This window comes from Pomacea canaliculata, linkage group LG2, assembly GCF_003073045.1.
Source record: "Pomacea canaliculata isolate SZHN2017 linkage group LG2, ASM307304v1, whole genome shotgun sequence".
NCBI lineage: Eukaryota > Metazoa > Mollusca > Gastropoda > Architaenioglossa > Ampullariidae > Pomacea > Pomacea canaliculata.
This window is the reverse complement of record NC_037591.1, coordinates 34,130,781-34,274,959: the sequence shown is the minus strand read 5'-3', so window position 1 is coordinate 34,274,959 and position 144,179 is coordinate 34,130,781. Positions and strand designations below refer to the sequence as shown.

Sequence of the window (144,179 nt, the reverse complement as noted above, 5' to 3'; positions counted from 1 at the left end):
AATACTATTTCTTTAAATCAAAACAAAAAAAGACAACAAAAAAATTACCAGGAAGATGGCATTAAAGAGACCATGTCCGTGATATTACTGCAATTATATATTGATGAATTCATTTTGATGTCAGCCGACAGTAATTTGCAGAATCTTGATGTTATAACCAAGGGTGGAGAGCGCTAATTTCGGAGAAAGAATTGCATATTTATTGACATTTAGAAAGAAGGAAAGATGTCCTTCTCGCTGTTGAAGCCACCTTTACTTGCTGAAGCCTTTCAACACCTTGAATTATTTCTTAACGAGTTCTTGACGGCTTAATGTGACATCAATCGTAAACATAAAGGTTTAAAAATGATTTTTTCTAATCCTACGACTTGCTGTTGTTGAATGTAGACTTTCAATGTGATTTACTAACTCTCAGTGGCATACAACTTGATTCAGAGAGAAAGGTGTTGTCAACGGGAGAAGAACATAAATGAAGGACAAGAAGCGGGACAAAATAAATCTTTTGATGGCAGGCCATCGTCATGTGGACTACATCCTCGACTAACTGTAAGGCGGTAGAATAAATAACAGTTGCATTTATCACAGACTGTAAAGCCACAGAAGGCAAACATCCAGCGGTGAAGCATCATTGAGCATGTGAAAGTTCCAGAAGGTGTGACCAACATTCTACTAATTAAGAATCAATGCACCTGCCATTCAAGAATGACTTTACACTCTAGGGCAGGATTGATGGACACAAAACATTACTAAATGGCTTGTATTTAGTAGTCAACTAAATAAACTACTTTTTTATTTGATCAGCTGACTGCCATCCAGTTAGTAGCTAACAGATGTACAATTCACCTGGAACCAAACCGATGGTCTGTCCTCCTCACTTAAACCTGTATTCACTGTGAACTTAAAGGTCTAGGGAATTTTATTTTCAGTGACTCGTTAAAAACATTATCTCGCTAAATCTGAGTGAAGACCATCCTTTTGCTTCTAGAGAAACACGACTACAAACACTACATCCATGAATAGAAGGAGGTTTGACTTGTATCATTGGTGTTCAAGGCTTGGTCTAGTAAACATAATGTTTCACCTGTCCCAGATTTCATGACACACCTGTTTATTTCTTGGTCGCCACGCTGCATAACTGCCTCTTGTTTAACCATACACCTGGATTTTGTCCAGTAATCTTGTTTGAACTCTTCTTGGAGTTTGACCTGAAAGCCTTTGGATTTTGACCATTTTCCTTTTAAACACATTCAGTTGCCCATCTTCCCTCGCGGAAGTGAAAAATTGCCTCATTATCGTATCGCCACATCACCATTATTGTATCATCATCATAATCAGTGATAACTATTGTTGATATAATATTTATGTGTCTTGGCATGTTGTCAGTTGAACCTTCCTCCCTTCACTTCATTCACCTCCAAGTCCCTCCGAACCATACTCCTTCGCTACAAGTCTTGTTTAAAGAAATTTTTTAAAGGTCTACTAGAGTGATTTTTTAAAATAACTGGTCATTTAAGTGAAGCTTAAACACTTTACAGTTTTTTTTATATTATCCATTACTGCAGACTTTAATTTACATTCAGAACCTAAAATTTGCTTCATTTTGTGATTAGCATTTCTTGTTGAACTTTCTGTAGTCACTAGGAAGAAATGTAACCCAGTAAGCCTTTAAGAGATTCAAGGACAGTGTACCGTGTATTCCTCTTTTCTACGATCGGATCTTTCAACCCAGGCGGCTCCGGCAGCGCTCCTGGAGTCCCCGGAGGACTCGGCAAACACTCGACGGACGATGAAAAGCGAGCAGGACCTCTCGTTCCCGGGGCCGCCTCCGTCGATTTGCGTGTCCACCGGGCGAAGGTGCCGCCGACAGACAGTTGGCTGCCATGCAAAGGTGTCTGAGGAGTCCACTCGACCCTCCCTCTTGTGCCGGCTCTTCTCTAACGGTTCGTCTGCTCGACCTGACTTCTTCTGGTCCTTCCGTTCCTCCCAGCTAGCCTCGCTCATTTGCTTTTGTCTCTTTGGTAATTTGTTTGTCTGCGTGCACTCTTGTTTTTGTGTGTATGTGCGAATGTGATTTTTCTTTCTCTTTCTCTCTCTCTCTCTCTCTCTCTCTCTCTCTCTCTCTGTTTTATTTGTGTTTATGAGTATTTGTGCGTTTGCATACACTCTTACTCATGTTAAACTGACAGACGCGAAGAGAAAGTATCGAAGGGTGGATGGAGGTGGACAGGGGAAGTAACTGGTCTGTTTGTTGAGTCATTAAAACACCATTTCGATCGGCAGACGTACTTTAGAATTCAGGAAACTGTTGTTCTCACCAGAGACGGACAAAACCACAATCGGCCGACCGATCTGTCGACTGATCGACGTCTGGGAACGAACCACTTCTCGTGTACACGTTAACGCCTCGTCACACCCCTGATATCTGCACCCTTTACTCGCCATTCGATCGCTGTTGGGGTCACGTGACTAACATCAAACGAAACGTGGAACGAGGGTAGGGGCTCCTGGCACTGAAAATCGTTAGGGACCTGGTATTTATCAGAGCACCTTTTCATGTAACAAATGTTAACTCTTTCAAGTAAACGAAATTACATCAACGAAAAAAAAATTTGGTTCGTTTACCTGGCTAGCCAGACAGGGAAGAATTGATTTCTGTAAAAAAAAAGAAAAGAAAAAAAAATTGTAGTCGATGCCCGCAAGGGATCTGCTTAATTTTGAGGTAGACTAAAGCTGACCCCGTATTTTATTCAGGACATGAGGAAACAGATGGCAAACTAAGAACGATCTGGAGGCTCCATGCAGGACCAGCTTCTCTTTTCCGGTCCCTCCCGACAGTGTCTGGTCAGGCCTGCAGGCCTTTAGAAACACAAAACTTCCAAGAGATTCCAGACTCCCACCTCCAGAGTTCTAAATAAGCAGAATGCTAAATAATCAAAGCTGCTGGGCATTTTTCTAGTTTTGCCAGACAACAATTTTTTTTCCCAAAGTCAATTTGACAAGAAGAGCATGTGTGCACAGACATAAATTTAGAATTATTTACATCATTGGTTATGGTTTGTGGACATCCCAAGATTCTTGCAATATTTCCAAAACAAGCGTATGTTAGTAAACTCACAATCGAAGACATAATATCTAGCCAATGGAATCGAACAATCTGCTACTGTAAATGAACTGATTCTGTAACAATCTCAGTAATTTGAAAAAGAATTTTGCACGTTGGGTAAGTCTTTTAAAAATCCTCAAGCAGCCATGACGGAAGCTCAAGGTGGATAATCCATAGTGCCTTCAATTCCCGACACGTCGGTAAAAAATGAGTAAGACAGGTCTGCTTGATCGAAGCTTGGACCGATGCTTTTAAATGCAGAAACCGAACATAAAACAAGAGAAAGAATGTCAAGGACCCTTCTTGATGCTATTGTCAGGACAGTTTTCTCGCGGAGTAAAGTAGCATTTCGCCACGACAATGACAGTCATTCTGGACACAAAAAAAAAAAAAAAAAGAATCGAAGGTTTTAGCCGAAAGGAAAATTTAAGAGGGTAAAAAAAAATACAAGACTAGAAAACAGAGAGCATTCGTTTCTGTTGTAAATAGCCATCTGAAACAATTTTTTTTACAGTTTAGACAGTTTAGCAATTATGTTTAAATGCTTTCTTGTAATTTTTCTCTTGATATTGATTAAAAGGGGCTGGGCATGAAAAAATAGTTTCGGATAACGACATTTTACGAGCTTTTCCAGAACGGATAAAAATATTAGTGAATAATATAGAATCTATTTGAAATTGAATGCTTGGTACGGTGAGGGTAGGGTGCAGTTGATGACACCAGACAGAAAAAAATATTTATAAGATATGATATGGAATAATGATTTAAAGGAAGCAGAACAAAAAATATTGACCGTTCAAAATTACATTTAAGAATTATGATCAATAAGCAGTGTTTAGCTCTATTATCTTTAGTAACAAGTTTTATTTACAGAATGACATTTAAAGAGGTCTTGGAGTTCTTCAACAAGCATGTCAATGTGAAAGGACAGGATAGTCAATAGTGTAACATTGTTCCCAGAAGAGGGCACTGTCTATTTGACCTGATCGTATAACATTAATTGTTTCTATTTGATAGGACACTAACACTGATGTAGGACAGGACTGTAAAGCTGTCATATTATGACAGGACATTAACCCTGCCTGTAGTGCTCTTTCTCGAATGGTATCGAGCTTCTCCCGTTGAGCAAGTCATCAAAAAAAAAAAAAAAAAAAGGCCAGTACTGAATGGGAATGGAGGTTCGAATCCACACAAGTCTTAAGAGCGAATTCTAAGTATAAGTAGGATAAATTTCCTAAAAAATATCCCTGTGCTCCAGTGATTATGGTCTTAAGGTAGACAAGGAAAAATATGTTCCATCTGCAACAAGTACACCATACCTACTAATGAGTTATTGTCCATACTGCCTTGAAGGTAATCTTGAGAAAGACAAAGGCCAAGTGGAGTAAACACCTACAGCAAATAATGGCATCACTGAGCAAATTTTCCATGATGAAAGCATCGTTTTGGCGGGGGAGGAGGAGGTTGTGGTTCAAGTTTTTCCGACGAGAGCGATCCATCGGTTGAGTAAAACAAAACCTTTTTAATCTTCATGACATTGCCCAGGTGTACTGTCGTAGTAGGTAGTCTGTCTCCTGTGACTAGAACATATTTAGACATGTAACATGATTAAGCATACAAACTAGGTCTGTACAACTTTCTAGAAAATTGCTTCCTGCCACAAGTAGAATGAATAAAGACAAGAAGCCCCCCAAAAAACAAACAAAATAAACAAAAAAACAAAACAAAACAAAACCAGCAACAAAAAACAAAAAACTAAACAAAACAAAGAAGAAAGATAAAAAGGCGAATTGATGGGATTTAACACCGACCTGGCAACTAGTGTCCATCTAAACAAAACAAAACAAACACAAGAACAAAAATAAGGCAAAAAAAAAAAAACGTAAGCAAAACAAACGACAAAAAGAAAAAGAAAAGAAAAGAAAAAAAGCAACAGAGGAAGCGGATATAACAGAATATGCAGACAAAAAGGAAAGAAAAAAGAAAAAAAAGAGATGGAACAGGAAGAATGGAAGATTAGGCGAGGAACAGAAGGCAGACGATCGGAGATTGGGCCTATCTGGTCAGCCCTGACATCGTTGCTTAAAGTCAAAACTTTTAATGCGATAACTTGAAAAGAAGGGGTTGCAGTGGGATAGGGGAAGCCACTAATGCTTAGCTGAAGACAGGAAGTGCTGAGACATCGAAGGATAGGTGAATAAAGGGGCCAGCTCCGCTGTCTCCCTTTCCAATCCACCTCCAACCCCTCGAACGATTCGCAGTCCCATCCATCTTTTCTCTTTCTTTCCATTACCCTCTTCTCCCGTCCTTCTGTTCTTGCCAGCAGCATCGCGGGACCGGTGCAATGTCGGTTCATTAGCTGGCTACTCAATGTCCACAGTAGGTATTCGTTTACGATGGCGGCATTTTAGAGCCTCCAAATTTTCCTCCCATTTTACCGTCGCACTGTAGTTCCTTTCCGTTGGCGATGGTTCTTTCCTCCGGCCGCAGGTCCACATCCTGTAATCTGCTCCTTTCACAGGCTGCAAATACCATCCTAATGTCTGCAGCCAAGACAGCGACGGGGTGAGAGGGTCAAGGCTTTGGCTGGGCGGAAGTTCACCGAGCGCGTGCGCGGTTTGTGGTTGGTGTCACGTGCTGTGTCTCATCAGTCAGTCTGTGCTTTGGCGAGGATCGCTGATCGGTGTTTAGTTCATTCCGATGTCGTCAAAAGCTTGGTTCTTGACCTCTTGTTCAAGGCTTCTGGCGGCTACTACAATTTCAGTCTGAATCATGGAAGTGAACTGTAGCAGCGTACGACGAGGGAGGTTTAAAGTGGGGCTGACTGTAAAGGAAAAGTCGTTGACCCCATAAACAAACCTTTTTAAAGTTTCCAGACGACTTTTAATCATAAATTATATAGCATCAACGAAAAACACATTACTTCAAACTCCGCTTATGACAATGGAAGAGCAGGACGCTGGACTGAACACCAGCATTTACAAGAATTTTCTAGAAGAAAATATTGGGTAGGATTGCCGTGATATCGTGTCAAGCAGTCAAAATTAAGCAGTGAAAAATGCATTCAATAATTGTGTTAGTAAACTCAGCTCTAACAGAATCTATTCTTCTTTTGCCATTAGTTCTTCCCATGGAAGTTCGAACCGGAAGTAGCGCAGTCTAAGCAACCAATCGCTGGACGTCAGCGTTTCCTTGGCATTGTCATCATCGACAAAGCTTACAGCTGGCTTCACAAACAATAGACTACAGGCGACATGAAATATTTGGTCACTACCCCTTGGTCAAACACCCCGGGTGCGTTACTATCTGTAAAGCAGACAAAAAATTTGCGGTCGAAGGCGACAAAGGTGTAAAGGAAGAAGATGGATCTTCTTGTTGACAACGATGAGAGTAAATAACAATCTTCCTTTAAAAAAAATGACAAGAAACCTCAGTAGTATGCCTCCACTCCATGAAGGTTACAGATAATTGTCTGCATCTTAACTCCGATGAAAGTTGCTAGCAAACATCATTCAGACTACTGCGACTGCTGCCAGAGCATCTTTGACATTTCCTGTCATTTTCTCCTTCGTCTGATCCACGGTTTTACTAGAAATCTGATCAGCCCAGGGATTTTATATTTACAGGACGTGTATTGTAGTGACACGAATATCTTAGTATGAGGAGGTTGAAATTTTCATCTGATCGCCTGACGTGTCGGTGTTGCCATAGCAATGGGTTGAAGACGAAGCGACTTTATTGGGTTAGTGACAGGAGGTTCATTCCACCTCCTTCTCCTGACTCCCAAGGATTCGATTGATTGATTGACTGATTAATTGATTGATTGAAATGAGGTAGTGTAGTGTCGATGAGAGAGAGAGAGCGAGCGAGAGAGAGACAGACAGACAGACAGACAGACAGACAGACAGACCACCGACAGACAGACAGACAGACAGACAGACAGACAGACAGACAGACAGACAGCATAACCTCTGGGAAAGAAAGTTTGGCCAGGTGAAGGGGCAGGCACAATAAAATCTATTTACCACGAAGTAAAACGCAAATCGTATGCAGCATCCCACCAGGCCGGCCAGACGACGAGTCCACTTCAGACATAGGAAGGTTTAATTTAATTTCAGGTTCGGACTTGCACACCAAAGACAACGAAATTCGTCCACAGACGGGTCCACATTTAGACGGAAAAGCTTGTTAGCGGACTGGCCGACAGACAGCTTCCAATTAGGAAATCTTGCGATGCATCTCTTTACATCGACTTCCTCCCTCCCCCTCCATCAACATTCTTGTGTTTTCTCTTCTCTTATGTCAAAAAGTCATGCGCTTATGTCTGGCCCGAAAAGCTTGTCAAGAATTTACTTTATTTTGAAGCAGGAAGGATTTCCTTAATTCGGTTGGCGAGGAAGATTGAAGGAAGACAGAATATGGCATATTTTTACAACTCGTGCGTGTTGACTGTCTGGCCATATCATACTTCCAATAAGCTAGTCTATGATTGATTGTCCTATCCTTGAACTCGGTAATTTAAAACACAGGAGTAGTGCCAGCTTATATTTAAAATATTTTTCTGATTTTAAGTAGCTCGTTGCTGAATAAATTAAACGGTAGATGGTACAATCAAGATGTCGTGAGGTTTGGATGTTTGGCAGAAAAAAAATAAGTTACAAGAATTAAATGAAAATGCTGAACTATTAACAGCTTAGAATGGAGGATGTGGAAGGAGAACAATTACCATGCAAAACACTCATTATTTGTGCCAAGGAAAGTGGAACCAGCTGAGCCCGAAAGAACAAAGTAGGTGAAGTAAACAAAGAAAGAAAATGAATGGATGAAGGAAAGAACAGAGCTGGAATGAATGCAAGATAGAAAAAAAATGAGGAAAAAAACATAAAAGAAAAAAACCCACTTTAATAAAATTTGTATAATTCTTTAAATTGATTATTAAATTATTTTTGAATTAGCGCAGAAATTCTTATTCGAGTCTGTCAATGGAGTGTTAGTGTCAGGTTGCTGTTGCCCCTGTTGCCCACTTTCCACATTTGTTTTTGCTTTCCCATGCCTGTTCTGCTTATCCCCAAGGTTGTCACAGGGTTTTATGTTTTATCTCTATCGCCATATGCATTTCTTTCACCACTATAACATAGAGATAATTGTGATGCATCCTTGTTCGTTAAATAACGGGAGATTCCATGAACATCTGCATTTTGGGGTACAAACAAACAAGCAAGCAAACAAATAAACATACCAACATCAAATTAAAATTAAAACAGTGCAATTCGTTGCTCTGGTTGACAATCACCCATTTCCTGAACTGTCCACAGGTATTTCAATACGAACCTAGCATTAGTCTATGAAGGCAGGTGCTGCTTCATAGTATGACTAGTCCTTCAAGACCTGCAACTGATCAGTTCGAAGTTTGCCGGAGGATGAAAGAAGTGGGTTAGACAAGAGTTTAGCCGAGCGTAAAAATTCCAGCTCTGGGTTCTTGAACTCAGTGACCGAGAAACTGTCAGTCGTTCTTTCATGCCTGCAAACAAGCACAGGCTATTTTTCACAGGCAGTTCTAGTGATAACGAATTGTCCTTCGTAGACCTTTGCAGGCGGAAGATTTTTTTTTCAGGTCTGAAGACGCAAGCCGCCGTCATTGTTGGTCTGCGCATGCGTTGTCTGGTAGGAAAGCTTTCTTCCATGACTTGCCTCGTTCACACTCTCCTGCTCCGGGACTCGGGAGACGAATGTTTACTGCCAGAGACCTGGGCCACAAATGAAGCCGTAGCTCATACATCCGTCACAGTCCTTGTTCGAGATGAGCAGCGCCGGAAGACAAATTTTCACGCCAGGTCATGTCCTTAGTAAGCGTGTGTGTGTGTGTGAGAGAGAGGGGTGGTGGTGGTGGTAGAGAAAGAGAAGGGAGGTAACTTGTAAAAAATGAAGCCTTCGGACGGTTGTGACGTGCGCGTAGGCGTGCGAGCATGCGCGGAGATTTGATCCCCGGATGCGGCAGCACGGACGTCAGCCATTTATTTCTGGCAGCGGTGGCAACTTTCCGCCAAAAGGCTTCGTTGCACAACTTCTGCAGCTTCTGGGCTGTCCTTGATGGATGTAGAACAATTTGCACTCAAACCTTTTGACTATATTGCACTGTGCCGGTTCCATCATTTTACAACAGAGAATATTCCTCCTGTTACCCTCTGTCTTTAGACAGTTTTTGCAAGTAAGGACCTAAAAACCTTTTGTTGCATTTCCCAATGATCTGTAAGGTGAGCTTAACTGTACATCACTAAGCTACAAGACTGCAAGAAAGCAGCGACCACCAGTAAGTGCCTGTCTGCTTCTTTATACTTCTATTCTTCTCTACTCATCTCGATGGCCGCCTGAAGAGGCTCCAAAGAATGGTGTCAAAATATTGTGCCAAGTGCCAGACCAAACAGGACCGCGCCACTGTGCTGTTGTCGGAAGGGTTTCTTTGTGGCCCAGCAGGATCTCGACCATGACCTGTACATACTAAACAGTCTTCTTGTTTAGAAAACTGGAAGTTACTTCCTCGGGCACTTGGTCTCCAAGTCTGAATTCTTTTTTTTTTTTTTTTTTTTTTAAAAGTCAGACTGCAGACTCTAGGTTTCACACCCTCAAGGCAAGGTAAAAACTAGAAGGGGGTTGCTTAGTCGGTACTTCCGATGGTGTTTTTGTGCCAAATCTTGGCCACTGCAGTTGAGCCACACCAGCCACTAGACCTCCTTGTCTCCTCCCATTACTTTTAGTGTTTGTCCAGACTTCGTCGATTAGCTGAACACCCATGTGGAGCATATTTTTAACCTGGGGTCAAATCCCGGGAGTGTCCAGCACATTTGGCTTCGAGTATTATACGTCTTTTACAGACACGTGACAATAGACAGGATGACACCTTGTGATTCCCAAGTGAAATGTTTTGGGAAGATTTGTGATGTTGTTGGCTTCGTTAGGCTGCAAGTATAGTTTTAAAAAGGTTGCACTTTTCGTGTGAATAATTGCTTTCATAAGTAGAAACGTCAAGGCTTTGATTATTTATATATAGGAACATGGTTAAATTGTGTTTGTTCGGAGCTCACAATAAGTTACAACATAAAAACATGCTGATTTTATCTTTATTGTTGATTTGTGTAGTGAGATCTTCAGGAGGGTACCCCTTCTCCTTATGTCATGCTGGCAAGAAAAGCAGCGAACGTTGGACTTGGGTCACGTGATAGTATTTGAAAACGAGGAATCGACACCTAGGTGACCAGACCTTCAGCACTTTGTCTTCGGCATTCTCGATGTGGGCGAGGCAGAACAAGAGGACACGGACCATAGGAAGGGACGATCGGACAGATGACTGCGGAGAAAAACAGTTGCTCTCTTGGGAAGTAGTCAGCTGTCAGGTTTCGGCCAGTCCCTTGAAACCCAACAGCATTGAAAGTCTTATTGTCGACATAACTTTCTTCCTTAGTTACTTCAGTACTTTGATTTCGACAAAAGTCGTTGGCCTTCATCCCCCTCTGGCTTATTGGTGATAAATAAAAAACATACCCTACCCCAAAATCTTGAGAATTTGAAGTTTTACTCGTCTTGTTAGTGTTTGGTCAGTGAAGACAGAAACTCGGTGAACCTGGTAAAGTTATCTGCATCATTCCATTTTATGCAGTCGTTAGATGGATGGACAGTAGAGGACGAGGAGCATGAAAGCTGCCTTGGGAAGACTCAATGACTGAGGTGGAAAAAGATGTGCGATTTCTTTCAGGTTGCTTGGCAATCCATTGTGGAACCTAATAGGGTCAATTAGCGTGAGCAGCATGCATAGCAGGTTCCTCGCGACCACAGAACTGACAAGGGGAGATCACTCGGTCCGTGAGCTAAGGCTCGGGTTGTAGTTCTTGGCCCCTCCCTCTACACCCGGTATTTATCTTTTTACTCTTGCAGCGCTGTGTCGGCTCAAGGGTAATCACCTGATGTTAAAATCTCCATGAGCTTTTTTTCAGCACAAAAGCTCTTAATTTTTGGCAAGAAAAGCTCACTTCCGAAGCCCATTCAATTCAATCTGCTGATGTCGAACATTATGCATTGTTACGTGTACCTTCAAAAATAACACCCTACCCACCCAAACTTCCTCTCCGACGATTTACATGTCAGATATATTCAGCAGTTTCTTTACAGACAATGGTATGAGTTGGGAAGACTACAGGATAAATAGTGTATTTGTTTTAATATATTTGAGAGCGATTTGTAAGCCTGTGAAGTTAATTTTCAATATTTTTGTAATATATCAATTTAGGGGTTTACTTGATTTATTTATTCATTGCATACTGACTGCAACACTGTCCATTTTAGTTTATTCTTCTTTTTTACTGTATTCTTTGAAAGGTTTAGCAGTACATGACCTGCACTCTAAGATTCCACATCTGCATTATGAGATAAAAGTCGTGTTAGTGAGCTGCCGAGGGGTACATTATTTCTGTTAATAACCTGCTACCCGCATCACGAGCCCCCATTATATGTCTCTGCTCGTTTGTTGTGAAATGGATGGCATGAAGAGCTTTGAGCGGACAAATGCAGGGTGACTAGGAATTTAAAAAAAAGACACAACCCTTTTAGGCAGTTTTGGAATTTAAGAACCCCAGCGTTATGGAATGCAAGGATAAGGGACAGCAGAATGACAAGGAGATAAAGGATAAAGGTTAAAGGTCATCTTAAGCTTCAGTGCGTGGACTGTTCGTTGCTTTGTTCTATTGACGTTCTGTCCCTCGTTTCTTGTGCAACTTCTATATTACATTATATGGAATTATATTAATTTTTATTAGTACTTTTGTGTAATTGGGTTCAGCTATGCGATTTTGCGAGACCTTTCCAAAAGAGTAATGATTGAAGGAATAAACAGACTCTCAATTGGATTTAAAGAGGACGTTAAACATGGCAACACCTCTCTCGCTACTTAGTCTTTCTCTCTCCCTCCTTGTCGTTCGCTGCTCTCCGCTCCATCCATTTCCTTAAGTCCTTTCTCTCGAGCAGAACTCTGAGAGTCGTGTTAAGACTAAATGTAGGACCTTATTGAAGGGCAGTTTGGTATTCCTGTTGGATTAGTCTTATGTCCTCGTCTATTCTCTACAGAAACGACCCTCCCCTTCATACCTCCCACTCACGTGAAATGCTTGCCGACAACAAGACATGCATGTCACAAACACTCCTACAAGAGTGCTAATGAGCTGGTCCTGGACTGAACTACACCACATGGCACTCAACCTCTAAAGTTATGCTTATAACAACACGACAGAAGGGATTGATAACAATTTGTCTTGGTCCCAACCTGATGTAGCAATAATCTAAGATATAGCACAGAAACCTATCTCCTCTCGAGAATTAAACCTTTTTTAAGTCCTCTCTCTCGGAAACTGTTCTACAAACCTATATTCAGTCGACCATTGATTACACGTCCACTCAGCCTTCAGTGCTTCAATAACAGAACTCTTAGAACCCTCTCCCCATCTCCCAGCAACCCTATCCCTGGTGAATATTTTTCTCTCCTAGGATGTTCGGTCAAATTAAAATATAGTCCATGTCTGTGCTGAGAACAAGATATGTGCTGCAATTTGTTCTGCGTAGTTATTTCATGAAGAGCAAGTAGTAACGGATTAGAACAAAGGCAAAGAAGACATAATCATTTGTTCCACAATTTTTCACGAGCTCTAATAGTTAATGAATGAGGCCATATATACATTTGCATGCCTTTGGCTAAATCCTTTGTGACACTAATATCGAGATAGTTCGCTATTTTATTTCGTTCTGTAATTTCGTTTGAAAGAGATGATTCTTCACCCTTGTACCCTTATTGAAAGGAAGACTCCGTGTTTTATCACAAAGAGATTCATCTTCCTGAAAAGGACTTTTTTCAACTTTGTTGTCTTGGTTTGTGAAAAAAAAGCACAAGGTAATTTTATCCACTCTTGCCATTGCAGGGCGTAAGCGAGCGAGAGAACATGAGAAGCATGAAAAGAAGGACGAAGGGAGTAAATAGGAGAGTTCAGAGAGAGAGAGAGAGAAAAAAAAACAACTTTCAGAACATAGACTTCACACAGGAGACGAAATCTTGAATTTAGAAAACAAGCTCCATCAGAGGGTGGAATTGGTGTTTTACACCGACCCAGCAACTAAGATTATATCAGGGTAACTCAGTGAACCATGTGAACAGATGCCACATACAAAGAAAGAATAATGTGCTCGAGACGAGATTTGAACCCAGGACAGCTAATCCTCACTGTATTGGCGACACCAGTCACAGAGAAACCAAAACAGTAAGAGATGTGTGATAAAGAATCACAGCAGCACTGTTTCCAGCACACACACACTTCTCAATAAATTATTATTTATTTTCATACACTCTAAAATCGAAATGTTCAGATTATTCCACTGAACTGTTTTAGTGACTGGGGCGTTGACATAGTTTTCTTTGGCAAAGGTCAATATGAATTAAATATTAAGCCTCTCCGTTGTATTCAACGGGAGAAATGAACAGACAGAACTTCAGCAAAAAAACAAAAAGTCCGAACTTCTGTTAACAGGAAACCTAAATTGTATTTGATTTTAATGGGATTTATAAGTGGGTAACCTGGTTTGAAATCAGTCCTAGGAGTCGGTGACCTGAATTAAAACATTGTCAGTCTCGTCTGGACACAAGTAAGACACTGTACTGTCTCTGACATTCAGGAAATGTTGTTCACAATTAAAATGACATTTCCAATTAGAAAAATTTATTAATAAACGATTTTTATAAATTAATACAAGATTAGGTGCGTATTAGACCAAAGAAAACAAATATCAAATTTTAATAAAAATTCAAATGTTATTTCAAACATAAACATAGAAAACTAATTATCGTCTTTAATTAGAACCTTTTTCTTTATTTTAAAATATTAAGAACCTGTTTCCTCATTTCAAAAAAAGTATTCATATACTGTATATAACGGTAGGTTTGGTGTAAACGAATGATGAAACATCGACAAACATTTAGTCTTTACTTCTCAAAGTTAATTTGAATCTTGAAAACTTTATTTGCTTTTTTTTGAAGTTTCCTTTAATCCCCAGACAAAGGCAACACAAAGGAGTATTGTCACTAATTTTTCTCAGCAACTGTAATCTTTAATGAATGAGAGCATTTCTGTGCCTGCAGCTAAATTCTTTGTGACATTAATATCGTGCTGGCTCGCTGTTTCTTTTCGTTATTTAACTCTGTTTGAATGTGATACCCCTTCATTCTGACACCCAAAGAAGAGAAAACCCATTTCTTATCATGAAGATATTTATCTTCCTAAAAAAGGTCAGTCTGGCTTGACCTCTTTTACAGTTTTCTCGGTTTGTGCAGAAAGGACAAATTAATTGTATCCTTTTTTTTATCTTAGTTTTGTTTTTTCCTTCGTCTGTATATGTGAGAGAGAGAGAGTGTCCGTACGTGAGTACGGGTGTGTGTTTACACCCATGTGTGTGTGTATGTGTGTGTCCTCGCGCATTTGTTCAAAAGAAAGAAACAAAGAAAAATGACAAATTAAAAGAAATGTATACCTTCCTTAACAACGAGGCATCATCATCATCACTGGATGCCCAAAGGTGCTGGTTAAATGCACTTTGGATGACACTGACCTCAGACTGCAATACCAGGGTAGTCTGGTCAGCCACCACGAGACACACATTTTGAACAATAAAACCAGAAAATCTTTTGTTGGACAGTCTAAAGGACATCGGGTGATACATCCGGATCTTATTCCGGAGGTTGGTGACGCCACCAGCTTTGACTATGATATGTTTAAGAAACCTCTGGAATGCTCCTTCGGCGACACCGCAGGTCGTCTAAAGGCCACGAAGCCTGTCAGTGGCGGCGCATGGACAAATAAATCCAAGAAGTGGATCATGGCGAAACGTTTCTGGCGACAACATGTAGAAAATCGGATGATATATAGAAGTTGCAGAGAAGTAAAGTTTCAAAGAACTTTGCCGGAGATGCTTTTCTGTAGCCTATGTTAGATAATTAAGCCTGTTTTCGAAGGTAGCAGCTAAAAGCTGGTTGATGAATGAAATAGGATGCTTTCTTTCCAGAATTTGTCTCAGAGACTTGGAGCTTGGAGTAAGAAAGCAGTGATCGAGGCTCGCCATGTTTTGATGCGAAAACTGATTTTACCCACCATTCCACTAGGTGTGCAATAGCATTTGATGTCAAGGTAAAGATATTGATATTAATCAGTACTTGCTTTATCAAGGGAGTAGGAAAAGTAAACTGTAAACTCTTTTACAGAGGATGGAATGTAAACTTGGAGCTATGCCTTCCACAGTCTGTCTTTTTGACACGTCGAGCCACTAACACTTTACTATCCATTGCTTCTTCAAAATGGGACCTTTACTTCTCCACCTTATCTTCATATCGTAAATAAAAACAAGACAAGGAATCAGACGAATTTTAGAGGGTCAGAATAAGGACATACAACATTCTCTGAAAACTTAAAAACATTTCAGTAATGTAAAAATGCTTTGTACAATAAATTTCGAAGTGGCGACTCTCTAACACCTCAAGGCACCAGAAGAAGAATGATCTGAAAGTCGGAACTCGGACAAGACTTACAGGGAAAGGACGAGCGTGGAGAAGTGCAATTACAAGACATATATACAGGAGCATGGAGAGAGGTCTTGCAAAGAAACCCATGCAGACACCATTAACAACAAGGAGACGGAAAAGCAAGGTTCTTTTTTTCGGTCCCTCTCCAGACGAGAGACAGTTATCTTTCTTTTCAGCCAGCTTTGAACTCGCCGAGCTCTTCTATTACATCGCATGCCGTGCGACATGTTTCTGTCCCTAGTCCCAGCCTGGTGACACAAAGGCACGCGCGGAAAGGTGCGCACGTGAGACGGAATATCCAAGTCCTCTGAATTCAGAGTCCTTGCTGGCGGTGTTGCTGATGGAGGAAGCCTTTAGCTCGTTGCTTTGATAAACGAGAACCGTTGCCATTACAAGGCAACAGTACAAGCGATGGATGGGTCTTGTTTAAAATTCTTTCTTCTTAGAAACTTCTAGAAAGAGGCGGGAAGAGCGCCAACATGGCCAACGACTTCAAACATTATTGGACTAACTCGACATCTTTCGGAGGAGGCAGAACCACATCAATCTTCGCGAACTTATTTCCGCTGTAGACGAAATGGGATGAAGGAGGTATACTAACTACATACAATTGAAAACGAGGCGAGCGTGGGGTTTCTTTAACTATTTTTCCTGAAGTGGCTGGATTTTTTTTCCAGTAGAATCGTTGCGCGTGCTGGAGATGACTGATAAAGCAGCAGAGACTGGATCAGTCGACATATCCATTTTCTTTTCTAAGAGAACACCATGGTTAAAAAAACAAAATTGGTTACAAAGTTAGACATCAACGACGGCGTAAAAACAGCAATGTGGGATAATGGTTGTTGTTTTTACCCATATATTTTGGTTTGCTCGAAATGTCGAGTAAGTTATCTTTTCCTTGGCAGATTGTTTTTGTTAACAATCTTCCACCAGCTCTCTCGATCCCGATGTCCATCATTTGTATGAAAAGAAAATAACTTTTACGGGTTGCGTGTACTTTAACTGAATAAAGTCCGCAGAAACGAATGAGGTGTTCTCTTTCTGTCATGACGAAAATCGAGATGTTTCGAGGAGGTGGATCTTTTCTTCGTGTTTACATGTTGATTACGGCTCTTGCCCGTTCTGGAAATAACATTAGAATTAGTGGGGAGGGGGAGGGAAGAAATAACAAGAAAGAACTGCTAAAATGGTTAAAAGAGTGAATCTTGATAAGTTCACAAATAGTGCATGAGACATCCACCCACGCGCTTTCCCAACGCACGCGACTGGAAAAAATAGTTGCCGCTGCGTGACAAGAGTCTGAGAGGTCTGCAGACACGAGAAATGGTTCGAGAGTTCGCGAGATATGAAAAGCCGGCTGCGGGGCTCCAGCGGGTGGGAAGCAGGTACCCGGGGTACTGACGAGGAGGTGGGTGAGCGGGTGCCGGCGTCACGTGGTGTTGACGTGTTGGGTCGTCGCTACGTCGTCTTAAGTGGGATTTCCTGTGATGGACTGCGTCGTCGTAAGTGGGATTGTGAGTGAAGGAGACAGACAGACAATTCCGTTGTTTATTTACTTACTGGGCGAGGGCACGAGAGCTTGACAGAAGCAGAAAATGTGACGGATATGGACGTTGGGTGGGGGCGGGGGAGAGGATGGGGAGAGGGAAGAGGATGAGAGAAGGTGTGTGCGTGCGTGTGTATGTTTGTGTGTGTGTGTGCGAGAGAGAGGGAAAGAGAGAGATAAAAGTTGTTTCAGATAAAAGGTATTGTGAAAATGTCGAGAAAGACATTGAGTCACGACCACCCTCCATTTAAAAAAAATGTGTGTGTGGGGGTGTAGTCATTTTCAAATAATACTAGCAGCTCGACTAGTCATACTAAAAACAAAGGTTGAAGAGAGAGAGAAAGCAACAAAACAAGCGTGTGAGGAAGAGAACCAGAGATAGGGAGGAGAAAGAAAGAAGATGCATGGACAGAAGCCATAAAAAAATCTAAAGACAATTGAAACACAGAGAGAGAGAAACACAAGACGAGAGAGAGGGTGGGTCGAGATAGAAAGAAGATGTAAGGGCAAGCCATAAAAAATCGGAAGACAGTGGAAAGAATTGTTGGCGGCAATATTTCTCTTCTGTGCTGTCGCCCCACACATCTTCGCTCGAAAATTTCTGGTTCATTTGCACCGAGAGCCTGCGTCGCTACAGCAAGTCAGTCATTTGTTCTGCAAAATTGCAGGCTGCGGTGGTTTTTTTTATTTTCATTTTTATTTTTTCTATTTTTCTCCCCGCTGCATGCTTTGTCAAGGATTAGCCGAAGTGATTTCAAGCGAGAAACCACTTCTAAGTGTGTTGTGCTGTCACTCTGTCAAGCGTTCCCGTGAAGTTTCCGGAAGCATCTTGCACGCATGCGCATGCTGAGTTTAAGCCATCCTCGCCATTCACGTCAAGGCTTGCGTGTCTTTTCTTCGTTCATGTTTAACCTTGCTGAAGACAGAAGCGAAGTTTTTCTGAGCAAGGAATTACAAGACCGGCCTGGTGTGGGGAAAGTCCAGAAATAATCGTGGAGGGGCGGTGTGATCTCGCAATACTAAATAAAGTTGTGTCACCGAGACTTTACCGTCGGTTATGGTGTTTGTGATGTCTATAGATAGGGTGGGATCATGTCTCCACAATATAACCTGAGCTGTCATGTGCATCCCAGGGATTGTAACAGTGACGAAAATAGCAAAGAGTCACGACTCACATGTGTTGTTTATTTTATGTTCAAACTCTAGTATATTTGGGTAGGGGATCTTGAACCCTCAGAAATAGTTACAAAAATCGCGACAAAATTATTTTTGTAAGTGTTCATCGATTATGACATGTAAGAAGCTTCTAGAAAGCAGCGTAGTTCAGTCAATGGAAACTATTCCTGCACATGGATAAATAAGTCTAAGAATGGTGATCATGATAAAAACGCTTTCCACATCAGAAAAACAAAAAATTACTTAAAATAATTGAAAAAAAAATTATTTCACTAATGTCAAACTATTTAGTTCCGTGTAGTTCATGTTTGAGGAAAACGATAGGTATCTAGTCAGTATAATGACTAGATAAACATCATTCAGCTCAGTGGTCTGTGACAACCTCTCTATCTTCACCTGTCCACTAGCCCCAAGCCAACGACACAAAGGCTCGATCTTTGAGTGAATAACGGTGAGCAAAATGGCGACACAAAACCTTTTTAGGGTTGGTGCTGTGTTAAAAGCAGAGTTAGGCGCAGTAAACGACCCCAAGTTTTTCTTGCCCCTTGACTTGGAGCATCCTGTTCATGCTCATAAACCATCCGTTAGTGACGCAAGCTGCGTCTCCAGGCCTGTGGCTGGCACCAAGCACGAGGTGTTTCCGTTTTCTAGAGAATTCCCCCGACACCGTGGCTCCACGAAGAGAACAAAGACACCGAAATCTTGTCTCTTTGAATCACTCGACCACACATTTCATCCCGGTCTTCATGCATGGCTCTGGAACATGAAACGGTCGAGCCTTTCGTCGAGAGACAACACGCTTTTTTCTTCTATCTTTCGCGAGAGCATGTGTGGAAAAAAAAGAAATAAATGTGAAATATTATACTACCTGACATTTGTCCAAACTGTGATTTCCAGTGTGCACCATCTTACCTCGGTTCCCACATTGACAAGACCACAGAAAGCAGCTACAAGGAGAAACATCTTATGAAAGCTAGTGCGCAAAATACCAACTGGTTATTGTCAACACGTTCTATCAACAAGAGGTCAACTAAGTGCACACATGATTCAAGTCAAGTGACCTTATCTCACAATCACCGACTTCATTTTGGCAAGAATTAAAAGAAAACCTACATTAAAAAATTCAAGGGCTGCACAAAATCATTAAAACAATGTTGGCACCCTTCTAATTTTTTTTACGAATATTAACTTTAAAATATATAGCTATATTTATATTAAAAATATTAATCTTTAATTTGCCTGAGTTACATGTAAACACCCCCAAAAACAACAAAAAAGAAGAGAAAATAATTAGAAACCCTCAAGTATGGTTTCCCTGTTTGATAACAGACTACAGTTACGCTCACTGAGGCAGAGGACAAACTTCAGTCGGAAACTGTATGATTAAAATGAATTCTAGAATATTCTTTTGAGGCCAGTTTCTCATCATCCAGGGGCATTTTTCTTTCAGATGAAACCCGTGTTTGAGATGAAATTGGCCGAGTGGCCAGACTGTGCGACGCTCCCAGCGCGTCCCATTGGATGGCAGGACGCCCTCACTTGTCGTCAGCTATTCATCGCCTTCACGAGTGCTCCATCCCTCAAGTGCTTCCCTCTCTTTTCACATCATTTCCTTCGCACATATGGCAGGCATCCTTGTGATGCATACCTGAGATACAACTGGAGCATGCTGCTCTGTGTAGCACTATTGACAATGTGTCTTCTATAGTTGTTCCTTCTGTGACCCCAAATGACCCACACCCACCCCTCTTGCTCTCTATTTCTTTCTCTGACACACAGATGGTAGAGTTTAGTCAATGGAGATTGTGTGGCAATAACATGTCTTGTTATTTTTCTTTTTACTCTTCCGCTTACTAATCTTTGCCACAAATCCTCAGCAAACATTCCAGTAGATACAGAGTAAGATCCTCATGTGTGCGAAATTAGTAGGACGAATATCAAGACAGTGTACTAATGGCGACAAATTGTTTGTGTGTCTATTGTAATGCAGAGGTCAGATACGCCTAAATATAAGGGGTTATATGAGTAGTATTCGAATAGTAAGGTATGATATGACCTACAATTTCTATCTTCATCTTAATGCTGTGATTTCTCAACTCAACTTTTAAATGGCTAGTTTTTCTAATGACTGGGTAAATCTCACTGCAATTAACATTTTTCCCAAATCTAGGTGAATTGACCTTTTCTGTTCTTGAGATACACGCCTACAAGCTTCATGCACATCAAGAGGTCACCAATACTACGTCACGATTGTACGTGGGTATGTGTAGGCCATGCTGACACGTGACACGTGACTTACCGATGTTGACCAGTTTATGTGCATGGGGTTGTTCTCAGGCGTTTATAGTCAAAATGCGGATTCAACCAGATGTTCACAAACATCAAATTAGAGTACTGTGGGCAATTTTCAGTTTTTCTACATTCGCGAATTATTTGTTCGGCAAGTCTCTCTTTAATCCTTGTGCGATGTGATGTGATGTGTGCATGTGAGCCCGCGCGCGTCTAATGCTATAGAGGGAGGAGTGTAAGGACCAGACTTTGTGAAAAGCCATTGGATAATAGTTAACAGATAATAGTGTTATCCGACCACAGCCTGTGGCATTTCTCGCCCCTGGGAGTCGTAGGACAGCATTGCTGAGATTAGTGGAATGCTGGGTAACACAACTATTGTACTAAACTACAGGACCCTTGCCTTGATATTTATCTGTTGATGGATTTGAATTCTCTCCCGGATGCTTGCAGATGGTGCCCAAACACCGTGCACACATTTTACTCTTAATTACTGCAACCATGAAAGGAAATCAGGATGATTTGTTCCTTATGATCAGGTAAAAGTGAAAGGAGAAATGAGAGGAAGGGAGAAATTTGATTTTATTACCTTCACACGTGTGAAGTCGTTTTTTATTATTATTCTGGTTTTTTCTTCTTTTCTGTCTGCTGGTTATTTTCTTTGATCCTCCACCCAAACCTTCTTGAATTTTCTTCTCGCCACAATGGACCCTCTCTAAGTGTTCTTTATCTGTCAACCTGGTCTCTGTATATGTTGTTTTGTAATAAAAAATGACAATTTGTTCGTTCCAGGTAAACATACTTTGAAAAGGTTGCGGTTATTTTGGAATTCTTCGTCGTCATCATGACTATCATTTCTATTTGTTGGAGAGTTTACTCCAAAATATATTTAGTAACAGTTAGTGGCCACCCATTAAATATAATACTTCTTTTCAGAACCAACTTTTTCTTTTAGAAATTTGTAATGTAAGAGACTACAAAGCATTATTAAAATGCGGGCCAGAGAGTTTCACGAAGAGCAGGTTATGATGAATTTGCTTGTAGTATACATCTTGGCTTACCAGTCCGGTCTGTCTCCAGATTCTATTTCTCTTTGTTAATCACGGTCGTTCGCGCGAAACCTCGCGAGAGTCCCATCCCTTACCTCGGGCGCTGAAACGTTTCCCAGGAGACTTTTGCATCACGGGAAATTAGTCTGCCATCTTGTCTGAAGACGGTAGGACCGATGTGACCAGTGATGAAGCAGCATTGGGGGAACATGAAAGGCTGCAGAGGCCTGTCTGACAAAAGAAAAACTTGGCTGGTCAGTCTTGAAGAGTTTCCATGAGTCTAGTGTTCTAGACTGCTGAGACGATGCTTGGGGACTGGGAGGACATCTTGGTAGACACAAAAGCTTTCCAAAAATGAACATATGATTAATCATTACTTTTATATGTCTTACTGAAGAAGCTTTACAGAATGTTTCTTCCCGAGGCCTTATGATGTTTACCCTTAGGATGATCGACTTGTATTACTTTCAAAAAATTTTAATCCTGGAAGGGACAAAACTTCTTTAAATAATCACTCACAGATTAAACAAATATGTTTTTGGAAGTAAATCCTGCAATTCTGAGGATTGTCCGTGATGATTGCAGGAGCAAGGCAAAGAAAAACAGGTTTGTCCTAGCTTCCCTAGCTTGTATCAAAGTTGGAGCAGGACGCCATTTCAATCAGAACCAGACATTTGTAGGGCTGTTGCTGTCGCATGACTGCCTCTGAGTGATAGAGATGATCCGAACAAAACAGAGACTACACAAAACATTTTGAAGAGCCACTCAGAGCGCGTGAATGCACGCACATGTCGATGCAAATAAAAAAGAAGTGCGGGTAGAAAGGAAGTTGGAGGAAGGACAATAAAGGGACAGCAAAATAAACTATTTCCCCCGATAATGGGAAGAGTTGAACATAACCCTTCTTAGGATTTATATTCCCCAGTTAGCATGAAAACAGCTGGATGTAGTGGATGGGGGATACAGGACATGATGCTAGCAGGACTGGAGTTCGACTTCAGGGTGGCTTTACAGCGTTTTATTGCTTGTTCATCACTCTCGGAAGTATTGCAGTCCAAAGAAATACGAGAAATGTCACCTATCCACCCCAACTCCCCATTTAGTCTAACACAGAACTAAATGGTTGACTGTGTCAGGTCTGATTATGCCAGGTGTTCATTGTTCATGGACAGGATGGTGTCCCGCTCATTGTCTGTTCCGGTGTCATTTGGGACATCTGGAAATCTCCTGCCTCCAGTCTCCTCGTCAATCTCAGTTCCCATGGGACACCTGGAAATCCCCTGCCTCCAGTCTTCTCCGTCAATCTCGGCTCCCCTTCTCCGCGATTTGCTGAACGACAGAATTTTCCACTTAGGAACAATATCTTTCAATCTTTTGTGTGCCTTGTCGTTCTCCTTCCTCTGCTTCTCCGTCTCGAAGGACTGCCATTGTTCTCACGATCTTTAACTATGTCCTTGCTGCTCTACTCTGAATTTTTTTCACTTTGGCAAGGAGTGTTCGTTAAGCCTAGTCATTTAATACCTAGTTCTCTTTCTTACTTTCTCATTGATGATGCAGTCTTTTGAGAGATTGAATAAAATGTGTTTGTCGATCGATAAATGTGAGTGATGACGTCGTCTGGGGGAAAAAAAGAGAAGGGGAGGTCACGTGACCAAACGGAAACACGGTCAGCTTCGTGCGAGGATGCAGATGGACGGGCACTGGATGCCGTCAGACAGGGAGGACACGTCTTTATTCTGAAGAATAATCTCAGACTTTATCAAACTTTATTATTCTTGCAGTGAAGACGACTGCTTTAACGAAAATGCTGACGAGAAAAGAAGTTCAGCTGTCGTCGTGACACACAATCAATAATGGCGGAGGCCCCTGAGAAATGAAAGGCTCTAGCACAGCTTACATTTGACCTCACCGAACTCTTTTCTCTGACAAGTCTGGGCGGAACTTGAATATCTTTACCCTGCTTCGGTGCATGTTACTCTGCGATACATATTTTGTGTGATAACTATTTTGTTGTTTGCATAACCTTTGGCTGTTACTCTTATCAGTGCTTGGAACAGCTATGTAATGGCTGGCTGACTGGTAGACGAGGTTAGAAAGTGCGATTTCTGAATGGGATTAAAAATATTTATTATTCAGGAACTGTACTATGTTGTTATGTCAGTATATACTATATGTACTCCATACTGTGCTTTCGTCTTTACACGCGTGTGTGTGTATAAGAAGAGGGGGACTCTGACATAATTAGCTGTAGGGCAACTGTAGTGAAAGTAATTTGAGTAAAAGCTGCTTGTTTACAAGTTCCCCTTACAAGCTCTGTGAAGATGTTTGACAACACACGCCGGCAGCAATGACAAAAGAAGCTTGTTCACACGAAAGTGCCGGGCGCTGATGAATTCAAGGACTGTATCGGTTGTTCATCCTGTCCTGGTGCAATCCGGGCATCATTAATTTCCCCGGTCCTCGAATGACGACTCCAAACAAGTTGGGGATGAGGAGGGAAGGTAGTGGATACTGTGGTCGGGTAAGGCAGCGGCTGGAAGGGTCTTGACCAGACAATCAACGACTTGTGTAGATGAGGACTGAGGACAGCAACAGATCGGAGTTAATAGTCAAATCCTCATTGAAAGGGAAAGGGAGAAAACCTAAAAATAAAAACAAAGCGATTTCCACTTACCCTCCACCTCCCCCTATCCTTGCCCTTTACCGCCATCAGCAACAGGAGTCTGTGGCACTGATTCAGTCATCGGACTCCTTTTTACCATCTTCTCATCCTTCTGGACCTGCCGTTGCCTTCCAAAGGACATAACCGAGTATCATTGTATTTCTCGTCAAATCCTCGCCACACCAAGTTCTAGAAGCGCCTCCGGACGGAGGACAAGAAGGAGGGTAACAGGAGCGTGCATGGTGAGGGATCAAGTACCGGCCACATCCCCCGGACACACTACTCACGACTGCCGGGGTCCTGAGTTGATTTACTGACTCAGTTTTGCGACAGGCCAATAACACGTGCACAATTGGATGTGCTTTGCTGCCCAACATTTCTCGCCAGGCGTAATTTCTTTCGCTCCATTCTGCTCCTTCCGGTCCTCTCTTCTCTCGATTCAGAAGGCATACTCGTAAGTATTTATGGTCATGTGACTGAGACTAAAGACAGAGGTGGGATGAGGTGGTCATGCCTCCTCATCCCCCTTACCCTCCCCCCGTGAGGGTTGCGAACATGATCCATTTGAGCCTCGTCCCGACGCATGAATTACTGTCATTTCAACGTCGCCTTCCGGTCGCCAGACGAAAGATCTTGCGGAAAACTTGACTAGCCATGGGCACAGCTCTTACCAGCCTGCTTGGTCACGAAAAGTTTCTGTGTGAGGCTTGCCTGTCCCCGAAAACATTCTGTGTGGAAAACACAGATGGTCCCGAGTCTTGCCCATCACTGTGTATGACTTTTCTACTTCCATGTTTACCTACATAGTCACGCACATCTTTCTGTTTATGACCTTTGACATCGATGCATACAGTTGAAGTTATTCACAGCTTTCACAAAGTTTTTTTTTTTTTACAATGACAACCTCGTTCCAAATAAAGTATCTATCATATAAGTTTTTTGTGTTAAATATCTGATTAGAAATTCTTATAGACCTACAAGTGAAAAAAAAACCATATTTACCAACAGCGATAAACTGAATTATTTTTTTAAAAGTTTCTCTTTTTTTGGAGGGTAGGGGTGGACAGGACAATGAAAACAAAATCGATTAATAATTTAAACTATAATTAGTAAGCCTGTCATGGCTGTTTCCTATCTGCCCCAAGGGAGCATTTATTGTGTGATTCTTTGATATTAACAAATGCAGGGATCACGGGAGAGCTAGGACATCCCCGTGCAAAGAATTATGACTATCAGTCAGTAAGGCTCCATTTTGGGGGAAAAAAGTGTGTTCCTGATGCCATTACATCCTTCACATGCCTGTCCGACAGTCAGGCGTCACGCTGGTCTTCTATTTATTCATACGTCAGTCTATTCATCAACATGTCTGTCGATCCGCTCCTCGTCCTTCATCTCTGCCTTTCTGTGGTTGCTGGTGAGTGAAAGGCTAAAGGACAAAGGGTAAAGGAATAATTGTGTCTGGAATTAGTTCTATATTTTTGCCCATTCGCCTTTCCTAACATCTTCACACTAGGCATCAGACGTATTTTTAACCTAGAATGAAAGTCGGCTTTTATATCATCTTAGCTGCCAGAATCAAAATGACAAAATACAATACAGTTATAGCAAATATAAAAAAAGGAATGAGATATATATATAGAGAGAGCATGATTGATAGCTAAATAGACAAAGAGAGAGAGAGAGAGGGAGGCTGACTACTAGAAATCGTTTTTTCTAGAGTTCCTTATTTTCCACTATTTCCCTAAATTAATATTTTCGCATTCCATGCAGAAGGCAAATCAATGTTTTCAAACTCAGCAACATGACAACTGGATGGAGCAAGACAGGGTGTAAGCAGTGCTTGTGACATACCCGCAATAAGTATTGATGGATGCTTGTCCAAGAATCTTCATGAAGCACTTCCCAGCTTCTCAGTGAATATTTCGTGCAATGTATAAATGTTTGGATGATATTGTATACATTAGTATGGTGGTCGGGTTAGAGAAGTGAACCCTTTCTCTCGCACTAGTTTTGACCATTGAACCCTATTTTTTAAAATTATAATTATACTTGTTCATAAAATTTGAAAGTTTCTGCTTATTTTGTTGCACATGGGAATATGTCATATTCTCATTTTTAATAAATCTTTTTGTAGTACCACCCTCCCATGTTCCCGTTTTTTTTTCCTAATTTTATTGACAATACAGTTTTAATTTATAAAGTTTTTGTGTTTTTTTCTATCTTTCTCTCCTTGTATCTACACATACTTTTGGACTTTACGAATGTAGGCACGAGGGTGTATAAGTCTGTGTTGACAGTATTATCCACAGTAGTTAAATATTTGTTGCTCACCATGTCCATCACACACACACACACACAAGCACGCACTCTATCAGGTACGTACACACGCTCACAACCTTTCTCGTGAATAAAATATCGCTCTCTGCTTTCTTTGTCCATCCTGAGCCATCACTGGGATGGCAGTCAATCCATGCTGAGGACTGGTCAAGATGAGGCGAAGTCAAATTGAGCTCGGAAATCACTGGCAGAAAACAAAGTCCCTGGTGATGTTAATCGATGAGCTTTCTTGGCGACTGGATCAATGGCGGCTTAGCTGGCAGTTAAAGTGTGCTTATCCCTGCCGCTCCCTCCACGTGTCCATCGACCTTCTCTTGCATATCATTAGCCGGGATCAGTGACTTTGGTTAAGCTCTCAAGGGTAATACCTTAGAACACCCTGATGTTTCACTCCCACCCTTCGTGATCAATAGCTGTCTGTAGTTTGGATGCTGAAGGAAGTGCAGCACTCTTCTTGATTTGCCCGCAGATCCTTGGAGAAATAATGAAAGAAGACTGCAAGGGAGCAGAAAAATGACAATCCTATAGAAAATTAAAATGTATTGCTAAATTTAATTTCATTGATTACATCAAAACATTTACACATCTTTCCGGGTGGATATTATTCATGCACGCATGAACACACCAGAAAAACACACACACGCACCCAGAAAGTTCAGCTAGGGCGACCGGTCTTGTAAACAAGTGTCACTTGCAGAGGAAAAAATTCCTAGCATGCCTGAGACGAGATTTGAACTCAGAGCTCTTTATCACAGTGTTGGTGACAAGCGCTTGAAAAGGAAGATGAAGACAAGATGGTATTCACACAGACCTTAAGGTTTCCTTCACCTCATGTGTGTGTGAGTCGCTCTGAGCCTGCTGTATCATTAGGATCTCAGAGAAAAGACCAGGTTAGACAGCTAGTCTGATGAAGTTTCTATCCATCACAAAACGAATGGACATATAAGACAGCATAAGAAGGAGGTTTTTTTTTCCCTCCTTTGGGCTTCCTTTGTGGTAATGTTGCTTTTTTTATTATAAACGAAATTGTTGGCAGTCTTACAGAGTTGTCTTTCATCTTGAACCTTGTCGAGTCATTTATTAGCCTCCACATGTGTTAAGATTATTTTTTACCTGCTGGTATGTAAATCTCATCAAATTGCTTATACACATTTTAGTAATTGTATCTGTACATGATCAAGGCTCTTTCTACGCTAGGATGTAAATAAATAAAATGTACATTTATGATCACAAATACTTTAAACAAACTCTTTCTACTCTCTCTTGCTCTATTACATACACACATGCACGCAGACATACACGCATATTATCATCAAAGAAGAACCGCCAGGGACCAGGCAAGAAGTTCAGGGTCGAGATGATTTGAGGCTAGAGATTATGATCAGAGATGGCGAGTCACCCTGGTGTTCACTTGACAATGTTCATTTCTAACATTTGGATGAGGACTCCGTTGCTTAGAGAGAAGCTTTTGATCCTTTCCCTCGGAGCTCGAGGATTGAAAATACAGTTTTAAGTTTTTGAGCAAGTTGTGTTCGTGTTTTGATGGCTGAAGAATGCCGGCTAGACTATTCGGGACATTTTTTTGCTTATTTGTTTGTTTTTTGAAGACTGATGTTTATGCATGTGTGTGTGTGTTTGTAAGCGCTTTTGTTTTTTTTATTTAAGATTGGAACTATTCAGTCCACACGCAACACTCATCAATAGTTTAAAAAACGTGTTTCAACCGCAAGTTAAGAATTAAAAAGAATCATTCCTTATATTTTTATTTGCAAAAGCTGTCGAGCTACTCACGAGCAGAACCGGCTTTTTTTCTCTCTCATTCTTTCTCTTCCCCACTTCTCGCTCCAGCCTGTGTGCCATCCAGAGCCATCGACAACAAGCTGCCGGACTTCAGAATCCGAGATGCCATTCTATTAGATATCCCCACAGAGAGTTTTCAGGGATATGAAGTGATCCATTGTGGCCAAAACCAACGACCGGGGTGAATGTCCAGAGTGCACTTTACCTTCTAGACTAACCGAAATAAAGGTTTGGGCAAAAGCATTGTCCAATATGTCGACGACTGTGATCCAAGCATTTGGAACACACACTTGGACATTGCCACATGAATAGTGCTTACAAAGCAGTCGTTTTATGCTATGTAGAAGAGATGAAAAGCGGAATTAAAAATGCAACAGCGGTATTGTTTTGCGGAACAGGCGCCACCTACCTCATGGGACAGGGGGCGCAATTACAGGCAGGGACTCTGCTCCCCGTGGACTTCAATCATCCATTAGACAATTCCTCTCGTTCAACGCTCGAAGAAACGTGGGATAGTTGAAGGCTGGTGGAGGCGGCGGTGGTGGTAGTGGTGGTGGTGGTGGTGCTGGGGCTGTTGCTGGCGGTGGTGCTGGTGGTGGTAGGAGCAGGGAACTGGTGTGGATGTCAGCGCTGATTCACGACCGATCAAAGAATTCGGGTATCTCTGATTACCTCAGGGGTACAACTGACCGGGGGTTATGGAGGTATCGCTTATCTGATCAAACCAGTGACTCGGCCTCCGTACGCCCCGTCATTAGATTAATGCCAAACTATACATTATGGGCTGCTAAGCCAGGTGGGGAATGTCAAAGGGGAATTTTTTCATGCTGCTCGAATGAACGCTTGATGAGCTGTATACTGATGGCGGAGGATGCGGGGCTTTGCTCTCTGTAATAAAGTTTCCTCCCGAGGAGTCCAGTGCCATTCAAGTTTTGTTTGCTACGGTCCATTGGCACAGACGTAGGCACCGCTCTTCTCTACTTTAATGTACGGAAACTTTTAAAAGCACATAAGAGGGGAAACTCCCACGGCACCGGGGATGAGTCTCCAAGATGTCGAGTGCCCAAAATGTCTGGGAACCGCTTGACTTGTCACATTGGGACAACGTCCCTCTGCTACAGGCTAAGAAGGAAAGAAGAAAGAAAAGAGTGTAACTGGGTACCTCACCACCCGGTATAATTGGTCACTCGACTTACCCGATATACTGGGAGGCACGTGGCTTTGTTACATTGGACAGAGAGTGGATAAGAGAGAAGATAGCAGTGGATAAATAACACAAGATTGTAAATAATATTCTAGAAAAGTATGACTACGAGGATTAAACTCCACTGCCTGAGCATGCGCTGTACAAAACTTTCATACAAAACTTTCATTTATTTCATTTATTATTCTTAGAACCCCTGTAGGTTTTTTTTTCGATTTTGCTGACAAGCTTTTACAGTTTATGCCTTTTAATAATATGTTTTTATGTTTACAGATCCAAGTTCTCTTGTTGCGCAGTAACAGCGCCATGTAAGTGTTAATCATCTCAAAATATCCTCGAGTGATGCTTGTATGATGACATCGCGCAATGTTTGAGCATCGATCTGTGGAAATAATATTGAACAGAAGTAAGCTATAGCATGTGCACTTTTGTAACAGGTTTGTTTTATTTTTTAACATTTATAACATATATAATGGTATTACAGAATACTACAACACACTACTTAAATTATGTGCAGCAATAACAAGAAACAATAAGTATTAAACACCTTTTTCCATTCTGAATACTAGCACTTGCACACCCACACACACACACACACACACACACACATAAACACATACATTTATATATAAAATCCAATTAAATTGATAAGTATACACGCAAGCAACCCTCTTCCCACACACACCCACACACAGGATTTCCAGATTATTGTTACAATATTTTTAATAGGTTGACTAGGTTTACTTGTCATGTTGACACTTTTATTATGTGATGGATTCATCTTCGCATTTTCAAATAAACAAATTCCATTTTCGTCTTCTACTTTTCTGCAGACGAAACACAGAAATGATTGAGCGAAGTCAGGGAGAGAAATACAGACTCAAAATAGTTGATGACCTCATCGTCTAAGTTTTACTTTCAGGGTCTTATCAAATTATCAATATCGATTTAAACTTTTTCTACGATTTAAACTTTTTTCCTAGCACATCACAGCTTTTGTGCATCAATTCTTATGATTAGGACAGCACAGAGTAATCTCCCTGTTGTGACTCTCCCTCAGTATGGCCTCAGTTATTACGCCCACCGCTTCCACATAATCTTTCACATAAATGCTGCTCATTTCAGTGGCAAGTATTTCTAAGCCAATGCTTAGAAAGGAAATTAAAAGATATCTTTACAGTTTTTCTTCGCCTCAACTGTTTAAAAATGTAAGCCCGCAGCTTCGATCACTGATGCAGTGCATGAAAGAAAATTACCATACGAAAAAATGAGCGGAAAAAAGGTGATGGCAACTAATTGGCATGTGCAGGATCAGGGGAAAGAATCTAAGATGCCTGCCAGTCTTCTCGAAGCAAAAATGAAATATCTTACGTTGAAGATGAATGAACCCCTAAGAAACCCCGAGGGGGCTGATCGGAACATTTTGCCTGACTATATTCCTTTCCATAATTTACGCCTTAATCTCTTCCTCTAGCCAGGTTTTCTTCTTTTTATCCAGCTTTTATTTTTCGATGGCGAAGGAAGAAAAGAAGAAGGCATCGAGAAGTTCTATGAACTTTTCCACAAAGCGCTCTTAGACCTCGTGACGTCACTCATATGCGTCAACGGCAACGGGGCGGGTCTTAACTGACTTTTTAAAAATAAACTTGAAAAATGCGTTGATTGCTTTTCCGAAAGTGAAAAGGCAAGAACAATACAGTTATGTCTATAAAGTATTTTTTTGGACAAAATTTACCAAAAATGCACGTTGTACCTTTGATGTATTTCGACTAAACATTTTTGTTTTGATCATTCATTCGTTTGTTCAGTTTATTCGTTTGGTTATTATTTCATCTTATGGAGAGGTATCAAAATAAGCTAGAAATCACTCTTCCAAGCAATGTTAGCAACCCCACACTCTCTCTTTCTCTCTCTTTCTCTCTCTTTCTCTCTCTCTTTCTCTCTCTTTCTCTCTGACACACGCAGAATGTTTTTGTAACTATAGGTAGCAACAGAAATTGAATTTCAGACATGTGCCTGAGAAAAAGAAACATTGAAATGTCAGCTTTTTGGCCTATAAAACTTTTTCTCAAGATAGACCGTAATCCGATGTAGCGAGTTATCCTCCCCCTTCTAGATGGAGAGGACAACAAATGAGCTTTGCGCATGCGCGTGGAGCCGCTAGACTGTCAGGACCGTGAGCAGCGCTCACCAAGGGGTTGAGTGTGGAGGGTGTCCCAAAGTGTGGAGGGTGTCCCAAGGCGGTGGCAAGACCTGAAATAAAAGTTAACTACAAAGTGAGGGGTCATCTGAATCCAGATACCTTTTATCACCCTTGTTTACGTCCTCAAAATCTATTGGCATTAGCAGAAATATTTCTATCATGAATTTTCGGAGAAAATAGTCTTAAAAGAAATTTAAAATAAAGTCTGCACCACCTTGCAGAGCCAGTAGAATAGATAACTCTATCAAAAAAGCTCCTGCCAAACATTACAATAATGAATCAAGATAATACAATAATGATACAAGAAACCTTAATTTCTCTGTGAGCTGAGAAAAGAAAACCTTAATTCGTAAACAAGTCATGCATGAGAACATTAGCTTGACATTGTGGTAATCCAAGAGAAAGACCTTTACAAATAAATGATTTCAATAAAATTTTCGTGACTGTTGCAAAAGCGGAAAATATTTGTTTACATTTGTATACGGCAGCTCTACCAGAAGTAAAAATATTCCAAGGACCTAGTGGACATTCTGAGCGAACTATCAAAGCTCAAGTTCATCAGGTGTGAAAAACTGAAAGATTTTGTCTTACTGTACATTAGGGTTGTTTTAAAATTTATCAAACGATTTATTCTCGCCGAACTCACCTTTAACTGCAGTAACATCATTTTTATTGATACCTGCGTGGTGACAACTGTAGATTAGTTCACTTTCCACTATCATTACAATAAAAACTTCTCTAGACACGTGCTCTAACTTTAACACTCATGTTAAATGGCTTTCTTGATAAAACTTTTCAGATGTTGGGTTGTCGGGAAGGTAAACTGATTAGATTTTCTAAAGATGAATGGTGGTGGAAATGGGGAGAAGTGTGCCAGAATAATTAAGCCTACCATTCCATCTTTTCCTTGCGACCACAATCCAGTTTTTTTTTAATTCTACCATTGCAAAACTTTGATAGACTGGTGTTTCTCCTTAGATGGATAGGCCAAAAAGGTTTGACAGTTTTCCAGCAGAAGGAGCATCTATGTATCTACATCGATGTGTGTATTTTTGTATGGGTTTGTTTATGTGCAGATACATACACATACATAGACTTCACAGCTAGAGGAATCAGGAATCAGTGGAACAATTCTTAAGCAAAACCGGAGAGTCTGATCTGTTTACAATATATACAGAAATTTTTATATTACGCTTGACCAAGTATATATATATAAACGTGTGGGAAGACGTGTGTGTGTGTCCATATGAGCCTTTGCTTGCTGTAGTCTGCAGTTTTTGCTAAGCAAAGGGCAAAGTGCCTGCAAATAAAATCTCGTTTCCTTTGAAAATTAATGACTGCGTGAAGACACCTGCCGTGATAGTCTCCCGTACGCCGGGGATGCAGACAGGACGGGAGGCCCAGTAGATGGACGAGTTTGTTTGGACATCAGCAGCAGGTGTTGGTGGTGTCTCCACACAGACTTGCCGAGGGCTTGATGCCAAACAGCAGCAATGCACCCACATATATTGGATCTCTTTGTTTTTTTCCTCTTCTTTGTTCTTCCTGTTTTTTTATAACTCAATTTTTTTGAAAGCTTCACTGCTTCATTCTTAAAACTATATTGGTGTCGTTTTGCTAGTTCCTGATTAAACAAGAAATATTGCGTTTAGGGTGTGTTTGTGTGTAGATGGATGGAGATTGCCGTATGGCATGTGTATTCTGTTGCTGTACATACAAGAGATGTGATGAAGAGATTAGCGATAACAACAAAATTATCTGCACTCTTCTCTAAACTACTTTCCAGCCTTTCAACCATTCACACTTTCATGCAGCAGTTATTATACCAGCATGAATCAGAAACGCCTCAATAACGACCCTAACGACGATACTCTTATGACAATGCTAATAAAGTATATAACCATGAAGGTACATAACATTAACGTTAATGTCACGTGACTTAGACAGCCACCATTTATTTTTCCCTCATAGCCTATTTTATTTACTTATATTTTTTAAAAGCAAAAAGGTGGAAGCGCACGATCTATTTTTTTGAAAGATAGTGAAAAGAGCCCAAAAAATAAGGAAGGAGAGGATCATTTGTCTAAGATTATGCGTTCGAGGAAATTTTATTTTCGTGGCTAAGCACAAGGCTAGGTGCGGCAAAGTGTGTGCCCCTCGGTGGTTCTGAAGCAAACATCAGCGAAGACTCCACTGAAGGGAGTAGTAGACATTTTTTTCTAACTTGGCAAGACCTTCGCATGTTCTGGGGCAAAATGCATCTTGTTACCGCCCCTGCAATGACGCAAGGGAAAGGGGAGAAAATAACATTTACGTCCTTATCACGTGGTTGGGCACGTCATCTCCAGGGCGCTGTGTACGTAATCCGAGCGTAATTACGTCTAGACTTAGCCATGTGACTAAACCTTAAAATAATGTTTGTATCTCCAGACACTCCTTCTGCTCTCCTTTCTCTCTCTCTCTGTTCCCTCTCTCTTCTGAGTGTTTTGATCGGCGTGTGTGTTTGTGTGTTCTGACGGGCACCGTGTGTGTGTGTGTGTCAACATCTGTAGTGCTAAGTAAAAGAAAACATAGAGACTAAAAGCTAAAGATCAAGATGTCGGAGTGCAATTTTAAAGACATTATGGATTAGTTTAAATACACAGGCTTAAGCATCCTTGTTGATGTTAAGAACTGTATACACGCTTTGCTTGTTCGCCGATCGACAAAGCTCGATGACGTTACTGGCAAACCGATCCGCAGTCATATTCATGATGGTAGTGGCTGCTGCTGATGGTTAATAGCTTCTACATCTACTGTTCTTGGCAAACAACAGCCGTGCATGCAGCTTGAAGACCTATATATATTTACATTTTTTTCATCACGCTAAAATCCAAGGAAAACTCCATTTTTAATCCCGATTTGTCTCAAAAGAAGGGGAAGAAGACACAGGCGATGAGGATGATGACTTGACGTCGGCAAATGTTTTTTCTGCACGTGCACAAAGTCAAACCCATTGCAAGGTCGGCGAAAGAATTCTAAGGTGAATGATGCAGTATCCTGTGGTTGCACAGTCGATAGTGTGGTTGATGTATGTCGTCAGGACGCCATCACAGGTGTTGGCAGTATGTTCCAGCTCATAACACCCGACACTGAGTGATAAAGCTGCAAACAGTAAGAGTATGCACAATTCAGCTGTCAGGAGGATGGGTGGGTTCCAGGACACTTTTTCTTTCAGGTTGCAGTTCTACCCTTGCTATGTGAAAACTTCTTATAGGTGGACGTGTATGTAAATATACGTGGAGGTTATTTGCTTCAAGTATCGTCTCCTTTTTTCGCTCCTTGAAGACAAATCCACCCGCGTTGTATTGTTCTGGATCGAGGATTGCTATAATTTACACTAATTTTTCTTTCATGTCTTCAAGATTCGTTACCCTCTTATCTCTAATAATTTTAGTATTTAGTGTATAATGTTTGCTATCCTTCTTCTTTCACACACTCTTTATGTGGTTCTTTCATTTATATGCTCCTATACCGCCATGATTCTGTCACCCAGGTTTTGCTTGTGTTATTTACCGATTCTCGTGACTCGGAGCCACAGAGGTATTGTTAAACTTTATTAGAAAAGTTGCAGGGATGCTTGAATTAAGGATCTGAAACCAGATGACCTCATTCTGTTGATGACAAGCACATTACAGCTGCGCAACAAGACAGCGAGTGTCTTAATAATCTCCAGTTTTATTGGAAAGGTTATACTACATAGAAAACAGAAAGATACAGAGGAGTTTTATTTCTTTTGTGTTTTCTGTATTCGGCCATAAGCCATCGAGGGGTATTTGTAGCCATGATACAAAGAAGGATACATAAAGCCAGATGTGTGTCACATAATAACAATCATATACAAGCATCACATTTTCAAACTGCAATTGTAACATTCTGTCACTTTAACACGACATTCACATCATACTAAAAACACAAGTATCCAGATATGAAAGACAATAATTTTTGTCATTATCTCGCTCTCTTTATCCAGTAGATGTGAAGTGGCAGCCAATCAACGCTGACTTGTCTAACGGTAAGCACTTACCAATTATTTTTCTTACTCTTTTTTTGCCTTTCTTACCCACTCATAGAAACATCGCGAAGGAACCACTTTAGTTTTGATGGAGAACCACCCCTCCCACAACTGTAAAAATAGTTCCAATGATTGGACGAGCAGGACACTAAGAAATAAAAAAATGAAGAAAAAACTAAAACTTATTTCTTCATGAAGAAGAAACCAAGGCTGTGCCTAACCGGTGAAGTTGCTTTGTTGTCTTCTCGGTTATTTTGATTTCTTGGGAAGTGTGATTGCCTATCATTGTGTTTGTTTTATTCTGACTTTGCTTTGCATCTTGCTTTGAACTCGGTTTGTGTTTTCGTTGAAGTGAATTCTTGCAACTGGCGCCGTTTATAGGATTCTGTGAGCTTCTGACAGTTTCATCATTGTCCATTCCTGCTGTACCTCCTATATATATAAAGAGGAGATAATGTACTAGTGTGGTCTGTTTATATTTTAGATAAAGTGAGTGATGAAGTATTTACTAAGATGATGGAGCCTGTTGTGGTGTTGGTCAGTGTTTGGGGGGATCATTGGTCCTACTAGTCACACCCGTGGATCACCACGTTCCCCTAACCCTCAAAACTAAGATATTTAGCTATACTGTGAAAAATTATAAAAGGGAATTATTGAATGTTCTTTGTTTTATATACATGTAACTTTATGTATTATTTGTACTAAGTTATCAAAGGTATGTAACTTCAGTTTCTGTTGCTCTCTTGGTTCAAAGTATCTGGCAATGGAAGACTAAGAAACTGTTCTACAAAAAATAATCCCTTTGAAGGAGGGCTGTAAGGAGGCTTGATTTCAAAATGCCAGAGAGCGTTAAAGAGGATCAGACGAGGGGCATCTATATAGAAAGAAGTAAATACTCTGACGAAAGGATTAATCAGGCTCGGATACGGAATACGAGGCAATGATCGAAAGGAACAGAAGGGTGTATATATATAGCAAAAGTATTTACTCAGAAGATTACTCAAGCATGCTCGCCAGCCTGAACAATGGTGCCATGAGTAATGGAGCAGACTCTCCGTTGCTTCTCTTCAGAATACAAGGTATTGATCGGAGGGAAGCATTCCTCTAAACAGGAAGAAATGATAAGATGGAGGAATTCTTATCTACATTTCATGTCAGGGAAAGTACAGCTTCTCGAAGGCTCTTTTACGTTACAACATTACCCTAACCAAGGTAAAATAGTCTCAACTGCCTTGTGAGTAATCTGGGAGCAAACACCTACTTAAAATCGGATGGTTGGCACACAATGTGGAAAAAAGTTTTCACAATAAAAGTACAGACAAAAACAGTATCCACATTGTCCACAGCCAAGGGAACTCAGTGAATGGAAGTGAATCTATCGGCTGTGTGTGGTTTGAAGAGATGTATGCTGCCAAGCGTGCAAACCAAAGACAAGAATATGAGCTGACAATGGGAAAACAATAACATGCTCGCATTACCAGCGATCGTGCACCCATCCTGAACACTTTAGAGAGGAAGGAGAGCAAAGAGTGTGATATTGAAGACAGCAATCCAGCAATCGTGCTCCGATGCAACCATCTTTGGCACGTGATATGCTGCACGCGAAACCAATGCGGCAAGATGCTCGTGCTCATCCATAAAGCTCAAAGGCTACAAGTGGGATGTCTGCAACTGTAACAGCGAGCCGCAGGACCTCACAGACACACGACGACGAGGTGATGATGATGATGATGATGGTGATGATGATCACTTCAGTGTCAGTAGTTCTAAAGTCGTTTAATCAGTGCTAAAGTACACTCAGTTCCGAACACAACACGGCGAAATATTAGTCTATTATTTAGAAAGGATGACGTCCAAGAAAAGATGTCCGCCTGAAAAGTAAGAAGACTGGGTGTAATGTGTGAGCTTTGGGCGAAAGAGGGGTAAATGGATTGTGGTTTATTTGACATATCTTGACATATCTTTCTCAGTCAACAAGTCTGACATAGAGATTCAGAAAAAACAAGAATTGTGGCAGGACACATCATTGCTGCTTTAACACTACAATGTACCTGCTCACAACGCCTTGAGCAGCCAGCAGTTCCTGGCCATGTTTGAACAATTTACCTGATCTTGCTCCATTAGACTTGTATCTTTTCCCATACTCAAGGGGACCATCAAGAGGACCCCTCAAGAGGGCTGTAACGACGGAACTGAGGGGTATCCCAGAAGAAACTTTCCAGTAGTGCATAGAAGCATGGCAGACAAGGATGAAAAAAGTGCGTAGACTCGGGGAAACTAAGTTTTGGACTGACCTCTACAGTGCGCTCTACAGTACCCGGGACTGCGGTGTGTACGGGTTAGCTACAATGTGTCTGCTACCCGTTATACAGTGTAGACCATTTGTGACACAATATGGTCTGTGGGGCCAGATTAATTCTGAAATTATGGACAGGCTCAACTTGCTGTCCATCGTTAGCATTTCGTTAAGACTAAAAACAGTGACCAAAGAGGCCGAACGTCAGTATGTTTGCAACACTGAAATATTCCAGCTTGTAACCTTTTCGTACTGAGCTGAAAACCTTTTTTTGAAATATATTTTATAGTCTAAAGGGAGTGATGAGACTGACACAAAGAGTTGCTGTTGTTTCTAGTTCTTCACCTTTTTAGCCGAGAAGATAATAGTCGAATATTTTTGTGAATAAAGAAGAAATTTTCTTCAGCGACTTATTTCTTAACTTCGTGACAAATTTATGACTGTAACCAAAAACTTAAACAGAAAAAAGTATTCAAAATAGTGATAATCGATGGTAGAAACTCGTTTTGACACTGGACAGTGAAAGAAAATGAAACAGGATCAAGTTCACATCATGTATTTGAGATTTACATCCCCGTGGACCTGTGTACTCAACAGAAAGAGTTTGAAAGAATGTAATGGAGTACCGACAAAACTGTCGACTGTCTTGACAGTAGTGAACCCAAAGCAAGTTCATCAACATCTTGTCCGATTTTTTTCGATCTTGTCTGAAGAAAGGATGCAGAATGACAGCGCAAAGTGCGCAGGAGGAGAAATTGAACTCCGGGGTGCGCTGCACGCACTACCACCCATCATCCGGGCATTTAACTGTGTAACGGTTTGGAAAGGATGCAATATGTGGTCGAGTTCCGAGCGTGTGTGGACATAAAATTACGACCACGGCAACAAATAATTCTAATTTTTTTACAAACAATAATGACAGACCAAGAATTAACACATTTAACATGGAACTAATTAATCGAAGAGTGGATGACGATGATGATGAAGATGGGTACATGAATATCCTTGATGTAAGTTTGTTTGTTTGGTTGCATGTATATAAATTGTCACTTTCCCATAACCATTTTTTTTTCTTCTGCTAATATTTTTCAATGTTGACATCTTTTCACGCCGCACCTTGCAACTTACTTTATTTCTTATATTTATTTCTTTTACTTTGTGAGTAGAGCACCTTCCCATGTTCAAATTGCTCACTGGTACAAATAAAGTTGGGAATTGTCATTGTCATTGTTATTGTCATTGTCATTGCCAACATAATAAGATATTACAAGAAATATAATTCTCGGGAAAACCAATGGTTTAAGCCTGATATGACACAGGAAGCTGTTTTGTTGGATGCTGAAACAGCTCATCTTCTTACAATATTCTTTCAAAGTTTGCTCACAAATTTTTAAAGTAATATCAATTTCGTGCAAAAGGACAATCTGAAAGTTAAAAATAACTGGCCAAAATAAAGGTGTGTTCAATGGACCATATGGAGACTCAATCAAACTAGAAAAAATGTTTGCTAACAAGATGGAATAACAGCCAGAAAATATTGTTTTGATATGAAGCTTATTAAGGATTAAATAGAGTTATACTGAGATGTCTGTCAGGTTATTAATCACACATCCCTTGCTGACAGCAACAAATGAGAGACTTGCTGGTCAGTGGAGAGAAAAGCTAAATGGTGTCTGCATTTGACAGAACCGTGAAGATAAATTGATTACAATTGATGAATCTGTTCAATTATTTCTCGTCGGAGTTCAAACATCATCAGCATGTCAGCCTCAGCTTGACAAGGATCAGCCACCGTAAATAATCTTTATATATTATGGTTATTTATTGTTTGAATATCGCAAATAGCAAGACTTCTCTGAGGGATCGGTGAAGACAAGTCCTAGCTAGTAAAAGGATTTGTAGTCCATTGTGAATTTGTGAACTAAATGGAAAACACAAGCTGAGAAGGACAATAACAAAAGTTGTCGTAGCTGTTGACGTTGGATCCAACAACTTCCAGGCTGTAGCTCCACCAGGTAGACACAGTCTATCCACAAGCAATCATCTCGACATATCAAAATAACACTTTCAGAAGAAACTTTCTTTTTTTTTCTGTCTTATAATTTACAATCACTGTCATCTATATGTTTCTCAGTTCGAGACAGCACCTGACACCCATTGCACCATGTGTCACTTAATCCCTTTCACAAAAGGACAAAAAAAAGAAAAAAGTTCTCTTTATGGCCAACAGATAATGGACTTTTGTACATGCCGACATTTTCTAAATTAAATTTCATCGAGAAAGACAGCAAAAATCGACATACGTAGGCAGTCCGCTTCGCTTCACATTGCTCAAGAAGACATCCATGATCCTTTTCACCTTCCGTCCTTCCGTGCTGTGGGTGGAACTAGTACAGAGAAAAAGGAGAAGAGGGGAGGGGTTTGCTCGGAGAAGCAGTGCCGAGAGGAGTTTCTTGCCGCGTAATTTTCCGGGGTTAATACGAGGTTAGAATCTGAAATAAAATCAGCAGTATGCAAATGTAATAATCAGGATGTGTTCAAAAAGAAGCTAGCCTCGGTCAGGGTTTGGAAAAGAGTAAAAAAATGGAAAAAAGAAAAAAAGAAGTTCGTTTTGGAAAAGCTTTATTTCACGCCTAAGGGACTGCAAGTTAACTTTGTTAATCGGGTGCATGCTTGCTGGAAGGTGCGCGCGCATGTGTAGTTCTGCAGAGGCTCAAAATGTTTTAATTATTACACAGGAACCATCCGGGACCTTATGAATAGAAGGATGTTGTCGAAGATGGAATAGAACTTTGAGACAGTATGCGAGAGAAAGATGTACATCAAGAGACACAACTTTGAACATTTTTTCTCTGTTGCTCTCCTGCTAGAGATCGTGCCTGCATGCACTCGAACAACACAAGAAGTGTTTTGCTACAGATGCATAATGACAGTCCAGCATCAACTAATTTTATCTTCACAAAGTTGCTCAGCGATGTTAATGCTCTTAGTTGAAAAGGGATGGACGAAGAAGAAAAAGAGGAAACAATATTTGAATTTTTGAGACTGAGAAGGAGAGGCGACATCTGGAGCTTGGAAGGAGACTTTGACAGCTGTAGAGAGATAGTTGTGGAGAGACACTCTTTAAAATTGTGGAGAGATAATTTGGCACTTAGAAAAAATATCTTGCAAGATGTAGAGATACACTTGGCACTTGGAGAGATACTCTGTAGAGAAACCTGTTGGAGAGAGATATGCGCCAATGGTCGCACGGAGTTGGCAAGTACCAAACAATGTTGACAGTTCGCAATCAATGCCGTAAATCCCTCTGTCTGTTCTCAGTTTGAATAGCATGAAGCATTTTAACCATTTTAATGTCTCAATAAAAAGTGCTTTTAGAACTGATTACCAGGACTGACCCTAGACCAGCGAAACAAATTACATTCTGCAGGCCGATCGTCTGGAAGAATTTTCTAGGTGTGTAGACTTAATGATGTGGCAATGGTATGGAAGCCAGGGCTCACGTGGGTATTTCCTTTTATGACCAGAGATCTCTCTACAACTACCCCAGCTGCTGGCTGGTCCTTACACCCAGAACAAAGTCTTGTAATAGGTTCTGCTATCTGACAAGCTGTTGTGATAGTTTTTGAGCACATTGTCCATTTTTGTTATTGCATTTTAAATGTCAAAACAAGAATAAAAATTATATTTGTTCCTGTTTCTGTCAAATGGTGGGATGTGTTTATGACAAGATGTAAAATAGATACCAGAAAACAGATTGGAACTACAATCTCGAAGCACTTTGGTTTTGATTGAAGCAGACAGACACTACTCCAGGTTCTTGCTTGATTCCCATGAGAAGAAAGTTTCTAGAAATTTGCGTTTGTGTCATCTAAAGGAGAGAAAACATTAATTTCATCCCATAACCTGACAACGTTTGATTGGAAAATTGCGATAAAATCGAATGTAAAATGTTTGGATAGCGGACACGAAGTACACACCGGATTAATATTGGTATAAGAAGATTATAATTTTTTTTCGGGAAATTGGACATTTATTATTCACGCCTTTCTGCTTGTAAACAATTGTTGGTAAGTTCACACAACACAACATATTTATTCATGTTTTGCAGCTCATTTAGGTTTTGAAATAAAATGCTTTTAGTTAGGAGATTGCACTACATGACCACAAGTTTGAACTCTGTTGATGTCGCGCCAATTCTGAGAAAGCGTAAAATGTTTATTGTCACGTGACTTCAACCTTCACATTCGCCTAGGAAAACAAAATCTGTTGATGTATGGAAATGATGTTTTTCTTACCAGGAAGTAAACTAGTGAAGCGCACACAACGGAAGTAATTTGAATTAAATGTTTTAAGAGTATCTAAAGCAAGCGAGCCGAAAACAAAGCGATGGCGACTGTCTGCTCTCATTCATTCTGTTCACGACAAAAACGGAGATTCCTCTTTCAGCAATAATCGACAAAGATTTGAAGAAATCTTGCAAAGACACCGTAAAAGCTGTGTGTAGACCACAAAAAGTGGACAGTAAATCAAAAGATGGCAAACAAAGGCCAAGACCAATGTAAAAACAAAGCAAAACAAAACCACGTGACAAGAGAAACTTTCATTGGCAATGGCAGCAAGAATGTCCTTGCCTAATGACTGAGAATGATGTCAAGTGTGTCTAAAGTCCAGTGAGAAGAACTTGTTTACCAGCACCAGTGTGAATCACTGAACAAACAATCCAGAGACAAGCTCAGACATCCGACCACAAACACTTTGTGAGCAGAAATTCTTTAAAAAGACCTTAGCGGAGTTGTTTTTCAACTGCAATAATTTTGTATCCTAGCAACCATTCTCTGAACAGCATGTATAGTCTATAACGATAGGAAGGATTTGTTAAGGGTGAATCCTTAAATATTGCCTAGAAGGAAGATAGGGAATCGCTCAGGGATGCTTTTTTGAGGATCCTTTCATGGACGCAAGCTTCTGGTTCCCCAAGGATGCAGGTGATGTTGTTTCTGCATTTTTGATACTCTCTGTGCCTTCTGTTTTTCTTATCTGCAGAAGAGAGAAGAAAAGAAGAAATATGTTAACAGACTTTGTTGAAGTGCTGTAAGGTCAGTCGACAAACCCTTTCTTGACAAATTATCATGTTCAGAACAATGGATTGTGGGTAAGAAACTGTTACCCAGAAAGCTTCAACAAAAACTGGAAAACTGTTATTTGATTATTATATTCTTCTTTATATATTTTTGATCGTTATTTCATTAGTCTCCCAAGTTGATGGTTCTTGAAAAACTGTGTCTCCTTATTCTAGACTACACCCCAGACTGAGAGGGGCTTCAGCCAACAAAACTTAATAAAGTCTTCTTGTCAGAAAAAATCATTTAAATGAAATAAATGTTCTCATGAGAATAAACTGAACTCTTGCTGACCTACACGTCAGTGACACTGTGGTGATGTGGGAAAAGAAGAAAACTAAAAGACTAAAATATACGCAAAGAGAATAATGAACAACATTTCAATTGTCAACATTCAGCCTCTGTAGACAAATAGGAAGTGTGCAAACATTAGTTTACAACAATATCAGACTGATACAAAGATTAATAGGATTGGAAATTAAGGATCCTCTGATCCAGGGGTGGGCAATTAATTTTCCCAAGGGGCCGAATGAGAAATTGGGATGGTTTTAGAGGGCCGGACTAATATAGTTAACTCAGTTTTACCCAATACTGTGTATATAGTATATATACTGGCGGACGGGCCAGAGGGCGGGCCGGATGCGGCCCGCGGGCCGCCACTTGCCCAGGTCTGCTCTGATCGGACTAATGATGCAGAAAGATGATTTATTCATAAAAGAGAAAATATTTTTCGATCAATCTTATTAAGTATCTTATGATATTTTTTGGGGGGTTCTGTTTAATTTATCAGAAAAATGAATTAAATTTGTGAAAATGTGTTTGCTCCGATGGTTCCCTTTTCTCCTCTTTTGAAGAGTTTTTCTATTAAGACGACCCCTTAAACCCTCTCCCAAATCCCTCCTTTATAAAAAAAAAATTCTCGAATAACCTCTGATAACAGAAAATTATACTCGACTAATGTATCACAACATTACAGGAGAAAGACTAGCACAAGTACTGCTACAAATACATCTGATTGGGAATATAAAGTTTAAGAAATCCAAAAGATGTGCACTTTCATTGAAAGAAGAAAAATATGAAGGATCTGTTTTTTCAGTCTCTCTCTCTCTCTCTCTCACACACACACACTACAAATACACAACCACGCATGCACACCCACACACAGGCGCGCAACCCTACACACACCCACATACACACTTAATTCACACCTTAGGCTATATAAAACTGTACAGAAATTTTATTCTCCTTGTGATTACAGTTTTTTCCCCTAGAAGAGTAGAATTTTGTTAACGAAGAGCTGAACAGATGCACTCACACTACGAAATAAAAAAAATAAATTCCAAGAAATAAAGAACTTTTTTTTAAATTGAAGTGTCATTCAGTGTCTGCAGGCGATGAGGTGTTCAGGCAGGGAAGGCACTCGTACAAATCTACAATTTTCGAAGAGTAGTCCAGAAATAACTCAAATGTTATGACTAGCATGGGGAAAATAAAAAAGAGGAGATTTTGCCCTCTACTACTGCTGCAATATTGGTCAGTTATCATCACCACAGAAGTCACATCAATTTAAATTTAATTTAATTTAAATTAATACTTTCTTTCTAAACTTTAACAGAGTAGAGAACTCTGCTCCACGTCTGGTGCTCAAAGCCTGGAAGCTGAACCATGTCCATCTCCTTCCTTCGTCGTCTGAAGTGGTTGTGTGCTTGTGCTCACTTTCAGGACATATATATATATATTTAAAAATCGCAACCTATACTCTTTCAAAAATCCTTTCCCCTACATTCCCTGAAAAGGTCATTCTTGAACCTAACACCGTGATAAAAAAAATTGTTTTCCTTTTATCAAAGTGGTCTTAATGTCAGCAATTATCAAAGGTTTATATATATATATGTAGAGAGAGCCACACGAAGTGAAGAAAATGTCAGTAGTCCTGCAATAAATTATTATTTTCTTCTATCCCAAACCTTAAATTGTTTTTTGTATTTCTTTACCCGAAGAGCCCCGAAGAGAAGCAAATTGAGTTGTCTCTCTTGTCAAGCTCTTTTCTGCAAATTTCCTGCGGGCGCGCAGAGTTCGTTTACTCTCCCTGGAGAGTTCCTTGGGCAAAGGAATCGCTCTTGGTCCTCTTTTTTCTTGGACTCACATGAGAACGCAGGGATCACGGGCTCTGTCGATTACGCATTGACTTCAATCAGGAAAAGACACAGATAGCTCCGGCATTCATATCAACGGTGAATGATGACGCAAGCTGCAATACAAAATCTTTTGACAGCAACCCAGAGTGGGGAAAATCGGATAAAAAGAATGTTCTGAGAGATTTAGACAAAGCCCTCCGCAATCTCCTATGTGTACTTGATATCACTTTTGGGACTGCAAGTTGTTTTTTTTATTCGAAAGAAGCAATTAAGCAGACGAGGATTTTTCAGAGAATAAATGTGGGAAACAAACAGCATATTGGGAAGAAGGAAACGACGATTGAAATGAATACTTGCACTCAAGGCTCCCTGGATGAGAGGATTTGAGATATTAACTAATTTATCATTAGACACCTGAATATGTTGTATCGTTTTCTTTAAAACATGTACAAGTTTGTGCACTGAGTGGTCCAACATTTCTATTAAATGAATATCAAGCAAAGTCAGAAGACTTGTCAATAGGTTGTACCAACAATATTCCTACATCACTATGTACCAACAAGACAGTGCCAACAGGACATCCATCCCTCAAAGGACAAAGACCAGAGTTCAGAAGAATAATATGAAGAGCATGATATGATTAAACAAAACATGTTGCACAAAAATCGAGACGACCGAGCAAAAGCTAAAACGCAAAAACACCCTCCAGCCCCCCAAAAAATTCTACTTGGAAACCTTTGCTTGACTCCCTCCTACCCGATACTTAGCCATCTTCCCCAGCATCCAAGCATTTCAGTTCAAGGCGAGTTCTAAGAGTGCAGAGCGGTCATCGAGTGCTCAAGGGTCGGTAAGAATGTAGAAGAAATTTCTGTTTCATTATAAACGCCGAAGGCCTAGAAATAAAAGTGTAATCATTATTGGTCTTGAAATAGTTATCTAAGTTCATGCTTTTTATACATCTCACTGCTGAATGAGAACCTGAGACCACCTATATGGTTGGGCTCATCTTTGTCCCGTTAACATTGACACAAATGTGCCAAAATGGCGCCCAGCTGTGTGAATATATTTTAGTGGAGATAATTTCATAGATGTCGACGATTGTCCTATCTGCCCATGTAGACATTAACAATCTATCGTCTTCTATCTTCTGTCTTTCCTCTTGATGCATAAAAACGACCGACTGGCCGAAGTCCTGTCATTATACAGACCAGAAACACGTTTATCACTCCAAACTATTGTCACCCGGTGTTTATCGTCCCAAAGTTTAGCCTTGTCATGGACACATGGTTGTACTTTGTCATAATCTTCGTCTCTGGTCAGTTGAGGGAGTTGACCCGGGTTCTGTTGTTGACCTAGGATTGAAGCAAAAAAGGAAAGAAAATGTAGAAAAAGTATCTCAGTAAAATGCGCCAAAAAGCAAGATCCTTTTAAAGAGACGGAGTTTTTTTACAAAGTATTTTGATCGTCCACTCTTCTCTCTGTCTCTTGTCTCTTCTTTCTCTCTCTCATTTTCTGTATCCTTGTGTCTCCGTCTTTGGTGGTTTTTGAGTGTCACATGACATAAGTAAAAAATATTCATGACTTTTTTTTAGTCATGCTCTTAACACTCAGACTTTAAACCTTTGTGTACTGCGATGGTTCTGGACAAAGCTGGTAAGGTACAACTATATTAGAGGCTACAAGGAAGAGGTACAAGAATCTACTCAATAATGGCATTCATTTGAACCATTCATCCACCCACTTAATCAGCCATCTAATCTTTTGCAGGAAATCTTATACAGCCAAGCGCAGTTCCTTTTCTCCTTTCTTTCTTTCTCTACCTGTTGTCTTATCACACTCCTTTTTTTCCCCAACACATTAGACATTCAAGAAGGCGGCTTGGAAGCTACAGACGAAGATAGTAATCTCAAGTGGGATTTTATTTCAGTATTCTTTCTCTCTAACCATAGGTTCTGTCAGCGCCAACAGAGAATCAATTTTCTTTTGTTCTTTCCTCACTGTGAACATCGTTTTTCAAGGGAGACTTATTTAACATGTGTTCCCGCCATGGCGAAGAAGAAGAGCAATGAACCATGAAAAGTTGTACATAAAGGGTTAAATGTTTGTAAGATCATTCATGAATGCACGTGTTTGCACACACGGACACACAAAGCTGTTGATTTTAATGTTTTCTGATGTTGATCATGTTTCGACTATCAACATTTTGCTCCGAGGCAACGTGCAAGATGTCTAATGCTTTTCATGACACACTTTTCAGATATTTTTTAAACATCAGCATCAAACGTCTTATGAAATTTTTCAAGATTAAAACAATTTTATGTGATCTCATGCTTTTGTAACCTCTAATGCACTGGACACTTTTTTAAGGACCATTTTCACTAGGCGGCTTTTCCTTGCACTTAATGTCCTTGGGACATGTTTCAGAGACCATCAGCTCCTGATGCCTTGGCCCCCACACTTCCGTGAATATCAACACTTGGTAGTCTAATTCTGTCTTCTACAATTTCATTAGCCACGTGGCCGCAAAACCTCTTTGCAACACAGATGATTTCTTCTTGTTCTCATGTTTGTTATCCTCCATTCGTACCTTCCTTTGCCTCTGTAACAGATTTCATTTACAGATGGTTTGTTTGCTGACCTGCCTACTTCAAATATTTCTCATTAGTATTTCTCTAACTCAAACTGCCAGTTTCCCGTATTATTTGTCCTTTTGTCTTCAGCAACATAAATTGTTAAAATATTTTCCATCAACGGTTGGCACTGTCACTGTCAGTAGCTTTTAGTCCATTGCCACAACACGGCGGGACACACATTTGTAAATTACTGCTCGTAAATATTAAATGTCATGAACTTTGCAATATTTATTTCGACAAACAATTTCTACATTTTATGGACATTAACTGAAATTAACTGACATTGCACTTATTTGTGTTCTTAAAGTTCATCTGCAGCTTTGAACGAACCGAGCCCAAGGTACATAGTGTGTTTCTTTAAACACATGGCCGTAGCTTCTGGTAATAACTACTCCTGGGAAATTATTTCTAATCCAAAGGCAAGTCTGATGGTTGTTGCTGACTACCGGGTATGTACTTTGCAAGTATGTCTTTTATGATGGATTTATAGAAAATGTTCACGTCGTGACATCTTACTAGTTGTTAACAAAGTACAGGATTTTATTTTTCGTCGAAGCAAACATTTCAGCTCATGTCAACTCATGTCTACCCATGTCTCATCTATCCATCAATTCTTCTAGCTGTCACGTGACCCACCTCTAAAATTCTTGTGGACAAATTGTGTAGGATTGTGCTGAGAACTCATCTCACCCTCGTATTTAATCCCCTTGAGATGTGAGGGGATGTTGTGCTGGTAGAGGAATGGGTGGTTGCGTTCTCAGAAAAAAATATTGTAACTGGTCATGTCATATGTCTGGAGATTACTGTCCTCGTTCTTTGATCAACACGAACTCTTCTAAGGTGTTTGAGAAGCTTCACTGAACCACCCATCTGGTGTTTCCACGATTTTCCCAACACACTACGAAAGGTCTCTAAAGAGAACAACAACAACAAAGAAAAAGTATGAAATTCTGTACAGAGGCCATATACACGGGAAAATGTCAAAATCACAATGTCCTTGCTACAAGTCATGAGCTTATAAATAGAGTAAGAAAGCCAAGCCCTCTTCTTTCTGTAAACAAAATGTAAAGAATTTAGATAGCAGTCTCCGTAAGCAGCTCTCATAGCAGAGACATGTTGTTTTTTTAAGAAGCTAATCTTGAATTTGTTTTCTTCTCTTGTACTTCCTTTTTGTCTCTCTTTCTTTCTAACATGCAAACCATGAAGGCGTGCGTAGGAAAAAAACACCGTTGCCCACCTGTGCTCCTACAACCTATCTATGACACACACACACTTTTTCAGTAATACAAGAAAAGCGTGTTCTCGATATAGAAACGAGAACTTGTATTCCATGAACTCATACAAATGTAGACTAGCATTTAAGTGGAACTAACTGACAATCGTGAACAAATGATGTTGGGTTAAGACCTGATTGCCTGGCACTAACTTACTGCCGAAGAACTAAGTGAAGACACAAACTGTTTAAATTTCTTGTTTTCTTGTTTCTTGTTTAAATTTCTACCTGTAGTCATCTGCCCAAGAATCCGGCGCCCACCTGCTGCTAGGGACCCGCTGCAGGCCAACTCCACAAACATTTTTCTTATCTCCATCTCGTGCTCAGCGCCGAGGGCCATCGACATTTAATTGACACAGCAGCGTCCCACGTGCAGACTGAAGAATGGGAAACTTTTTTTCCAAAATTGAAAGGCGCTAATAACAAGGGATTAGAAAATGAAAGAGGGAGAGGATGATAGAGAAGGCTTTGGTGGTGGGGATTGATTCTTCCTCTCCTGTTTTCTCTTTAAGTAGTTCTGTAGAAATTGTAGGCGGGGGAAAGAAAGAAAAAGGGATTGAGAACACTAAAACACTAAATGAGGATGAAATAGATGTGGGTGTAAATCGAAGATGTAATGAAATGTCCACCAGCAAAGCTTAGGATAGTCCATTACACACAAGTTGACTAATTTAACAATGTCTAAGAACCATAATTATATACTATCAAATATATATGTGTTTGTCTATATATGAAATAATAAAGAAATATTTCTCGTCGTGTGATGTGTGGTGCTGAAGTGTGTCATGTTATGGTTTGCACATGTGTATGTGTGTGTGCACATCTCTAAGACCCATCCCATATGTTCTAGTTATTCTACTTCTCTACACTTCCTTTTCCGGAAGTACACAAAACTTTCTTTAAGTCTGTTGACGAATTTATTCCTTGTGAGTAGCACACGTGCCTCAAAAGAATGTCTAGCAACATGAGAAGCAAAAGATTTTTTCTTTCTTGGCCCGAGAAGTGATAAAAGTTAGAAAGCCTGTGGGAATCGCCATCTCCCTCTAGCCACATCCTCAGTGTCACAGAGTATTAAATCTTTCTTTGATATTTTTACAGTATGGATCTTCACTGCTTCTAGTGAGGAAGCCTGGAAATAAAGACAAACTAGAGACGATGTAAAGGGAGTCATGGCTTTATCTAATTTTGTGTGAAAAGAAGTTAATTATGAAGGGGGCCCTTAAGTGAGGAAGATTGTCTACATGAGATATCAGCTACTGATGTAGTGTCTACAAGATGAATTTTGCTGTCTACATCTTGAGTGATGGCGTTTGGTCTTATTAAAAATAAAAGTCTCTAGTGCTAATGCGTGCCTTAATATGAAAGTTGCATGATTGTTTTCTTTATTTAATTATCAGCAGATATATTATTCAAGGTATGTAAGTAGATCAACTTTTTCAAGCTAAAGATGAGATAAAATTTGTCGACATGCATGACAAGCTTTAGCCATCATTTCCAACGTTTTCACCATCAGTTCCAACACCAACATTACCATTACAGAACATTACCACCAATAACACTGGCGGTGCTGCTACCACCACAGTGTAAACCTATGCAAGTCCCATTGCATTGTGCTGTTCTGGAACAGGCAAAATAGTGTTAAATACTCAATTAGCCATCACAGACAGAGCCCTCAAAATTCTTCCTGTCCGTTCGATCAGGGTGTTTGCATTGCCACCCGCACACAAGCCTTCACCACTTCTAGATGAGCTCCTCTCCCAGAACATCTGTTGCTTCTACGAGACCACGTGATCAACAAGAGCCCATGGTCTTATCGCGATAAACAAAGCAACCTACTTCTGCACGAACAACATTACCGCACACTGTCTTGGCGATAAACAACAACAGGCAAAGTTCTGGCGATAAACAGTAGCAAGCAATCTTTTGGTGATAAACAAAAGGAACGGACATTCTCACAATAACGTTTCGCCATAAACAACAGGAGGCGAGCAGAGGACCAGGCTCCGTGATTTGTGATTGTACAGTTCAGTAGTGGTAGGTAGCTACTGCACTTGGGTATAAAGACTCAGAGTTGACTTAAGAACTTTGGAATTATAAGTGAACACATTGAAGCAGCAACAAAAGATCGAAGGCAAGTCATGAACCTCTGGATTATCTTCTATTTCCTACCCTTCCTGCCCACGCACCCCAATCACTTATTCCTGGAGGTTAGCACCCGTTGTTCCATCCTAAAATTGCCTTTGAAGATCTACTCCAGTTCACTGGTACGGAGCTGGACAAACCTGTGTCATGAACTTCAGCACTGAATGTCACGTGATTTATTTCTCTGGCTGGATCATACATTACACTGTCGTCAACACTGTGTAAACAAGTTTACTTCCCACGTCCTTTAGGCAACACACTTCTTTTACAGAAAAGTGCATGAAAATAAATAGTAAAATACTGTTTAAGTAGTATACAAATCAGAGAATAACATTCTTTAATAATTTTGGAAGCCTTACAAAAATATGTATTGACTGGTGATTGAACGACAAAGAATTAAAAAAAAAATAGGATAGATGACAAATTTTTGAACTTTGCTTGAAATGTGCAGTTTTTTTTTGTTGTTTTTTTTTTTACCTCTCTAGATGATATCAAGCGGATATGAAGCGGACTGTGCATGTCCGTGCAAACAGTAATGATACATTTCCCGACAGGAGAAATCCTTCTCAGAACAAACGCTGTGATCCCTCCTCACCATCTTACACCGAGCGTAAGAGCGATGATAATTGCGACAACTCTGAAATACCCTTGACCTTCGTCTGGAAGGGGTTTCGGTTTACGGCCGGCCATATAGACAAACTGCTTCAATCAAGCGGACAGGATGATGGAGGAAATAATCCCCCAGACACTGCTATAAATAGTCGTCTGTCTTGCTACCAGACTTCAAGGGTCCCCGCGGGTGGGCAGTCAAACAGATCCACGTACAAGAACTGCGGCACCACACCAGGGTGGGTGGCCTCACCCAGTCCCCGGGGTGTCTGTTGTGTACAGAGCGAGCCAGAGTCTGAAGATGTTCCATTCTCATCGGAATTGGGCAATGTGTCTTTTTAATCACAGCAAATGTGAAAATAAATGTCAACTTAACTTCCATGGTGCGCACGAAGACTAATGGCGTGAAAACAGTCCTTCTGAATGGCTTTTTGTTAGTAGCCTCGAAATTTGCCAAGGTCTTTTAAGGGGTGATTGTCAGTAAGTGTTGTAAGTATTTAAGTCGCTGGTTGTTGGCAGGATTTGCTGTGAAGACAGATTTAAAAAAACCAAGTATCTAAATAGGATAATCTAAATCATATCACTCGTGTATGTGCTTCCACCCCTCTATCAAACTTCAAAAAAGAACTACAAACGAAATCATAAGACCGACTGACCGTTATCTGAATAAAAATATCGTTTAGCTAGATCGGTTAATCCTCCCTATACATCGTTAAGCGAACTGCTTCAGGGGTTCCACTTGCACCGAAGGGAACATACAGTTGTATTCGTAGACTCATTCATAATGTAAATGGACATCCCCGCGAGAGACATAACCCCGAGTACACCACCTGTGTGTCCCTCCCAGACAAGTGTACATCCGTCTTGCTAACCCAGTCAGTAGGCGAGATGCGATCCGCAGAATAAAATCGAGGACCATTGTCCAAACTGCACTAGTGTGCCACATGTAGACAGATATATGTAGACATGTAGATATATACCCTCAAGCGACATCTGTGATCAGCAGATAACTCATTAGACGAGCTTAGAGTTTGTTTCTCCCTTAGCTTCTAAATCGTCGATGCAAACCTCAGGACCTCACAGCACAGGGTTGGCTCACCACGAGTCTCAGGTCTTTGGGAACCATGTGGGAAATTAATTGGACTAAATTTGGTTCACAGCTGCGTGGTTTTCTTGGACAAAATCAAATTATGTTTGTGTGCTTTTCTTTTGAGTAAAGCTCTTTGAGTCCGCCTTTAATGGTGGGAAAAAGCAACTACTTCTTTTTTTTATTATTATTATTATTATTATTATTATTATTATTATTATTATTATTATTATTATTATTATTATTATTATTATTATTATTATTATTATTATTATTATTATTATTATTATTATTCATAGCAGTATCCAGGGAGACCAATGCTTTGTAGAAAATGGAATGGTCGTTTTTTAATGTTAGAGGAAATCGAAGTCTAGGTTTCTGATCACAGACATATATCAAAGAGATTGGAAACCTCACCACGACAAGCAAGTTTACGGGAGTGCCCGAGGCCTGGGGTCTGCTGAGAGACTTCGTGGACTCTCCCTGGACTACCATCCGGGTATCAGCACTTAATCAGCAGTGACCTTTTAGGTACGTGTGCTCTCAACCGGCAACTGACTGGGCTTCCCTTACCTCCATCATCCAATATACAACTGTACTTCCTCTTTTCGGTTGAAACTGTTCCTTAGTTCCACGAGCACTTTAATTCACTTTTAATTAAGCATAAAGCTCGGTCTAATTCGACAGAAAGTGTGTTCTAGCTGCTCACTAGCTCTGCAAAATGTTTGTTGTATTGACCTTAAGTGAATGATCAATCGTGTATCCGTTAGGCCGGTTTTAACTTCTGAAAATTATATAGAAAGAGAATGAAAACAGTTCATTCAACTATTCCTGCCTCCTGATTATCTGGTCTCACGTGTTTGACTGGTTACTTCAACACTCTTCTAATGAATATTCTGGAACTCTCGGTAGAGAGTGAGAACATCCGGGACTTACAGCCGGCAGACGTGGGACTATGTACACGGAAATCCAAACCTTCATCGCCTGAAAATGTTTGGCCACCTGAGGGCAAGGCCGGTAACCCAACTCACCAATGATTGCTCTTCCGGTGAAGGGTCTCTTGATCGTGTTATGTCTGTAATCAAATATGTCTGTAGATTGCGTTAGGTCTGTAATCAAATACATCTGAGAAATGCATTTTCGATTGCTGCTGTTGATGTTTAAACTGCAAATTATGATATGAATTCACCACGGTTCTTTCGATGCTTATAGTAGCATCCTGCACACAGCACAGATGAATCCTCTTTAATTTCCAGCTTGTTTAAAAAATCAACTTCCTGTTCTGACCTTGTTTTATAAATCTTCCTTTATGACTATTTTTACTGAATTCAAAATTCTTTTGTCGCAACCATAATACGGTACAAAAATATTAGTTTTATATTTTATAATTTTATTATTGTTTTTAGTTACAGTTCAATTTTGATATTAGTTGTCTTACTACTTTAGTCCTAAGGATACCACAATGAAGAGACCTTTGTGGAACACGGTCCGGAGTCTTATTAAGCTATTTAGTGAAATGAAGTTTTTCCAAGTCTTGGTTAATTTAGTCAGAGACCGGCAGGACTAGAAAGACACTCTTGGTCGTTAATGATTTTTTTCTACAGTATAATTTCATGGCTTGTACATAAAAAGCCTCTGTTCTCTACTGGACAAAACCAGGTGGGTAATGACATCTTGTTTTCTTGATCCTCACTGTTTTAGCTAATACCTTCTAGAGACCTGTTAGAATGGGATCACGGTAAGTAGTAGGCCACGAGACACCACCTTGGTTTCTTTTTTTAGCCCGTATTATTTCAGTAAATAAGTCCTTAGCCGAATGTTGAACAGTAACACGACAGTCTTCTTTTCTTTAAGTTCTTGCATTGTTAAGTTTTGGGATGTTAAAATCAAAATACTCAAGTTTTTAAAAACCATAAACCTATTCATTTTGTAGTAAGCCATTAGAAATCAAGAAACAATATTAGGGTCACATTGTCGACTGGGTGTAGGAATAGTGAACTGTAGTTGGTTCACCTTGTCTAGAAACCACAAACCTTCTTCAGTAAGAAATGTGTTAGTCACGACCTCTTACCTGGCTAGGAAACAGAGTTACCGCACACCAAAACAAAATTGAGATATTGTCTCCCAAGCTCTACAGTTTTTTTCTTTAACTATACAGAAACTATTATTTGTATTACACCTTATCGTACTTGCACAGACCGCCAACACTAAAACACAGTCCTATACCATAAAACGCCATATCATTATGAAACCACTTTTTCTGCAGAGAAGTTGTCTCCCCATCCAACCTGAGAGAGACTAATAGAGCAGTCTAGGAAGCTATACCTATCAGCGAGAAGAAGATCGTGGTATAGGAGGTGGAGAAAATTGCCGAGTACTGCGATGCTGGAGGTAAGAGAAGCAGGGAAGATTGTAATGGCTGCCGTTTCATTTCTGTGACCTCATTTCTGGTCCTTGCCTCCCTCGTTGGCCCCTCGGCTACCAGCACAGCCTCCTGACACTCACCGGGCGACGACTGAGCATTTCCTGGAGACCGCTATCTGAAACCTTGGTCAAGCATCTCTCCTTGTGTTTTGGAGACATGGGGAAATCGAGCGAAAAAAAGAGAATGTTGCCGAATCTTGTGACTGTACAGACGAGTTCTCTTGTTTCATTTTGTTTCTCGCAAGCGTCATCCGCAGCAAAGTTGCTTGTCTTATGAATGTAATATATATTCAACGATGAAAGTTTTTTTTTTTTTAAATTGTCAGCTTTTTGTGGAATGTTTTTCTCCTTTGAATTGTGATCAATCTTTTGGTTTTACGAGTTTATCTTCCTTTTGTGACGACTTTTACGAACAAATATGACCGCAACAGACAGCATGCACAGATGAGCGAGAAAGGTCGTTCCCTAACTTTTTTGAGGTCCTGAGGTCCTTGGTGGTTGATTTGTTAGAAATCAGACGTTTTTCAATGGATTAAAATGTTATGTGATGTAGTTGCTCATATACTTTCTCTCTTTCTGATCTCTTTTACTCAACCCTCTTTGGAGTCAAGAGCTTTTTTCTAACAACAGGACCTGCTGGGTGAAGTTCGCAACGAAACACATGGGTATCAAACTGGCGCGACAACGGTAAGCGCTCTAAACACTCGATTATCCTCCTTGCTTGTTTTCAGTTCGTTTTAGTATGATTTCCAACATGCTTGTACTTGGGAAACTGATGATGCTAGCAGTGGCATATACGTTGACTGATTTTTTGAGAAATGTCACAATGAAAAACAGACCATGATATAGGCCTTTTCTATACTTTGTTGCAGATGGTTGTGCAAATCCACAGAGCGGCAATGAACTGTTTTTCCACCCCAGTGCCTGTCTGGAAGGGCAATCACAAAAAGAAAATGAAAACGTGACAGAGATTGTTTGGTTCGTCGATTTTCATTTCTAGTTTTAACATCAATTAAGTAGTTTAAAAACTTCTTTACCCTTATTTTTCTTATGACTCATCCTCTTGGTCTCCTTTTCAGCTTCAGTATTTTAACCCTTTAAGGCCGTTATATGATTTCGCTGCCATTTTGTCAAGTCCAACAATAACAACAGAATCGATTGACAACTGCGTCGTGGAGCGCATAACACTGTCTGAAGTATAAATTATTGTCTGAGACACACTTAGGAAGTTTTTTTTAAAAGGAGAAATTTGTGACTATCAGGAAAGGATATTTTTGTCAACCAATCTATATTTACTGACACTATCTGAGTATTAGTAGAAATTAATTGGCTGGTTATGCTTCGAGAAAAATTCTATGAAATATTTAGAGATCTTTGGGTGCTTGGCATTCTTTTAGAAGTCGCTTTAAAATCGTGTGTAGGTGGTGCGTGGGGAGGGACAAAAACACACTTTAGAAGAACCATTTGAAAAAAAATAGTATGCCCACACTTTTGACTGGGATGTAAATGATTGCTTTTAACTTTTTAAAAAGTTTTTAAACTGGCTTGTCTCGTAAACATCAGGACATTGTTGTATGGCATTAAATCCTCTTTAAAGACAGAAGTATATCGTTATAGTCAGCTTTATTGATCTACCTCCGTCAAGTGTCGCATCCGAGTGTACATTGACACTTCGCGCAGTCGTCCAACCACGTTAGAGAGAGACGACTACTTCCCCGGAGACACGGATACCGAGCGCTGTCATAGTCCAGGGAGGGCACGTGGCTTCCTCAGTGACTGCTTGTTCGCCCGACTACACTTGAGAACCAGATCTATCTTGAGAACCATGGAGGGAGAAATGCATGTTGAAGAAACACGCTTTGTATCCGTTTTCCTTCTGCAAATTCTCCTAATTCATTAGTGTAGTTTTATTTACTTTTTTCGCTCCGTCCATTCCATTTCTTCATATTTTTTAGGAGGCAGAGGAGAGGTTTGTTCACTTACTGTTCTGTTTTGTTTACAGTACTTACAGCTTTTACAGCCATTCTCAGTTTTGTAATCTTTTCCAACTTCTACTGAGTAAGCAATTTTACAAATAAATAAATTTTGAAAATGGAAATTAAAAAAAAAAACTACAATAGCGATTACAAAATCTTTTCTCAGGAAAGATAAGAGACAGTATTCTAGTAAATATCTTAACAAGTCTGTTAGTGCAACAGTGCAAGCAATCTAAACTCCTTTTTAAAAAAAAAAATTATTTTCGAGCTGTCTAATATATCTAGAACCCAGTGAACGTGTTCCCTCAAACATGCAGTGAAAAGTGAAACAATAGATGCATTGTGTGTTGTGCAGACCTGCTTTTTGTTTATTTGTTTGCTTCCAAGATCAGTCGGTGATTTGTTTAGGAGCTTGCTATTCTAAATGACATTCACTGTGCGATGGGAGCGCTGCACAACTGATGATGTTTCCACAGGTTGCAGATGAAGCTGATGCCCAAGGTTCTACAATTACAAATCCAGCCTCCAGTCCAGGAATTCAATAGAAAAACCAGCATCTCTGTGTCAGCAGTAACGACTTTGTAATGTCGGGAACTGATCTTCCTCAATCGATGCCACAATTCATTGCAATGTGTAATAAATCGATTCTGAACCAAGAAAACATGTAAGCAAGATTTCAGTACTGGCAAGATTGAACTTTTTTGACAGTGCAGGTGTGGTTTCAGGGCACCTGTGACCTAGTGATTTTACTTATCCCTTAAACTTGAAAAGGTCGCGAAAGATAAGTCTGTGTGTGTGTGTGTGCGCGCGCGAGCATGCGTGGCTGTAGGTGTCTAGGTGTACTTGAGTAATCTAGTTTTGGAGTTAGCGGCTTCTTAACAGTTTGTTTTCATCCATTTCCCATCAAAAAGACATGCACAGAGAAGGGATTTTACTGTGTTAAATAATGTCATGAACAAGTACAGTTTTTTTCTACCCTTACAATATGTCCAGGTCCTCGTGCTGTATGTGTCCACAATTCTCTTTTGATTCATGACAAATATACCCCGTGGTGCATATTTAAGAAAAGATATAACTAAAGTTTTACATGAACTTAAAAATCGCACTCTCGGATGCATACCAATGTAGAATGCACATTAGTTTAGTTTTGAAATGTTTTAATCAAGTTCAACGCTCGACAAGTATTACATGACAACGACAACCACAAGACAAAAGCTAAGACAAAAGATTGATGTCAAACAGTATTAAGGATCATGGTAATTAGATGCCAACAGCATTTTCAAGTTAAGGAAATTTACACTTTGAATCGTGTTTTTACCTGAAAGTTTAACAAATTTTAATTTGTTTTCAAGTTTATGTGATTAAAGAGAAAGTAGTTAAAGAAGGGGTGGAATAGGAAAGAGAAAAATCAAAACAAAACCCAGATTCTTGTATGTGCTTAAGGAACGAAATTTTGTTTAAATTAATTCATTCAGGATCAACCTTCATCGCAATGGATGGAGGATGTTTCACGTGCAGCCTCTAATGGTCAGTGAATTCTATCCTACAAAAAGCTCTGTTCTCACTGGGCCACTGATTTCATGATCAACCCATGCCACCACATCAGCTTCCCCAACCTTCATCCACAAAAGACTATTGCTGACAGAGTTCACATTTTTTTCGGAGAAGTGCATTTTAAATATTAATCAGAGGTCGTTGCCAAGTTCCAGAGTCTGCCAAGATTAATATGGGTTGAATTTTGTGCAAGCTGGTTTACACAATACATTTTTAATCATTTCTGAGCCCTAGTATCCCAAAGAAACATTGTGCCAGCACTTGTTTCGGAGCAATGTCAATCATGTGAGGTCATAACCATAGAAAGAGCAAAAATATTGTCCACCTTACGAAATCCTAGCCCTGGATATATAAACATAGCAGACTATATTGTCGAATCTTACTTTGCTTCGTGTAAGACTAAACTTTACCCTATAAAGCTTATAAACTGAAAGGGTCATGAACCTTCGAAGAAAATTATTGCTTGAGCAAAACTAGTCTCATATTCTGAAAGTAATTGATATTGATAACCAGCTTGGTTGGAACTAACTGGAGTCTAGACTGCTATTCCTAAATAGACTAGTAGAGTCAACTGAATAGTTTAATTACTAAATTTATGTCCAGTGTTTGTCGACCGACGATGATAACAAGGTTTAAGCTTGCGATTGGTTCGCGAAATTGTCTGACGGAAATTGATTCTTGAGCACAAACAACTTCACACATTGCCAGGTCAGTGTATCTTCACAAAGTATAACATGATTAGCTTCAGTTTGATAGCACGTTCTGACCATCTGGAATGATGATGATGAGGATGATGATGAGGATGAGGATGAGGATGTAGAGGGCATTCTCCGCTGTGGAGGAGAGTTCAATGCGGTGTAAACGAAAGACTAAAACAGTCAACCATACAACAAAGGAACACAAGCAAATGGATATGGGAGCCAGTTAATAGAAACCGTTGATAGCTCAATCGTCTGCTTCTGCCTTAACCCCAAATACTGAACCCTACTCTTAAACTAAGTTCGTAATAAAACATTTGATAATGTCTGAGCCTAAAAACTAAGGTAGTTAAAGGCAGTTTTATTAATGGCACACACCACGTTTTCTACTCTTTGTGAATCTGCTCGGCTCCACTCTCCCTTTGGATCCCCTCGGGATAGTACCCGAGCACTCACGTGATATAGTGCACTTTACCTCAGCAGCACACTAATCACACTTGGAACTATTCTCAATCAAGCAATCCTTAAAAAACTACGAATGCCCGAAATATAAATGGACTTAATCTGATTACACAGCCTCTGTGATGTCCCCATCCATCATGCTTACCTAAAGGAACCCTCTACTGCTTTTTGCTGAATGCACGTGTACATAAAAGACATTTCAAAAGGTTCTAATGCTGGACTTGAAAGCTTCAAAAGTGAAAACAGTCGGAAGAGAAATGAGGAGAATTCCAAAAAAAATGGGGCCAGCGAAGATGCGTCTTCCGAATGTTTTTCTTGTCGTAGACAGAAGGGCAACTCAAACATCTCGAAATGACCGACATGGATGGTAAGATGTCAGTGAATCGGACAGGTATGCGATTTTGAACTGGCAGCCAGTGGAGCTCAGGAAGGACAGGTGAAGTATGGTCCACCTTTTGCCTTAGGAATACTAGACGAAAGGTATGGTTCTGAACGTTTTCAAGTTGTGTCCAGTAAGCAAGTAAGATAAGTAGAAGATTGAAGTAATCAAACATGAACAACGTAAAAGCGGACACTAGCTTTTGGTGACACAAACTGACAGGAATGATCGGAGGTGACTGATTCTACTAAGTTTAGGGACTTAAATGAACTTGCAGACTGTGAGATTCATGAAACAATAATGTGTGAATGATAACATGAAGATTCCCGAATGTCTGGGAGAGACAGCTGCTCACTCCAGACAAAGTAAAAGTAGTAGAGGATGGCACACATTTCAGTCATTGACCGAGGCTGTTGTCATCATTAATTTTCAGTCTTTTGATGAACAACCAGACCTTTACAGTCTGTTGTATGCTGTGTGGTGATAGACCTGCTGGAGTGTAACAACATCATACACTTGATACCGCATGCGCAAGTGGCTGGACGCACACAATAAATAAAAGAGGACCAAGAACAGAACCTTGGGCACCCCGTCCCTTAGAGTAAAAACAAAGATGTGGTGCCTTCATTTATCACAGACTCGGTGCGGTCTGTCAGGTAGGACCAGATCAGCTCAAAACAACAGTAGAGAGACTGAAAGTGACAAGAAAACATTGAAGAAGGATGTCGTGGTCAAATGTTTCAAAAGCAGACGACACATCGAGTAATGATGTGTGATCCCTGATGCAAGGAGAAAGCCAGTTACTACTCGTAGTAACAACGTCTCGGTCCAATGACTGTCACGATAGTCTGAAATGGTTCAAGTATATGAATCTAGAAAAGAGTTTAAATAACATAATACACAAACTTTTAAAATTCATTTGGGGAGAAAAAGGTTAGAAACAAGATGATAGATTTTGAGATTAAGATTTTCTGTAGAAGTGGGTGGAGGAGTCGACACCATGCATCAGCAAGGAGGGTGTAGGGCCAGTCGGAGTCGTTGATGGTGCGAGTGATAACTGGAATCAACCAGTCAAGGCACTCATCTCGGAGGTGGGTCAAGGAAGCAGGATTACTTTGATGTCTTTGTGATGATCTCTTGACCTGAGACTTGGTGACAATCGCAAACTCCATGAAAAGCGACCAGGAGAAAATACCAAGAGTCACGAGACTACTGGTCCAGCCATACATTGATGGCTTTTTTTTTCAAGAAAGTATTTGCAGAACATATCAAGCAACTGTTCCAGGAATATTTTATTAAACAGAGTACAGATATCCTTGTACATGCCTGACATCTGACCCACAATACTAAACAAATCCTCGCTCGACGTGTTTCATTTAGTCTGTCGTAGTTATACTCAGCTTGGGATCTCGGTGATTTTCAGAAAAGTTTCTGGACCAGTCTTTGTCCACCGGGTTCAGCGCCTTGACGCATGCGCTCTCTCTTTCTTTATCACGCAACAAAGAGAACCGTGAAAACAATTAAAAACAGTGATATTTCACGAAAAAGTAGTTAGCGGAGAACAAGCAACTCAGCCTGCCAAGCACAGCCTCGTATCCACGAAAAAAGTATTTACAAAGCTGCAGAGACCAGACAAGAAAACGATCTTCAATGAAATGGAAATTCAGCAGTCAGAGAGTAAAGCTAACGGTTTTAATGGTGCGAGAGCTCATGTTCCTTGGTGGTGTGTCTCAATGGTAAGTTGTGTGACTTATTTATGTCTGTGAAGGATGGGGATATATTTCCTTTAGCATCATCGTTCCTCATTGATATAAGCAAATATTACAGAATCAGACACTTCCCCTTTGTCAAGATTTCTAGGTCGAAATGACGGAAGCGTGACCATCAAGACAGAAACGGTTAACTCAGAAACCTCAAATATCTACATCACTCAAACAAAGTAGAGAATTTAGTTAAAGATTACCGACCCTCTGAAGGATAAAAGGAAGGAATGTCAGCTTGGCTGTAGACTATCTTAAGACCATTGTCAACCGGTGAATTTATTAGGCAGGCTATTTGACAGACTACACTGACAGGCATTTTTTCAAACATATTCATATATTTAACATTTTTCGTAGTAGGTATTTGTTTAGTAACCATGTTCGCCATGTACGTGGTCAAACTTTCATTCATTTGGTTAAGAAGGGTTAAATGGATCTGAAGGAAGGGAGAATGCATCCATGATGTAATAAAAGTGCCTGAATTTATCTTAAGATAATTTAGCTTCCTGGAAATCCTATTCCACACTGAGGAATGTCAAGCTATATCTCATGTCCCTGCTAATGTATTTTCAGTCCTCGTCACTCGAGAAAATAGACAGCTAGGTTAATATTTACAGCTTTTAGTGAAAGACGCCATTGCTGGACTGCATGTCCAAATATCACTAAAGACCTCTACTTAAAATCAAGCGGTTGAGCTTTCAGCAGAACTAAAAAACTTCACAAGGGCAGAAAATACTTCTTCCATGCACAGCACAATTAATTTGTGGAGTATTCATGGCCGAGTTATCAATTAAACAAAAAACTTGCCGTATACACACGATCTCCAGGTGTAGTGACATGCTGGGCGCCATCGAGAAGACCTCTGATGTGTCCATTAGACTGCATCGCTGGAGAGAAGTGGAACACAAACCCGCTGTGGCCGATAGAACATCAACGATAACAAGACAGTAATTTGTGTGCACGAAAGAATCAGATCACAAATTTTATGTTAAATGGGCGCACTCATAAAATGGTGGAGAGAGAAGTTTATGTAAGAAGCATTCCTGCTGACAACACACCATGAACTTGTAAACAGCGCGTTAAACATTGACCACACAATAAACTGTCTTTCTTGGTTGATTCTCAGAAGCAATGGCAGCACAAATCGCACACTATTTTGACCAAAATACAGATTAAAAAAAAAAGAATTTGTTTCAAACTTGTTCGTCTCACATAAGACCTGCACACAATCTTTCATCTTGTCTAATGATAAACAAGATGAACACTTGTAAAACGGTTGAGAAACAATTGTTAGACGCGCACCCTGTCATTTTAGTTAGGATGAACACTTGCCAGACACGCAATGGGTCATCGTTTATAGGATGAACACAAACATCTATGCCATTTCATTGACGATGAACACTTGTCAGAATTGTGTATGATGTCATCTGATACAGACTGAACATTCCAATGCTCGCAAAATATCAACTTAGGACGAACACATGTCAGTCACACACACTATTCCATCTTGTTTAGGATGATCACTTGTCAGAAACTCATTGTTTCAATGTTGTTCTCGACAGTAAACCTTTCACAAATATCGCACAGTCTGTTAATAGCAAACTTTTTGTATACATGGCTGAATGAAAGGTTTTAATGGTACAAAGCTTTGTGAATTGAGAGCTTTTATTTTTAAAAATAAAATGTCGAAGGACATATAAGTCCTCAAGTGAATATCAGCAGAAATAAAATTAAAAATATTTATAAAGAATCCAAACAATGTGGTGCAGAGGATGTGAGCACACTAAACACCATCAACAGCAGTATGAATGACTTCAAGGAAGATTAGCAATATCGAATTAATCATTACAAAACATCGCCAAAATTATCAGAGATGATGACTGTAATATTTTGTGCTCTCGAGCATAACACAAGCGCTGGTTCATCAAAGAAAAAAATTCATCAAGGAAATCATGCGAGAAATTAGTGAGTTCCTTTTCCCCCACCACACAAATGTTTGAAGCTCAAACCTCCCGAACCACACAGTCTGAAAAGGCACACACATGTCGAGAGGTAAATGTGATGAATAGTCCAAGAATGTTGACGATGTTGTGACTTCAATACACTGCAGAATCTTTCGTCGACGAGTCCTGTAATAATTAGTATTAATAGCAGTCACTTTACACGATCCATTCCACAAACAAAAATGTTTGAAGGTTTCGTACAGGGTGATGATAATGAGATCGCACATCTCACATAGTCCTCTAAAAGACCATGTCAAAGAACTGGACAGTTCTTTCTTCCAGAATACTTTGGCACACAACAGCACAGCTGGACAGACCTGACAGACTGCTCTACCCTTGCCAATTTGTTTATTTATTCAGGTTTAAGTAAGAGATAAGGTGAGTTATCCAATTAAGTCGCTGTTTTTCTTGATATCATGTGAAAAACCAAACCCTTACTTGTTTGAGGTAAAACCACTGTTTTAATATATCTTGCCTTGCCCTCTACCCTTAAAAGGAAATAGTATAAATATAGGAATTCATTATGCTTCTGTTTTGTTTATGAAAGAAGATAATGTGGATTTAATAAAAACGATGGTTATGAAGATTTTGACAGCTAAAGAGATACCACCCAGTCACTTTAGCAATAACAGTTAAACTTTGAATGTTTATGCTCGACGAGTTCTTCCAGTTCTATAACAACCTGCTGTACAATAACATCAGCGATGACGAAAGATGGATGAACGATGAACATAAGTAAGCTAATGATGACAAGGTGTCTTATTTCTCACAGGATGTGTTCCTTCACACTGAGATCAACACTATTAATGAATTCCCTAACAGTTTTAGACAGATGCCTTACTTCTCATTTATATCTCATCATGTTTCAAGGAATGCACACAAAGCAGTTATATTTAAAAGTGAAGAACCGTGTTTTTTGAGAACACATTTTCCACAAGAATTCTATGCTATGCAATGCAAACAAAGTTTATAAAGTTTCAGAGAAGTAATAGGCATTAGCTGCAAGATTAGTAAGCAAATTCAGTTTTACAACCAAGTGCCTTCTTATAGAAAGTAAACAATAATTTAAACACTAGTTCAGCATCCTAGAAGACATTTGCAAACTTAAAGTGATATTCATAGTATTTTTTTCAAAAGTTACTGATCCCTAATTTTTGAAGGATATATGAATCTCTATCTTGAAACACTGAAATAATTTCCGATGTATTACCAGAAGCTTTGAAAACTACTAAAGACATGCTGAGGCTGGTGATTTCCCTGGGTGATGCTACTGAGATATCCCATGCCAATGATGGGAGTGGGATGTGGGAAGTGTTTGACAATTTGACGAACTGCATGAATTCGACTCTGGAAGTAGCACTAAGGAAATACGATTCCCAAAACAATCCCATTATAGTTCCAGAAAATTTCTGGTCTTGAATGTTCTCTGTTCTATTATAAATTGATGACGGGAAATGATTAAGCACCAGGTCAATAGGAGTTTAGGAAAGGTTGGTCTAGAGTAGCATTAGGGCATGACAATATGGTTTCATAGAAAATGTGTTAAGTTGTCTGCATTAAATTTGGGAAATTTTGTACAAAAGGAGTATTTTAAAAGGATGACTAATTTATTAATGTGATTAAAATAAGTAGGGATGAGTTAGACCCTACTTTTGAAGATTCCAATTTTGTGTCCTTTACAATAAGAAGTTTTTTCTGCACGATCCTGTCTTAGTTTGCCAACACCCACTTAGAGGTCCTTCGACATGTCAACGCCCTATCTCCATCATTAATGTACAAGTCGTGTCCTGATGGTCAGTCAGGCCTTAAGTAAAGACGCATGTATTAACACTTCCTTTACAAAAAAAAAAAAAAAATACTTTAGAAATGTCCTTCTTAACCAAATGTCGATCAAAGTTTGACTAAGTTGGACAAAAGTCGCGTGTGAAGGCCACAGGAGGGCAATAGTTTTGGGACAAGAGTTTGAAACTTTGAGACTTTGCAAAAAAATGTTTGCCAACACATGGCCTAACCCTGACTCCTTAGGAACTTCATCCTGTTAAGAATAGGACTATGAAGAATGGATTAATAATAAAATTTTGAGGCTGGTGTGCGTTGGTCTGTGCGTTACCGGTTAGGTTAACGGCCAAACAGATCTTTTACAAAAAGAAAACTGTTGTTAATCATCTCTAAAATGTAACAAATTAGCTAATTGAAGGTTACTATTTATTGAAATTTTTTAACGGAATATAATAGTTCTGAGAAAACGCTTTTGTATTCTCCATGGAAATAAGCTCAATTTATCTGTTTTTAACCGAGTAAGACATAATTTCTTATTTTTCTTATGCGTATAAACGATAATAAAATAATATCTATCCTCTTTAACTTAGGTAAAGGATTCTACAAAAAAAAACAACAAAAAAAAACAACAACAACAACAACAACAAAAAAGAACAAAAACAGCAGAATATGCACTCTTTCTCTCCATTTACCTCCATTTCTGGCCATGTTCACGAATATAGTCTCGGTTTACACACAAAACAGTTAGTTCCCCTCTGGAAAACCCTCTTCAACTCCTTTCGGAAGGCATGGTTCATGAACGCGTAGATGACAGGGTTTGCAACGTTGTAGACGAAGTAGCAGTAGAAGACGATGACCTTGTAATCCACCAGCTGTACGGCCATGAGCCACGACGGCAGGAAGGCGATGATGAACACGAGGGTCACAACAAACAGCATGGCCGCCGTCCGGATGTTGGCCAGGAAGTTAAAGTCTCTACGTTCTTTGTTGGCCTTCTTCTCCGAGCTGTTGAGCGACTGAGTCTCGTTCACTCCTCCATTTTCCGTCCCGTTCTTGGAGCGAAGCTCGATGTCCTCCACCTCCGTGGTTAGGGTGGGTGCCGACCTCGAGGGCTTTACCCGAGCGCTGCCGTCGACGCCATTCTCGGCGCTGCACGACGGAGCGATAGATGAGAGCGTAGATGATGCAGACGGCGATGAGAGAGAGGAGATAGAACGAAGCGAAGACCTTCTGATAGGAGTGCAGGAACTCGCTGGTGAGAAGCACGAACACCACGTTACACGTGCCTGTGAACACCAGCTCGAGACGCACATTCTCCGACACGTTGTCGGCGTTCGTCCACTCTCGTAGAGTCTCGGGTGTGCTCTCGTTTCCAGAAAGCTCCAGCGCGTTTCGCCAGAGCTCGGCTCCACCGACGACGGCGGAGCCCCGGCGACGTTTAACTCCTCCCCAGTGACGTTGACGTAGTTATACGTGCTGTGTCCCATGGCCGTGATAGTCCCCAGCACGAAGGCGAACACGCACAGTAGGAAGACCGTGACCCGCGCTCGGCACGGGGTGACGGCGTGCAGGAACGGGTGGCAGATGCTGAAGTACGGTCGACGGCGATGGCCACCATGATGAAGGCCGCCAAGGGAACGTTGCACGTGATGAGGAATTGGTACAGTTTGCACACGAAGTCGAAGTAGAAGTAGCTGTCCGCGGCAACGTTGACCACCGTCAGTGGGATGAAAGAGGCAAGTGATGAAATCCGTGCCCGCCAGAGCCAGGATGAAAATGGTGGACGTCACCTTGTTGCCCTTACTAGAGAAGACGTACAGCACCAATCCATTGCCGCACGTGCCGAAGACGCTGAGCACTGACAGGATGCAGACGACCGCCAGCTTCTCCTCCTGGGTCGGATCCCCTTGTTTGGCGTTTGGGTTAGACGTGTTGGCGGCCTCCGAGACCGACATAGTCCTCCCCTCTTCTGAGAACGTGACGTGTTAGTGCTTTCGTACAGAATGACCTCACATGGGTCTCGTTTGGCGCCGGTTTAAACCCTCGCGTTAGCTCGGAGATTACTCAGCAAGGACTTCATTGCAGAAGAAGGGCGTGCCTGACTGCGTGGTTTATTTGAGGCAAAGAGAAGGAAGCTTCTGGTAGCCGGGTCTTCAAGCTCTGCAACGGACGTTGGGGCAACTGTTAATTTGAAACTTAACAGATTCATACAGACACACGGTTTAAATTGTCATTAATATTGATATTCTTGTCGTCCATTCGTCATCATTGTCCGACGTGATATAACAATCTCTTACCCAAACATAACATTAATAAACGCTCATCTCCTTGCGAGAAGACCTTAGCTGATGCCATTAACATATTTTCCTTCAAATTTTTATTCATGAAGACCTTTTGACAAACTACATAGTGAGATCTGAAAATAACTTGTGACCATTTCCCCTTTTTAGGGACCAGTAAATGTTTCTAAATGGTGTATACTTGTGTACATATGCACATCTGTATGTTCGTGTATGTGTCTATATCTATACTGAGTCCATGAAGCCATCTGCTATGTTCCAAACTCCAATGGTGGTGAATGTCACGGATTCAAAGCATTTTTCGTCAGTGCCTTTCAACCTTAACCCCAACCGAGCGCCTGCTGTACCAGAGAAAGTGAATTCCAGCAGGAGGAGCGATCTGGTCCTCCACCTTTAATGTATCGTGTCTAAGCCACGTTGGCGGTGTTTCAGATTATCGTTTCTAAGACCACTTGGCCAGCAGACCTTTACCTTCGACCTTTAAATATTTTATACTCTCTGTGTGCCTGCGTGCCAGCGCTCCGGAGTGCGTGCGTGTGTCTATTTTTGCGAAAGAGAGAGGAGAGAGAGTAAACTTAATCAGTGTTTGATTGTTTTTCTTCCTTTTTCAAACAACTCCCCGGTAACATCGTAATCCGGATCTCAAAATAAGTTCTTGGTCCTGAAATGTACTCACGAGCGAACGCACGCAAGCGAACACAAACAAACAAATGCACAAACACTCACACGCATGCACGCACAAGAATAAAAAAAACGGATAAGAGCCTTGAATAGCAATAATACAAATACTGATGAATTTACAACCTACTAAAGGAGTCCTTAGTTTTCGTTATGGTTTCTTGTCCACTGGCGTCCTATGTAAGTTTCCATATCAGTACACAAACCAAAAAAAATCCTTGTTGACAAATCAGCTAGTAATTACAATTTAGAAAAATGAAACCTGATTATGTATATGCCATTGTATAAATGTAAATACATACATATAATTCACTGACTTGAAATGCATACAAAGAAATTTAATGGCTGACACCTCGAACTATTTATAATTTATCGGTCACTTAATTTTCATGCTATAAAACATTTGTACCTTGGCTTCGCCAGACAAAGACACATGTTCTAAAGAACATTTCTAGAACCACTCCCCTAACATCAACTGTCAGTCTAGGGTGAAAAATCAACATGCAAACTGAACACGTTCATCTCAGACACCACAAGAACACTTCTTCCGAGATTGCTATTTCCGAGTCTAGCGGATGGCCTAGAAAACATCTTCCTTGTCCTCCAAATGGCGGAGACATTAATTGCTTGTTGAGACACAGCATAACTGTTTCTTGACAGTCCTGTCAACTGTATTGAAGCCAAATATCATATCTGTCTTTAGTATTTCACAGTCTGTGTGATAGTATGACTGTTGTCAATACTGGCACCGTAGGATGTCTTTTACTCGCGACTAGTTGTATGAGGGCTGGACCATCCTATCTCCCTCGCTGGCTGACCTTTACCAGCTTTGTAAATAGGTCAGGTACTCATTTTATGAATGGGTCAACCGAGGTATACTAGTGTCAATCTGGTTAGTATGTTCCCCAAAGGCAAACAGGCCAAAGTCATGATTCCAAAATACAACACACAAAATAGTCTTTTTTCTTAAAAAAGAAAAAGCTTGCTTTTGATTGGTGGATCCTTAGCTGTGTGCGTTGTTTATTCAAGAAGAACATTAAAAAAAACAAGATTTGATTTTTTAAGGCTTATTTTACACATCTTTGTGTTAGCAAAATTAAGGGATTTGCCTATCGGACGCCAGTGTTAATCTGATGGCTAAGGGTCTAATCTCAGGCGGGAGGGATGGTGCGTAGATAGGAAGGCTTCCATATTGATTCTTCTAACGACAGCTGAAGATCCTTCTTTTGATAGACGTCTGCAACACTTCCTGTTGTTAGAATCGAAAATTCTTTATTTGTCATATTTAGTTTAAAAACATGATGCTATAGGAGGAAACGTACTTGGCTAGTGGTCTCCCTCTTTCTCTGAATCATCTTCCTTCAGTGAGTGACGTAAGTGTGGTGTGAGTAGTTGAGTGAGTGAGTGTTTGGACACGTGGGTGCGTGTTTCGATCTGAGTCCGTGCCTGCGTGTGTCTCATGGTGCGCGCAAGTGTTTGTGTGTCTGCGTGTGTGATAGTAATTAGTCCACAAGGATGAGTTTACAATGCATATTCTTGCATTTCATCTTGCAGTTATACACCTTTCTCTATTTTTCTTAGTCATACTCATACACTCACCCAAACACATACACACACAGAGCAGTGACACGCAGTGACCGAGGTTAAAGACCAACTTTAAGTACGAGGGCTAAATGCACGTCGCGCGGGTAACTGATATTCTCCCGTCACGAGGTTAAGCGCACGTGAGTATGTCTATCGTCGCAGACATCACGTGCCGCCAAGATGGCCACCTCTTTTCCAATATTTTCTACCCCTCGTCCGCAAACGAAAACCCTGTCGTTCCCCTCCCTTCTCCTCCTCATTACCCTTCATAGTCACCGCCAACCTCTCACGATTCATTCCCATCTCCCTCCGTGGATACCCTTTTGTCGACTGCCCCTTGTAGACACCTCGTCATTTCGTCAACAGATACCAACGATTTCTCTCTAAAAGAAATATCTGAGAAAGAATCGAGCCTATGCATACCGGAAGTGACGTATACCCAATACTGGATCAGGCTGATGGCGGCGAGAGCCATCAAAGGATACGACGAGTGACGTCTGACAAGTATCAAATCAGTCTGCAGACGATACCAGTGTTGAAAATTGAATTTAGGTGCCAGTACATGTTCTTTCTCTTTCGGCGACAAGTCAACTCTGTTCACTGTTTAGTTGAGAAACTTCCTATTCGATTTCCTCTCTGTCCTCGGGAGTGTGCATGAAGCTTTTAATCTTGTTACGCCTCGCACTGGTTTTACCTGTTTTGTCTGTCTGTTTGTCTGTCTTTCAATCTGTCTTTCTGGTTTCTGATATGCTTGTGTATATCCTTGAATATGTTTATCTGTGATAGCTTCAAAGATTGTTCTTTATTGAGAATAAAAAGCAGAAAAACATCAACATTTTCAAAATGTGCTGAATAAGATATATATGCTTGTGTTACTATATAAAATGATGAAATGAGAGAGAAAGGAAGAGAATAATTGTGACTTAGGAAAAAGGAATTCGTTGCAGAAATGCATGAAATCAGCTTTTCCTGGTGTACTACCTTTTTATCTGCTGAAAAGCTACAACTGTCACAGGGCCATAAGTGTACGCCTGAAGACATATATTTTTCAAAGAGAGTACTAAACGCACGAGAAGAGATACCGAATAGGATTAACTTGCCGTCTGCGATCCTACAGGAAGCACTATGGCTTAGCCAATCAGTACCAGAAAGCAAAGAATGGTCATCCTCTGGACCCTGAGAGCACGAGTTGCCTCTCTTGAGAGTTGCTTCCAGCCCTGGACAAGACCTACGTGATTGGATCAAACACGCCCAGTTCTCGGGGCATGGGATGACAGTAGTTGTCCTTGTTAATGAAAACCACTGGGAGACAGCAAGATTCTGGAATGGCAGGGAGCTGACCGCTGTTTCGTCGGCTTATCGGGAGCTCAGAGACGCCATGGCAGCTCGCACGTGTCCAGTTTTTAAGGTCTCTCCCCTCTGAGCTGGTGGCTCTGCGGACTCATGTTTCCTGCACGGTCTAGACAAATTAGTATCCAGAAGCGCTGCTTGGAAAATGAAAAGAGATCAGGGGTCTGCAATTCTCTGTATTGCTATTTTTTTTTTTTTTTTTGGCGAACACCCCTCCTTACAAAATTTACATTTTTGTGACCTCAGAGACATGTCACTGTGAATTTAATCTGTCTTCATTTAAATTAGAATATTTAATTTTGCAATCTGGTTCAACAGTTATTGTCCAATGATTGTCGGAAACTTGATTAAGTTTTGTGAATACTTTTGTTGTGTGATTATTCTGTTCCTTTCGTTGAGCGGACAGCCAAGAAATGTTCAGAAGAATTTACAGCCGGGAATGACTTTCCTAGGGGATGGAAAGAAAGGAGTACGTCCTCCAACCTCTGGGCAGACAGAGTCAAACAAAGTCCTGCCACACTTCATACCTGTTCGCATCGAGTTCCTGCTCCAGACACGAAGACAGCCCCTCAACTCCATTACCACAGAAGAAGTTCTGGACCCTTATGTTCAGCCCCTATGTTTGTCCAGACAGTGGAAAACATACAACTTAACATCCACCTCTTCCAAGATGTCGTAGAGAGTTTCGATAGCGCGTTGATCGTAGTTGTTCAACCCACTGCTATCTGCAGCCCAGAAGTTCCTGTTCTTTCCCTCTTCAATCCCTTACAACGTTGGTGTTTGTTATATGTGTGTATCGGAGGAAGAAGGCTTTAATTAAATGTATTTAGCTTTTTTGGAGACACGAATAAGGAGTTTCCGTGATTCAAACAAAACTGATAAATATATTTATCGTGCATATGGGCAATGAAACAACTAACAGATGTTATTAGTAAGTATCACTGGACATCGTATACTTTATTCCCCTTGGCTCTTGGACCACCGACCCCTCTGAACCAAGTTTGAAAACAAGGATCATGGCCCCTGTTTTGATGGCCACCCTTTACGCCCGTTAGGTCGCGACTCTCTTGATGGACATTACTGTAATCTAAGTGCACAGCGATTCGGAATGGTGATCTATCAACATTGTGATGCAACCATTACCCATTACAACACCACACTTGATTTCTCATGGCCAAAGTTTAAAAAATGCCTGGCAAGTGAACTGGAAAATCCTCTCAGGGTCATTTAACATAAAACCCAATGGGGCACCAGCGCTGGAGAATGGTTATCTGATTTTTGAGAAGGAACATATATTTTTATCAATTTTTCTCTTTTTCAGAATAGTACACTTGTGCCCATAAGATTTCTTTAGATTATTTGTTGTCTTTTTGTGATTGCTTTTGTGGGCGCTTTCAGATATTGACTTCGATACTGCATATTACAGCTTGAGATGAATCATAAATAGAGGCCCTGTCTGCACACTCTAGAGACAAACAAATATAACCTGTGCCTGTCTATGTTGAGTTTGAATGGAAAATTGATGGGATGATGACTAACTGACAAGGCATATGTAATATCAAATTGGGATAAATGACAGATAACAATGTCTTCAATTATGAGAAATCTGTATTTCGTGTTGTAAAGAAATCTTTCACTTATAATTACTTTTAAAACAAGAGCTTTTTTTTTATCAGACCCATTCGAAAAGGAAAAGTGTCAAGTGATGCAGGAGTTTTGGCAGTTTTACCTTTTTTACATCTTATACTAAAAAAAGCAAAAAAAAAAAAAAAAAAAAAAAAAAAAAAAAAAAAAAAAGAAAAAAAAAAAAAAAAAAAAACCCCACTCGCAAAGTCAAAGCTATGTAAACAAATTGTTTCTTGTTTGCATCATATCCTCAGAAAACAGAGATCATGCAGGGCGATTGTTAGTAAACAATTTATTTTTAATCCAAAATTTTAAGCGTAAGTGATTGTGAACTTGTCTATCACTGACATCCGTTTAAGGAAACAGAACATTCAATCAAAAAAGAAAAGTAACAGACATTAAAGATTCTATCATGATCATTTCTGTATGTTTTTTTAATTGCGTGTAGACAATTTATAGACAGATTTTTTTTTTGTGGCAAACTAACACAAGTTTTGTCTCGCAGCTTGCAAAACCTATTATCACATTTAGAAAATCCTTGATAGCTAGCTAACACATTTTGTTACTGTATAATGTTTGTTTTCTACATTACAAATCTTCCTACACACTATCACTGTGGGGGAGGTATCACGTGCTGTCATGACGAAAGGAATTTGGAGTAGACAATAGACAGATGTATATCGGAAAGCATAGGTCTCAAGCATCACTAATGCTTTCAAAAGACGCAGATTTAACAAAAACTGACAAATTTGCTCACATAGTGAATCAGTAGCAAAAAAAAAAAAAAAAAAAAAAAAAAAAAAAAAAAAAAAAAAAAAAAAAAGGTTATTTGCTGGACGGTTATCGTTTTATGATTAAAAAGAAAACAGGAAGAAAAAATCCCGGCTGTTCATCAGGAAGTGCTGCGTAGCTCCAGGGAATTTTCTCAAATTTTGTGACCGGAGTAAGTTAAAGACACTTTTTTATTCTCGCCTGAAGCAAGTGCCAAGAAAGCCTCAGAGGTAAAGTCATTTCACGGGGCGTTCATGAAGCATCAATACAGATGAGCCTTCGTCGCCATAGCAACATCATCACTGAGAGAACAACGAACACCAGACCCTGACATTAAGAGTCACGCCTCCCCTCCTCCCAACATGAAATTCAAGCTGAGCAAAGGATAACAACTTTCGAAAATCTAAGACAGGCTTAAGGAAAGACATACTCCGTATTAAAGAATAGTATTTCTGATATTGTTTTTTTATAGACAAGGGTTACATTTTGTTTGCAGAAAATAGCTTGAAATTACTGGTAAGAGCAGCTGAGCGTGTCAAGTGAATGAAGGAATCAGTGAGCTGGCATTTAGAAAGATAGCAAAATGTTACAGAGAGGAAGCTCTCACCTTTTCAGGCAATGATGGCGCCTAGCATTACAAACTGCCATGATTTCCAGCAAAACATCTCATCAGCTACATCTGGCTGGCAAAACACCTCACAGAGAGAGAGAAGGACACCACGGAAACGACTCCCACTGTGAAAACGAGACTGTCAGCACTTTCGTCTCTCACTCACATCAGTGATAACACGCGCGCGCGTGTGCCAGGGGAAGGAACTCTGCTCACACACATACAGTGGGATCGTTTTCACTCTCTAATGTTCGAGAGCTCTTTCCTTTACTCAAAGTAATGCCAGTAGGAGATGAAAACCACACGCAGGCTATTCAAAGTGGTACTTTACAGAGCACGCGGGTAATTCAGTATTCTCCCCTTAGTCCAGCGTTTGGCCGGTCCACCCTCGGTATGGAAAACATCTGCGCAAAGCCGTCCTCATACCAGGGCGCCATGCTTGTCCTCGGAACAAAAGAGGAAACATTGCAAGTGCAGGGAAGCCAGGAGGCTGGCTCCTGATAGTATTGGCCAGACAGTTATCTCCTTTCCCATCCATGAATAAGCTCGTGAGGTCAGTTCCAGCCTCTGAACTTCAGGGTTCGGGTACATTTTGTGTGTGCAGGAAAGAAATATAGACGCCCACTTGAAATGTAGTCTTCAGACAAAAATTCAAACAGTTTTCAAACTATTATTTAGTTGTTAATAAATTCTGAATAATTTCTCAAGATGGATTGCCGGAAAATGTAATTAAATAAAGCGGCATATAAATTAGTAAAGATGATGTCCTGGTCTTTTTGTTTGTTTGGGGTCATGTGGGGTTAGAGACCACACGATTTTCGGCTAGAATTTTTGTGAGGGCTGGGTTTATCTTCTTTGTTTTGCTGCCTTTGTTTTTCCAATCCTTTTCAGGTGTTTGTACCGATTAAACAGCTGAGTCTTCTGGGGGTAGTATGCTGCCCCACAAGGGTATTCAATCAACAAGTGCGTGTTCCCCAGGTATCGGGTGTCCCACCAGGAGGCGCAAGGCTTAGTGCATGTCACGTTCAAACCACTTTACTATCCTCTTCCGTTGGCCTTCACAACACTCAGCTATCATTTCCCACCGGCTCATGAGCTCAAATAAACTTGAGCAGCTTTTAGCTCCTAAATATTAAGCATATGCTCACAAATATTCTTTATTTAACAAGACTCGTCTACAGTTTTCGTTTTTGAGGCCTATTTGATGAGTGCAAAATTGTCGTTTCTTTAACACAACGAAAAGATTAATTAGGTTTGAAATCTCGTATTTAATTATTGAGAATGTCTAAAATTGACACACTCCATAACTAAAAAGAATTTATCTAAGATGAATAACGTTTGCTGTGTTTGACTGAAGTGATGCATTGGGTGGCACACCTTATAATATTTCCATATACATTATCTATAACTGTACATACACAACACATAATTGTGCATAAATTGTGAATACATTATACATAATCATCAAAGTATTGTTCTGATTAGTTTGTTTACACTGTTTACACAAAAACCATTGCAAGATAAAGAACTTAAAGAATTACAGTCTGGCCAGCGTCTATTCTCTTAAGACAGTGTAGGTAAGTAGTTATAATCCCACAAATCGAAATCTCGTGGCTTGCAAATGGATATAAGTGGCACAAGTCTAAAAATAATTTCATGCCCCCCTGGAAGAATCGATCTCTGCGGTGAAATGCGAATATTTCAGGACCTAGATTATCAGTGCTCATCGATTTAAAGTAGGGCAGTAGGAAAGTGGAGAAGAGGAAGTCGGTCGTTAGAACTCTGGACTATGGCGGCATCCATGTACCTTGGCAGAAACTTTGTAGACCAGATGGGATGTTGGACGATCAGTGCAGGGAGAAGCGAAGCTGCTGGAGCTGGCGAAACGCAAGATTTCCCGACCATTAGCGACAGACATGAGAAGAGCAACAGATGTCACCTTTTGAACTTGCTGAAGAGAAAAGGTCGTTATCTCTGCTTTGATGGACAAGTAGAGAGGATGCCGAGCATGAACCGATTTTGCAGAACGGCTTGTGAAACCAGCAGGGGGGAGCTTCAAGCGAATTGTACGTTTTAAGAACTGTGTATAAGGCTAAGCTCGCCATACAGAACTTAGTACAGGCTTCTGAAAAGAGGTTTTGCGTGTTGCGATTCCTGAGGTCATGGAATTAAGGTTTCTGGGGATAGCATAAATGGCAGCCAACTATATCTTTTACGATTTTCCAAAATCCGAGGACGGGAAAAGTGTTTTCACAGTTTTTGTTTGGTTCCACTTTTGTGACCTCCAGCAACCACAGGGAGGGTGAAGCAAAGGAGTATCAGTGAAGACTTGACTGCAAAAACCGTCTGCAGCCATCGAGTGTTTCTTTTCTCAAGTCTCTTCGTCGAGTTTATATCGCGCTGATGTCTTCACCGGGTGGAGACTGTACGAGAAAGTGGCATAGATGGGGCATTATGTGTATGTTGGGGGATATGCCAAGAGACCTTGTGTCTCATTTTAACTTGTGCACCCGTCCCCTGACAGAAATAGTAGATGCTTCAGGATACCTTTATTTTCTTCCCCTTTTCCTCCTATTCCTTATCATTCTCTTGTTTATCCCTCCATCCTGCTTTTATTTTTTATTTTGCTCCTGTTATTTTCCTCTTTCAATTCTCTTTCAGTTCTCTTCATCCCGTCATCCTTTTTCCTTCTTTTACTTTCAGTTTCTCAAAGTTTTCCTAAAAAAACTTTTTTTTAAGGGTTACATGATTAGGCAGTTATTTTTCAAGCTCCAGTAAGCTTCTTTACACAGTGGTCGGCATAATGGCGCTGTTGCATCTTCTTCCACATCTGTACAGGTAGAGGTGGTAAGCAGACGTATAATCAAAGCGCCAGCAGTGCCATCCACATCAAAATATCTGAACGATTCCCTGCGAGACTGGCGACAAAACTGTTGTGTGTCTAGAAACAAGATGAAATCAGCCTCGGAAGAAGCGCCATCTAACTCCTTACTAATCTCCCTTGAGACTTTGATTTGCAGTATGAAAGACAACCTGTGTCGCGAATGATGGATGAGTCTAGATGGGGTGGCAAGGAGGAGACTTGGAATAATTACACGTGCTGGTCGGTCTTCTGTGTATGATTGAGACAACGAGAGAAGAAATGGTTGAAGACAAGCCATGAAGTGGACTGTGAGTGGAAGTGAGGGAGTGAGATAAGATAAGATACAGAAAAAAAAACTAAGCAAGACACGGCATTGAGAGTGAGAGATACACAGACAGTGCAGACAGCTGGACACAAATACAGTCAAAACGAGGGACAGCAAGACGATCAGACAGACACAGACACGCAAACAAACAGACTGAAGAACAGCAAGGGAGACAAACCGACTGTGCAGACTCTTGAACAAATGGGCAAGCAAGACATACTGACAAACACAAACGACTAAAAAATGCAAACAAACTGGAGGATAGCCTGACAGGCAGTCTTCGTTTACAACGATTTGGACGGGGTGCAAAAACCGCTTTAGTTGGATTCTAAAACGAATTGCATTCCGCTAAATTTCTTATATTTTTTAGTATTTTAATTGAATACTTCGAACGAACAGGGCTAAGGCAGCAATCAGTATTATTCATGATGATGCCATCGAGGTAGTCGACTCTTATTAATATCTAGGTACTATCTTTGATAACAAGCTTTAATGGGACTTCAACACTAACACGATCCCCCATAAGAGTCAACAACATCTGTACCTCCTACGGAAACTCAGATCTTTCTCTGTCAGCTGTCATCCTCCCTTGGTTCTATCAGTACTTCATCAAAAGTCTCATGACTTTTTCTTTCATCTCTTGGTTCCACAGCCTCTCCCTAGGGAACAGGAAGTCTTGTCTCCCTTGTTAACATCTGTTCCAAGATCACCGGAACCAGTCAGAGGGACTTGGCTGCCTTTTGTCATCAGCAAATCCTCAGGATGGCATCCCGCATCCTCTCTATTTCTGATGATGTGCTGGCCTGTGAGTTCTCCCTCTTACTATTTCGTGATGTCATTGTGCTGCAAGTTATTTTCTGTGCAGTCTGTATAGCAAAACCATAACTGCGCTTCATCACTCTGTATCAAATTCAAATCCCAAAGAAAAATATACAATGAAAGCGCTGAACCCTCAACTGCAGCTTTTATAGACAAAGACAATGGCCATTCATCACTAACGAGGTAAATAGTCAGGTTAATAAAAGTTTTAACATCTCTAGAATGAAATAGTTTGTTAATGTGATTAGAAGCAGCAGCTGTTCTAGTCATGCTAACCAAGACCGAGAGGTAAAGTAAGATTGGAACGGAGGTGGACTGGCAAGCCTTTCAAACACTGGGCTCCACAAGCCACTCGTCACTCCAATGGCGATAAGACTAACAAAAATCGAAATAAGATGCTAATGTAAATCCATAAGAATATATGTATGCAGATAAAGACTATCATATCAAAACTGTTTTTTAACAATGTTTGTGTGTTTGTTCAAGACCTCACAGCCCTCAGAACTCAAGTATCAATGTAACCCTTTAAAAATACATGTAAAAAAATATGGATGAGAATCGCAGCAGAAGGCGGGAGCTTAGTTTTCACGAGGGCTGCAGTGACGCACGACTTGAAAGGACCTCCACCAACGACGCAGCGGTAACGACCCCACGTTACCCTCGGAGGCGTGTGGGTGACGCTGCCGCTAAAGCGTTGTTTCCGCGACCCTTTGTGAAAGACCTCAATGGCGGCAGGCGACAGAGACTCATTCAGCCGAGATAAGAGCACTTCAAGAAGGGCTAAAAACCCGGTCTCACTGGTAGCCTACGGTTTGTCTTCCGCAATATAACACCCGACAGTCTGCCCGCCACATATTGGCCGTATAACTCCTGTTGTTTGTGTAACTTGCTTTTTCAAACATTGGTTTTTGCCGTCACGTGATACCCTGTGCACCGTGTGAAAACGCGGCTGACTTTACCTCCTACTCTGCCCTGACCGTTATTCTCTAGCCCCTCTCCCCACACCTTTACCCGGACTCGTTGCTAGGGTCGTCATAAATGAGCCTTATAATCACCCCGGGTAAACGTTACACCATGCAAGCTGGCAACAGGCCAGCCACTGGGAAGCAAGGGAGGATGAAGATGAAGGTATGTTTAGACGCCTTCGAAATAGCTGTAATAAAGTGAGAAGGCAGAGACTTCAGTTGAAAATACCTTTACTAGTATTGGTGGTTTTCTTTATTAGACTTTCCTGTAATCTTCTATTGTCAAATTTTGTTACCAAACGATGAGACATTGAAAACGCTTTTGGGAAGATCAAACAGGTTAATTAATCAGTTGTGTGTGTGTGTGTCACTCACTTATATTTGAGCTAAATGCGATGTGTGCCTCTGAATACTAAGCTATACAGTCTTCTTACTAAAACTGATGATCTTTATTCGCATAAATATTGTATATTCTACAACGGCTTTCAAATATGATTTCATTTCTTACGAACTCTAAAATGCACGAAATGCTCTTCGTTTTTACATCTCCGTCGGGAATAAGCAGCAGACTGTTATCTAACCAAAGAGTGTTCACTTTTGCCAACAGCTCATCTCTCGAGGGAGTTCTCGCCGACAGCTGCACCTCTTGCGAAATTGCATGGCTTTTGCAATTCGAAAAGCCATACATAGGTCTATGTAGGAACACAAAGTCGAAAGACGATTGGACTCTCATGCAAGTATTTATATTGATTTTGCTTTGAATCCTATCGAAGCCGGCGCCAGCTACCAATGGCCAGCAGCTGTAGGGATGTAGGTCAGACACAAATACCGAGTCAAAGGTGCGATGCTCCCCGTCCCTGCGCCCGCCAACACATTTCTTGCAACATCTATTCACAGTTTTACCAGAAATGATTTTCCTCACTCTTCAGCAAGTGGTGTTTGACGGTTTTATTGCTTAGAACATAAAGATGGTTGGATAAGAAAGGAAGTCAGTTCATGTGGACGTGGTCAAAATCTTTGTCCCTTCTCCTCGTCTTAAAAACTCAGCAGTTTGACTGTGAGCCAGAAGATAAATAAATCCTCTATAAAAGTTCATGCATTGATGTAGTTTTTCTTTGGTTCGGGTGGATATTACAGGTACCACTTGCACTCTTCTTCGCAGATGTACGACTCTCTTGCACCGCACCCCAGCTACCCCGTCCCTCACCCAGTCTCGATCAAAGAAGGGACCTCTGCGCCGCTCTGCTCACCTCTGAATTCATCACTCTGGGACCATAGTCACTGTTCCCTGGTCCAAATAATTGATGAGTTCTGTTAAGATATTTATGAGTCTAGAAATGCTAGAAGTAGACCGGCAGTCTGTAGGCCAACCAACAAGATATGTCACCCATGCACATAAGTGATTGGATGTGAGTAAGAGTTTTGTGCCACTTTACTCACATTATCTGCCACTAATTACTCAGCGAGCCACTTGCCAGAAAACTAACTGACCATGTCTTGGAATTCTTGTAATAAATAAATTAATTCTTTGAGCGACTTCCATGACATGTGAAAAATTACAAATGTCTTAATGGAGAATGTTTTGTTTTGTTGCTGACTGCATACTAACAGTTGACGGAGAAGTGAAATCGCTGTAGCAGCCTGGTGTGTCTTCACGATAGGACTAGGAAATGGAATAGGACCAAGTTTCATCATCCATTTTCAATAATACATAAAGTATGGTTAGGTCTCTGGGAGAAAATATTGGAAAGGACAAGGTTTTACTAGTTCTCTTGTAAGATGTGAAGTTTGTGTTGTGTTTTGGGGAAAAATAATGGGACAGGACTACATTGACTTTCATTGCAAGAGTTTCAAATAAGATATAAGATGAGTTAATATGAGGTTTTGTTGAGTTCTGAAGCGCAAAAATATTGCCGTGTGAGGGTGATGGTGTAGCGAGGGAGATGGTGTAGTGAGAGAGATGGTACAGTGTGAGGGAGATGGTAAAGTGTGATGGTGTGCAGTGTGAGGGTGATGGTGTAGTGATGAAGTGTGAGGAAGATGGTGCAGTGTGCAGCCTCCGTTTGCTCAAACGCTTCGATAGGTGTCAGCTGGCGTGCTTTAACGTTTTGAAGGAGAACAATCTCAAATAGATAAAACCAAACAATCGAAACTAAGCAAAACACAATAGAAATAACAGAAAAGCGAAACAAACAATCAACGAAACAAAACAAAATAAAACAAAGATAAAAACTCTAAGGAAACTAAAACAAAGCAGAAGACAAAACAACACAAAAAGCAAAGTTCAACAGAACAATACAAAGACAAACCAAAAAAAAATTGAACACTTGCGCGCATAAAACACAAACTTTTTGCGATAACAATCAGGCATGAACGTTTCCCACAGTATGTCTGGTACCTTCTACTCTCTGATCCTGCTCACACATTTCACTATGTAAAACACATTCGCTCCTGGCAATTAAAAAAAATCCATTCGTATTCTGCTCGCAAGAAAAACTCAAGAAAGCGGCGGAGCAATATAAGAAAAGCCCAAAAGCAACTAATTCCGATGCATCTGAAACGAACAAAAGAAGAAGAGATGAACAGCTACAAGACAGGACAACAATTCCTAGGTGGGAGAGGCTTTCAATCATGTAAACACGACGTGGAAACTACGCGAGCTGGAGGAAACCCGGGAAACGAATCCCGCTGGTGTCACGACGCATGCGTCAAAACCACCGGAAGAAGGAATTGTAGTCAGTCGATGTTACGTTTTAAGATGAGTAGCAATGCTGAACAAAACATTCATGAGTGAACATGAAACGCCTCGGATATAATAGTGTGGTCACGCTCTGCCTGCAGCTATCAAATATTTATGTTAAAACAGTTTTATTTATTTTCTCTCTCTCTCCCACTCTTCAATCAATTTTTATCTTTCTGTTACGCACAAACTCATGCACGCACACACGCTCACACACATCACATATTTCCTTCCCTCTCCACCAACACACAGAAGTGATGAATTATGAAATAGAAGTTAGAGGCGAAGACAAACATCTTAAGAGAAAAAAAAAGAAAAAAAGAAAAAAAAGGAGATGAAAGACAGAAGAGGTCTGTAAAGTAGGAAAGACCCAGAATGCATGAGAAGGAGAAAAATAAAGGTAGCTGTGAGATGTAGGATATTTTTTTTTAATGTCATTAACATACACAACCTCAGAGCTACTTTTCATCATCTTAGCCTCTTTCTCTTTCAGCAAAAAAAAAAAAAAAAATAAATAAATAAAAAAAAAAACAACTTTCAACTTCAAGAAGAATGTTCATCTATTCAAACACCTATGGAGACTGCAGTTGACATTTTGATTACTACCAACTATCGCAACGATCGACTAGGAGTCCAGTGTGGAGGCGGAGGGTTGTTTACCGCACACGGACCCCGTCAGATCAAATCTTGTGTCCGCCAGGCGATTTTTTTTGGTCGGAGGACGGCGGCAGTGGCGGCCAAAATGATTATACAGCATAAAAGGGAAATGTAGCTGTCGAGTGTGAAGAAAACGTTGGCGTTAATAATAATCTTTGAGACGACCTACCTTGTACTGAGACTGGGAATCAGCTTCTGCTGCTCGTTAAATGTGACATGATTAAAGGTTCTGTGAACCCAACTGAAATACTGGGAACTTGTCTGCCATGCGCTTTGCCCTTAAGTACACTTTGTGTGTGTGTGAGAGAGGGGGACAGAGAGAGAGAGAGAAAAAAAAAGAAAGAGTGTGAGAGCATGCGCACATTTTCAAATTTTTGTTTATGTTTGCGCGCACGTGTGTATGTGTCAATCGTGTGTGCTTCTCTATATGACATCACAACAAATCCAGATGTTCTGACTCCACATAGTAACAGCCATGCAGCAGATTAAAATAAGGAAGAGGTGAAAATGTCTTATGTTTCGTTACAAATCAAGGTATAAGATACACAAAAATCTTGTCTGAAATGTCAAGTGCGAAAGATTAAGTATACTTACACTTGTCAAGTTCTGGGAGAACCTTTGAAACGCTAACAGAAACGGAAAGTACAGACAATGTATAAAATCGAAGAATGTGTAGAGAAACAGGAACTGAAGACAAAATACGAATTCGAAGAATCTTTCGGAGGTAAGGAAACAAGATCTGAAGATGGGGAGGGTGGATGGTAGAATACCCCTGTAGAGATTTGTAGAATACAGAAAAATGAAGACAGAAAACAAAGATCTGGCCTTAGAGAACCGCGTTCTCCAGTTCTGGTAATTTACAGACACCAGGGAAATTCGATACATGGAGGACCAGGCAACAGGCTTTAGGAGAAATGAATCCTGCGTCAAAGCATTCACACTCACTTTTTTTCGGTGAAAGATCAAAAACCAAGTGGGAGAGAAAGCAGGAGAGAGGCTAAGACAGTTGGGAACAGATGGATCTCATGTGAAATCACGGCTCTGGTTAGGTCAGAATGAGCACGAGGACCAGCATATGGTGATTTGTTCAGCTTTGCATGAGAGCAACACCCAACCACATCTCGTCTTTGTAACGACTACTTCAAACTGGGTTGACAGAAGACAGATCACTCCATTCAACGGAGGTTGACGAGGAAAACTGAGCAAAAAATTCGCCGTTTCACACCGTAAATGAATTACATGTCTATCAGAATGAGTAATTGGAGGTATAAAAGAACAGACATGAAAATGCAGTATGACAAGTTATTGCGATTATAGAGAAATAAACATCAAAGTGCATTACCATCGCCTCGACACCCACGTAAATACCCGAGTAACTGTAATCTGATGAAAATGGGAGACAAAGCGATCAGACTTATCTCATTCTCCTCCGAAATTAGCAGTAAAGGCTCCATGTGTGTGCAGTACTGCAAAAAGATGTTTTATTGTGTGATGTTTCTGTATTATTTCTTATTTTATTAGTCTGTTATCGCCAGTTGAACCTACGTCGAAAGAACGGTGCTCAAGCTGAATTTGTGGAATTCTCATCGCCTATCTCTCTCTATCGCCATTTTTTTTTATTTATAACCATCACATCCTCGCCAGTTTTGTTTTCGTTAATTAAAGACAGTCTTTGCCATAGACGCATTGTAAACAAAGGTTCAAGGTTTAATATCGGCACCAGACGAGTCGATATGAGAGAAAAACTGACAGAAGCAGTTGATGCTGCCAAATGTCCAGGGTTCGCCCTTAACTATACAGCAACAAACAAACCCCCGAAACATAAAGTTCCCTTAACGAGTGAGTCACCAGACCGTTGTAATAAACTTTAGACAAAGTAGATAGGAGCCCATTTGCAGGAGGACAGAAGCCTGGAGTATGGAGAAGTATGGTCCTGCCCTTATATACGACACCCGCCAGCGAGGAGATGCATGGCCTGACCTGCAATGGCGTACATGAAATAATATCGACCTCACACCACCACCTCACCCGCCCATAGCCCCTCCTGCCTCTCTTGTTAACTCTTGAAACTCCCACTGCCAGCTCCTGCAACATCCATTGTCCTTAAAGCAAGCAGCTGCCCAGCCTCTGCTGTCACTACAGAAGCAAGCTTCCGGACGAAGATTACATCCAGAAACGCTAGTCAGGAAGAGTTGGGGCAGGTTTCCGCCCTGCTGCTGAAAACTGGATTCTGGATAATGTTAAAAAAAATACTAACCCCTTTCAAATTGTAGACTTCGAATACAACAAACTAAATATATAATATTGTAAATAATCATATAATACAACTACAAATTTAAAAAGTAATACATAAATATGAGTGTGAAGATGCTTGTTTCTATGTTTCCATCTGAACGTGCGTGTGTCGGGGTGTGTGGGGTTGGGGGTTGTAGTAAAAAAAAAAAAACCACTTCTTTGGTCCTCACCCCATTTCTGAGAGAATATTTTTTCTTTTGTTCAAAAAAGTCGTAGATTATGATTGGTTCTTGATTAGTTTTAATATCTCCTTTTTTGTATTCCCGATCATATCTTTGGCTCGAGATAAAGGCGGAACTAATGGCGTCGTATATCAAGTATAACCAGCAAATTTATACAACATCTTGATTTATGGTTTTTCAAAGAGAGCAAAAGACAGAGAGGAAAAGGAGTAGCGTGGCAGGTGGCATCACCCCAAATTTTGATCTCCACCATCATTAAAAATGGCCAGATTCGTATCTGGTCTCGCATTTTCTTTGATCTTCAAATGAGTGAACTGAGCTCAGACTATCAGGAGAAAAGTCGACCTCTGGGAACCTCCAAATATATATATAGAGATTAGCATGTGTCCGATACATCGCATAAAGACACACACACAAACAGCTTTTTTATGTATACTTTTAGATTGTTAGAAGTAAGCATGGTATTTTAACGGTAGCATAATCCCCCTCCGAGAAAAGATGAGACCACCAAACACTGCACCTGTGAAAGATTGTGTAAACTAAATGTGTGGAGGAGAAGCGGGTTGAACGTTAATCGTGACAACATCAAAGCTTTTTACTTCGGAAGTAACGGTCTTTGTATCGATTGTAACAGTTGATCGTGACATTTCACAGAAGAGAGGCAGAATGCTTTTCATTGCCCGAAATTATAGCAGAAGACCTTGCAGAGATCTAAGTCCGATGGCTGTGTAGCTCGCGGGCACAGTTCCATTCCAGCTCTCTAAAACGATTTTTGCTCTATCTATCAGAGAAACGTTTCTAACTTTACTTTAAGAAGAGAAGCAGTTGAGAAGGAAAATGGTAAGTTTAGAAAATTACTAACATCCATTTAAAAATTGTGTTGGAGTGCTTTCAGCTGTCTTAAATTCTGTTTCAGGACATGCCAGTAAAATTAGGACAAAATCAATTCAGTCTGTGAAATTCATCTTCCCAGGGAAAGATTCTTCATGTGAGCATGAATATTAAGAGAAAATCGAACACATTCCTTGTTTTTAATGTAAACTGATGAGTTGTTTGCTGTCAAAGCAAGTGGTAAAATCTCAAAATTTAGACAAAGCAGGAAGCTTCAGCATAGAGCACAAAACAGACATTGCCCTGCAATTGAGTTACACTCCATAAGGTCTCTTTAACGGCCTTTACAAATCAGACTGCGCTCAGTTTACATTACACAATCCATCAGATTTCACTTTGATAAAAAACAAACTAAAAAACAAACAAACAAACAAACAACAAACACAAAAAAACACACACTAAACCAGCGTGAAATGAATGAAAACAAAAACACATTTTTTTATAATATTTAAGACAGGAGCGCAAGCAACTTCAATAGAAGTTGCCATGACTACGGAGTAGAAAGGTGGTAATTGCGGGCACCGTATGTGGAAGCATGCTATTATAAAGTTGAAAGATTGCACGAATGTGTCTGTGCATAACGCCCGTGTGTAAAGATCTGCTAACAATTATCGTTCATTTTTTTAGTGTCCGTATAATGTAGTCTTCTAATCTCCCTGGGTTTCCTTATTATATAATTTGAAACTGGCAATGAACACTTTTCTATATTTTCACTTTTCCCATAAATCATCCAAAGAGCCAGATAAAATAACAACAAACTTTTCCAAGCCCTTCAACATGTTTCTCTATGTGTGCATGATGCTTTTTTTTCTGCCAAGTATTTCTGCGCTCGTTTTCTAAGCGGAAGAAGGGGGCAGATGGTCAGCAGCATTATTTGGCACTTACAAGCACTTCACCAAGTGACTGAAGAGATAGCTTTCCCTTGGTCAAGATCCCACTACACCAGAGGCACCAGGAAGCCTTGGGTGAGTCTAAGTCTGGAAGCTGCCAAGTAGTGACAGGAGGGAGTACCATGAGGCATCTACCAGAGAGATGTCAGGAAAATCAAAAAAAAAAAAAAAAAAAAAACCGACCTGGTTCCGACCAGCGAGTTTATTTGTCATAAGAACAGTGAACTTGTGTGGCATGTCTAGGTTGTAGGATACTCTTTCATCAGGAACATCTCGCCATTTTTAATCCAGTCAAGGGAGATAAATTATAAGCAATATCTGGGAGATGTATATAGGAACAGACGAAACACGTAGACTGCTCTCCTTTTAACCTTTCACTGCCAGGGAGAGACAAAGATGCAGCGACAACAGTCACACACTTTGAGGGCCGAGAAGTTAGTCTGAGGGAGGATATCAGCTTCTCAAAGTAAGTGAGATGGTAGAAGCAGATATTTAGGTTAGGGTTAGGTAGCGGGTGTTTGTTTGTACTGGAATTAATAAATTATTGTTGTAGGAAGAACAGTTGTGGGTTATTAATGCCGAGAGGTCCCCAGATATTGTGTGTGGTGGCTATCAGTGACCAATTCCGGTCAGGGGCCGTCCCGTTACACCGGCATCACCACAAATACATGAGAAATGAGCTGTTCTACGAGATTAGAACGGCTACGACAACAGTAGGCGATAGCAATCGTTTGGTCTTACCGGACCACATTGGTATCTGCGATCTGTAACGGTCCTAAACGTCTTAAACAGCGCGTAACTGAACTGTATAATTAGACAACTGATGTTCTTATGGTCCCTAATAGTCCCTATCTATCGAACCTTTGGCTATAGGGCTAAATTTCTACAGTCTCAGCACATTACTATATATATATAGCTATCTATAGATAACTTATCCGTAGTAAGTCCATACACTTCGCGGGAAATAAAACCCTATGGTATTATGTAGACAAGTCTAGACTCTTTCCTCTTCCTGTCCGTTCAATCTTGGCCATTTCCTTTTTATAAATGCAAAGTTAATGTAAGAAGTTTCTGAAAAAATATATCGAAATTTTATGGAAGAGGACGCATCATCAAAGTTACAAGCCTTAAAGTTCACATCGTCTAGACCACGATCCTCCAACTCTGTCCTGTGAAGATTTTGAAGCCATCGTATCTGGAATCCAAAGGATGCCAATATTCCAATTGGATTTTGTTCATTTTTTAAGAGCTTTAGAAAAGTACTCAATTGATTTTACAGAAAAAGCTTGTAGCTTTGCAGATTTCAAAAGCAAGATGGAAAAAATTAAAAGAAAGAACTGGTTTCGTTACCTGCCCATGATGCACCTGTCTTCTCTTCTACAAAACTTAATTAGTCTTTCGTTTGTACTTTCTTTATTTTCTTTTTACTTATTATTTCTTTGTACCTTCCTTTGTTTCTTCATAAGACAATCTTCTGCTCTTGTTTGTAGGGATATTCAACATCTAATCTCTATTTTTGTTTCACCTTTTATTTTTCTTTGAATATGTCGCTGCTTGTCACATTGTGCACCAGATATTTCTGGTGTTAAACTCAAAGACTGTAAGTCTTTCATACAACTTGTTAGAAAATGAGAGCAAAGAATCGGTGAACTTTTGGTCGATAAAGGAGAGAATGAAAAAGACAACCACACCTGCTGTTTCAAGAGTCGTCCCCCTTTGTGATCAATCAGCACGGTGGCTGAAGAGTGTTTATTTATTTATTTTATCGGCACGGAAAGCGACGAAGTTGCACGGAGAACGTTTGGAGGGAGGGAAGGTATGGAAAGACAACATTCTCGTACACATTACAATCTACCCACCCTAGTCACTTAAATACGGGTATATACTGACTACCATAATGGATTTGCCATGCTTGGCCTCTTCTCCATTTCCGCAGCGCACCGGCAAATGGGCGACAAAATATTTTTCCATAGTTTTGAATGAGATTAGCAACTGATCATTCGATGTCCCCCAGATAGGTGGGATGGTCCTTTCCGAGTTTTTTTTTTTTTTTTGTGGGGCTTGTATAGAAAAAAAAAACCCCGTTGACATCATCAGTAAACGAATTCAAACAGGGAGAAATCATCGAAGAAAGAACAAAAAATAAAAAAAAAGAAACAAAAGTATACGAGGTTACATACAAACGCTTTTAATATGTCACTCCTAAAACCAGCTTGTACTTTTCCTAAACTCCAAGATAATTTTTCAGCATTTTAAAGTTATCTTTTCACCTTCTTATCTTTCATCCTCTCTAGATAATTAACTAAAGTGTCGCATTTAGCAGCCTGGTAATAAGATTTGTGGCAGTCGACAACTATCCTTTGTTCTCAGCTTTTTACCGCCGCCTCCGCCATCACCACTCTTAACGCTTGATCGAAAACAGACTTGGGTGATGATGGACAACCGGGTACAGACAGGGTAGATGAGCGAGAAGAGACCCTTAGCAGGATTCCGATGTAAAAGGTGAGGTCCTTCCACTGTGAGGGTGAGGGAGTAAACAACCCTCGGCATGAGAAGTATGCACGTAGGCACAGAGAATAAGTACTTTCCCATATTTCACATTTCCGCACAGCCCTGGCGTGTTGCCTTGGCAGCAAACAATAATAACAACAACAGGAGAAAACATCCTTAACTCCTGTGCTTTTTAGATTAGAGAGCACGTGCAGGTTAAACAGAGGTAAGGGTATAAAGGTCTGGGAACTGTACTTACCGGTTTTTTTATCCTAAAGCAGCACTTTGCGCATGAGCTTTGAACACAGGCAGGTTCGAGTTTCAGAAAGTGGTCTCCGCTTGATGCACACTGCAGATCCTGAGAGCACAAAGACAGAAGGGGAAAAAAACGATGGATAAAATTCATGACTGTTGACAGAATAATGTAGCTAAAAGCTAGGTAATATTACCTACCATAAAACGTGAGGTTATTTTATAGGATACGTGCGGTGGTAAGTCAAAAGCCGAGGAAAACGTGAGACGATTTATGTTTGCAAATTTGTTTGTGTCCACAAGCTCGAGCGAGAAAACAGAAAGGGTCTTTGTTCGTGGTTGAAAGACTAGTGGGGTGCAAGATATTGTTATGATTGGGTACAATCCAGTGACAGATGGTTTAAAAGTTTGGTGAAAATACTCCTGTTCAATCCGAATCATCACCCTGGTCATACAGAGGTCAACAACTCATTTTTCGGGAATATATAAATATAGGTCGTAGGTCAGCTGGTACATACATTGAGGAGTAGCTAGACAATATATTCCAGGAACAACTGACCATGTAGTACCTCTCATGTCAGTGGAAGACTATAGAGGACAGGAAGTCGTGCAGCGAAGAACAGTTCTTCAACGAATGATTATTTATAGACACCATGTGGCTCGTGGCGGAAATGGCTCCTAAATTAACCTTCTGGCGCCGACATCAGCAGGACAGCCAAGTGGGCGTCAGAACAACGTGGGACTTAATGACATCTCCAGTCAGATCGTTCAGTGCTCGGTGTGGTAAGTGGCACAGGTAGAGCTGCACGACGGGCCTCAGGTGTTTCTCTGGACGGCAGAAAACACAGCAGCGAGGATCCTTCTGTTCGATTCTTGTTAAGCCAGTAATTTGGGCGAAATTGCTTTAACAGCAAGGGGGACAAGCAGGTGGTGGTTCCTGCGTGACTACGAATTCGATCAAAGCTCTGGCATCCCCAAAGATGTAGGTAGGTACTCCTTCGCGAAATTGACTGACCTGATGACTAAATGGGTGGTTGACTGTATTAGACTGGGTAACCGAGTCACTGGATGACTAGCAAGTCAAAACACCGTCTCACCCGTTCGTGATGTGACTAAACCGGAAGCTTTGTACAACCTGCCTCGTTTAGGAGTTAACTGGAAAAAAATCGTTCCACCAGCAGTCTAGTAATGCAAGTTCGTGGGTATCGCGGAAGAAACTAGCAATATTTCTGCAAGCAACCTCAGACAAGGTAGCCCTACTCTAATTTCACACTAGCTTTGTAACTGTCAGGGTCCTGGTACACGGAAGACTTCTCCTGCACGCGTCAAAGCCGTCGTAGAAAGTTCATCACTTGCTCCTAAATAACATACCAGAACCTGGAGGAAGGCACATGATTACTTTGATAAAGGATTCTACAACACGCACTGTTAACTTTGTTTTTTTTTTTTTTAAATCTTGCCTTCTTTGGTCTCTTCTTTCTCTTGATGACGCACACTCACGTGTGCAGGAGGATTAAGAAAAAAGCAAAGGTCGCTCCCTGACCTTTTTAGCTCGGAGTGAGGTTTTAGCGACCTCAGTTTTCCTGGGGCCAGCTTTAGGGGACAGCGGTACCCATCTCCTTTCCCTCTCTGCTTTACCTTTCCCACCCCCAGTGGACTATGGTACCCGATCCCGACAGAAGGGTCGACTGGGGAAAGTTTGCTGGTCCCACTATCTCAGGACTAACCACCACAACCATCTTGAGGTCTCGGGCACGAGATCTTAAGATAATCTGCGAGAGTAATGATTTTCGAGCCTCCTTCCTTCACAGTCTTTTTCATCTTCTGATACTTTCCAAAAGAAGACTTGGGTGTAAGATCAAACGAAAGAAGAACAAACAAGGAACCAAGGTTCCTAAATGAACTAAAAATTACAGCGAAAAGACAATCAAAAATAGTTTGTTTTGTTTTGTATTTTTGGTTTTTTGTTGTTTTTTTTTTTTTTTTTTTTTTTTTGGGGGGGGGGGGCACGAGTTTACTATAAGGACAAGGACAATCAACAAAATCGATGACCAGTGGATTGACATCCCGCCTTTCAATTAATTACAATTCAGTAGAAAGTCTTTTCTCCGGTGTTCCGAGACTGTTTAACACGCGCCTTAGTCATTAAAATGTGAAATTTATTGGAGATCGATCACTGATGCATGTGAAACGTGTGAACTTGCGGCACTCTGCTCGGGAAGTGAAAGCCTGTACACGAGCGCTTCTTCACCAGCCTGCAAGAACGAGAGAGAAGGAAAAAAAGAAAAGAAGCAGAACAAAAGATGGCGTCATATTTCTTATTTCCCTGGGGCACTCTGCGCACGAGTGAACGGATTCCTGTTTATTTTAGAGTTTATTGTTCTGCGTTTCTTAAAGGTGTCGGTGTTAGAGCTACTGGTAAAAACAAACGAGAAAAAACAAAGCCAGTGATGTGTGTATTCTTTAAAATTATAGAGGTAATCCTGAAAATCTTTCCCTCTGGTAGGATTTTAGAGATGTGCCACTGTTTCACGACAGGAAGGATGGGGTGAAGTGGAAGTGGAAGAAGGGTATTGTGGAGAATATATAGGAAAAGGGAAAAAAAGACAAAAGAAAGAAAAAGTAGAAAGAATTAAGGAAAGAAAAACAAGGAAAAGAAGTACAAAAAGCAAAGGAAAACAACAAGTGAAAAGAAAAAAGTGAAATAAGAAAAAGAAAGGAAGGAAAATGCAAAGAAAGAAAGAGGGGTAAGATGACCAGTCTCGCTTTGGTGTGAGGCTCTAGTGACAATGGAACGCCAAAAAGGGAATACAAGGTCCAACAACTTTTGACCAGTTGGAGTTACTATTCCTAATTCAATCCCTTTACGTCATCAAAACATCGATATATCATTGGCTGTGTAAAAATAGATACATAGAAGCTAATACCCTCTTAAAAATTATTTCTTGACAGAGAACTCTAGCATTATTCTCTATTCTATCCCGTTTAATATTTAGTCTTTTTTTGCATTCTTTTGTCTTTTACATTTTTCGTCCATAGTATTGGTTCTCTTGACATTGGGGGTCTGTGTGGGTTCCATTTTACATTTCTCCCTTGGTGCTCCGCCAGTGAGTGCATCCTCGCCCTGCTTCCTTCAAGGGTCGAGGGGGTCTTCACGTTCTGTTTCAGCGAAACCACAATCCCGTTGCGACCACTGGCTTGAACAATGCTGAAATCGGAATGTAATGGTCCAGAAAGATAAAAGAACAAGAATCAGCTCGATAGACAGCGGTTCATAGTCACCACTTCTCCCTCATCTGAACCGTCTGTTGGTTCATGCCAGCCATATATCAAGCTGCAATTACTACCCTTCGATTTCTTAATCGATTAATTCAATATGAAAGAACGCAAAATACATGGCACAATTATTGCATAGTTTGTGTAAGAAACTAGAGTAACTATAGTCTGATTAATATTTTTTTCTGGTTCGTGTGCTCGGGTGGACATGTGCAATAACGGCCATTCACTTTGTGGGTAAGAGTGCGTTCGTGTGTGTGCTTGCGCGCTTTCTCTCTTTCTTGTATGTTACAATGTGTGTCAGAGCAGACGAAGTCAAACAAAAAGATATAATTATCAAGTCACCTATTTATCAGTCATGTGACCACAATTTTCACCTTTTTCTGGGCATACTAGTTATTGTCCTGTCATGAAAGCTAACTGTACCATAAAGCAATTACGATGAGGCTGACGATCTGTCCGATAACTACTGGACTCTGCTGTGAAACTTGCCCGTTCTTCTGTAAATCCATGTTAAGCTATTGTTTATGTAAGGTAAAGTGTAACGGAATCTCGCAGACTGAAGATAAATTCCCACCAATCAGGACAGCGCCTTCAGATAGGAAGCGCTCGTTTACATGACAACGATACTGTAAGACACAGCGGTTGAGTTGCGGCGGTGATAGTGGAGTGGTTCATTCTCCTGAGGACATCTATGCCATCCAAAGATGGCGAGGAAGTAGACATGACAGGGGCATGCACTCTTCCGAAGAGAAGTCTTTGGAGTAATGAGAGGCAGGGCGATAACCGCGGCGGGGAATAACTCTTCTGTCTGACTTTGGTGCAGCAGGGAAATGGAGTCATACAGTTAGGAGAGAACAATTTTATTCTGGCTTTCTTGTAATAATCTAGTAATAGCAGTCAGCCTTTCTTCACCGCAAATATCATTGGTTTCCAATAGTTTCTGGGATATCTCCGCTGGAAGACAACCTAACATTGCGAAGAAAGACATAGAGCATGAGTTCATGCACAAATACAGCCTACAGCAACTATCACTGGTGAATAGCAATAAAATAAATTGTTGAAGAGAAAAGTAGTCTAGGCAAGATTCTACCTACATCTTATTTGAGGAACTAAGTTGCAGGAGGAGAAGCACGTGATGTAAATGTTCCCTAGGCGTTCTGAAGACATTGGGAATACATCACGAATGTGTTCAGTGTTCAGAGCTCGTGCATTTCGCGTGCCGCACCGGCTGTTCTGGGGTTAGGACTTTCTTCACCATCACCGCCGCGCAAACATCCATTCGTTTTCTTTCCACAGTAATCGATTTCTTTGATTAGTGATTCTGGAGCATGGAAGTGTATGGGCGCCTCAATGGACATCTCGGAACTCAGTCCCATGTTTAGAGCTGCGAGAAACAAGAGAACTGCAGACAGAACCCATGCTGTTTCAGAGATGCATTAAGACCTTGCTCTTAGAGAGCTGACCATCGAATATCTTCTGAAGACGAATTTTCACATTGAAGGAAAAATAGGTCTGTAAGGACCAGAGGAAGTGAGAGAAAAAAGACAGTCACTCTTCAAGACCAAAAATTGTTATATCTCTAGACACTGTAAATATCTTCCCGCCTTGCAAAGAGTAGAGGTAAAGTGGATGCTGAATTTTATCCTCGTAAAATAAGTTCCTCCTTCTAACGGAGGGAACTTCCAGATAAACGGATTTTATAATAGTACTGATGTTGATAGAAAGTTCCTAATTTGGAGGATTATAAAGTCCATTTCCAAAAAAGCATTGGCCTAGGTATAAAACACGTGAGAAAGAATGTCCCTGCTGGGTTCTGAACAGAAGAACGTGGTGATGAGGGAAGGCGGTAGAGGCCACGTGACTCTATAGCCAAGTGATTTGAGCCCACCACGTCTAATGAAAAGGTTTCTTGTTCGAATCTTCCTCAGGGCAGTGACAGGATCACTTCATTGTTCCACCCATCACCCATGTGTACTTATTTTGTATGGTGAGGTCAAGGGCGACTGACACAAATTAGTAGGCTCCCCCTTCCACATGCTGTGCCCTAAACATGATAAACCACTTACAATTCACTACCACTAATGGTCAGAAAATTATGTCAGTCTTTTTTTTAACTTTGATTAATAGATAAGTACTTTATTATTAATATATACTATTATTACTGATGTCATGATTGCGTATTTTTCTTAAATTAGATTTATGTCTAAGCCTGTCGAATCAGAGATTACAGCATCTGACATTGAGTGTGTTGTAAAATTATAGTTTACATTTTAAAAATAATTTCTAAGGATGGGAAAAAAGAATCGAATAGATCAGTGCATATTTCTGCTATAAATATTGCCTGCTCTTAGTAATACAAAAGGTTTTATTTAGCGCCTAGTGCCATTTGGACTCACGATTTGGTTAAGTAGCCAAAAAGAGTACGAATGAACGATGGAAGAAATGAACAAAGAATGAACAAAAAAAAAGAATCTCCAGGCGACGAAGATATATAAATTTACATTAAAAATAACATGAACCAAAGGGTTTATGGTGTTCTATGACACTTTGAATACAACATAAAGCTGGTGCTCCTGGTTGCTTTCATTGTGAATCCTGTTTGGCTCATGCAACCGATACAGCTTGCGTAAAAACCTTGATCATGCTCGATGGCACCTCCAAAAGTTTTAAAATCACATTTCAAAGTGTGCTGTAGACCGTTAAGAAGGGTGGAGGAGGGGAGCTCTTCAAACAACATGGTGGGGAAGGGGAGGACAACGTTGACAACGAATTTCTCTCAGCTTTCGACCGGATCGACATCCCACGGTGACCTCGACATCTGTTCTCATCGATGCCAGGTCACAAGGTCGCAAAACAAAAGGCTTTTGTGTCGTTTACAAGGCTCGCGAGAATACCAGTGGAAATGACAGTAATCGTACATTTATTAACGGAACGGATGAGACGTTTAGCAGGCGCGAGCCGTTCAATTATTTTTCACTGTTCCAGAACTCAGAACAGAATTGGTTCCTATGATGTTGTTGCTAGGGTCGTTGTTGCCGCTTTTGTTGTTGTTATTGCGTAGGAGGGTACTGCAGTACCAGCTGAACTTACTCTGCAGTATACCACGTGATTCATGGATGCAAAGTCAAAACAAATAGGTTTCTCTTCATACTATCCATGATTATTATTATAGATTAGGCATGTAGCTCAAACATATCACGTGCTTCTGTTTTGTCATGTTTCTGTTTATCTTAGCTGCCGATGTGTATTGAGGAAGCCGTACGTATCACCATGTAAGTAAACAGATATTTTATGGACTACAGCGGAAGACGTGGAAGCCAATTCAAATTTGTTCACGGCGAGCAATATCGAACAAGCAGAATCCATTTTTCAATGCCCAGACAAACTGAAATGAAAACGACATTACAAAGGTCCGGAGAGTAAGAGTATGTTAGTGATTGAATAATTTGTGGGAAAACGGGTATCACAATTTTTTTGCATTTTAAACTTTTGAAAAATGCGAGAAGGAAGTGATGAAAGGAAAAAGAAAGATGAAGCGATGAAGTGAAAAAAAAGGAGGGATTTAAAAAAAGGCCAGCTTGGCGTTTATTATAAGCCGAGAACAGTTTCCTCGGAAAGTTGTATGAACAGAATATGACTCGTTCCTGAGCCCGGGTACCCTTGTGTGGTTTGCCGTTCACTTCCTGTGCAGCACTTAATGAAGTCAGCAGAGCTGACCACCTATTTGCAAGACTCAATGGGAGTTGAAAGCTGCACGACTTGCAGTAACAATGGCATCGTGACCACGCAATTGTAATCACATCACATCACATGGACGATAAAAAAAGATGGCAGGACACCGTCGGAAGGAAGGGACGCGTTCCAAGGGGAAAGCGCGATAAATTTATCGAAACAAACGCCCGTCCTTAATGGTGGTTGTTCCGCTAGCGGTTCCGATGTGTAATATCTCGACATAAAATCTGATTGTTGTGAGTTTGCGCCAAAACAAGCTGTTGTTTTCTCGGGGGAAACATCACTTTCAAGAAGCTTTCGCGTGAGGTAAACACAAGCATTTTTGTAGCGGAACAATGACTGGAAGCCAGAATGCAAATATGCCGCTAAAGTTCTGGTCAAAGGTCAAAGTTATTTTAGCCCTCGTTTAGTCCTCGAGAACAGAATAATCAGAAACAGCACAACAAAGATCCATTCACACAGGTACAAACCAGAGACGGTGTGGAAAACGGGCCCCCATCTACTCATTCCCCAACTCCTAAATAACAAACAAAACAAACAAACTAACAAACTAACAATAAACCAACCAACCAACAAACAACAACAACAACAGCACAACAACAACAACAACAACAACAACAACAACAACAAAACAAAAAACAAGACACACATTTCGCATCGACGCACCTGACCAGAGCGAATCGTTGCTGAGATGGTCTGATGCATAAAGCAGCTCAGTTCTCCGTTTGAGATGATGGAGCTTTTAAGATCGTTTTTTTTCTCTCTCTTAAAAGTGATTGTCTTGAAGCAGCAGGTATTGAAAAGCAAATCAACACACTTCTAGTGTATACTAACCATATTTGGTAGCTACATGTACATTGCTTCAAGCTTTAATATAAGGAAATTGCATGGATGAACACATCTTTGTGTATAATGTTAGTTTTTCGTCCTCCTCGATGGGTGAATAAATAAAATTCTAATGACAAGAGATGTAACAATAATATATATATATTATATGAAGCAACCATTTTTCGTTTCTGGTCCCCAAGCATGTGCATACTTTACTGTTTACCTGTTTACAAGCAGGCCACTTTACCACATTGCCTTAAATTTTGCTTCAACATAAAACACCAGTTCCCACCCCTCCCCCTCCTTGACACAGTGATGTCCATGCCTCCTGAATAATGTAGATTTTTCGATCCACATATATTTAGCACCCACCGGATTGCATCTACTTGCTGGTTCTAAATAAACGATAATAACCAATTTTTATTTCACTACATTTAAACCGTCCTTTCTTTAAAAATTAAACACAGCCCACAAAGTAAGCGACAAGAAAAAAGAAAGCAAAACACGTTGATTCTCCACACACAGACTTACCTCGTCTAGGCCGGAGGGATGCCAACGACTGCGAGGTCTGAAAACAAACGGCGGGAGGGCAAGTGAGGGGGAAGCTGTGGTGTTACTCCTGTGATTAATTTGGCTACGCGTGCCTCGTGGTGGTAGCGGCAGACACGCTGACTAAACAGACCCCAGTGCAACACTGGCTGCCAACACGAAGCAAAGTATTGCAGGAGGTCGCCCAGCACGTGCAACAGATCGCCAGAGCGCACTGCGCATGCTGAGATGGAGGACATCCGGGCTTCCGCCGCCGCTGGACGCTTGTCTTTACAACCGTGCATTACCGGAAGAAAAACGGCATCACCCTCCGACTCAATTCTGGGGGATGATAGAATGGGGTGGAAGGGGATTGTTTTGAGGTGGGAGAGGGTTGTTGCTAGTCGAGGTTTAAATTGTTTGTTTGTCCAAACTGTTTTGAGGAAGAGTAATTAGTAAGGGGGCAAACAAGCAGCCACCCATTCTTAAACGCATTTACCAACACATTCACTCACTTACATTCATTCACCAACATACTTTCTCTTTCTCGATCCCTCTGTCTCTCTCACACACACACACAAACCCGCGCGCAAAATCAGCTTATGTCTCAGTTGAGTCGATAAACAGAACTCTCCCTCCTGTGATATTCTCATCTAGCCCTTCATATTTTTAACCATGTTTCTCGAAGACGAGTTTATTGTTCTAACTGCAAGATTAGTAAGAGAACAATGAGGGTAAGACGATGACTTTGGCAAAGAAAAACAAAAAGTCTTTGCTGATGTAGAACATTTAGACATTTTCTTTCTATAAATGTGAATAACCATTCTCAGTCGCTTTTTTATTTTGTTCGAGTTGTTTCCGAAACATTTGAGTAAAATGTAAACTGACTTTGGTAACCTTCAACATTCTTCGCTTGAAGACCTCAGCAAAGGTTGATTTTCAAAAAATCTCAGTCTTTTTTTTATTAGTTTATACCATCTATTTTTTCTAAATCAGTGCTTTTTTAGTAAGAAGAAAAGTCTGTCAACACAACTGAAATAGGGAGTCTTAGAAGTTTAAAAATAATCTAACAAATATGCAGTGTTGGCGGAAGCAGTGCTGTCATTTTCCTTCTACAACTGGAGGTGATAATTGGAAACAAAAAAGATCCATGACTATTATTTTTTAACTAATTGTCCGATCCAATTGAGTCATAATAATTAACTATTTCGAAAGACCCATCTGAGCATAAAAATTAATTGATTGATTGATGCTTTTTTTTATTGATTATTAGTTGTCATATATTACTTCCATTATGCTATGGCTGCGACCGATTTTTTTTCTGGATGGACCAAGTGCTGTATCCTGGAATCGTGGAAGACTCCAACGACAAGGAAGCTTCCAGAAGAAGGCCAATGCTTGCTGGGATTGTAGGCGCCTTGGTGGCGCTCTCTGTTACTGGCGTGACTGGCTGTCCTCAGGTGTTTGAAGTAGAGTCGATTGGGCCTCTGCACTTTGACTATAAAATAATTATCTCACAGACGTCTGCGCCATCCTGCTCTCGTGTGCAGATATTACTCTTGTGATGCACGGCCCTGGGGGTCGGTCTATTTTTAGTTTAACCTTTGAGGTTTTTGGACTTTTCTTCAACAACAGACAATGCGATTTCAATGAAATTGTTGCAGAAAAAGTAAAGGAGAGAGAGAGACAGAAAACTCGACAGAATGGTCGCTAACTTGTTCTTACATACATTGATTAAAGGAGCAGGCAACCATAAGTTTTTGCGAGTGATACCCAATAGTTCGAAAGCCACCCAACTGAATCTTACAAGACATAAACACTTTCTCTCAAATCCTGAGGGAGACTGTTCCAGTTTGACCTGTGCGAGGAAAACATCAAAGATATATCTTGTAATATCTGCAGGCAAAGTATCTTAGCAACATTCACTTAGATATGGAGTCAAACTCTGTACTAGCAGGTAGATAAGCTAGATAATCATTTATAGGCATGCTTTAAGTACCCTACGTGTTTTCTGATGCATCTAGCTTGATTTTTCTTAGACAAATAATATTATGTGATACTGCGTGAGGTGCATCACACTGATTCTGAGACAGCAAATATAAATATAACATAAAATAATGGAAATCGAATGAAAAAAGATGACACTTGATCTCCATGACTGTTTGACATCAAAATGCCATCGATTAACAGTTTTGCATTGTTGCTACTTAATCTGCCGAAAAAGATCATCGAAAAAAAGGAGGAGGAGAAGGAGAAAAAAGAAGATTTAGTAGAAGTAGAAGAACCAAAACAATATCCAAAAAGAAAGGACAATGACAGAGAGCAGAGACGGAGGAGTACTGCAGTTAAGAAGATGTAAAACTTCATCGCAAAGTTTGACAGTTGTTTGTTTGCAACTCTCAGTGGAATATTATAAAATATCTCGCCTCCTGCTCGGTCATTACAAGTTTTCCTCGTCAGAACTGGCAGAAGCCAATGTTTGGAAACAAATAATAACGACCTTAACAACCTCTTTTTTATATAAAGCTTCCCCTTCCATTGCATTGGCTGAGGCTAAAGGATAGAAATATTACAGTTCAAAAACTAAACTTTGGATAAAATGATTGCATTTCTATAATCGAATCTGACTTTGTCTGCACGACACGGGTGTCTTGCACAGAATGTGGAATTTCGAAAAGATAAATACGAAAACTCCAGCAGCACTGAAGTGCTCACCCTCAGCATTTTTTTTAGTGGAATAAACAGATAAATAATGTACTTATTCCACTAGTGCAATGAAATATTCTAAATTGTCAACTCAAACACGTTCATACTCATACTAAAATGTACTTTAGTGTCAACCTAAAATATCCGTTATTACATTGAAATGTAGAACATTGACCTAAGAACGTGTCTATAATGTCCATCTAAGCAAGTGCTTTCACACATAAGGGTTCAATACTCTCGACATCCGGAAAACCAGCGGGATTTTTTTTTTTATCATTTTCCAGTCCTTAATGAAATTGTTATTGGAACCAAATTCTACTCACGTATCTATTGCGATGGAACCAATGACTCTTCTAAGGCGGCTACAAAACAAAACAACAGTCTCCATCCCAAGTCGACTTTAATCTTCTCTCCCTTTTGTGTTCGTTTACTTCTCCCTTCATTCCTTCCTTCTGCCACACGCCCAACCACCCCCTCATTGCCCTTTCTTCCCTTTCTGCCTCTGTCTCTCGCAATGTGTTAATCATGCAGCGTCTCGAGTCGGCTTCACTTATTTCTCAGGCTTCTGCAAAGAATATTCGCGGGTCCTGATCGAAGATAAACACGGCTGCAGGAGGACTGGGCATCTGAAGGAACGATACCCGAGGGCAACAGCAGCCACGAGCTTGGCGGCGACGAGGGCCCGGATGCATACCACGATGTGACACGCTAGTTGGGTGGGTAACGTGTGAGGCGCCGACAGAAGTCTGTCTCCTCCAACACACACACATGCTTTACAGGTCCACACTCTCAAAATAATCACGTGACCCTGTAATCTTGACTTTCCTTCTCTCCACCTTCCTCAAAAATAAATAAATAAATAAATAAAATAAATAAATAATGATAAGAAAAAAAGTTAATTTATATAGCACTTTACACCACCATTAAAGGCAGGCACAAAATCCTTTACAAAAAAAATCTCTTGGCGTCTGGGTGTATTTGTGTAAGTGCATGCTTTTTTTAGTTTCCCAATGCCCTTCTGTTGTCGCCTTTTCTCAGTGTTACTTATAAAGTGCATCAGTTTGTTTCAATGTGGAGAAATACCAGATTTTCCAAAAATTAGAAATCAGTTGATTTCATTTTTTTATTTTGGCCTTATTTATTCTCATTCCAATGCTTGAAAATGTTTGAGACAAATAAATAATGCACAAGTGGCTCAGTACAGGTAGAGTAATTTTTACAGTATACGAAAGTAAAATTTCCTCTGAGTCGAGCTGCATATGAAGTTTTGAAATTTAAATTTAAATTCTTGGTCTCAAGTGCAAGCCGACTTTGCTAAGTTCAGTCAAAATAGTCAACTTTTCACTTGAGATCGATTACTTAAAAACATTTTTAAAGACTTTTTATGCACAGCAGCCAAAGACCAAAAACAACTTGGTCATAAAGTCCTACTTAAGAATTACCCTGGAAGCTATCGTCCTCTACACCCCCAGAAATAACGAAACTTATATGGAATTAATCTCTTACATGTTATTTTAGTGACTTGTATAAGCTTAAGTAGTCGTAAATAATCCGACTGGCCAAAAGATGTAGGGTCCTTTGTATGGGTAATCTGCTTTTTTTGGTCCCTACTTGAAGTAGTCAAAGAAAATGTTCGTTTTATGCAGTTGGGCCCAGACGGCAATGCGCAGTTTGCCCTCCCCCCGACGACCCATGGAGCCACAGCACAGAGAAAACCCACAAGGGGCGTAACTAGCGGTCACCGAGTCAACACTCCAAGGGGCAGACCCAGCAGACCGCAGCAGAAAACGTTCCAGCAGTCTGACGAGTGACTTACTCAAAAAAGAGCTTGAATTGTCAGTAAAATCTTTCATTTTTCCTCTCTGTCCTTGCTCTATGTATGGAATTTCTTATTCTCAACCTTTTGTTTAACGCTGTTTGTCGCTTTTTACATTATTTCACATCTTTCACTCATGGTGTGTGCTTTGTGCTAAAGTGGTTTGCACATACAACACGGTGAATGTTGTTGTCGCTCTCCAGCAATCAAAGCTTACTCAGTACGAATGCATGTTAATAATGCTATTTTCTATAAAATAACAACACACACACACCAAAGTTCATGAACACAGCAAGACACATGAGCTCCAACAAGACACATGAACACCAACAAGACAAATAAACACCAACAAGATCACATGAACACTAACAAGCAATGCGCCATTGTAGCAAGCTAGAAAGATGTAATCAGTGGAAGAGGACAAACAACAATCAGCTACCATTGTTACTCGGAATCTTGCATGGCTTCAGTCCGGATGGCGCCACATAGAACGACTGTCTGTGGACTTAAACTTCTTTCCTTTGCATAACGTGTGGGTGTCTGGTCACAGAGTGCAAGTAGGTAGGTCATAGTGACTTAGGAGCGAGGTGTCAATGAAGAATGGGGTACGCTTATTGACCACTTACAGGAATTGCCTTAAACTGCTGAAGACGTTTAACATAAATCAGGAGGCAGGAGCCTCTTGGGAGGGTGTCAGCACAGAATACGTTTCCTCCGACCAGATTGCAGGGTTCCTGATTTCCAGAATGATCAGTGAAGACAAGACAAAACAACCCAAGTTTCTGTTGGAAAACAATACACTATGGCATCCTCTGTAAAGAAAAGAACTGTTAACAGCATGTCAGCTAAAGATACCCGGATGAAACAACGGGCCCAGCTCGTGAGTCTCCGGAGATGGACGTCCAGTGTCATCAGCTTGTAAGCAACTGTAGGCTGTGTGGACAATGTCGACAGAGTGGCCGCCAGTTAAGCCCGGACAGTGAGCCAGCTTTAGCCGTATAATTGGTGTCGGTGGAGTCCAACACAGATAAGAAATCAGCCTGCTGCAAAATTGTCTGAGGACCCCATACTCTGAATGCCACGACCTCGACAGTCGGCTGCCTGACGACAATCTCTAAGTATTAGAAGAGCTTTACTTTTACCTCTCCTTCTCTCTTTCACTCTCTTTGGCCTTCCTCACTCTGGTCTTTCTCCCAGTTTCTGGACCTCAACTCTTACCCTTTTAGTCTCTCTCTCTCTCTCTCTCTCACACACACAGAACATCACGTGCAATCTTTCAACTTCATTCAACGCCGGAAATTTGTTTTACACATTTTTTTTCTTTACAGTCTGAGGATTTCTGTTGCACTGAATGCGGTGCATAATTATTACAATATTATTAGACGCATGACCATAGTGCAACTTTTTTTCAAATAGATGAATCCCTATCAATGCATCACTTGGGAATGTTGACAGAAGTGGACTTCAGCTAGAAAGGCACTGGAAAGCAAAAGCCAAAGAAAGTCAGATGTTAAGCTTCAACGGGAGTTTTCAAAGAAACAAAGTTGCTTTAAATGAGTTGTTTATATAAGGTGTTCTATTACTTTCAGCTTGTCTTCTACATCATGATAAGATTTACAGTACTAATACCAACCATAAGTTAAAATTGCCAAAAAAGTAGCAAACAACCAAAATAGGGATAGTGGATGGTCTTGATATAAAAAGAAATGAACTTCATGTAAACCATGAAAACTAAATTCAAATTCTATATAATACATCATTGTCATTATGCTAGAAATGTTTATCACAGAAAAAATGTATTTCTCTTCTATCGTACTGTGTTTAAACAAAACAAACCAAGATATATGGGAATTTTGGGAGCGCTCTTTGAAATGACAGCCCTTTGGAGGATGAGACATATTTCCTGCTTTTAGCTCCTGGATACCTATGAATTATTCAAAACATGTTCAAACATTTTAGCCCAGCAAACCAAATATCACTGGCAGTGCCTCAGAATGGTTTACGTGCAAAAACCGTCTGCAGGTCGTCCTCGTGAAATTGCTGCTGGAAACCCACAACTCCACGTCTGGGACACATGCAAATGGTCGGAACCGCACACCATTAGACTTCAGTGCTCAGACCGCTGACTTATGGCGTCTTCAAGTCCAAGAGTGCAGATTCTCACGACCCAGGCATACATTACTGCCAATGTTGCTTCGGGTGTCAAAATGGCCGATTATATTAAGCCGCTGAGTAGGTGCACTTCGCCGAGAGCTGTTTACTGCGAAGTAATGAGTTGTCTTCATACTACGACCATTGTATAATGGCCATGGCGTGTTGTGATTTATGGCATTGACATCATTGCGGCTAAACGGTTGGATAGCTGACAATTCTTGGAGTTAACCAGAGGGAAGTATAAAACCCAGCAAAGACCTACATCCTGAGTTTTGAAATCAAATAATTGAACAGTAGAAAAATTGAAAGTTTGTGAAATTTGAAAATCAGTGAGAGGATTCCAAATACTGAGAGACAATGTCCACCATGATGGCTTGCATGCTTCAAGAGAGCTGGCCATGTCTGTATTATTTTTTTTGTATTATCTTGAAAAAGTCTTCTCAGTTTGATACACAACAATAGACGAGGGAGTCAATGAAGCTCTTCACGTGCAGTGTTTATAAAGAAAAAATGTGAATATTTACATTGATGAACGTGGAGCAAAGTAACCTCCCGTAATTGAGAGCGCTCCACAATCTTTGTTCGGATAACAACTTTGAAAATATTGAACTAGAAGTAAATTAAATGAAAGATAAAATCAATGGCGATTTCGTACTCTGTTTCATTTAAAGCATTGACATCAAAGTATGTTAAAGCTTTTGATGCATCTAAAAACTTCTAGTTTCCTTGAACTTGTGTTCTGCTTCTCAAGTTGAAAGTCTTCTTTACGATGTATGAAGACGAGGCTTCACGATCTAAAGAAATATCTAAAGAACCAACATTTGCTACAACTCGTTATTGACTTTAATGTGAATTGTTAAATTAAATTACTGTTCGCCAACTGCTTTATCTTTTTCAGGACATATTATATATAAATATGTAGTATTAAACGAGCACAGTTATCATAACCATTACAATTAACAATAAAGACTACAATAGGGTATGGGAGACAATTAAAACCATCACCTAATGATAATTACTAGCTTTACGATTAACATCAATGTAATCATCGCTACAATAATCAATTGAGTTCCCAGTGAGGGAAGAAAATTCCGCTAGGGACTTGTACTAACATCTCTTTCTTTATTACTTTTTCCTCTCCAAGCTTTTAGGAACACATTCAGCAGCTCCCACTTATACCTCCATCTTCCGCGATCAAGAATAGGAAACAAGATTCGAAAAGAGGAGGAAAGGAAAATTCCTATTCAGTTCCCCGAGGCAGATCTTTGTGCGAGTCACACGACCTGGGATGGTGCATCAATTTCGCCGTGTCTGGTGAGTTAGTTCAGGGACTAAGACCCGGGTCAACTCCTCCCGCTTCCCCCCCAAATGAGATTTTCAGTCGCTTTGGAGCCACAGTAAAGCGTTGGGGTGAAGTAGCTGTGGTGGGAAAACATTAGTTCGATTACGGGGTCCGGTCTGTGTGAAAACGGACTGAGAAAAGGAGCCGTGTTGAGGGGCCAAGGCAAGAAGGAAAAGAGACAGTGATGAAGCTGGAGAGTGGGACGAGACCAAACAGTCCTGGCTGATGGAGGGACAGGAGGACAATCTACATCTAATCGAAGTATCCGACGAGAACTTATCTCCCTCGTCCGTGGCGCGTGGAAGACATACCTGTGCAATGGGTTCCCGTATCCTGTTGATCCTTCACCTTCTTTTTCTCGTATTCCTTTTTCTATTCTTCTCAACTCTTGGCTGACTAAAGAAGACAGATTCGTTACCTGATTAATCAGACAATGCTAAACGCTATTTACATAAGGTTTGAACTTTTGAAGCATAGTGACATAAAAATATGTCTGAAGCTATTTTGACACTCAATGATCCATGTACACAAAGATAATGTTTACACTTTCAACCTTTGAGATCATGATCTGGTTCATGACAGTCAACGCACCTTTAGGAAAGAAACAACTTTTTTTTCCTTCTGTCAATACACAAATAAATATGCTGAGACTGCGTGACCAGTGCAGTATGGCGCAGAAGGTTTCATTTCTTATTTACCTTTGTAATACTTAAGGCATTAATACCTACTATGCTTGACCTCACTCAATACAGTGAAAACATTTCAAGTAAAAACAAAAAGAAGTTTGTATTTGCATTAAAAATAAGTCGACATGGAGGCTTACTTGTTTTTGCTCACGTCACGTGCTCATATTTCAAAGGAGGAGGCCATTGCACCTTCAGTTAAAGTTTCTAAAAATTATTTCATCAAATCGAACCTAAAGTTGCAAACTGATTAAATGTTATTTCGATCCTACACAAAAACTGACTCAATATATCTATGTCTTTTTTCCTCTCTCACATATATATATATGAACAGTCCGGTGGCAAATGTTTAGCGCTTGTCACCATTTTGGATCTGTTGTCCTGGATTCGTTTCACATCTTAGCTGTTCATTTTGTTCACATGTTTACAGGCTTGGCTTTACTTGCTGACTTGGCATAAAACACTAATGCCCAATGTTCTTCATCTTTCTCGACTTTCGACCTCTTTCTCTCTAAGATATCTGACGGGTTTTGTTCAATCCTCGTGACTAGCCGAGAGTCGTAATTAAATTAATTAGTTAACTTTCTATTTCCTAGCCTGTCTCTTACTCTGTGTGGGCAGGCCAGCATGCCTGTCTTATCTGTTGCCCCTTGGTAGTATACTACAAAGTAGTTTCCATGGATCCGCTGTGCGCATATGAATTATCGTCTAATCTGCTTAGAGGTACGTCACGTGGCCTATATGGAAGGTCGCACAGACGGCTCTGGCAGAAAAAGCCAGAAGTCTTCAGCAGCACTGACATTGTCTGAGACCAGAGCTGCGCCTGCTTCCTCAGTTAGGTCACGCAGCCATCATCTCCAGCACTGGAAATTAAACCGCCAAAATATAACTTAAACCCGTGGCTAGACGCAGTATATTCTAGCCTGATATTTGGTTATTAGCAGTGATGACTGTAATCTGTGCTGATGGACACCTGGTGTGTGTGTTGGGGGGGGGGGGATAATGGCAGGCAGGATTCTTGGAAGTTTGTGTACTTCCTCTTTCAATCTTCTATTTTATTTCTCTTACATGTCCAACAGGTAGCTGTCTACCAGTCTCATCCCCTAATATGCCCAGCTGTATCTTTGTCTGTCTGTCCGTCTGCGTGCCTTGCTTTAATTCTAGTAAGAAAACTGACATTTTTTAACGCAGGAGCTCAAAAAAAAATCATCTTACTTTCCATCTTATTCTATTTTCAGAAAAGTTCACGAAGAATTCCAAAAATTATCTGGAGTCAGCGAATAGTATAAAGAAGGAGGCGGCGGCTTATGTTCCCCTGATGACGCGGTGACCAATCCTGAAAATAAGATGGAGGAACAAGATAGGATGGGCGAGTGCGTCACACTAAATCCCTCCTGTAGATAGCAGCATGAAGGCCAGCCACTCGGCACTCCACTAAGGACAGCGGATTCCATTTACTTCGTCTATGTTTGTCTAGCTTGTAAAAATAGCAAACAGCAGCTAGCTTCAGGCCTTCGACAGGGGCAAGAATCCGCGTCTAATGTAAATTCCAGGACACCTTGGCTTGTTCTTGCGTGGAGCAGACTACTCCTGGATGGCAGAATGTTCTTCGCAGTCCTGCGGAACTTGCTTGTCCCAATCATCTTTCTGTATGCCTTAGAAATGTGCTTCTACAAACCCTTTATCGAAAGCAGTTCGCACACTAAAAAGAAAGAGAAGTTGTCTTAGGAGCTTAACCATCCTAAAGCTAAGTCTGCAATAAACAGTCAGGTTTAAGTTTAAAAAATAAAATAATCGGGAAACTGTCCGGCAGCACTAAACCCGTAAACACGAAGACGGAAGCTCTGTTAAAAAGATTTCAGGTTACTCTCCTTGATGCCTGTCTAAGACTTTTGGCAGAATAGAAACAAACAGTGACATTAGAAAGAGAACACACCGTTCATCCTCAAATTGTTTGATATAAGTCAGGTTTCAGAGAACTTTACCGAACCGCAAGAGGCATATGGACCTTGCATTCGATTCAATAAATATGTCTAAAGACTAAAATACCTAAAAAAAATAGACAAAAAATTAGACCCACCCTCTAATCACCCTTAGGTGCGCATGTCCGGCTTTATTTCATTTGAGAGGTTATTATTGACAAAAATATTTTCTGTAACAAGGCAGTAATTTAAACTATACGACATTTTCCCTCAAATGCTGCAAAAGACATTGTTATAGCTTTGCAGATGTATGTTTGGTGGGGAATGTAGTGTAGGGATGTCTAAGCTACTTGTAGCTCCATCAACGTGGCGGTATTTCCCTTCACGAACTGCAGCTCGACTAGGATTACATTCATCTTGGCCTAGCTACACCTGAAGTTTGTTTTTAACCTTTGTTCGACGATATCATCAACGGCTTAAATTTTTGTCTTGCAAACATATTGATCCTAGTTCTGCTACAACTGATGCCAGAATTTTTCTTGAAATCAATCCTCAGTTCGCCATCTTGAACTGGTCGTTGCTTCTTACAGTAAGCTGTAAGGTTATGAATTTTTCTGAAATTAATGATTCATCGCACAACTGCAAATTAATCTGTCATCTCTTGATGTCTGTTACATGACTTTTATTATTACTGTCAGCTGTAATCGTTTGCTCAATCCAGAGCTACCTTAACTTACATCTTCTGCGTATCAAAGCAAATCGTAAGAAAAAGAAAATTTCAAAGAAAAATAAAATCTGGATAAGTTAAGACAGGGAAAAGCGTTTTCCAGCATTCAAATGTAATGCAAGCACAAAACATAATAACGAATACAAAAAAAAAAAAAAAAAAAAAAAAAAAAAAGATCATGACGATGATCAAAGAACCGAGAAAACACTAAAAACATTGAACTGGTCCACAAAAATCAGGATTATGGCCCTTGGGCAGCCATGTTTGACAAACGAACGTGGCTTGCTTTGTACATACTACACTTCAAAAGATGATTGTTTTCACCTGTCAGGTGATGACATTAACGTATCAAATCATACGCAGTATTCAAGGGGAGCAACCCCAGTGCTTTTGTTTCACTACTGACAAGGGGAATAAATCTGTCTTAAAACTTCCAGAAGCATTAAAGATCAAAGCGCGGTTAATGCTTAACAGTGTGCGGATGAGTGTAGTTACAAAACACGTTTAACGATTCTTGCTGGTCGTCATGATATTAGAGTTGATGTTGACGATTATAATCCTCGTGGTTTAAAAAACTGGCGATATTACAGAATGTTGATGTGGCCTCAACTCACACAGCTCTCAGGACAATAGAAAATTACCAAGACGTGAAGAAGTAGCTATAAATTCCGGATGTAAATGCATTCGTTTAATTTGCTTTCTCTTTATGGCGGGATTTTAGGAAGCAAACCCTGCGGTTTATTGACACAATTTCGGTCCTTCAAAGATGCAAAGTTTCGGGGCTTCAAAGACCCGAAATTGACCGCAGACCACAAGGATGCCTCATTCTCTTAAACGAAAGTTGGCGGTGTGGGAGGGTGGGTGGAAAGGAATAAAGTTAGAGATGTGTTTAGCCTAAGATGGAAGACAAAGAAACAGAAGCGGGGAGAGACATCTCCATACTTCTCAGCTGAAAAATCTTATCCATATACACTACACAGTCTTCGACTTAGACTTCAATGTTTAATGAAAGTTGCTTACTTCAGTTAAGTTCACAAGAAAAGAAGTAGTGGGGAGAGACTAAGTCGATCAATCTATTCAAGGGTATCGGCCTCCTGCTTACACTAACAAGTGTATAAACCCAGAGACAGGACTACGGATAATCAACTTATAAGGAACATCCTGCCGGGTCGGTAGAGGGTTGAATCAACAACCACAGACTTTAGGGTGAGGGCAACAAAAAATGTACTACTGGAGCCAAACCACTAATAAAGCTCAGAAAAAGGACTTCCTTCGGTAATTAGAAAGTCCGCATATTACATTAGCTCTGCAAGATGAATGAACACCCATGAGTTAGAAAGATATCAGTGGTATAATGTGGAACTCTCACAGTCCAGATGGCCAGACTTTGGAGACACAGTAGCTGACGAAGGACACAGTCTATGGTAAAGTGGTATACAAATAAACCCAATTACTGCGCGGCTTTCATCGCACGCAGAGAGTGGTGGGGGTCGTCATCAGCTGGACGCTCATTTCCGGTAGGTTTATCTTTATTTGATTATCTGACAGGCACCACATTGTCTCAACGTATTCTCCGAATTCCACGGACAAAGACGGAGGCGAGGAGCACTAGGATTAGCGGGAAAAGGGTTTTAAAGGAAGGAAGGACATCCTAGACGTGCTCTGTGACTGGAATAAAGATTAACCACAAGCAGAAGATAAATTTGGAATAGGTGAAATCAAAAGCAGGGCATGAACTCTGAACTTGCACACTTACCAATACTTACCACTATCACAAGATATACAAAGTGTGAACATGACACTTTCCAGATCGTTTGGTCGCACAACCAAAATGACTTCATCTTAATGCCAAACCGTTTCCAATCCAAAGATATCAATCAGAAAACTCATCAGGATCGCTACCGCACAGCAGAAATGGTCAGGATGGAAAGGAATTTCGAAAGTCAGGGAATCCGGCTTTCAAAGTACAGACTGTACAAGTCTCTGTAAGTTCTTACCAGATGATACGGAGGCAAGACGATGTAGAAAGAAGAATACGGACATTCCAGACCAAATGGCTCAGGATACTGTTCTAATTCTTCGTACAGTGAGTGCAAAACCAGTGGCTTTGTACACAGCACGGTCCCCACCCTCATAAGACAACAGAATCCTTTAACATCAATAAAGTGGTGCAAGAGGTCTAGGTGGGTCATGTGACTCGGCAGACACTCTCTACCGTCGTTCACGGTACTTGGAGAGGACCTCAGCCTGTAAGTAGACAGAGGAACAACTGGCTGGCAAACCTTAAGGAGCGGACTGGTCATTTCAAGCAAAATTTGCTGACAGGGGTGAGCTTTGTCAGTCGCTCTTTGTCCAGCTGACCCCTTCCCCCAACTTCCGCCCAAGATCATTGCTAACGGACTTGAATCGTCAGTTAGCATCAGTCAAAGGATAAATGTATGCGTATTATTTTGTGTGTGTCTGTGTGTGTGTTGCCATAAGAGGGAGCCAAAACACTTGAACAAAGTAGCAGAGGAGGGCGAGGCTCGTCTGTAAGAACTCAGCTTTGATAATTAACACAAAGCTTCAGCTGAGATCCAATCAGAGACTAAAGCCGTTTTTCGATTTCTCGGATTTCCTGTAAACGGAGCCTACTAAAGCAACACACAAAGCTTTTCTTACAAAGTGTGCCTGCTGGGAAACCAGTTTCTTTCCCTTAACTGCTAATGGGCTACCTGTACAAAACAGTGGAGCCACCTGAGTCCTTGCCATCTTGGATCGTATAACAAAACGCACTGAAGTCTTGTAAGCAGTCTGGTTTTTAAAATATCTTTCCTACCTGATCTCTTGGGATAAAGCAGCGTGGGCTATTTTTGACAAAAAAAAATATATAGAGTTTATTCTTAACTTTACCTTTGTGATAAAGCTTAAAAATATTTTATTATAATCAAAACTCGAGGTTTTGCAAAATTTGCTGTGACTTCTTCCAAATCGTACACCCAAACATCACTTCTTTAATTAAAGTTGTTTCGAGTATGCAGACTCTTCTCTACATGAGTCTGAGACAGAGTAGTGTCCTCCCAGACCACACTATACAACAGATCACAAAGTACACCACGATGACCACATCGTACATGGAGAAGACAGATGATAGAAGCTAAAACTTATTTCCTGTACAGGACTGTACAGTACACCCGTCTTCTAGTTATTGTTTCGGATAGAGGATAAATGTATAGAGAACTAATTTTCATGAAAAATCATCTCAAGAACTCTTCCACAAATCTGTTGTCGAGGCTACACTTAAAAAAATTCTGTTATATCTGTGTTCGATCTGGACATTTCAAGTCATTTTGTCAGTTTATACCTGCAGTTAAACAAAATGAACAGCACGGGTGAGTATTTGCTTTAGATGTTGAAGTCCAGGATAAAAAGCTTCACAATAGCACACAGATGCTTATTCTATTGGTAATTAATTGTATTTTGAATTACTAGGCTCTATGACAGATATTAAACCGAGGACAGACTTTTCAAAACCTACCTGCTGTCACCTCGCACAAAGCAACGGAGATAAAAACCGTTTGACGACAGGCAGACAGAGATTACTTTCAAACGATTGGACTTTGGTGACGTCGGCAATTTTTTCCTACATCTGCGAACTGTTTCCAGGCAACCAGTCTCCTCAGGATATTCTTTACCTCTAAACGAGATTGTAGCTGCTGTTCTTGTGTCCAAGCTTTATGGTCCATCTTGCCAGCTAGCATTAAGCATCAGTGGAAAGCCAGTGAACCAGTATTTCAACACCTCCACGATTGCATTACACTGACTTCCCTGCTAAAAATTAAGTGGCTTTAATGTGGCTTTCCGTAACAGAATTTCAATTTGCTGTTGCTTTTGCTCACAAGAAAAAGGATGTCTCAACCCCCATGAAATTCGCGGGAATGCTGTAAAGAGTACCTCAGAGAAAAGCAGGTTATCGTTTGCTGCAAGAAAGTCACTAGAAACCTTTAATCCCAAGGATATTCAGTCTCCGACTTGTATAAGGATAATCTAGACAGGAACAGGAAGACAGGTGTTCTTGTCCCTAGGATGATAAAGACCTCCAGGTAGTGTCTCTTGTCACCACTACAGAAGTGTAGTCCTCGTCTCTGGACACCCTGTGACACCTGTTCGCAAGCTGGCAGTCGGGAATTACCTCCAAATACTTTCATTTTCTTTCCCCTCAACTATCACCACATCGGCAAAATCTCAAGGGTAGATGCACTTTCCTTGTTAACTCAACACGATACCTGATAAACCTGTTGAAATTGTTGACTCCTCCAGATACTTAGGAATTGTTTTTGATTGCCGGCTTAAGCGCTATGTCAGCAACTGAAAATATTGTTAAATGTGGTTAGCAAGGGGTTATATTCTTCGAAAACTTAAAAACATAAATCTTGAACTGTTTCACTAATCATTCAATAAAAGTCGGTTATATTTTTCCATTACATTCTGGTTCCATATTCTGTCTCAATGATAAGAAAAGTTTGCTGTGTATTGTACATATTTGTTCTAGTATTGGTATCGAGGGCTTTATCTTCATTTTGTGATCAGCAAATTGCCAGAAAAGCTACCAGCGTTTTGTCCATACTTGGACATAGACCTGCAGAGAATATGTATTACTGAGTTCAAGCAGATGTTACTTTTTTCCTGTATAAAAATACAGGTACTTGAAACCATTTTCACGCTATGTGGTCCACCTGTTCATTCAAAGAATTATTGGTGGTATGTAAGCTTTGGTTTATGATGTGTGTGTGTGCCTTAAGGTCTTACATGTAAGATTCTTTTCTATGATGCACAACTTGCATTATCCTTGTCTTTGAAAGTGCACTTGTTCTGTTTTTCCAGCTTTATTTTCAAACTGTGCACACTTCCCAAGTAATAATTAATTAATAAAGTTGGTCCTTGTCATTTGTCATCTCCTTAAGATTACTGGAAAACACATTTTAAATCGCGGTATTCGTGATGCCATCTAGAATTGTATCTTCAGAACAGAGGAGAGATATCAATTACTCAGGTTTGGGACAATACTATCTTGCAGTGATCTTATCCTGGTCATTTGGGGGAAAGTAATTGCTCTCTAACAGACCTTTAAGCCGCGTGCTTTCCTCGTGAGACCACCGGTGCAGCGGACAGGCTTTATTACTGACGTCCCCTTCGTCTGCAAACATGAAAGCTCCGGACGACGGCTTGAGTGTTGTCACTTCCGGTCCTTCTAGCATCTCTCGTGTCCTCGTGCCAGCGCTGAAAAATGAAGACGGAAGTGCAGGAAGCCCCTTTCTTGTTGTCACTGTTGTCGATGACACCGTACGTGATGAGGTTATTTCCGCCATGACGTCCAACACTCATGGCTGCCTCATTGTCCCCCCTGTCGTCGCAGAAGCATCAACCCAAAAGGAGGCTTTGCACCCGTCTTCTTCGCCCTCGGCGCCGGAGAGCGGTGCTGTCGACTTCTGGCTCTGGTGATGAGCACATCAATCATGGCGCTGCTGACGGTGTTTCCGCCCTCGGAGCTGACTAAGCTAACACGACTGCTGCCCGTTGGTGTCTGTTGCTGATTTGGAAACTCTCACACCTGCCTGCTTGTTCTCGTACACCTGATTATATTAGTATTTTTTTCTTGAGCTCCTCTTTTCCCAGCATACAACGCGGTAAGGTAGAATGCAATCAGGAAATCCTGCTGAGGATTGCAAAAGCCAGGTGGGATGTATGTACTGGGGTAACTACAGACAGCTGTCACTGGCTGATTAGCTGCTTCACTGAACTGTGAAGGGCTTGTACCTATTTGTGACTTCACGGTATGGGAACAGAGGTGGTGAAGAACCTTATAATGAGAAGATGGTTTGGTCTGAGATACACTGAAAAAAATATTTAAAAACAGTGCATATTGAGGATATTTTTAATCTTTCGGCACATATTGTCGACCTGTGGCACATTTATATATGACGGTCATTGAAAATTGTGTCCAATATAGCCCAGTTTTAGATAATGTCCAATATGAAAAACACTTTACGATCATTGATGTTTTGAAATACTCGTATTACCACCGTTCTTTCGACCCAGGCCAACATTACTGAACTCAATCATCAATCCGATTCGAAAGGCTGAATCCTAATGACTGCAAGAAAAAAATAAGCAATGACATCACAGCTTGTAAAATACACAACGAGACCTCAGAAACTCCTCTCTGGTCATGTTGTAAAGCTTCTTTTTGTAGAATAGTTACAAAACAAACTCATGCCATTTTTCGGGATCCGCGAAGCTTAGACGCTCTTCCGGTAGCAGCGCGAGAGCGAGTGAAAGAAGATGAAGAACGGAAATGAGAGTTCGTAGTCTGTACAAATTATCAACATCCCCTTCGACTTCAACCAACCAACAGCACTTGCACGACTCTCGCTTCTCCTCACGGGAATTCGGCAACGCAGGAAAGCAACGGTTTCTGCGCCGGGTGGCAGACGTGGGTAATTTCTTCAACAGACGAGTTTAGACCCCCACCTCTTCCGGGTGTCGGACGGTGGAGCCAATTACGTGGCCCTTACGTCGTCTGAGTTTCCACTTGAAGCAAATTTTGCCTTCTGCTTTAGTCACGCAGAAAGTACTATGTCCCCCTTGGTGGCAAGCCAGACGAGTTATGTTTGCAAGTTTGACTCGAAATGTTTTCACCTCGGGCTCAATCGTAATCAGTCGCAGCTCGCGAATGGGGTCACGTGATGGATCTCACATAGAAGAATTATTTGATGATGGAGGTGATTTCGGAGAGCTGTAAATTTGTTTATGCCTGGTCGTAATTTGTAAATAATCTGGGGTATATTTCGCTCTTTCCCCACCACCCCTTCTGTAATCTTAACGAATCTCCTACCATGCGCAACAAGAAAAAGGGATTTTGTGAGAGGTTATAGTCTTTTTTTTTCCTGCAGAATATCGTTTGATCCCCAACACCTTCATTACTTACAGTTAAAAATTAATCGATTCCGTGCGCTTCTCCAACAGAGCATCCGACAAATATTGCGAAACTGTCAGAGATGGGTTGGGTAGTATTTCCAGCAGCTATTCATTTATTCATCTGCGTTGAAACCGATTACATGATCACATTCGTGGGTTGACTGGTCCCACTTATTCGTCAGTGTTCAGTTATCTACACCTTTGCTAGACCAGCTTTGGTGTACCAATGGACCTGGCAACAGCCGCATCAGCTGTGCCACCAGGGAAGCAATAAGCTCGACGTCCAGAAACCAGTCAGATGGTTGCTGAGCGCCGAGGAAGGCGGGTAAGAAGACCGATGGCTGATGCTAGCATCAAGAAGGATGGCTATTGCATCCATTCCCCGCGATTGTCACTCAGACAAGTCATCTAACAGATTACAAGGCCACCAGACGAGAAGAAGATGTTTCATCTTTTTAAACAGTCTTCCTGATGCACGAGAAGAGAGAAAAAAAAAAGAGAGTTGAGATCTTGAGATAGGGAGGGTGACTGTCAACCAGTGTTTGCATGTATGTGTGTACATGTATAAGGATGTAAAGGTTGATAATGACGTGTGGATAAATATTTGGATGGATGAACAAGGACAATAACTGATAAAGTGAAAGACACCGCTGACTCACTCGCGCATTTTTAAAAATATTATTTACAATCCCCTTTCCTTTAAAAACAAAACAAAATAACAAAATAAACACAACCCCAAACAAAGTTGAGCATGTCTAATCTAGTGGTGCCTCCGAAGTATTAAAGAAAGGAAATGAACGGCAGTCCCACGAGGATCAGAGTATATTGAAACCTTCACGCATCTCCGGAGAGAGCGGGAACATGGGGTGAGCACTCCTGATGGGCGAGTTATCACCAAGAAAAAGTCGAATCAATAGATTTTTTTTCAGGGATGCAACATGCATTCTCTTTTGTTAAGACAGCAGCTTTAAATTTTTTTTCCACGACTCCACAGACAGCACGACGGTGATGACGAGGACGAGGACGAAGACGAGGACGAGGACGAGGACGAGGACAAGGACGACGATGCTGATGATGATGCTGAGGAGGAGGAGGAGGAGGAGGAGGTAAAAGGAGGAAGATAAAGAAGACAGCATGGCGATGTTCCTCTGCATCTGCGCTGGCTAATTTCGCAGAATTCATTACATGTCCAACCGAAGCCAGCAGGAGAGATCAGTGGGATACCACCCACGAGCTGCTGCCACACCATTGTCGCCAGAAATCGCCTGTAAAGTCTGTGAGCGGCGACATCACGCCACCCGCCACCTCTGGCAGAACGAGCAGTGCGCATGCGCGGAGGAGAAGGTCAGATTGGATAGATGGTGTTAAAAAGGCCACGGCATCTGTTCCTCAGCGGCTTCCGCCTTGCCCTTGTTTCCAAGCTTGCGCGTGTGACGCACGAAAATAATTTTTTTTGGAAAAAAAGCATTGCAATGTCGTTTGGCCAGTACAAATACAATTACTGTCAGGATTTTTTGTCTGAGGCTCTCTGTTTAACAGTCGTGTTTAGAGTGAATGTCGTCTGGTCAGTAAAAATGTAGTTCCAGTCATGTGTATTTTAATGTCTCCTCTCTCTAATGTATCCTTGTTCTTGGTCGTTTGGGTAGTACAAATACAAATACTGCCATATGTATTCTAATATTGTCTCTACTGTATCCTTGTTGTGTGCTTGTCTTTATTTGTCTGTTCAATACAATTCTTGTCATGGTTTCTCCTCTATGCTGTCTTTTCGAGCGTACCCTTGTTCGGTGATTTTCAATTGGTCCACTGGAGTTATTGTCATGCTTTTTGTAACGCTCTCTTTTATGCACCCTTTTTCAATCAGTATATTGTTTGAGCAATACAAGTACAGGTATGGTTATATTTTTTCATGAAGCTGTGTTTGACGAACTGTAGTTTAGTCAGCATGTCGTTCGCTCAATAAAAATACAATTATTGTTTTCTCGCCAAGGTATCATTTTCTGTATGTAGCTTTTAAAAAAGTTCAAAACACCAAAAAAAAAAGAATGGTCATATTTCCTTATTAGAACATTTTTAAAATCCAAATTTAATTTCTTTCAGTGTGCCATTGAGCACCATGCGGGAGTGCAGGGAACGTATGTTTCAAATTTGCTGAACCCTGGGATTCAATTAAAGGAATTGAGATTGAAGACCCGCGTTTAATCCTCAGACAATTGTCTTCTGCTGGGCAGCTGATGTCGAGGGGATTGCGGTCACTCAGAGGACAGGAGGACCAGGCGAGCTGAGATTGTTGACACAATGTGGCGAAACTACAGCTTGTGACCAAATAACACAAGCCAATTTTTGAACAGATAATTTTTATGTCCCGCGAATGATATTATAAATATCAAATGGCCCTTGGAGGGAAAACAAGGTTTGGCACCCTGACACTAGGATGAGTGATGCCGTAACAGTCGCGAGTTAATGTGCAAATGGCCCGCAACTCGTTGAGTGGTCTCCCCTTCCTGTCCCCCACAGGCTGCAAAACAGCGCAGTGCAGACGTGAACGTGCACAGTTCTTGTCAGCCATGCGTGAAGACGGACTGAACTATTGGTCATTAGGTCGCTCGTGCATCATAAAGATGCATTATTTGACGGGGCGTGAGTCTGACTCACCAAATGTCACCGCTAATGACTGAAATTATCACTGCATGTGGATGCTCGGTGGTAGAGGTAGTCATATGTATACATGTATTTTTCTCACACACACACATAAACAAACAAACAAACAAACAAACAAACGAACACACACACATTCAAATTACTAGTTCAAGGGAGTTCAGTATCAAACACTCCGTCTCTTACCGAGATAACTTCTAAAGCTAAAGACCATTATCTTCAAAGCAACAAAACTTTCACATTTTCCTGCTTAAAAATAGTTTCAACTGACGTTAACTGACTTTCAATTATTTTTCAAAAACTTTTGTTTAATAAAAACCAGATGTCAAGAATAATTCAGGAAGCAAAATTGTTTGGCATACAAAGAACATGTCCAAAGAGTGGGAGGAGAAATCAGTGTGGGTCAAGTAGACCTACGTATGCTTGTGCTCATTCTCAACAGTTAGAAATCAGCATAGTAAAGTTGCTGTAAGTTCTGTCTCATTAATTTCAGGAAGATCCACTATGTTATTTGATATCTGCTTCCCTGTACTCTAGCCAAGACCGCCTGTGGTAACTACCAAACGTACCACCCAATAAATCAGCATCGCACGCCTCTAACATTACTTGCTTAAAAAGATGAGATAGTAAGTGGTAATAAAATGATCGACTTTTTGCTGTGGCATAGTAACATCTGTTACACAGTCAGACCCAAACACTGGGTAGTCCAACCCCAGACACCAAGATCCGACCGTCATTTTAGCTTAACATCTGTCAGACAGTAGGATACATAGATCGTTGTAGAGCTTGTAGCCAACATATGTCAGTAAGACCTGACAGTTGTTGTAGCTTAACAACATATGTCAGTAAGACCTAAAAGTCAGACAATAAGACCTGAAAGCCACTGTTGCTTTACAACAGCTGTCATAGAACCCGAGCCTCACCGGGTCTTGACCGCATCTCTCCCAACAGAAAGAACCAACCATTGCTGTTTATGAGACAGAAAAACCTGAACAACAATACCGCAGGCTAACATTTAGAAAGACCCGGCCGTTGACACTGTAGTCTAACAGCTGTCATACACCAAGACCCACAAGATGTCTGTGAACAATGGACCAGTTAACTCCCTCCCATCACAGGCTGCTACCCGGCATCAGCTGGACATCATTCTGAGTAATACACAGCACCAGGGATTGGATTGATTTCATTTTTCTGTTTGCTGAACGACAGACCCCACTTCAAAATGCCTTAAGTCAAAATCATTAAAACAGTGTATCAGGTAAACAGTGAAAGTAGGGAATGCTGTGTTGTACAGTTCCTTCCCCTAACGGTTAGCTCCTTCCATCTGTAATTGTGTGTGTGTGCGTGCGTACGCGTGCTCTAGCGTATTTTATGTATATATATGTATGTGTGTTAACAATGTGTATATATACCTATATATGAAATTGCCTGTGTGTAAATGAGAAAAAAGTGGATAGAAAACAAAACTGAGACGCAGCAGCTACCAAATTCAAGATGGTGCGATTAGACAAGAGGTTTGAGACAATGATCGGTTGTTAGTAGCCGCTGCATGGAGTGTGGTCAACAACAGAATACTCCTCAAAACGATCAACACATTCTGTAGGTTTTTTTTAACACCAAAAAAAGCAAAAAACCATCCATGTCTTTGCAACAAAAAAGAATGTTTGACAAAAACCATTTTACTCCTTCCCTCCGGTCCACCTCCGCAGTCTCTATCCCTCCACGTACAAAGAAAAAAGAAATTCCCGAGGACAGGCAATTCAGCAGGTAAAGAGAAAACAACGGGAAACAACACTCACCTCCGTGCTCCAGCGAATCAGAAAGAATCTGGCAAAGAACGGCTCACGGAGGCGCGCGACCTTCCGCTCGCGAAGGGTAGACAACTCCCGTTGCCGAGGACGTAACGCCGCCACAGTAGGTGATGGTGTGGCTCCTAGGAGCGCGAGCAGCAGTCGGCAAGGTGGTCTGCGAGAGGCGCCGCCTGATGCCCGCTGAAAGGACAGGCCTTTTGCTCGTCCCCCCTACACTCGTCCCCCCTACACTCCTACCCATTCTGCGCGTGCGCGCGTGTTTGTGTGTGAGTGTACGTGTAAGGGGGATCGGTTGTGTGTGTGTGTGTAGGGTTGGGTGTGGGTGGGGAGGAAGGTGACAGAACCACACACAATGCAAACCGTCATGCTGGGCTTGCATGTCCATGCGTGCGTGTGTGTGTGCTGCTGTCGTAATCGTCACGTGACACAAGGCTATCGGTCTTGAAAGTCTAGCTTGCGACACCGCCGACTCTTAACAATTTATTTTCATCGCAGCTTTGAAGGGAATGCGTGGAGGGAGGATAGGGAGTCGTGAAGAATGTGGTGGTTGGGGAGGGGGAGAGAGGGCAAAGGCACGCTGACCGACAAAGCTGTTAGTGATGACAAGAGGGATGCACTTCGAAAAAAAAAAAATAGATGAATGCCTTGAAGTGTTCGTATACATTAACGCCCCCGCTCTTTTGTTCTTGTTGTTAGCTTTTGTTGTAGTTTTGTGGGTTAACTGTATATTGTTTTTAATTTTCCTTTTCTTTCTTAATTGATTATTTTATTATTTTTGGGTTCTGAGTGATTATTTCATTATATTTTTGTATTCCATGTCCCTCTAATTTCCTTTTTTCATTTCTTACTTTCTTCCTCCTTTATTAATTAATGCTGGTTTCTTTTTTTTTTGGCAACAAGATTTCATCAATCAAAATTCTGATAAAGGAGCATGCCGCGATGTGTGCGTGCGTGCCTGAGTGTGTATTGTTGTTTTTGTCATTGCAAGTTGACAGACGGTTGTGCCTATCCGCAGATGCCAGCCTTCGAGAAAAACCAAATTAGACCTGGCAGCTGACAAGGCTCGCAATGTAGGCCTGTCTTGCGATGATCCTGTGGTCAGCAGATCCTGCATAAAGCGACTACTTCTTCACACTTGCAAGCCAAACAAGCCATTCTTCCTCTTCCCTCCCAGCCTGGTCCCCTTTCCCTTGCAAAGTATCTGAAGAATGGTCTTGGAGCGTGTGTCGAGGCAGTGGACGAACCAGACCATCTTGTACCGCGTGATTGCTGCGAGAAGTGTTCCTGGTGTTTCCACTTTGCAAACCATGTCATTGGCCCTGCAGGTCCATTTGGATATTTGGAGCAGCTTCCTCTGCTTATTAAGCCAGTATGTGGTAGTGAACCTGATGGTCGTGCTGTGCAGCTTCGCGCTGTTACGACCCTACAGTGCAGTTGTTATTTTATAAATATGTGGCTCCCAATTATTTACAGCTGTTCGCCTCCACGAGCTGCATCCCATTTAAGTAAATTCTGGCTTTATTGTAGATGCTGTTGATGTTAGCCATGACTTCTATCATTGCTCTCCGGGTTATATTCGTTTTCGCTGTCTGTCTGTTGGGGAGGTCTTGCAGTTCTTTGATGGTTTCCGTCATCAGATCAATATCGTCTGCAAAGCGCAGACTGTATAGGAGTTTCCCCCCGACGGAAATGACTGTGTGATGGTCGTGAAAGGTCTTGATACCTGATCAAATCCACACCGCTTATCTGATCCCTTACAAATTTGGCAGGAGCGCTTTCTTCGATTACGGGAGGGACGTATGCTTATTTTCTGTTTTCTGACATCTCACTGCTGGCTCCAAACAGAAAAAGAAATGCAGCAAATGGACAAGTCCAGAGACTGGAGGAGAAGTACACGATCGAGAAGATGATGGTCACTGAGAAAGCTTATCAAAGGTCATAGGTCAAACGGAAAGGGTGCAGGTGTTGTGCGCGTCACCGACGTAGAAGTTAATCTACCACCACCCGCCAACAACATGCCGATTGTCCTTCTCGTGGTTCAAATAACCGTTTCTGTGGTTAATTTTAGTTATCGTGCATTCTGTCTCTTCTCTATCCCTCCTTCCTTTACTCGCTTTCTCGCTTTTTTCTCCACCTTTTCTGAATTCATTCTGCCTTCTTTTCTTCTTCTCTTTGTCTGCTTCTTTGACCACCGTCGCCCTTCCTTCGTTTACTCTGCTTACTACTATTTCTCCACCCTCTGTATTTTTTCTTGTATATTATTCTCTTTGACTGTCCGGATATCTGCTTGTACAGACATATTTAGCTTCCAGTCTGTTTGTCTGTGCTCCTGGATACTTCCTTCATGATATTGTCTTTCATCACGCCGACTCCTACCTCCTTGATTCATATCTTTCTTGTGTTTGCATATTTCATTCGTTGCACTCCCTTGTTACATTTTTCTGTTTTTAATGTTGCTAATGTCAAAAATACTTCATTTTATTTTGACAGCGCTGCTGGTAGGGAAACACAACAGTTGTTTACACCAGGTGACCCGAGTAAAACTATTAAAACTGAGTAAAGATACAACCATGTCTACCCAACGAGAAACAAAGGAAGGGAAACAATCGATTTCAGATTGTACAAGATCCGTGCTTGAAGATTTATTTCACCGAACACAGGTGTTTACGAGGCGTTGCATTGTGGGAGCTGTCCAGTGTCCAAGCGCGGGTACGAGTCCGTTCTTTTGATCTCCTGAACCAAAGATCGAATGAATTCAAATATTGGGTCGCACGTGGCATGTTCTTTCTCTTGAGCTTCTCTAGCTGTGCAATGAAATGCACAGACAAACACTTGTTACCTTCCTTCTCCACCAATATCTCGCGGACACTCTTGGGACCAATATTTTCAGAACTCCTTTGAGGCAAACACTTCTCGGTCGTCCATGTGCCGATCTTCGGCGGCTTGAACAGCGGTGCATGTTGCACTCATTGGCAGATGGCTGGCAACTGTAGTCGATGGTAAAACTACAAACACATTAGGCAGTAATCTACATATCACAAGCACGCACACATACACACGCGGTTCAGTTAAAGAGAGCCTGTCCATACTGTAGTCAGAATCGGGTGTCGTGTATTCGTATCTTGGTTCCGACGTGCCACTCTCTCTTTCTGTGTGTGTGTGTGTGTGTGTGATTTCATCATTTTATTTGTGCAACTTTTGTAACACACGTAAGAGTATTTTGTCTTTGATTACTTTGAAGAATAAAATATTATAGAACTGTTGTATATATGCAAAATAGGATTTCTTTTAGGATATAAGGTACGACGTCGATGTTGATGATGATGATGATGATGATGATGATGATGATGATGATGATGATGATGATGATGATGATTGGTACATACCAAGTAAAAAAAAAATCACAGATGCTGAGCATGTTAGTCCAGTCTAGACAGAAGTGTCATGGCTTGTGGGAGCTGTACTGTAGACACTCGAGTTGCGTGCCTGTGGTGTCTTGTATCAATAAATAATGAAGCAGACACTGTGATCACTGCAGGCGGCGAACCTGATGGTCCTCTCATAGGACTGGCTGCACGCGCTCAGTCCGCGGGTCGTTGACTTCCAGCAGCGCCAGACACTACAAACGCCGCGGTGGGCTCCAGAAAGTTGTTTAATCACTGGCGTTCGGAAACATTCGTGCTGGACATGATCCAGGATCACTGCTCCACTAGCATCTGAACCCACGTGTACAGGACGACCTCGCCCATGCACTGGAGGGAAAGGAGACAAAAGGTTCTAGGCACAGCCCACCGTTAGTGAGGTTCTAAGAAACAGATCATCCACTATGTTCTGGTCAAACCACCCTAGAACCAAACTCAGGAGTTCTCGACCATCTGCAGTGAATAGCTTAATTCTTTGAAGAAACTAGTTTGACAGTGCATCATCACGTGAAGAAGAAGAAGGAGGAGAACTGACTAAATAAATTTGCAAAATAAATAAAAGAAGAATAGATAAAAAAGATAAATAAATAGCTGGTTTTACACATCTTTCTTTTCGTGACAACTTAAGTTTATCTTGATGGGGTGGTTTGATATCATTTAGTGAAGGAATTCCAAATTTCAATGGTCTGTACAAAAGCAGCTTATGTTTGAGGCTCACCTATGCACACATGCTAACAAACACACACGCATGCACACCAATGGATGTAAAGTACGGACAGACCACCATTGAATCCGTGTTCCTGCTCTACCCTTAAAAACACCAAATCATGAAAACTACACTCCGTTCCTTAGTAGTTACCGCTATGTCGGATACGCTCAAGTTTAACAGATTCTTGCACTCTTTTTTACATTATGAAAAAGCAAAATTGCCTCCCTTTTTCAACTTGATTCTCTATTCTCTCCCCTTTGACCCACTTCGCCACCAGGCTTCCTTGCAGGTTAAATAACCCGTCTTTCCTGCACTGCGCAGTTTGATTTTCTTTAGCGCTCGAAAAAATCTTTGTCCATGTTCTTTCCTGCAATTTCCCAGCAGCCCACAGGGCACCGCTTGGATCACGTTGCCTAGTGGAAAATAAATTTGTCTAACGATAAGACAGAGCTGGGGATGGCGGGGTATGGAGGACAAGATTTACTGACTGCGGAAACTAAGGTTTCTTTGCCTCTCCTGTTTCTCTATCATTTCGCGTGCTGCTTCTTTCTGAGTTCTTGGTGTGGAGCAGGCAGCACAAAGCACACGAGTAGTTATTGACGAAGACAACAAATACAGGGGAGTCAACTCTCAGCACTAGGATGAAACCTAGACGGAGAATAGCACGCCTACTTTGTTAACTGTAAATATATCCACATGAAAACGAACCGTTCTAAGATATCTTTGACACTTTTACAACTCATTTTTTAAAGCAGCAAAACTTTGACACTTTTACAACTTATTTTTTAAAGCAGCAAAACTTTGACACTTTTACAACTTATTTTTTAAAGCAGCAAAACTATCAATGCTTAACCCACTCTCACTCACCTCCCTTACTTAGTTTACAATTGTTTAAAAATTTCAGAAACTGGCTACTAAAATTGACGATGACAATTCAGCCATCCACGGTTTACTGAAATTGATATATATATATACTTACTGAAAGATTGGCTCGGGACAAGTGCTCACAGTTTTTATTTACAAAATGCGGCAACTGCATTTTTTTTATTTATTACGCATGTAAAAAAGAGACAGAAATAAAACTGGTTTATTGCTGCGATGTTAACAAAGAAGGCAAACGGACAGTAAACTATGACATTCTTATTGCTGCACCACCTGACCGCCCTTTCACTGATTAGGGGAACCAACCTTTCTTCTGATTATAGGGTAAAGCCCAGTGCAAATACAGGCCTCCAAACATCGCAATGCTCAGAAAGAGGTCGAAATCGACGTCACGTTTGTACACAAATACCCATCATAGCAGCAGTTCTCTCCTATTGGCTGAATCCTTGACAACGTAAATTTATTTTTGTACAATGATGACGTCTGTGTTGTTGACCGTGTCCTGTGCATGGGGATGTTTGAAGATGTGTATCTTGAGAACGGAAAGGCTGTGTTCACTTAGACTTTGGGAAATTTAATCTTTTACTAATCATTAGAAAAACATTCTGCACCCTATTATTTCTCCCGCTAAAGTACGTGGTGATTAGAAAGCCTTTCAATTAATTACACATGTAAACAACAAAATTATATTTGATTATGGGCTGTTTAGCTGCTACTACTGTTTCACTTCACGTGAAAAAGCTGATGTTCCCACATTTAAAATCTGTATTTGTTTTTTTTTTCTCTCTCTTCCTCTAGTCTTTCTTCTCTCTCTCTCTCTCTCTCTCTCTCTCATACACACACTTTATCACTCTCTCATGCATCAGTTCTCCTTTTGTGGCGAGTCCTTATATTTCTTGTATTGCCAAGAATGCAGACATGCAGATGTTATTGAAAAGCACTCAGTTAGGCACCGACAATGAGGACCAGTCGCAGTACAAGTGGAAGTCAATGAGCTTGTCAATGAATGCTGCTGTGTGATCTTGATGAAAGAAAGGAGCAGAGGCCAACTGCAAGACATGCAATCAAGCTGACTATCCGGCATCATGGTCGGTCAGTCTTTTTTCTCTTTTATGTAATCTTATTGTCATTAAGTACAATTGTTTTCGTTTTAACAAGTACTGAAAGCAAGTATGAGTACCCTTGGAGTTAGCATGACAAGTGCTGCAGCCTCAATTTATATTCCAGACTCGCAATATATCTCGAGACAGCTGAGACCAACTCTTCGCCTCTCGAGGATTTGCAGGCTGTCAGGTTTCGGGGAATTCAATAACCACGATAACATTCTTAAAGTCAGAAATAAAGTGTTCGGTACTTCTTGTTTATTTGTTTGTTGTTTTTCTCAAAAGTCATCGACATCCCAAGTCTGTTTTGAGTCATCGATCCCAAGAAAATCGGTCCGGATATCAAACGTGTGCATATATCTGTTTTTTTTTTCTTTCATACATAACAATATCATCTAGTCTTTTTGATTTATTCTTTGTTTTAAAGTTGGGTTTGTAGGATACAAAATCACGAAAATCTTGATTCGGTTCTTTGCAACATCAGTCTATTTCCTGCATCAGTGTATATATATATATACTTCATTTATATTTTGAGCTGCTACAGCTTACAAAGTGGAAATGGAATCAAATATAGAAGAAATACTGGTTCGATTCAGCAGTAATTACTTAGATAATTGGAGTAATAAATAACAAAATGAGCAATCGGCCAGAAAGTGAGCTTTAATTCTTACGTCTCCTGATATTCTGTAATTAACTTATAATTAGCTTATTTGTGTCTGTGAGACTACTTTTTAACATAAAGTTATCTTGTAATAAGGGGATTGTTAGTTATTTAGTCAATTAATTTAGCTATTTAATGTACCTGGCAAAAATAACATTTTTATTTTACCGTTTTAAGTGTGAATATGTTCCATCTTTTGGTAAGGTTTAATTAGACAGGAGATAAGAATCGTCCTAATTCTTGAGAAAAAAAAAAAACACCGTTTGATGTTTAAAATGTTGTTGATTGTAAACGTTTATTACTCAAACAATTCTATTCGAGTTGGTAGAAGGAAAAAGGAGTAGGAACAAACCTACAAATAAATGTTTAATTCAGAAAAAAAAATCATCCGAGTCAATGATAGTCAAGATCTGGCAACATAACCCTTCATCTATACGATTACATCCCTTTATGCCTCGCAAAATATTTCATATTTAAAATCGCATGGCCGACTCTACAGGGCATTGGATCACTCGACTCAAGACGGGATTCGGTCATAAACCATTGGACACATGGCACTCGACCTGCTGGATATCGCAACCTTTAATTTCTTGTAGTGTTGAAACTACGACGGTTGATTGCACGCAACAATGCAATAAATTTTAGCATCATTAATTTTACAGAAGCTAGGCAGACAGATTCCAAGCTGAACCTGTCATCGGCAGGGTGAAATATCTCGTAACTACACGTAGGGTATCAGAACAAATAAGAAAAACATGAAAAATAATATTTGAGGCGAAAAAAATTGACAATTGACATAATGAAAAACTATTATGTTAGTGAATATTAGGTAAGTGAATTGGTGTAAACCATTGAATACTTCGCCTCCCACATAGATAACAACACAATTCATTTGAACTCTTACCACAGGAATGCACTTTGACCCCAAGAATTATACTGTAGTTGGCATTTTCACGTACCTCACACTGAGAGCAAGATGTGGAGAGGATTCCTGTAACACTCTTTACCCCCCTGTCAGGGATGTTCAAGACAGGACTTCCACATCCAGATGCACTCCGGCCTTTGTTTCTAAAGTTCACCAGACAGTTAGCTTCTTTTATGACTAGTCATTTTCGTAGCAGTCACATCAGTTTACTGTCTTAATTTTTTTTTTACCTATTGATATTTTTCTTCTCATTAACGGTATAAATGTCTTACGAAGATCTCTTCACCATTTTTCATCAAGCACACACACACACACACAAACACTCAATGTCCGTTTACTATCATACTCGACAATTTATACTTTAGTTTTCTATGTGTGTGGTGTGTGTGTGCGCGCGCTTTGAAATTATTTACCATCGGTTCTCGCGCTGCACCTTTCTTCTGGATAAAGTTTAAGGTTTGAGGAAGACGCAGGGATTTAACATGTTTATCACCCTCGTCTACTGTACACCCTAATGCTGAGTACAACTTACCAGGGTTGTCCATGGGACATATTTTTCTATCCCGTCCCATCCCGTCCCATCCCACGGGATGTTTCCCATGGGATTCCCATGGTATTAACAATCATATGGACAACACTGAAAACCACTTTTGGCTTTTGTTCTATAATTCCTGCTACTTCACATACAATAGATGATTCAGAGGAAAGATTTAAATCCTTGATGAATGAAATAACAGTAAATTTATTTTGCAATATCAAGTATCGACTACCATGGGAAATACAAATGTGTGCTGTCCCATCCCATCCCGTCCCATGGGACGTTTCCCATGGGATTCCCATGGGATTCCCATTCCTATGGACAACACTGCAACTTACGCAAGACTCCAGTGACCCTGGGTCTCTGTCTTTCAACCTCGGCTGCATGTCAAGGTCTTGGGTGGTGATTGGTTGAATGACTGGGAAGGTGAGGGATGGGTGATGCTGGAGTGGTGCATCTTCGTTTCCTTTTCCGCCACCGCTTTGCAAGGATGACATGTTACAGGGTTACCGTAATGGCCAGTGACGTCACGGGCCCCCACAAATCTGATTACCTGCCTAATGGGCTGACGTTCGTTAGGCTGACGTCCTCTGCTTGTGATTAGCTGCGAGAGTGAGGCAGGTTCCTCATCCCCTCCACCCCATCCTACCCCAGCAACTTGCGTGTTGCGAGCAGACATGCGTACTCGGGTAAATATGCCGTACTTGGCCCGGGGATGCGAACCTGTCGGCTTATTACAGGCCGCCTGAGAAAGGATTTGGTCTTAACTACAGGCTAAGGGAACCGGCAGGAGGAAGAGAGTAAAAAAAAAAAGTGTGCGTGTAGTTGTGTGGTTGGGGTGTGGGGTTTGGGGTGGGGGTGGGTAGAAAGGAAACGAGGTGGGAGATTAGTGATGCTGAGTCCTCACATAACCATGCGAGTGTAGGTACTGAGGTGAAGGGTGGGCGGGGAAAATAACACTTAGGAAGACAGTCATCTGATGATCTTGATGATGATCAGCGGCGGCGTTTGGGGGTGGCAAATGGGGCGGCCGCCCCAGGCCCCGCTCTCGAAGGGGCCCCACGCTTCAGCCCCGAGGTCATCTTTATGACTTATTGCCAGCTGTGTTAAACAAGTTGTGACCAAAATATTGACTTTCAGTAAACACTTTTAAGTTCTAATTAAGCAAATTATTGAACCCATGTCTTAACTTTAAACCCAGCAATAATAACAAGCAGTTTATTAAATCAAATCAAATCAGACTTTATTGTCTGTCGAGGAGACCCCAAGACAGAAATTTTTCTTTTGCTCACACGGGCAGGCATACATACTCATACAGACATTTAACGCACACATAATCACTATTATCTTTTCATCACCTACAGGCAAACAACATTACAAATTGTCATCTATGTCATCTATTGGCCTGTGACAGAAATCCCTGCATTTCATTAATTTTTTTAGATTGAGAGCTCGTCTTGTTTGTGCGAAAGAGAGGGCACGTTCAACAAAGTGATGGCTGATAATGGATGTCAGCACCCTCTTCTCTTCAGACTGTGTTTGATTCCTCCTAAATCCTTGTGCCTTTATTTAGGATGGTGATGGCTGCTGGCACGAAGGACCTCTGGTAGGCAGCTCTCCGTACACGTGGCACTTTATGGCGCCTGCCTGAGGGCAACAGCTGGAAGTTGGGATGGAGAGGGTGCGTTGGGTCCGAAATGATGTTATGTGCCATCTTTTTGACTGCATGAAGGTACAAGTCAGAGAGTGGCACCTGTGATTTACCAATAACTTTATTGGCCTGGTGGATGACTCTGGCCAGCCTTGCCTTGTCTTGGACGAGGAGGTGACCATACCAGGCAGCGATGTTAAATGACAGGATGCTCTCAACAAGAGACCTGTACACAGTCTCCAGCACCCCAGAGCTGACATTGAAGCTGCAGAGTCTCCTCAGAAGGTACAGCCGTTGCTGGGCCTGTCTGTACACTTGGTTCACGTGATCACTAAATGAGAGCCTCCCGTCGATCACTGTACCAAGGTACCTGAACACAGCAGCCCTCTGCACCTTAAGTTACCGTCACCATATTATTTCGCTTTAAGAAAAACCCACTACTGTCACAAACGGTGGAAAAGGTTACGAACAATTAAAACACTAAATTCGTGCGTTATTTCGCGAAATTGATCCAGCCTATCTAACTGTATAAATCAGTGCTTCCGGCATCACATCAATAGGGATATTGATACACGTACTCCATTACCCCGGCCCCGCGCGGATGGTCGGCCCCTGGCCCCGCGTGTTCCTAGCGCCGCCTCTGATGATGATGATGATAATATTATTATTGTTGTTGTTGTTGTTATTGTTGTTATTATTATTATTTCGCCTTTATCATCTCCTCAAGCCGCCCTCTCCCTCATTTTTTGGACTTTGGTAGTATGTGTGCATACATTCACAAACACAAACGCATACGAGCATGAATGTGCACGCAAGCAGTAAATAAGCGAAGTTCGAATACAGTTTTTAAAATTCAACAAAAAATCCACCTGAAAATGAAGCGACTGTCGCTGCCATCGCTCGATCGATCAAATTAAAGGTTAGGTACATATCAAAGAACTCTGTCCCTTTTGATAATCTTTAATTCCGAATTTTCTTTTCTTTGCCTGCGTCTATTCACCTTAATTAGGAGATCAAACTGCAACGACCTCGTGGGTATGTCCGTGTGCTTTTGAGAGAAGATTTGATCATGACAGCACGGATACGAGGATGTGCGATGTAATACTAATTCTACTACATCCATAGTGTTTCTTAAAATACATGAGAGACAGTTTTATTGAGCTGTGCGTTAATCAAAGAAAAACATTATTTATGTAAAACATATAAAAACATTTTTTTAGAATAAAGGCTTTTGTTGCTTACACATTCTAGTTTTGCAAATTTTCAGACTCCCGAAACTTAATCCTTATTTTTTTCTTCCCTGATTTCTCTATATAATTTTGTCGGTTTACGTTTGATTGATTGTCTGCACGGCTGTTCATTCTTCCATCCTTCGTAAACTGTCCATATCTCCTTCATTAGTGTGATCGTGCACTTAAAAAATCACACGTTGCTTGATGATGATGATGACTGATGATTGATGGTTGCTGATTGCTGCTGCTGATGATGGTGGTGATTATGTTTGGCGATGTAATTGTTTGCCAGTACCTCCCAACCAAATTCAAAAAAGAAAAAGAAGTGTAAACGTTTCAGGAAATGTTTTCTTTACGCATGAAAGTTTGCTCTGTTGAATATTCATGGAATATTTTCCTACGACTTTATTCTTTGACTTGAGCTTAAACGATAATAATGTTTTTTTTTTTATTTTGTCTTCCTTCCAGTTTTTCAATGTTCTATAAAATGGGACGAAATTAATTATCATATAATTGAACAGCAGATGACAAAATCACACGCTATTTCAATAAAAGCAGAATTTAAAGTCTGTCCTTCAAAGTCTCTAAAAAGGACGAGCTTCAGCTGCGATTTGTATTTCATTTTTTGCTGAAAGCAATATATCAACAGTTTTATTGTTTCACTGCAGTGGACACACTTTTTTTTTCCTTCTTTAGAAAGGGAAGTAAGTTTCTTACGAGTGATCCTATTTAGTTTTCTCTAAGCAGCTTGCTGACTTTTTTTCTAGTCTACTCCAAACTTTTCTAGAAAAAAACAATGAAGCTTGCTTTGTTTAGAGTGCACCGCGTGAAATAAAAACTGTGTGTGTGTGTGTGTGTGTGTGTGTGTGTAAGTGTGAATTTATATGTTTAAGTGTATGTGCTTACAGATAAATAGAATGAAGATGAGCTTTATAAGTTCAAATCATCATCATCGTCGTCGTCGTCGTCGTCGTCGTCATCGTCATCGTCCTCCTAACTCCCATTATCATTTATCAACCTGTAGAATAGTCTAACAACATTAATGATTGCCACACGACTATTAGCATAAAGCCACCAGTAGCGATGATGTGCTGAAAGAGTTTTATCGACAGTATTATCTAAGCATACTCAACCACATGTAAATGACTTTCATTGCTGTGGGTGTGCAAAAAGCAGTCAGACACAGCAAACATCCGTTCTTCTCAACAGGAGGGTCTCATCATGTTTTCCATTACAACATCAAGCATGGATGACTTCTGTAGTTGATGAAGGACTAAATGACAAATTGGATGGAAAAATGGTTCAGGGGTAGAGATTGTGGAGACTAAACAATTTAATTAAGAATGGTTTAACAATATAAAATAGACGTGGATATTTGAATAGATACATGGCAAGAAGAATGGACTAATGAAGTTATAGTAGTTCTCAACATGTTTATAATTCAACCCGTTGATAACAAATAAATGAAGTAAGGGATGCCTTGAATACTTGGCTCATCTTCACATCATCTCATTATGTCATGTTATGTTCGTATTTCATACCAGAAATAATATTCTCATATCAGAAACTTGGAAAGAAGTGAGAGGAAACAATATTAATATGTAAATCTCAAGCAAGCTCCTTAATTTCAGTACAAAAAGTTAGTTAATCGATGATTCTACTGTGCAGAGCATCTCGATGATAATTTTTAAGAAATTTGCATTATCAGATTATTTCTTACAACTTCGTATCAATTCACAATATGATTGTTTTTATTTTTATATTCCACCTTCAATTTCCCCTTCGTGGCATTTTCATTTTTTTAAATTCGTTATTAATTTGCCATTTCGGTATATATTTTGTTTCAAGCAAGGCTATCGAATATTTGTCCACGTTTTTGACATTTACCCTGCATGCCTGTAGGCTAACCTTGTTTTTGGAATACGATCTACGATTTCTTTTTATCACCATGTTAATTAAATAATTCCCTTAATGTGTATCAAATCTCTGAAGACAAGCAGCAAGTGAAATGGTCTTTTGGGGTTCAGAAATGTTTAATGAAAATGTTCTTAAGTTAAATCTCAGTGTAAGATGCTACTTAAACATCTCCATACACAGGAGGTCAACAACACACAGTATTGTATATGTTTCTGTTGCCACTGATATAGCCAGTGAAGAGCTTGGACCAAATGTTAACATATTTGAGGGAAAACGGGATCACCAGTTTGATTTCTTTATGTACATGAGCAGAATCGAAGAAACAGGAGGATATTTATTCGGGGAAATACTGAGAATTATCTATGTGGAGAAAATTACATTTCACTAGACCTTCCAATATCTTCTTCAGCTTATGTGTTACCCAATTTATTTCAAAAAGCTTTTTTCCCATTTCATGTGGTCTAACTACCCGTCCTTTGCCCATTTTATTGCAAAGTTCAATCTCCTTTGTTCAAAGAGACCAACTACGTCTTTGGGCACAAATAGAGATAAGACATCTGAGTTTATTTTTCTCATTAGCAATTTCTTTTATTTGAAGACGGCGCCCTGGTGACAACAGAGTTCTCAGTTCGTTTCAGGGTTCAAATTTGATCCAGGGAGGGGTGGTGTTGAAATCTGCAGCGGAGGGCGCGTTCGGCTCACACCGCAATAACAATATGAGGTTCGGTTATGGAAATGAGTGCGATGGCACTTTTATAGCAAGTCACGTGATTCTCTCTGTCCAAAGATGGTGTTTTGTCAAACTGTCTTGGTTTATTTTGGACGGATAATCAAAGGTCTTCCAATCCGGTTGAAGTGCATATAAATTATTGTAGTATGTTGCCAAAAGTGAATTTACTGAGCAGACTGGGCGTGGAGTCCTGTGCCCTTAATGAACTGACTTCCCTACACCGGATATGAATAATTCACACACACACACACTTGCTCTCATACGTCTCCGACGAATTACAATCATCTTGACGAGCTCCCGCAGACGGAGGAGAAGGAAACTGGAGATAGTTGATCTTTAGTTGTAGTCAAGATGGACAGTGGAGACGTTTGACCTTCTGCTGTAGTCACGGGAAAGGCGGTTGATTGTTGACTGTGGTCAGAACTGTTGAAGTCAGGACAGAGGGCACTGTTTAAGAAGCTGCACGGAGAAGACACCAACACAGCTCAGTCATCGGATGGCAGAACCAGAATGTTATTCTTCCGTTATCGTTACGTTGTTCACAGATGGTCTTTGGCCTCTCTTCTTTGTCCAGTTCCACTCAGACATCTTTGGCAGTCAGGAGACTACAGACTTAGCTGAGGATGAAGACAACCAGATCAAGGACCATCGCCACAGGTGACGCCTACATCATTGCAAACTAGAATGCGCAACCTCAACACCCAGAGGCATAGTTTCTGTTTATGGTTAATTCAAGTGAGGTTGATTGCAGGGTCAAGATGGCAGCCCTTCATTGAAACCCTGTGGGAACGCCTTGTCCATAATGACCACGTCAATGCCTTGTTTGTGTCGTCCAAAAACTGTCTTCAGCTTGGGAGCAGATGGTCGTATCATTAGCCTTCCACTGTCATCAATTTTTCAAGTACAAGCAGCATCGTCATTAAGCTCTTTTCCGCTCATTGGAGTGAATAGTAAAAGCAAAGATGTAAAACTGAACTGTCGTTTGTGTATGTAATTATGGTATGCTACTTTCGTTTCCCTGTTTTGTTAATGATGTGCGTGGGAAACTGAAAATTAGAATTCTTTAGCTTTACGGCCATTCTTACTTTCTGTATGGGTACTTTTTTTTGGTTTGAACTTAATTGTACCAGCGAGCATGGTCTCTTTTCTGTTTGGATTATGTTTGTTGTGTATCTATATTAAAGTAGCCAGGGCCTGTCTTCTGTTGGAACAAAAGATCGCGCCAATGTCTTGAGCAGTGTATGTGTGAATCTGGTGTGCGTGATAGTAATCGCACTGACATATAGTCAAATGCATTTTTGCAATCTATATCTCAACTGACTGATAATTTTTATTCTACATGTTGTCGTGAATTTGATATTTTCTTTCATTAAAATAGTCTTTTTCGTCTGGTTTGTTCCTCGTGTGTCTGCGAAGAAAGCAATATCAATTTGTCATTGAAGTCAAATCACTGCATCCTGCTTCCTCTTGTCTTTCGTTGCTTTCTGCGAAATAAATAATCTTTCCTTATTCTGTCCTTATCAGTGACAGGAATAAATGGCGCCGAGACTCCTGCTGTGATTCCTGGCAAAGAAAAGGTCATCTTCAACAGCTAATCAACGAAAGGAGAACAAAAACAGCCATTGCATTGAAGAAGGATGTTCTCATCTAACACTCAGAAACTTTAATTTCTTGAAGGAAAGAAAGATTAAGATGCTGCATGGTGTCGTATATTCCTTCATATTACAGAATAACATGTAAAAATTAAATGAACATCGTTGATCATATATATATATATATATATATATATATATATATTATATATATATATATATATATATATATATATATATATATAATAGTATTAAGATGATTACTATGAGTGTGGTCTGACGTGTCCTCAAAGAAGGATGAGACTTTATGTTGGCAACAAGGGAATATACACTTAAATGCTTATCTTTCTCTGATACACTATTAAAAGGTGGATGGATGTATGACGCGCCATCAGTTTATGGGTAGTAGAGGTTTTTCATTTCCCTACCTCATGCTGGTGACTCTACGCGATGTTAAAGGGAACACCAAGCTCCTCCTGTAAATGTGGACAGGCCCTTTTGGGTTAGTCCGACCACTGCCATTAGGAGATCGTCTGTACAGTATTGGGACCACCTGGGTAGCACTAATTCCGTTTTACCCTATCTGAACATCAACGGACAATGTGGGTAGCATCAAAACCTGACAATAATAATCTCAGATTACCACTTACTTTAGGAGATCGTCTATACTCTATACAATATTAGGAAGATCCGGGTAACACTAATCCCATTTTGTTCGTTTTGAAGAGGCGACTCGACAAAGTGGGTAGACAAAAGGACTTGCAATAATAATAATCTCAGTTGTAACAGGGATAATGTCATATGATCTGACAATACCCCTGAAGCCTGAAGAGTGTCAATGGTCTCATGTTATTCACATTTATTGGCTGTCCTTGGGTGGGTGGATGAGTTAGATTGTGTGTGTGTGGGTGTGTGGGTGAGGGATGTGGATAGGTTGAAGTCTAATGATATCCAAGCCGTTAGCCCGATTCTCGCCAGATTTGCCAGGAAAATTTCTGTATGGTACAGCAAAGGGACATTCTTCTCATGATGTTTCTTTTCTTCGTTCTAAGATCTCACTGGTAGATGGAGTCAAAGACAAATAAATATGCTAGGATGATGACATCATTCACTTGATGCCATCGTTGAAAGAGCGAGGCGTGTGGCGAAGGAAGCGAGCGAGACAACCCATCGCGTGTCGGCAGCTGTTATCTCCCCTCTTACCGAACCTCGGATGCGGCGTCTCTCGCTCCCACCCTCTTTAATCTACCCAGCACTAATGCACTGTTCGCTGACAGTATCTGGCTAGTACCTAAACAGTTCCCATGGAATAATACAGTGGTACGGTTGAACAAGGCAGCGGTTGGAGCCACACGCAAGCAAAAGTCTTTCAGGACAGAACCCCAGACATTTGTTGACAGAAGACATAATGATGGTCCTGCTGTATTCCTACCCGATACCATGTGCAAAAGTTGGTGATGGACGTTGTCAACACTGCTGATCTAGTGGGTGGGTGTGGGTGGATGGAATGAAGGCTGTAACAAAGGGGTGGCGTGACCGGTGTGCACTGCCAGTCTTTGTTCTGGGATCAATGAGACCTTTGAATGTGATTTTATCTATTCTTAATCCATTCACTCTACCGCGAGCTGACAAGCCGGATTGTGAACTATCAGGTGTAGGTCTCCAAGGCATGTGAATGTCGGGTGGCTGGGGGAGGGATAGGCACGTCAGAGGTCTCCCTCTCTCTCAAAAGACAGAGAGTGAGAGAGAGTTACCACCAAGCTCTGGAGTGTGCCAGGTATTACCATTAATACCATAATACCACAGGATTTATACACCGCATTTTACCCCCGTACAAGCAAGCTCTATCCACGAATCCTCCCGTTCCCCATACACATACACCAGTAGTAGTTTCTGGAAGGCAGCATGCCACCGTGAGTAGAACTGAGTTGGTAAAATGACAATATACGAAAACAAATTATAAAAAAATTGCGTTCAGCAGGTTTAGCAGACAGGAATTATTCCCGAGTTTGATACTTAGATGAACTCTGGAATTCTGTCTGAGTCAGTTCTTAGGTTAGATTTTTCAGCTTATATACTTCATGAAAATATGTAAATATACTCAAATAATATCAGGTCACTAGAACAATCTAAGGCAAAATAAGTAAACAAAAAATTACTGTAAGTGCAAATTTAAGAATTTTTTTGCATTATTTGTAGCGGCAACATAACTATAATATATAACTTTTTTTAATTGTTTGTTTATTTTTGCAATATATGAATTTTTTCATGTCACAACATAATTCGTGAAGGACGATACGATTACTAGTCGCTATTACTCCACTAACACAACAAAAATGTATTTTTAGGAAAGGATTTAAAAAAACTATCTCCTGGATTTTGAAATATTTATGAGACAAACTGTCAGCAGAATAAGGAACGGAACGGAGAACCAAAGAATCTGATTAAGTGCTATATTTTATGTGCGACTGATCTCCCCTGGCTCATCCTCTGCCGCTGCTCAGGCATGAAAGCATGCTGAGTCCTGATCCCTCCAGACCAGACTCGCATGTTTACGATTCATCGCCTGTGTTTAGCTCTCTTGTCCCATTACCACAGCTCCACGGTCGACAGACAGCTCTGGCATATTTTGTCACATGCTTATGTCAACTAATAAAACTTCCTTCAGTGTAAACACGGCAAATGTAAAGCAAAAATAATAGCGAGCCATTAGTCTCTGCTTCCTCTCACAATTTTTACTCTCTCATTTTTTTGTCTTTCTCATACGCACATACACACTTATATAAACTAACGCATGTTGTCTTTTTTCTTACTTCTTTTCTCTCTCAAGTTCTTTTCTCTTCCCTTTCCTTTCTTTAAAACAAAATAAAGATACAGCGCGTTAATGCAAGACTAGCCGAGCTCAAGGAGCTTCACATACACAGACGCATAAGTAGGTACCTAAGGTATCAAAGACACCTTAATGAAACCATGAATTTGAATTACTGGACTGCTGGCAGACGATTTTTTCCAGTTAACTACTAAAACGAGGCAGGTGTGTACAAAGCTTCCGGTTTAGTCACATTCATTGTTTAGGCTCGCCGAGACTAACAGCGGAGAACTTCACAAGAGGCTAAGGGTTGGTCTTGGCAGACAGACAGCAATCCACCTATACATATCCATAATGAAACTATATAAACACACACAGGATAGGTGTAGAATGGCGGAGAAGTCCATTGAAAGCTATAAACATATGGAGGGCTGTCTACATGGCAACAAGCATGGTCAGAGAGACAAAGACGCTAGCACAGAACTTTGGATTGTTCGTGAATATCTTTTACATTGTTGTGGCCTCAGACAGTAGGAGAGCTCCGATCATGGGTTAACTTTTCTTTGCTGAGTACAAACGTGACGTGACACTTTCACCTTTTTGTATTCACAGTGAGGTTGTAGGCGTGTATCTCGAAAACGGAATCGATGCATGCACTTAGACTTTGGAAATGGTAATCAGGTTTGAGCTTTATCCAGTCATTAGAAAAATATTGCACCTTACTTATAATCCCTTAAGGTTGTTAAGCGAAAAGATATGGACGCACATTTGACAAAATTAAGCAAAAGTGGTATGTAACCCATAAGTTGTGTAACCGATATGTAAAACTGTTGCCAAGCTTGCTTGGATATTCATCTGTCCTCAAAGCGGCTTTTATTTCATTAACTTTCATGTTCACTCAACTAGTCATGGTTTTCGATTATGCATTTTCCATTAACCAATAAAGCTCCCGTTAGACACCAAGATGCATTATTTACCACCGTGGTAGGATTAAGCTTAAATTGTACATCCCCCTATGCTGTTTACACGTGAATATGCATGTATTTCCGAATACTGAGATCGATTGTCTAAACTCAGCACTGGGTGAAGTTGTGTCCAATTTGTAGCCAACAAAACATTTAGCTCTCTAAAAAAAAATCAACAAAATCAATGAAATCAATGGCTACTTACTGCGTGTTCGCACGAAGAGCGAAGAACCTAAGTCACAAAGGCGTTGACCTCGTGACCTGCTGGCGACAACACACTCGCTGGTCGAAGCCTCCACAAATCAGCGAAATATTTTAAGGCATAGTTGACTCTCACGGTTTGAATTTTAAGCGCTCACAAATTCCAGCACTTGTTAGGACATTTAACCAAGCCCTCAGATTCTTTTTCTTCTGCCTACGTTCTTTCTGTGTTTCTCTCATAGCAACTGGGTCTTTTAGTCTTCCTCTTTCAGGCACTTTTTTCCCCGAAATTATCTTTAGGAAGATAATTATCGAGAAACGTGGTATTTGCGGACTTTTCTTCAGCTTGGCTACCGCAGGTGTTCTCTCGTTGCAGACGCTGGTTTCAAGTGTCGTTAGGTGCTCTTGAAGAAAAATGACACGGACACAATCTTAACATAAAAAGGCGTGGCACTACTCCAGCAGGAACAGCAACGTCAACCCCTCTTAGCAACTTCCGTGCGCGTGCCACAGTTTTATACGCTCACTGCCCTTTGCGCATGTCCAAGGATGCTTGTGGTTGCACGCGCGCCCGTGGTCACACGAATGGGAGGAAGACGGCCCAGCTCGACCCCCGCCAACTATTCAGCCTATCTCAAGTCAAAAAACAAGTTTGTTGAGAATGAAGAATGTTCGAAAGAGGAATAAGGAAAGAAGACAACAAAAGTCAATCCTGAGATGTCAATTTTTGTTTCTTTAATGTTGACAGCTGAAAATTGTTCTTTGAAAGTAAAATGGAAGTTGTGGAACCTTAATAGTCTAGATTTATAAGCTGCTGACTTTATTAAACATTTTAGGGTCGACCAAACACAAATACAAACGACTGTTACCACATCGAGGCTGCATGCTGTTGCCATACGCAGGACAATACAAAAATCGAATAATCGAAACTACTTCCCGTCCCATCAGAATTCTCTTTTCCTGCCTTTTCTTATCGTAAATAAAATGATACTAAAAACCTCATTGATTCCAACATTTTTTGAAAACAGAGGTTACTGAGCGTTTACAGTTTAATGTCAATGAAGCCGAGGTCAGCAAGGGGAAGCACGTGCGGTAGAAATGCAACAGCTGCGCAGATGAATAGGCATCGACCTTTCCTTCGGTGTACTCTCATCATGGGCAGCGGAAATGGAGATCGTCGGTATACCAAGTCTAGTTTGCAAGACAGAACAATGGGTGAACAATGATATTAATCTAGAAATATTTCTCCTTACATCGCTGAGTTTTCGACACATCTCATATTCCAAATTAAAAGCGTTTCGGAGTTCTCCAAGGCTTTTCTCCAGCTTCAGAAGGATTAATTCCTTTTGCAAGGACTGACAATATTGCGTTTCGTTGTTAACCTTAGGGTTTATGTTATGCTAGGTGAGTGCGCAGGTTTGTTTGTACAGCAAAGTGCTCGCTTTATATGTTAAGTTCATGTGCATAAATTTTTGTTAAACCAACTTCTATACATACGTGAACAGTTTCCTAATATTCAGCTTTTCTTTTAGACACAATTTGCTCATTTTCTACCTTACACCTTTTTGTGATATTAGCTTCATCAAACTGATATAATAATTTTCTTCTGAAGTTAATATTTGATGAGAGTAAAACAGAAACGGTTTCCCCCGTGACAACAGTGCAATTTTTAACTAAATCAATGCTGAGCAAAGAGTATGCTGGTTCCCATTCTTTCAAGGATGCTAATTATTTTTCTCTCCAGTCATCACAGGCTGTTCAGCAACAAGATAAAAGATATTTTCGTTTCACCATCTAAGGTGCATAATACTTTTATATTCATTATCCCAGAACACACCATGGTAAAAATCTATACAATTGTATATATAGTAAATAATGAATTTTTGATAAGGATACACGCTAAAGGGATTTTTGATGCAGATGACTCAACATGGCTAGGCTTTTGTTAGTTGTAAAGTTTCTCTCCTTTGAAATGTTGCTGCCTGTGTCAAAGATTTAGAAAATCCAAGATAGAGTTGGAGGGACAGTCGTCAACTATTCAATATGTGAAGCCTGCGAGGGCGGTAGCTGTTTTCATTCTGGCATTTCTCCATTTTTCTATTAAACATTAATGATGAGGAAGGATGTGGAAAGAGAAAAACATGTTTCTAGAGAAGCAACAGCTGCCCTTCAGGAGTGCCAGACGTGCAATGAGATGTTGTTTGGTCAATATTTTCGTCTCAAGGGAACAATTGTTTAGAGAAAAAACCCACCAACCTAGAAAATAGCGGCAAATATGATATAAAATAGACTGTTTTCTGTACTGTGATTGATCCAAAAAAGATAAAAAGCAGATAACAACATCACTGCGACTATTAGATGAAAGAGTACGTTTCCCCCCAAAATAAAAATCAGTTGAGCAGTTGGGTAATTTCTGAAGGTGCTACAGTACCAATAAATATGATAGCATTGTCCTCTTTGCTTTAAATAAATATTCTTTATTTAATGACTTATTTATAAATTGTATTAAATATTATTAAATGCTCTATGTATGAAAGAGGGGGAAAAGTCATCGCAAGCCATTTGCAAGATGACGAAGTTTTCACCGACGACGATACATATAATGAAATTGAGAAGATTGCCACTCGTCGTTGTGTGTCTTCTGCAGCTCATAATTCATTTTCTCAATCTTCTACATTTTACTCATAATTTGATAATCGTATGCACGGTCTTCGATAGGCCGTTTTCTTCATTTAAGGTATTTGTGTCCGTTAGCAATTACCAACAAGATGGCTGACAGGTTCCTCATTTAGGACACTCTCAGACCATGCCCGCCGAGCATTATTTACTTTCCTGAGCTATCTTATGTGATTTCTTTATCCCTCCACTCCAGAAGTTTCAATTCCGTATGCGCTGCATGTCGACTTCCGCTGCTCCTTTCCATCTCCAAGTTCGGACAAGAAGGGGGACCGCAGCGTACGGCGTGTAGCGAAGACAAGAAAGTTTTTTTTTTTTCCGGACTTTTTTTCTCCATAAAAACAACGTGCATACGGCTCATCCCTCAGTGTT

The 144,179-nt window shown here is 40.7% G+C and overlaps 1 protein-coding gene across 4 annotated transcripts; it reads right to left on the bottom strand.

Annotated features, from left to right (window-relative positions):
• Nucleotides 1-61,259: 61,259 nt before the first annotated feature.
• Nucleotides 61,260-141,492, bottom strand: LOC112557727. Of its 4 annotated transcripts, none has more exons than XM_025227733.1 (3): nucleotides 141,136-141,492; nucleotides 90,659-90,757; nucleotides 61,260-68,523 (listed from the first exon to the last, which is right to left on the bottom strand). In XM_025227733.1, exon 3 carries the CDS (start codon nucleotides 68,316-68,318, stop codon nucleotides 67,074-67,076), a length of 1,245 nt encoding a protein of 414 aa, XP_025083518.1. In that variant the 5' UTR covers nucleotides 68,319-68,523; nucleotides 90,659-90,757; nucleotides 141,136-141,492; the 3' UTR covers nucleotides 61,260-67,073. The 4 variants fall into 4 exon arrangements, with proteins under 4 accessions (XP_025083518.1, XP_025083520.1, XP_025083517.1 ...); XM_025227735.1 differs by lacking the exon at nucleotides 141,136-141,492 and adding an exon at nucleotides 129,531-129,575; XM_025227732.1 differs by lacking the exon at nucleotides 141,136-141,492 and adding an exon at nucleotides 121,783-122,534.
• Nucleotides 141,493-144,179: the final 2,687 nt, after the last annotated feature.

Coding starts and splice junctions, on each gene's coding strand:
- LOC112557727 (XM_025227733.1), bottom strand. CDS start 68,318: ATGTCGGTCTCGGAGGCCGCCAACACGTCTAACCCAAACGCCAAACAA.